Source organism: Alexandromys fortis, unplaced genomic scaffold (genome assembly GCF_014885135.2).
Source record: "Alexandromys fortis isolate MF-2015 unplaced genomic scaffold, M_Fortis_MF-2015_v1.1 scaffold_341, whole genome shotgun sequence".
NCBI lineage: Eukaryota > Metazoa > Chordata > Mammalia > Rodentia > Cricetidae > Alexandromys > Alexandromys fortis.
In genome coordinates this window covers 343,931-460,264 of record NW_026068214.1, presented here as the reverse complement: position 1 = coordinate 460,264, position 116,334 = coordinate 343,931, and the positions used below count along the sequence as shown (strand labels likewise).

The window sequence follows — 116,334 nt, the reverse complement described above, 5'->3', positions numbered from 1 at the left end:
TTAAGTGCTCCTGGAAGCACCTTCCTTAGAAGCCGGGCTTTCAGAGAAGTCTGTTGCCGTAAAGCCAAAGGCCAGTGCTCTCGGTGGCTGGACTCTGAGTACCACAGTTGTCTGCTCATTAGATGTTCCTTTGCTGGAACACCAAAGAAGCTGAGTGATTCTCAAGGGAATTCAAGCCTCCTAGAATATTCTATGACATCAGCCTTCTGGAACTTTCAGTAGACTTATGCTCTTGGTGTTGGTGGCCAGTAGGGGTCAGCTCCTACTTCTGCTTACTAAACTTCCACTTGGGAAGCCATCCTTCCCTCCTGTGGAACTTAAGGAGAATGAGCTTACTTCTCACTCCAGAGGTGAGCACAGGGCCAGCCAAGGCTTCACACCCCTGCCTGCAACCCTACACTCAGAAGAAAGCCAGTTCCATGTTATCCAAACCCAAGATTTCATCCTGGGGCTTTCCCCAGCACTGTTGACAGCCTCGGGTGTGCTGAGCCTTTCAGTGGGGAGCAGGCACTGGGGCACTGAGGGACTGACTTCCCAGTAGTCCTGAATGAAGACTCGTGGAGGAAACAGTGAGAACCAGAAAGATGCCTATTGTCGGCTTTCCCCTGGATCCAGGTACACCTAGTGTTCATATGAACTCAAGTGCTTGACTAGCGCTTGCAGCAAAGACCATCCCTACTCACAAATCTCAATTCAAAAACGTACGTAGGAAAAAGGCACAAAGCTGAGACCCCATTGTTCAGATGGAAACCACGGCCAGAGGCTGACAAATGACTGAGCTTTTTCCCTTCACACGCACTGTAAATTCCATGAGAGTACTGGACTAGGAAACAGTAGTTTTGTTTGTGTTTGGTTTTGAGGCAGGTCACAGGCTATGTAGTCCAGGCTGGCCTCAACTCTATAGCTGAGGCTGACCTTAAATTTCTGGTCCTTCTGTCCCCATCTCCCAATGCTGTGTTTACAGATGTGTGTGTGAGCTTAGAAGTGAGCCCCAATCCAGCCTTGTTTCTTGTTCTTTCTTAATTTTTTTCCCTGGTTTTCTTTGTGCAATGGCTTTGGCAGTCCTGGAACTCTCTCTGTAGACCAGGCTGGCCTCGAACCCACAGAGATCCACCTGCTTCTGCCTCCCAAGTGCTGGGACTAAAGGTTTGCACCACCACCACCTGGTTCCCCCTCATTTCTTCAATCCCACTTCATGGAAGGAGGCGCTAGCCATTCTTCCCTGGGTTTTGTGCATGTCAGGTCATAGTCATATCTGTCTTCTGTCTACCGTGGGGGCGGGAATGGCACTGAGATGAGCCAAGTCTTAGTAGATTTCTCCAGAACTTAAAAATTTGCTGTGCTTGACTGAAGAGAATTTTCTAGCATATGCCATTGGCCCTGTAAGCTCTAAAAAGATGTCCTGTTTGTGTGCCTACTGACATTCACTAATAGGATTACCGAGGATGCCATGTGCCAGGCTCCACCTCCCACACAGGGACATGTGGGGGTGGGGAGAGCAGGCTTTCTTTCTTGGGAGTGGCAGCTCTAGCTCCTGGCAGGCCCTTAACCCTTAGAAGCTGCACCTTTGCTCTATGGACCCAACCTGGATTCTGCTCCCAAACATTTTTTTTTCCACAAAACAATGTATTCCATTCCAATTCCTCAATTCAAGGAACTTGAGTGGTTCCTTTTCATTTCTAGACTCGATACTTTCTTCTGCTTACTTCTTAGTTTGAAGCACTTAACTGTATGTTGGGCCCCAGGCTTTGGTTCCACAGTTTCTTAATCCTCAGGGATACTGTAAAGCAATTAGCAATCTTATCTCCATTGTTGAAGGATCTATTTGCACAGCAGTTAAGTCACTTGGTCTAGGTCCTGTGACCAGTAAGTCACAGAGTCCCACTGCAATCCTGCCGGTCCAGATCCACACCCTGTGTGCCTACCAGAAGAATCCATTATCTCAAAAACTCCTACACTCCTTCTGTCTCTCTTTTCCAGAACTTCCTGGTTTTCAGTCAGCTTAGGTTGGTTTTATGGGTGTCTTCTTTGTCGTCTTTGCTTATATGTTGACTCATTCATCCATTCCTTCTTTCGCTCAGTAAAGCACATCAGGATGATCTTACACATTACCTGGTAACTCCTGGTTACCTTTGCTCATTCCTTCATCCGTTCACTCACAGAGCCCGGGTTCAGATGCTCTGTGAGCCAGAATGCCCACTTTCTCCAGTTTCTGCCTAGGTTTCAGGGCTTTGACCTAGACCCTCCCTTTCTTAGAGTGTACCGTAGCCAGGGTAACTGGCATGCTGTTTATACTACGGACAACAAGGGCGCAAAGGATGCGGCAGTTTACAGTTCAGTTCCACTGTGGCTTAGTAAACTCCCATGCTGCCTGGTCTTTCAGCAGGAGTTGGGTGTCTGGAAGACCCAGACAGGGTGATTAGAAATGAACTCTCTCCCCTCTATATAGATAGAGGTCTATATATTCCCTGATGGTCTTGAACTTGCTGTGTAACTGACGGACAACCTTGGACGCCTGTGTTTCTGCTTCTACCTCCCAAGTCACGACTACAGGTATAAAACCACAACTCCCAATGTGGTACCGAGTAATCTAACCTAGGGCTTCATGCATGCCAGGCAAGCATTCTACCAATGTAACCAGACCCTAGTCCAAGAAACATTATTTTTTTTTTCAAAAATGCTGACCTTGAATTCTCTATAGCTTCAAATGAACTTTGAATTCTTCCATCTTTATATTCTAACTGGTATGATTACAGGCATGTACCACCATGCCTGATTTACACCACGCTAGGTATTAAAAACGGCTTGCCTTACATGCGCGAGGCCCATTCTACTCACCAAACTATATCCATAGTTTCCGTAGTAGACTTTTAAAACTATGAAGGCTCTGGGAGTGTAGTTGGGTGAGAGATCACCTGACTAGCCCTGTGAGGAACCAGATTTGATCCCTGGCATCACAAAAATAGAAAGTTACAAATGTGGGCTCTTCCTTTGCCCTGCAGGGCCCCTAGAGTGTATGATAATCTTGGGAGGTAGCCTCGTCGTTTTACTGATGGAAGACAGACTTGCCCGAAGCATAGATTCCCCTCATTGTACCATGTTGCCGCCACATCATTGGACGATTCTTACCGATGAACACATGTTGAAACTCACTGCAACTTCTTTGATTCATGGACTTCCCAGAAAATACACCTTACCACACGTTGTTTCCTCGAAGAGAAACTCATTGCCATTGTGAAAAGATCTGATGAAAATCCAGCAGCTTCTACCCAGGCCCGATGTAGTCCTGGGACATGTCAGATCCTAGAGTAGAGGCATGTGGTTGTGCCCGCTGGCCACATCAGTTGTTCTTGGAACCTGTCAGCAGCAACCGTGAGCTTTTACTCACAGGACACCACTTGGTCCATCAGCAGTGGAGGCAGGGGAAGGGATGTTTGGGTTTCTCCTTTGATAATGATTCCTTCCCTGTCACCCCTACTAACTCAGGAAAGGGAGTAGCTGGGACTTACTGAAAAGATGCCTTGGCTTCCTTTCTTCCCCAGGGCAGCCCCCATATGTCCTGATCTTCAGCAGATGCCATAGGCTCTTCTCTCTTTCAAAGCAATTACCTTTCTGCCTCATCCCCACCTTGCTCACCCAGAGTCGAGACAAGGAGACTCGTTAGCAAGGGCCTAGAAATAGTCCAGACACAAGGAAAAAGCCTGTATTAGTCAGGGTTCTCAAGACAAACTGACAGAAAAAATGTATCCCACAAAAGTTTCAAAAATCTAGTAGTAGTTCAGTTCATAGGGCTGGACTCCAGTATATGCCAGAATCCCAAAGTAGGTTCTAATGCCAGTGAAGAAATGAACTTGCCAGTGAAAATAATCAGGCAGAGTGACCTTCCTCCTTCGGTCTTCTTTATATACTCAGATTAAAGGTGTACTGTCCCACTCAAATGATTTAATTAAGAAAAAATCCCTCACAGGTGTATCCAGCTGCTTGGGGGCTATAGTTAGTTCCAGATGTAGTCAAGTTGACAACCAAGAATAGCTGTCACACATCTCTTTACTTTAATCTCAGCCCTCGGGAAACAGAGGCAAGCAGATCTCTGAGTCGAGGCCATCCTGTCTATAGAGTGAGTTCCAGGACAGCCATACCCCTAGTCCAAGAAACATTAATCTTTTTTTAAAAAAAATGAGAAACCCGGTCTCAATAAATAAAAATCAAAACCAAAGCCCCCTCTTCTTTTTTCTTTTCTTTTCTTTCTTTCTTTTTTTTTTTTTTTGACAGTCTTGGTGTGTAGTCTTGAACTTGAGGTTTTCCTTCCTTTCCAGAAGGCTGTGATTACAGGCGTGCACCACCAGTGCAGATGAGCCTGTCTTGATGAATACTGTCAGGATGTAGTTATGGATGCACCCATATCTGCTGTTCCCTGTGTGCCACAGCTGTGTAAAGGGCGGCTCAAACATGCTGTGTCCCAGAGATAGCTGTGGGGGTCCACGTGGATGACCTCTAGTCCTCAGAGGCTCATGAACAAGGCTGCTCTTGTCAGCCTGCCTCCAGCCTGAAGCCATAACTGGGCAGGTGCTCTGTGGTGTCATCTCCCTGCCTCATTCCCTCCTTCTAGGCCTCACTCTTTCAGCCTCTTGAACTTCCTTCTTTTGGTGCTGTTACACGCCTCTGCTCTGTCTTCCCTTTCAGAAATCTGTTTCTAGCCGGTGGTGGCGCACACCTTTAATCCCAGCACTCGGGGAGGCAGAGGCAGGCGGATCTCTGGGAGTTCGAGGCCAGCCTGGTCTACAGAGCTAGTTCCAGGACAGGCACCAAAGCTACAGAGAAACCCTGTCTCGAAAAACCAAAAAAAAAAAAAAAAAGAAAAAGAAAAAAAAAAAAGGGAAATCTGAAACCACTGCCCACTCCTCCCTTCTCCCCACCCCCACCTCAGGATCCAGCAAACCTCATCCTGGCCCCACCCTCTCCCCTTATCCCAACTCCGATTTGTTTTCTAGATGGAGGGGAGGTCTTCTCAGTTCTGCCAGACATCTCAGGCCTTCCTGCCTCTCTGCAGCCTACCATCTTTCTCTCCATTGTTCTCTGCCTGGGTTCAAGTTTCTTTTTTTCATTAAAACAAACAAACTAGGGTCTCACTCTGTGGCGCAGGCTGACCTTGAGCCTTCTGTGATCCAATTACTGCACACTCTCACCCTAGGACCTTCCAGGCTCTCATGTTTCCAATCCCTTTAGCTCTTCCTTAGAGTTGCAACGCTTCTCTGCTATCCACGGCTGTCTTCCACTCATGTGCTATACTAGTTAGTGCGGTTCTTGCTTAGCATCAGCATGGGTTTGATCCTCAGCATCAAATAAAACCAGGCACAGTTGTACTTACCCGCAATCCTAGCACTCGGGACAGAGGCAGGAGGATCAGAAATTCTCCAGCCTCAGCTACACAGAGAGTTCAAAGCCAGTCTGGGAAATATGAGATCCTGTTTCAAAATAAATACATAATAAAATACACGTGAAAAAAATGGTACTACAATAAACAAGGTTAGATGTGAGACAGCACATTGCACACACACACACACACGTATGTATGCATGTTTTCTTTTTTTGAGAAAGGGTTTTATTGTGTGACCCAGTCTGGCCTCAAACTCAGATCTTTCAGGTTCAGCCTGAATGTTGGCATTAAAAGCTATGAACTACGGTCAGGTTATTTATCTATGTATTCTTGATCTTGCGATGCTGTATCTCAAGCAGCCTGACCCCAAAAGGTACTCAGGTGGTTAGTTGTAAATTAACTTCTTGGTCAAAGATCCTATTGTGTGAAAGCCTGGGAGGACATACAGAAAGCCGTGGTAGAGGTTCAGGGAATGGGAGACGAAAACTGAAATGGAAGTCAGCAAGAAGTGAAAGGCTCTTAAAACGAGGCCCCCCGGGGTGTGCTTCATTTTCATTTCTTTTGTTTACATTTTCAAAGTCTGTTTGGAAAGACTGGACAGTGACCGAGGTGTAAAGATACCAATGTAGCAATCAAGATGAGGAATTTGCGTCGCTTTCCCCCTTTTCTTTGCCAGTTTTGGGAGTCAATTTAGCCTTGCTCGAGCTTCACAAGCACTCAACCACTGAAATATACTCCAGCCCCGAAAAATCAGTTTCCAAAATGAAAATCGAATTTTTTTTTCTTTTTCTCATCTTTTTTTCAAGTAGGAGTAGGAAACTTGTTATAGGGTGTTCTCCGGGAGCATTGCAGCGGTTTCTTTTCCTGTGGGAATAGGTGACCCTAAGGACCCGGAGGTCCTGGCCGGGATACATAAATATTCCTAGTTTTGCAGTTAGTCTCGTTACAGTCTCAAGCACTGGTCACACACTACTGCAGCAAGGTTTATGGCAAGTTGCCAGAGTGCAATTTAGTCATCAGCTTCAGCCCGACAACTCAAAAGTAGGCTCCTGAACCTAGCTAGCTAGCAGCGAAGAGACCAGGCGGCGGCAGCTCACAACCCGACGTACTCTGCACCGAGCAGACCCCACAGCCCTTGCCGTTTCTCTCAGGCTTCAGCCTTAGCGACGTGAGGCAGGCTGCCCGCAAGGAGTTGGAGAGGAACTCTATAGACAGCCTGGGACCAAGGTGCCAAGCGCCAGGCTGTGAACCCCACCGCGTTGCGGGGAGAGGGGGCGGGGCTCGCGCTATGACGCCGCCCTCGCTTGGCCCCGCCCCCTCGCACGTTGCCAGGGAGATCAGGTGACTCGGGGCTTCCAGCGCTTGAGGCGCGGGTGACGTCAGGCGCGCCGCTGCGGCTCAGTGGCTCGCGGCAGGTGCGGTGCTGTTGGCGTTGTCGGGTCCCGTCTTCTTCGACAAGACTGGGTCAGCACCCGGCCGCGGCGAAGAGCAGAGAGGTGAGGGTGGTGGGTTTGGAGCGGGGCGGCCAGCCCAAGGCGGAGAGGCTCGGGCGGCTGCGCGGGCAGAGCTGGCGGGACCCGCGGCGTGGCGGGTTGGGGCGAGCGACTCCTGAGGAGGAGGGGACTCCACGGTGCCACCGCCCGACGTCTGTGGCGAACTGAGAGTCTCCCGTGGTCTGTGGGGTCCGAGGGAGTCCGCGGGCTGGGAGCGGAGCGGGCTCGCCCCACCCTGTCTCCGGGGACGTCTGCGGGAAGCTGCTGGATTTCTTCGCCTTGGGCTGCGATTTCTGCGGCTCGGCGGGCCACGCGTGCTCGGGTCGAGCTTGCTTGGGAGTGGGGGGACCGGTCGCGGGGGAGTGAGCTGCAAAGGACTAGGGAGACGCGGAGCGGAAGGTGTGGGCGCAGGGAACCCTGGCCGCTTGCTGTGGGCGCCGGATCGGGATCCGGGTGTACACCTGTTGAGGGGATGAAACCGGAGAGGGTCCTGACTGAGGGCAGGGAGAGAGGGGACCTCTGGGGAAGGAGACCCGAGTCTTGAGCTGGGGCTGTCTGGGATGGAGAATTTGGAGCATTAAGTTGGGACCTGTTGGGAAAAAAGCTTGAGCGAGCTGAGGCACCGTTTGCTCTGGGGGGGCCATGAAAACTGGGTTAGGGAAGGGAGATCACTACGATGGGGAGGCAGGCACTGAAGTGGTTGGTGTGATTCCGGAATAGTTGACAACACCTGAACTCTGGTGAGGGTTCAGGCAGCCTAAGTGCCGGGAACACTTCAGCACATTTAAATTTTATTCTAGAAGGGACGTACCCAACCGTGTCTTATTTTCTTGTATCCCATTTGACTGGGTAGAGTGACTCGTGAGAGAGATAGGCTTTCTTCGTTTTGCATAGTCTGGAATGTTCCCAGCACATCGCCCTTCAGAGACCTCGGCACGTCTTGCAAAAAATACCCCTATCCCTAGGGTGAAATCCAAACCGAACTGATTGGCAGGCGTTTCAATGTGGGAAGTCACTAAAGGGAATTAGCACCAAACCAAGCTTATGGAATGTTGAGGAAGGTGTAAATTGTGAAACAGCTCACAATTTTTTCCTACTCAACTTCCCTCGGTTTCTGGTCTTCTCAGAGGGAGATTGCTTAACTTTGTATGTGGATGGTGCCTGTGTGTCTGGTTTTGGTTCTGATTTTGAGGAGATAGTCTCATGTAGTCCAGGTTGGCTTCTGCTTTCTTATCCTGTTTCTACCTCCCAAGTACTGGGTTTACAGGCACACACCATAAACACCCAGCTTTGTTTAAATATTAATTGGACTATTTTTTCTTGATTTCCCAAGAAACCAGAAAAATGTATTTTGAGTTTATGATTTGGTGATGTATATATATTTTTGTGTTTCTGAAATATATCGATGCTGCTAAAACATCAAATCTTTTGTTTTCTGTAAAGAACTGAAACGATCAAACTTTCCCACCGATTTGTATTGTATTTGTTTCACTCCAGAAAACAAAATTGGACCTCCAGGGATCTTGTATCGTAAAAAGCAGTTTAGGGAATTGGTAAGAACTTAGGAGGTGGCCTCAGCTGATTTACATGTAAATGCAAAAACTAGTCCAGCACTCTGGAGAAGCCTAACTAGAGTGGTTGAGATGAGGAAAATGAACTTCCAGCCAGCTGTGAAATCAGGCTCCATAAAAAAATCCCTAAGATAGGTGATGTTAAAACAGATACAACCACAAAACAGCAACGTTCCTAAAGGCATAGAGGGTTTTTGTTTGGGTTTGCTTTTTAATGGTTTTCCAAATCTGTGTAGCCTTGGCTGTCCTGGAACTCTCTCTGTAAATCAAACTGGCCTAGAATTCACAGAGATTCACCTGCTTCTGCCTGCCAAGTTCTGGGATTAAAGACAAGCACCACACTGCCTAGCTAGGCCGCAGGGGGTTCTCAAGAGTCTCTGCAGGAATCTCTTAAGAAAGATTAGAAATTGCTGGGCAGTGGTGATGCACACGTTGGGAGGCAGAGGCAGGCAGAGCTCTGTGAGTTCCCGGGCAGCCTGGTCTACAAAGCGAGTTCAGCATAGCCAGGGCCATACAGAGAAACTCTGTCTCAACAAACAAAAAAGAATGACTAGAAATTAGATGCCTTAGCACATCAGTTTTTTTTTCTGTTAAAAGTTTTCCCAGTTTCTGATCATATTTCAGATGTCCAGCTAATTCCACCTCCTCTGGAAAGAAACAGGCTTTCCCACCCCCTTTGCCAGACAAGGTCGCAGGGAGTTGTCAGGACAGATACATAGACTGAGAATTTCTTTGGAAAGTTTCCATTTTCTTTCACCCTTGCCACTCCCTGGTGTTTTCCCCCTTGGTAGAGAACTTAAGAGTTCATTGTCAGGGAAAAATAATGTTAGTGTGTTTTCCTAAAGACAAGCTGTGATAAACACCAGGGCTGGCCTTCCAGCATTCGAGACACATGGTTTTCCTTACATAGACCGGGGCCAAGGACTCGTGATGTAACTCACTGTTGGAGTCTTGCCAAGCATCACCACAACCCACACGGGGTCCATTTCACCCGCAAAGAGGGAAGAGTTGGCTGCTGTTGTAATTCCAGTATTTAAGAGGCAGAGAAGGGACATTGCGAGCTCCAGGCCGTCAAGGGTTACATACTGAGTTTGAGCCAAATAATCAAAAGAATTGGGCTGAGGTGAGAGGCTTAGCCTGGTATATTTTGAGGCTTTCATCTCTGTCACTTCCGTCACTCCCTACTTGTCATGGTCGGTGCCCTCTTCACGGAGATACAAGAATTAATGAGAAGCTATATGAAATTCAGATTGCTCCAAAGCAAGACTTTTTTTTTTAAATATTCCTGAATGAATGGTGTATTTGAGATGTAGGATTTTTTTTAAAAAGGTAAAAGTTACAAATTTTTGCTAACATCCCATTTACACTTAGAGGCCTTTTTGCTGCCTACCCCACCCTACACCTTCTGCCCCTCCCACGTCCCTACCCCTTACCCCATGCCTGGAATCAGTCAATGATCAAGGCCTGGAAGCCTGAGATTAAGCAGGGGACTGGAGAGATGGCTCAGTGGCTAAGAGCGCTGTTGCTCCTCCTTAGGACCTGGGTTCAATTCCCAGCACCCACATAGCAGCTCACAACTGTCTCATGCCCTCTTCTGGACTCTGGGCCCCAGGCAGGGACATGATGCACAGACATACATGCAGGCAAAGCACCCATACACAAAATAAAAATAAAATGTTTAAAAATGAAGAGGTAAAAGTTGCAAACACTTTTGCTAGCATCCCATTTACACTTAAGAGGCCTTTTAGCTGTCCACCCCACCCCGCCCTATAGTTCTATGGACTTAGTTACTAATGATCAAGACCTGGAGGCCTGAGATTAAACACCTGTTTGTATTTCGTGTGCAAAAAATAAGCACACTTTTCATTATCTTATACTCTTTCTCTATTACCAGGTGTTGATTCTTTCAAGCACTTGCAGTAAGCCAGTAGCAGCAAGCTGTGAGGCTGGGCAACTTCTCACCCAGAATCCTTTGATGGTAAGATTGTTACTGGAAGTTGTCTCAGCCTGTAAGAAGTTGGTCCTTAAAGCTCTTCCAAGGAAGAAATTGGGAATTCTGCTTACTATATTGATAAAGATCAGAATAGTTATCTTTGAAATTTCCCTATCTTGTTCAGCCACAAGTCTGACCAGAGAGAAATTCAGGTGTTTGCTATTGTTCCAGGAACTCTGTGGAGCTATGACATCAGCCCTCAGACCTCTCACTTTGTTGCCTGAGTAAATCTTTTTTACCTGAGGGAATTTAGACAGAAGAGGCTTCCTGTTTCCTCAAGCTAAGCCAAGTGCTGTGTTCCAGACCTCAGAGCTCCCCACATTTGTCCAAGTCAGCTAATTGGCTTGGCTCTAAAATGGGAGTCAGCAATGAAAAGCAGCAGGATAGAAGCCAGGGCACTAAGAGCTGGCTCTCCAGCCTCACCCGCGAAAGGTTCGTGCCACCTTGTGAACTGTAGCCACAGGAAGTTTTAGGGAAGTGTGGGAAAGTGCTACCCTGATCTACTTTTCAGTGGTACAAAGTCTTACCCATATAACCATTCTCTCTTTTTTCCAGTATAGTGTTCAATAAATTAACTACAGATTTTCAATGCCCTCTCTCTTTTCAATGCCACCTTTCCTCTCCTCTTTTCTCTCTCTCCACCTTTTTTAAGGCAGGGTCTCCTCTAGCACGGACTGGCCTCAAATTGCTGTAAGGCCGTGGCGAGGTTTGAACACCTGATCCTGCTGCTTCTGCTTCCCAGGAGCTGGGATTAGAGGCACGTGTCACCATACCCGACACCCAGTACTTCATTATGTACTTGCTTTCTGGATGATTTTGTACAGCTGCTGGCTAGTGTTAAGTGTTGCAAGCACATTGAAGGTAGGCTGAGCTAAGCTATGGTGTTTACTATATTAACCACATTTTTTAAATTTGTGATAGTTTCAGCTTATGATGGTTTGTCTGGATGTAACCCCACCATAAATAGAGGGACAAATGTGTGTAACTGGTAGGGTCCTCACATCTAAAGCAAGGGAGACAAATGGTTTGAGTCTGACCTCAGAGCAGCGGGTAGCTGGCAGATTGACACCTTTCTGTACTCTTAACTAGATGGTTTAAGGGAGCGTTGGCAGTCGAGGTGGGAGGAAGGTTTGCTTTACCTGATGCCCTCATTAGGGAGTAAATGCTTGCTTTATTCAGAGATGCCTGTCGCTAGTTCCCTGATGACTTATGCTTAAGAATTGTTAGCTAGTCCCAAGAGCATTGCCAGAAAATATATCACATTGAAAACTACCTAGACATGCCCAGTGGCAAGAGGGAGGGCAGGATGGTGAACAGTTGAGCTGCAGAAATATCCAGGGAGATGGAGATCTGGGAATGGCCTAGACTTCTTCCCTGTTTATTTCAGCATCAGGACTGTAGGTAGGAGCAGCTGGAGAGGCGTGTGAGTAGCAGACATAGGAACGTGCCTGTCTCGAGTCTCCTTTAAGCCTCGTTCTTGCTGCTTTCCTGATGTCCCCAGTAGCCTGTGGACTTACTCAGCCTTTCCAGCAAAGGCCACTGTTAAGCTAGTGGTAGATCCCAGTTGCTGCAGCCCTCTGCCTCTGCTGATTCTTGAATTAGAATTCTTGGTGCTCTTCAGTGTCTGACGGTGGCTATAAAACTGGTGGGGCGCCAGGTTGTGGTGGCACACACCTTTAATACCAGCACTCGGGAGGCAGAGGCAGGCGGATCTCTGTGAGTTCGAGGCCAACCTGGTCTACAAGAGCTAGTTTCAGGACAGGCTCCAAAGCTACAGAGAAACCCTGTCTCAAAAAACCAAAAGAAAAACAAAACAAAACAAAACAAACAAACAAACAAAAAAACCCCGGTGGGGCTAAAGTTTTCAGGTGAAGAAGAGAAACCTCAAGTCTTTCTCACGCTTCATGTTCCATATGTGTGATTTTTGTCCTATCTCCATGCCTTCCTTGCTGTTTTTTAAAACACTTGTCATTTTTAAATTTCGTGTATGTATGGGTGTTTTGCCTGCATGTATACTTTTGTGCCACATGCATGCATGATGCCGTGAAGTTCAGAGGAAGGCATTGACTCCCCTGGAACAGGAGCTGCCTTGTGGGTGCTGGGAGTCGAGCCTGGGCCCTTTGGAAGAGCAGCCAGTGTGCTCTTAGCCACCAAGCCACCTCTCCAGTCCAACTCTTACACTCTCTTTATGGGGGCAGCGGGTTTTGAGACAGGGTTTCTCTGTGTAACCCTAGCTGTCTTAACTGCTCTTTGTAGACCAGGCTGACCTCCAACTCATAGAGATCCACCTGCTTCTACCTCTTGAGTGTTGGGATTAAAGGCTTGTGCCACCACTGCCCTGCTTCCAACTCTTATACCCTTTAATTGGCTTAATTAGTGCAGCTGTCGGTAACTAGCTCTCATTTCATCTTCTTAAAACTTCAAATTTTTATCCCAGAACTCACCTGGTGGGGAAAAAAAGGAGAAAAACTGATGCCCACAAGTTACCCTCTGACTTCCAGATGTGTACCATATTGTACATGTGTGCTGGAGTGTGCACACACACACACACACACAAATAAATGTAATGATTTTTTTAACTTGAAATCTTATTTACAAGGGAAACTATCATTGCCTTTAAGTTGAAAAGTACTGTACCCGCTGCCACAAATAGAAGGTGAATATTATAAGCTAAAATAGAGTTGTTTGTATATGTTCTCTAAATCATAGTGCATACATGAGTCACCCATGGTGAGTTTTCCAGGTGGCAGTAGGTGGATGGTAGAGCTGGTTTATGTAGGCGGGCTTTCAGAGAAGTCTCCCTAAACCCTGTCCTAAAACTTGTATGACAGTCTGATACTAAGAAAGCCACAAAATGAAGAACCTAGTTGCTGAGAATAGGTAACTGCGTATGATAACACACACCTACAGACCTACCACTCAGGAAGCTGAGCTAAAAAGGATTGCAAGCTCCAGGCAAGACTGTCTCCCGGAAAAGACAAGTATAATATAGAAGTTTTTTTTTTTTTTTTCCACTGCCATTTTGATGCGGTTTGCCATAAGGCCTAAGAGGTGGTGATGGTGTGCTCTGTGTTAACTCAGGCTGAAAGCTCAGGCCTGACTTTGGCTGGTGCCGTAGTGCGGTGTTGTCCTTTCTGTGCAGGTGTGCCCCGGGAAACTCAGGTTTTCTCCGGTGGCGAGGGCAGTCCTATTAGTTTCTAGGCTCTTTGACTCCTTTGACTCAGCTGCTTTGAGTCCTTCATCTTTTTGAATGTGGAGTGCTCTTTGTAAGTGTCAGTAGTGACGGAACGTTGTCGTTTAGCGTTTGTTTCTTCTAGTCTTTGTTACCCATGCCGCTCATACCCTAGACCAGAAGAGGTTGGGCTGTGCTTTTGGGGTGGTGTGATCTCTGGGAGCCTCACGTGGTCAGTATCCATGGCACTGCAGGTGTGAACTGAAATTTACTATTGTCTGTCACGGGTTACCTGCCGTGTTGATAGAGCTGCGGCCCTCTCTGAGGGCTAGAAAAGGAGCTTTCATGGTGGAGCAGAGAGGGCCGTTTGGGTATTCATCAGGAGCTCAGTTAAATTGCCAGCACATTAAGCTGTAGGAGCCTTTTACTAAGCCATCAAGATGTCAACTTTTCCACAAAGCCTACTCTAATGCTCTGTGGAACCTGCCTTTCAGGGGCTGTGCTGGTGGGGGACCTGACCTGGGAAGTGGCTTTCTCAGGCTCCTTGGGAGGGATGGCCCTGTCCCTTTCTAGTGCGTCCTCTCAACTTGGCAGGGGGCAGGGTTCTTCCTCTCTCCTGCTTTCTATGCGCTAACCCCGTTCATTTCCCTAACTCCTCTCTGTGTTAGTAGCTTTCTTCCCCCTCCCTTCCCTTCTGTTCACTGCTGCCCCCTCTTTTGATCCTTTCTCTTGCTGGGCCTCATTTTCTCTCTGTTTCCACTTTGAGGGTTGCCTTGTTTGAAGTCCCAGAGTTCCGGTGCTGTCCTGTGACTGGCTGTTTTTTGCAGGAGCAGCCAGCCATAGGCTTTTGGCTAACTGCCTAACTGCGTTGGTGGGCTGCTGACCAGAGCAGAGCCCCTTGGCTGAGTGAGGCTCCAAGTAGGGCCTAGTATGAAGCGGGTGTGGATTTGCCTGCTGTTCTTAGACTGTCAGGCTGGGGGCTGTGCTGTGCCCCGAGAGACTCCTTCTGGAAGCTCAAAGCAAAAGGGAGTCCCGCATTCAGACAACCTGTGGTTTTTGCCGAGGACCAAACACAATGAAGGCTGAAACAGGCTGGTTGCCTGCTAGGTGCTTGCAGTTGTGGGTGCTGCCTTGGAGCCAGGTGTTCCTGCATGGTCAGTGGAACAAATTCTATTTTTCTTGTACTTGGAAGTGTCTAGAAGCAGCCTTTCCTTCTCAATAAATTAAGACATAAGTTAATTTTTTCCCTAAAATCCATGTGACTTTTAGTCAGGGATAATCAGTAGGCATTGTGAACCTTTATTGCTAAATATGCCATATGGGCTAGGCATATTTAATCCCGAATGCTGGGATTAAAGGTGTGTGCCTGGCAGAACCTAATTTTTTATTTATTTACTTTTGATTCATTGGTTAAGAGAAGATCTTATTGCTTATTGCTGGCTGGTCGGAATCTACTATGTAGACCAGGCTAGCTGGCCTCAAACTCAGATCTGCTCACCTCTGCCTTCCAAATACTGGAATTTTAATGCCTGACTTAAAACTTTATTTTTAAATCTAAATAGCTAAGTAAATGCACTATATTGCAAATTGCTGCTTTGCTTTGTTGCTGTTATTTAACCACGTTGGTCTATGTAATTCTGTCTCGTTGTTTTGAAGGCTCTCAGCGGTATTAGTTCTATAGTTTGGGAGTACTTGGGTTTATTTTACCTTCTCATAATGATGGGCTTTTAGAATACTATGTACCCTGTGTACGTGTTATGTTGCTGTTATGAATATATAAAAATGTGCGTATATGTAAAATTTAAAATTTTTAGCATACTGCTGTAATATGTTATCTGTAAGATGAACCCCCTAAAAGTAGGTCTGCCAGTTCAATAGATAAAATGTTCATTTATTTATTTGGGATATAATTTTAAATATGACCCGGGCACAGTGAGAAACAGTTGTAATCCAGTACTTGGGAGGCTGAGACGGGAGGAACTCAATTACTGCCAGCCTGGTCAACAAAGGGAGATGTCGGGAAGGAAGGAATGTTAGGAGAGCAGGCGTCCTTCGGTAAACACAGCTTCTGAGTGGAGTTGCATCTGAGTTCACTTTCTTCAACTAGCTGCCCATCCACTGTTGCGGCCTGACTTTCCCACTGAGGGCTCTTCTGCTTGTACCCCATCTTCAGGGACATTGTAGAGCCCTAAGGTGTGGCTCTGGGACCTTCTAACTTGAGTTTGTCTAATCTGAGTAGCTGGACCACTTAATGAGACCTTTGCAATTAGAAATCTCGCAGATTTTCCTTCCTGGAAATAATAGACTAATAGAGAAGTTGCTAAAGCCTAAGCTAGTGTTAGAACTCTTCTCTGCTGTCTGGTTCGGGTCCTGATGCTCAATAGAGGTGAATAAAGTTCTAAGTTTTTTTTTTGTTTGTTTGTTTGTTTTTTCGAGACAGGGTTTCTCATCTTCTCAGCCAAAGACGTCCTGGAACTCACTCTCTAGATCAGGTTGGCCTTGAACTCACAGAGATCCACCAGCCTCAACCTCCTGAGTGCTGGGATTAAAGGCGTGCACCACCACGCCTGGCCCTAAGATTCTTTCTGAAAACAGTAAAGGGTAATTATAAAAAGGGAGGCATATAAAAGAGCATCCTGAGTCTGTCCTTAGCACAGCGGTGTCCTTAGCACAGCAGTGCTCACCTTCAGCCTCATTCTGTACAACAGGCTCTCGCCATAGTGATCCCCATCCAGCTCTGAAATGTACTTCGTTTTTTCTTTGGTATTTCCCAGATTGTTGCCTCTGACTAATGTGTGAAGTTGGAGTAGTTCTCAGTAGGCTACTCACTTCTGCGTAGAAACTGATTTGTCTACTCTTGCACGCAGTGCTCTTCGTGTCCCCTCTTAGAGGTTGGTCTGTGATTGCTGCTGCTGCTGTCTCTGTAGTCAGAACAGGAACTGACTCTTGTCCACGCTGTCTCAGTAGTGCAGGAACCTCGAGTGGAGTTACAGCTGATGTTCCGGAAGTTTTCATGGGCTGAATAAATGGCAGATGTGAGTAGCATAAGGTTAGCATACCCAAGTTACAGTGAAGTGGAGTATTTTAGTGAAAGCTGTAAGTCAGGGAGGTAGATGGCTGCGCAAAACCAGTCATTCTAGAGCTTTTTTTTTTTTTTTCAAAGCTCAACAATCCTACACATAAAATTATGGTGTAGATTCAAAAAAAAGTTGAAGGGCCTAGAATATAAAACAATCTGTTTACAAATATCCCGTTAAAAGGGCAGCTGAAAGACATGGAGGCCTTTAGGTTAAGATCATGTCTTCGTGTCTTTTCAACTTTAAAGACAATTATACAAGTTGCCAGAAGGATTCTTAGACTAGAAGTATCCTGACTTCAGGCTTCAATAAGATCAAAGATGAGAAAGTGTGAATGTCACACACAAAAAAATCTTATTTATCCCTGTGTTTTTACCCAGCCAAATCTTCCTAGTTACCACAAAAAGTCACAGCTACAAAAGCCAAAGCAGAGAGACAGTAGTGGACAGACACAGGATAATAGTTAATAAGGGGAAGATTGGAAATAGGAAGGAAAATTGACTCATCAGAAAAGGCCAAGTCTTAAGAGGCAAAATGGTCGTTAAAAAGAGCGAGCAGCATAAATATCTCAGAAAGCATGAAGAAAACTTGATTTCCTCAGCTTACTAACAGTGGCTGCCACATGGAGTATAATTTTTAAAAATCACCTGTGATTTCAGCATCTAAGTCAACGATGGTAGATTTTTTTCCTTATAGCTATGTATTTATCTGTTTGCTTTACAATGTAGAATATGAAAACTTGACTGTTCAACTCGGTGGATTTGTATGTTTTTATGAGAACATGACTCAGCTCAAGATCAGATCATTTCTGCCATTCTGGAGGTCTGTCTGTCTCGAGTGTCCTGAAGTCTTGGTGGCTCTTGCTCCTCAGGTGAATGAACATCAGGTGAATGGTGGTGCTTGAACAACATCCAGCTGACAGTGCTCACCTGTCTCTGAGAGTCACCGGGTTGCCACAGTGATGGTTCTTTGATTTATTATATCTGGGTGGCCGTTGTTTGCCCTGTATAAACGTACCATAGTTTAAACTGCTGTGCCACAGATTGTTTCCAGTGTGGAGCAATTATAATTCACAGCTACTCTGGGGTATGTCTTGTGGTGGCCTTCGAGCTTCTTCCCTTCAGCATATAGGAACATGCTGAACACATGGGCCACCAGCTGCACTGCATACACCAAAAGTGGTCCCTTTAAACTGCTTAGTGGTGATACAGCAGGAGTTGTAGTTTGTTAAAAGATTCTGTAGTTTGCACAGCAAGTAAATCACCAATGACATAGCTCCATGGAATCCTCAGAATGAACACTGTAGTTAAAGCAGGACTCTGTAGCCATTCCGATTCCTCAGAAGCATCCCTGTAGTTAAGGGAGGCATAACTGGTTATCAGGGAAGAGAATTGCTGGGTCAGAAGAGAAACTGAACATATGACATGCTTTTTCCTAAAAGTGTGATGCTCTAGCTTTTATTTATAGTTCTGTGACATGTTGAGTTATTTTTGTATATAAAGCTAGGAATCACCCCTCCCCCCACAGCCATTAATCTAGATTATTTTATTGGGAACACAGTCTTTTCCTTTCTGAATTGCAGAGGTGCCTTTCTGTAAAATTAAGTCACTGTACTGTGAATTTGTGTTAGGACTTGACATTCTATTAATTTTTTTTAAAGTTTAATTTAGGGGATAGCAAGATGGCACAGCAGTTACAGGCACCTACCACCAAGCGTGATGACCCGAGTTCAATCCCTGGGACCCACATGGTAAAAGGAGAGAACTCCCACAGTCATCCTCTCGTCTTCACACACATGTCATGGTACACTCACGCTCACAACACACACACACACACATAAACAAACATAATAAAATTAGATAATTACAATAAAAATTGAATTGAATTTGGTGTATGAGAGAGAGAGAGAGACAGACAGACAGACATGTGGCGTTCCTCAGGTTTGCATGGCACCTTGTTTACAATTGTGCTCTATCCAGCCCAGGATTATTCTGTTGTATTGCATTCATCTTTTTGTTAGTTTTTATTTTAGCAAAATGTGGAATTGTGCAGACTACATAGCTTTCAAGTTTTTTTTTTTTCGTGTGTGTGTGTGCATGTACATAGGTAGGCCAGAGGTTGATGTCTTTTTCTAGTCTTCTTTGTTTATTTCATGTTATTTTTTTGAGACAGGGTTTCTCTGTGTAAGCCCTTGCTGTCTTAGAACTCACTTTGTAGACCAAACTGGCCTCGAATTTACAGAGATCCGCCTGCCTCTGCCTCCTGAGTGCTGGGATTAAAGGCGTGCGCCACCACTGCCTGGCTGGTATCTAATTTTTTAGCACTGTTCAGTTTTTCTGAAGGAAATATATTCACCATACTGCTCATAGGGGCAGTGCCAGCAGCTACCAGGTAGACTGTAACAATGGCATTTTTCAAAACTATCATATTTTTATTTCTTGGCCTTGATGAGTCCTTACAGTGTCTCTGTGAACCACTTTCCCAAACAGCTATTGCCTGTCTCACCATACTGCAGAACGACAGTGATCTTGAGGCTGGAGACGGGGAGAACAGTGGGCGGTCTAGTCCATTCCCGGATCCTGCTGTGGCACCCTTTCAGCTCTTCCCTTTGAAGCTCCTGTTTGTCTTTAATGCTTCATACTGTGCACATCCATCTTTAGTAATGCTCTACTTTTAGCAAGGCTCATGTTTTACCAAATTTATGAGGGAAGCCAGTCAAGTAACAAAGTCCAGTGTCTCAGATTCAAAATTAGTACTTTGCTAATGAATGCAGCATGGTTTGTAATTCATGTGTCTGTGTTAGGGGATCTTGGTCAGGTCAGCTTGTTTCTTTAGTGGCTGGACAATAATAGGTTTGCCCCAAGTGAAGTCCTGCTTTTCAAATCCTAGCTCTAGACCCTTGATTCAGTTTAGATTCTCTCTCTCTGGCTTTTGCTGTTCTTTCACTGTGAGTAGGTTTTTATTGTTTGTTCATGTTTGCTTAGAAGAAACTGAACATAGAACTATCTCTGTTCCTGTAAGATGGCTGCCTGGGGAACGCAGGCTCATGTGGGAGGGAGACATGGTTGTCGGAGCCGTATGGCTTTCTGTGCGTGTCTCCAAGAACAGATGATTTTGTTTCCTCTTTAGACTTGTTGTTGCTTGAACAAAGGGAGAAAGGCACACACTAAAGGGAGCCGCGATTGAGGGGCAAGGGCACATTCATTTGGAATAGTGTTTTGATGGTCTCAGGAAGAGAAGCACACAGGACAGCGAGGAGTGAAAACAGACAAATGGGTTGAGAGTAGTCAGGAAGTGTGGCGTGTGGCAGTTCTGCACTTCGTTGTTTCTTCTACACTGCCCATTGTTCTCAGAATAATGTCCTTGGGGAAGGATAGCCTTTGGCTTTGCCTGGGATGAAAATGGTAATTACAGCGTAGGCTTGCTGGATGGATCAGCCTAAAACACAGTTTTAATGGAGTTCGGTCATATATAATGAATTTCAGGCAGAGTAGTTGCATTGACTATGTTCTACTTTGATGACTTAAATAATGGGAACCAGGCAGTGGTGGCACACATCAATCCCAGCACTCTGGAGGCAGAGGTAAGCAGATCTCTATGAGTTTAAGGCCAGCCTGGTCTACAGAGTGAGTTCCACGACAGTCAAGGTTACATGGAGAAACCCTATCTTGAAAAACCAAAATAACTAACTAGCTAGCTAACTAACTAACTAAATAATAAAGGCATGGGCATATGAGAGTTAATGAGATTGATTTCTAGGTTAATTGGCCTTCCTAATAGGAGAGAAGAAACAAACTGCACAAGCGCTCAGTGTTCCCTATGTCTACATTCGGGCAGTGCTTGTCGGATTAGTCACTGTGGGCAAAGGCTTCCTAGGGTAGGATGGGGTGTCGTGTTGGCATTTAACAGAGGTCAGAGAACGGGAAAAATCAACGACGGTTTTCACTGTTTGTTCTTGAGGTGTGTGTGTGTGTGTGTGCACACACAAACACACTTGCCATGATGCATGTGTGGAGGACATTCTCTGGCGTTGGTCCTCACCCTCCACAGTGTTGAAAACAGGTCCCTCTTCTGTTGTTTGTGGCTGTGTACAACAGGATTACAGACATTTACGTTCTGCTGAGCCTGACTTTATGTGGGTTCTGGAGATTGCAGCTCAGGTCTCACGCTTGAGTAAAGCAGCAAGTCCTTCACTTGCTGAGCCATCTCTGCAGCCCCACTAGTTGTGTTTTGAGTCCCTATCAGACCCTGGAAAAGTAAGACTTTAGAGTGGGAGGCATAATGCAGATGATTCCCTTATAACACTGATTCCATACAAACACTGATTTATAATTTCCTTCACGGGCCTCTCCCTCTCCCCGTCCTTCCTCCGCTAGGTTTATGCCTTTACTCAAGCAGTCATTTTGTCTTCCAACCCTTTGCCCAAGAGAAGAATTTGAGCCACACTGATACCTACTCCCCACTATAGCCCACCTCCTAATGTGTGCTTAGTTACACGTCGTCGCTTGTTACTTAATGAGCTAATCACTGGTTCCCAGGACTAGAAACCCTATACAGACAGCTTAGGGAGGCTGGACTTTGGTCTGGAATTCCACCTTCTTTCTGATCTGCCAGTGTGAAATGCCCACTGTGTCTTAAGGCTGACACAATTGCTGATTGGCTGGCAGTAAATTTGCCGGTCATAGTTTTCATAGACTTTGTGTGTCTGTATTAGTGGCCAGGGGAGCTTGGGCAAGCATGCTAGAGCTTTCTACTGACTGAACCACTGCAGACCGGTCACTCCAGTCCCAGTGACCAGGAAATGGCTTTTATCATCCGCTCAGTTCCGGGTTCCTTGAATCATTTGTGATGAAAACGGGGGATGCCGACCATGATTGGCTTGGCCGTGGAGGTTCCCCCCTGGAGCTGGGACAAGATGAGCTTTTCTTGAAGCGCATGAGCTATAGGAAGAACTGATGGCATCTAACTGGGAATCTGGTAACTATTTGGAAGGAAGAATATGGAAGTTAAATAGATGACCAGAAAAATATGTTACTTTAATCCAGAACCCCTAGGGAACCTATGACTGCTCTGGCCTTCAGGAAATCACTTAATATTGATTCCATATTCTGGAGAAGAATTCATAATGAGATGACTAAGTTGTAATTATTTGACTCTTTCCTACTATTTAATTGGGGTTAGAAGATACTCAAATAGGTGAAAAGTTAAATATTAGTCTAGGAGATGCTGAACAGTCAGGCAGTCCGGTATCGCAGATCTCAGGCCATTTTGTGACTCATGTGGAGTATGGCCTGTTCCCCAGTTACGATTTGTTTGCTTTTAATCTGGAAGTCTCTGTGCCAGGCACTGTGGAGATTGTAGCGATGATGGAAGCAATATGTTGGCCCTCAGAGCTTCAAGTCCAGTCAAGAGAATATTTAATAGGCTCGGGGGCTAGGAAGCGCAGCCTCCCTCATAGAAACAAACCACTGCGGGCAGGAACTTGTGAACACAAGTGAGGATTCCTGGTGAGTCTTTCAGAGAATCCAGGGAGTGTGGAAGCCTGGGGGAAATTTTTTCTTGGTGTACTCCTTGGGCAGCTCACTGCTTAGAGCAGTGGGTCTGGAAAGAGCCATATTATCCCAGAACCCAAAGCAGGGACGTGTCTGGTCACTGCTGGCAGTGCCAGCTCTTAGTACTTAGTACTCTTAGTACACTACTGTAGCCTAACCTTGTTTATTGGAGGGTTTTCTAGTGGAGCAGCATCTACTATTCTGGTTGATGGTGCTGTTAGATTTTCTACTCTCTTAAAGCTGTCCACCACATTCGTGGACATTTCAGGGAATTTAAAAACAAAATATCTGGTTGTCATCCAACACATTTATTTAAGAGACCACAGGTACTAGGCAGGTACATGGTGGTGGCCCCAAATTGACTTGATTGATCCATTGTCACAGCTGACTGTAGAATAGAAAGGAAGACAAAGGGGAAACACACAGCTATGTAAGAGAATAGCCTTGTGGTTCTGGTGAGAATGAACCCAGATGGACACGGCCAGAGGTGTTCCAGGCTTTGAGACACATTTAAGGCATTTGGTAAATGATCTCATCAGCTGGAAAATGTTTCCTAATGATTTTCATATGCAAATAATTTTTATTTCCTTTGTCTCTTAGGTGCATTGCTAGGTTCCTGATGAATCCAGAGAACCCTCCACCATATCCGGGCCCTGGCCCAACGGCCCCATACCCACCTTATCCACAACAGCCGATGGGGCCTATGGGAGCCCCACCTCCTCAGGGGTACCCCTACCCACCTCCTCAGGGGTACCCCTATCAAGGATATCCGCAGTACGGCTGGCAGGGTGGACCTCAGGAGCCTCCTAAGACCACAGGTGGGTGTCTGTGACTGTGGGAATGTGCGTGTCTTCAGTGCCACACCACCAGAGAGTGCTGGCAAAGAAGAAGTTCTGACCTTTGTGGTTTCTGATTGATATTTGGTGCTGACGCTCAGAGTGAGAAACTCGAGGCCCCAGTCAGTTCTACCTTTCTCCTTCGTGCCCCTTGGACCCTCTGTGTGGATGACTTCTGGGCTACTTGCTCTCTAGGGGCTACCTCCCATTCAGTGATTCTCAGCCTTCCTAATGTTGAGACCCTTTAATACAGTTCCTTCTGCCATAAAATCATCTCATTTCTACTTCATCACTGTGATTTTGCTACTGATGAGCCATAACGTAAATATCTGATATGCAGGGTGTGAGACCCCAAAGGGGTCGAGACCCACAGGTTGAGAACCACTGTACTACAGCGCTGATGGGGAAAATACCAACTGGTATCTCTCTCTTGCAGTTGTTTTTTGTTTTGTTTTGTTTTGTTTTAGCTTATTGGGGTTATTTTATCTGTTAGCTTGTTGGCCCTCAAGTCATCCTCCCGTCTTGCAGCTGGAGTTGGTTTTCCTAAGTCTGTTTAGTCTACGACTTGAGAGTGCAGTTATTCTGAGTCCTTCGTGTATGCGAGAACAGTGCGACTCAAGGCAGTTCACTTATTGACAGTGAACTGTTAGTGGCCTGTGAGGACAGAAAGTGAGAGCAAATGCTAAAAAAAAAAAAAAAAAAAAAAAAAAAAAAAAAAAAAAAAGAATAATTTGATATTCCCGACAGTCAAGCATGTAATCACACTTCACAAAAGCTGTCGGTCAGTGCAGGGTTAGAAATAAAACACGGTGAGAAGCATTGTGCTGCATACATGTCTCGTGGCTATTTATAAGCCTCTGGTCTGTGGAATAGCTGCTTTCATGGCTGTTTCAGCTTTTAAAAATAATTAATTTTACCAACTGCTTGGTTTATGCCAAATGGTTCCCAAAAGCTTTATGTCCATCAGCATTTAATCCTTGCAGTAATTCCAGGAGCAAAACTAGGGCCTTGTGTATGTTAGACAAGTGCTCTGCCCTGAGAGAGACCTCCTGCCCGGCACGCTTTAGGGTTAATCCAGATATGCACTCTCCAAGGTGTCCGGTCAGGGGTTTGCGCTTTACTGGGCTATGGAAAGGAATTAGCCTAGGGTCCGGCTTGTCTGGTAGCCTCTGCCCAGTGCTTGTCCAGCATCTCATCCTTCACCCAGGGCACTCGTGGTCATCTGTGCCATTTCCAGGCCTACCCTCTAGTGTGCATTTGATGATTTTAGAATTTAGAATATTCAGTTTGTCTAGAGCAAGCATGTCCTAGGTTTGGTGAACTTCATGCAGAAAATGCCGATTTGGTTCTCTTTTGTTCATTTAATTAGTATTGATGTCAGCCATTTTGAGAAAAGAAAGCTTCTTTATTCCTAAGATTAAAGGACTCTTAGTTTAGTGTTAGCAACCATAATTCATAAATGCAGCTGGAAGCTATTTAACATCCTTCCCCGCGACTGTGAATCATTAACTACCTGCATTCGTTGTGTGCCCAAACAAAGTAGGTACTGCCAGCTGGTCAGCTTTTCTCAGGTGGGGCCCCGGTCTGTGACTCGCACTCAGGGGGGGGGGGGCGTTCATTACAGAGGGAACCTTTGGGGAACTGGTTCACTCCTCATTCTTGGCCTTGTGTCTGAGATCTCCAGTCAGATCATATGCTGTCCTATTAAAGTATCTGAGCTTCACGTGGAAATGTAAGCCTTTCGTCTCCACTCAGAAGATTTTTGATTAGTCTCCTGCAGCTCTTCCTACTGAAGTTCACGTGTGTACTCAGTTCCTTCCGTCAATAGCTGCACGGGTGGAAATGGTTCCTCCTTGAAAGGAAGGAGGCCATTCTTAACCGACTTCTGGTAATTATTAAGGGCTTAATATGCATGTGATACGTGGGTGGCCAAGTAGCTAACCTAAGAACTTTCTTTGGCCATCTGTTTATGATACATAGTTCATTTTTCAGGCCTTGTAGTAAAAGGGTCTGCAGGATGGCTCCATGGGCAAAGGAGCTTGCTGCCAACCTGACAGCTTGTTTGATACCCAGAACCCATTCCTGCACGCTGTCCGTTTATCTTCATATACTTGAGCTGTGGCGTGTGCACACGCACAAATAAATAACAAAGAGATTTTTAGTAAGAAATTGTGGCCCAAACTAAACAAACAAACAAACAAACAAAACGAAACCTTTTATCTGTCTCAGAAACCCAACCTTTGGAATTCACATAAATGGAAGTACCTGTGGGAATAAGGCTTCCCAAAGGGCATGCCTGCAACTTGTGTTTAGGATCTCTCACGACTTTTTCTAACTATAACAAGTATTTCTTGTGCATTGTGCTCACTGTCAGCCTTGTGCAGCATTGACAACAAGCCTGTAACATCAGCCCCACGCTGCAGAGGTAGAGTCTGAGGCTTATCGAGGTAGTATTTTAACTATTTATTAAGGACGGTACACCCCCAAAGTTCACTGACTTAAAACAGTGGTTGTATTATTATTCTGTGTGTTGGCAGGCAGGGAGATTCTTTTATTTCACATGATCTCTTGTGGGGTCACTTGTGTGATTTAACCCAGCTGTCAGCGTGGCTGGGTCCAGGATGTCCAAGATGGTCTCACTTTGACCAATAGAGTGTTGGTTTGCCTGCACAAACTACTCTGTAGCATCTCTCGTCATTGGGTAGACTAGCTCCCAGTCCTGGAAGGAGATATATTTTGCTGTTTGTATTCTCTCCCATGAATTGAATAGATTCATATCCAAGACTACCAGGCATCTCAGCCAATAACAACACTAGTTTAAACAGTCCACCATTGAGGGTTTGGAACTCTCAGCAGTTAAGAGCACTGGCTACTCTTCTAGAGGACCCAGGTGCCATTCCCAACAGCCACATGTCAGCTCATAACCACCTGTATGTAACTCCAGTTCCAGGAAATCCAACACCCCTGCTGTCCTTTGCAGACACCAGGCATGCACATGGTACATAGACATACATACAGCAAAACTAAAAATAAAAAAAAAATCCATCATTGAAGTAGTTTCTGTGTGGACCAGGCCTGTTACTTGTGTTTCACACTCACCCCTCATTCCCACTTTGCCCCATCCTGCCCTACACATCTGCAGATCAGAATAAAACATCTGCATGAAACCTGTCATCATCTCTGCCACATCTCCAGGAGAACTTCCTCCTCCCATATGTGTCACTGCACACAAATGGACTTACTTAGTGTTCATTTTATGTCCAACTTAGCTCCTCAGCGCCCAGATTCAAGTAGCCTCACTGTCTTCCTCCGGACTGTAAGGGAACCTGTGACAGAACCTCAGCCCTTATCACTAATGAGCAGCTTCCAAGATAAAAAGGGAGTGTGGGAGCAGAGGCTTCAGGGAGCAGAAACCCTCCTACAACATAGAGGGAAGGAACCCTGAAATATGTTCAGGATTCCTGAGGAGATGAATAAGAGCAGGGGTGCGGGATGAAGGGAAGCTCGAGACAGCGGCACTTAGCCTCAAATGGGAACAACCCCTCACAGGATCACATATGAGACTGCTTTGGCAGCCAGATCCTGCTGGCCAGAATTTAAGGCTTTCTGCTACCAGTGAAAGTTTTGGTCAGCTGAGCAATTAAATTAAAGATTGTAATTGTAATTTCAATAGAACTTTGTAGGAAAGGTTAGTTCAGTTCTTTTCTGCGCGACACAGACCATAATAACAGTGTGCTTGCTCTCTGGCAACCCCTGCCTGTGTTTTGAGACAGGGCCTCATGTAGTCCAGGCTAGCCTCAAACTCACTGTGTCGCTGAGGATGACCTTGAATTTATTAATTCCCTGGTTTCCCAAATACTGAATTAGAGACCATGCCAGGCACCACTGCACCCTTTCTGTCCTGTAGTAAGTTTCATAAACATTCCCGCTAACTTTGCATCAAAATAAAGTCGTGCTTTGGTTTGATTTACCCTGCACTGCGGAGAAGAGGTGCATCTGCTCCTCTTCGGTGCCCCTTCAAGAGGCTGAGAGGGGGAGAAGCAAGGGGGGGGGGACTGGCTATGAGGCTGCTAAGAAGATTCTGTTGTTAAGTCTGGACCCAGAGGCCCTTATTCTTGTGTTTCCCGCCAGCCTTGGGCTCTCCACTCTCACTGCTGTGCATGACTTCTTCGGTTTCCTTAAAGATTTCATTCAGTTCAGCCATATTCTGTCTGTCAAGCTTTTTAGTTTGGGTGGAATTTGTACTTCTGATTCATTTTAACAAGAACTCCATAAGTAGTCACCGACCAAACATCTTAGCTGAGTGGTTGAAACACTTGGGTACAGGGTGTCTCTCCCTCTGCTTTCCCCTCCCCTTCCTTCCCTTCGTGGGAAGCTTCAGGGTGGTTAGGTCCCAAATCTTCCTTTAAAAATAAACAAAATACTCATTTAACTTGATCCTAAAATAATTTCAGATGTATGTAAACATTGCAAAAGTGGTACAGATCGCCCAGATTTCCCCAAACCACATTTAATCCCAGTGCAGTAGTCTGTAATGTTCATTTTGTCCCTCGAATGATTTTTCTCTCTTCCATACTCTTCGAGGCAGGCTTTTGCTATGTATATGTAGCTCAGGTGGTCTTCAACCTGCAATCTTTCTGCCTCTCCTTTTTGAGTGTTAGGATTACAGGCGTGCACCCTATACCTGCCTTCATCCACTCTTTTAGTCAAAGCAGTCACAGCTCTCTAGTGTATATTCCATTCCAAGGAAGAGTAAGTAGACCCTCCTTGATTGGGGAGGGATGGTGGCGTCACTCTGCAGGATGAGAGAGGTCTTTGGAAACACAGTTCTGGTTGTGGCAGGTGAATCCCGCACAGATGTAAATTATTATGAACATGCAATAGTAGAAACAGTTGGGTGAAAAACTGAACATAACAGTTTCTCTAATCTTGTATCAGAAAACAGGTACCAGGCCTGGTGGTGGATGTCTGCCATTCTGACTGCCTGAGCAGCTGAGACAGGAGGCTCACATTTGAGGCCTGCCAAGGCTACTGAAAAATAGGCACTCTGTTTTTAAGGAGAGTTCTGTAACTGTTAGATCATGAAAAAGGATTTTAATCTTCACCAGATTAAATGACTCCTCAGGTACGTCAATGCTGAGAGAGGAACGAGTCCTGCTCATGTGACCCCAGGGTAATCACAGCAGCAGGGCTGCTCAGGTTCTGAGTCACAGCAAACATCTCTAATCCATTATTGATCTTTCTGTTGTGCGTGGATTCGACTTCTGAGTCCTCACCCAAGCGTGCAAGGCAGCCATTATTAAGTTTGAGTTTCACATGGACCCATTTATCATTTCTTACTAAGCCAACTCCCTCTTTTTAGAGAAACTGATGCCTCAGAACCACTAGGGATTTGCCAAGGTTAGTGAGTCCTTTTGTTTGGGAAGGATTGGTTGTGTTAAGACAAGGTCCTGCTTTGTAGCCAAGGCTGGCTTCCTCAGACTTGAGGCAGTGGTTCTCCACTTGCTTGGTGGGATTGCAAGGTGTGAGCCATAACTCCTGGCTAAGAGTTTTGACTAAGACAGAGGGCTTTGATTTCAAGCCAAGCACATTTCTCCTTGTGCTCTGGATATCCAACACAGATCTGCCAGAAATTCTGAAGCACCCACCAAAGGAAATTATTTTTTTTACCCTTTTCTCTCTCTAATCTGTCTCTCAAAACATAAAACAAAAATACCTTGTAATTAATAGACCAGTAGTTTCCTCCTTTTCTTCTTCCTCCTCCCTCTCCTTACTTTCTTCCTCCTCCCTCTCTTGATTGATTGATTGACAGGGTCTCACCATGTAACTAACCTTGGCTATTCTGGAACTCGTTGTTGTGTAGACCAGGCTGGCCCTGAACTCAGAGATCCTTCCTGCCTCTGCATCACAAATCCTGAAATTAAAGGCATGCACCACCATGGTAGCTATTAGTTTCCTGACAGCAGAAATAAATCAGCATCTGATAAACTAGACTCGTATTCCCTTACTCATACTAAAATCCAGGCAAGTTTCTTAAACTCCCTGGTCTTTGACTGTGCTCTGCCTCCACTTGGAAGTCTTAAAAAGGCAGTTTTTTCTCTTTTGTCTCTTCTAGAAAAGGGCTAAGTACATGTTGTACACAGATGTGTATGTGCATATAGAACTGACATACACATACATGCACTCACTAAATATGTGTTGGGTGGATGGAAATGTTTCCGAAGGTGGTTGGTTGTGAATTTGTGGGTGTCTGGCCCCTCCCCATTCTCTCTGCCATCCTTCCCTTGCTGTAACACAAGACCTGGTTTTATATGTAGTCTTCTAGGACAGGACTATGGTATCTGACAGAGTGCTTATTTAAAAAGGATTCTATTTACAGCACTATCCTTTGGGATGCCATGTGGAACTACAAAGCCCAATTGGCCCTGGAATTAGGTTTCTAAGTTGGGAACCTTATATTGACCCCATTTCGGTCCTTTGTAATCTGAGGGAAGGAAAGGGAGTGTATTTTCTGGGGTTGCCTTTCCAGGCTAATAAAAAGTGAGTCAGAGGTGGGGAGTGATGGAGAAGCGTGTTTCTCTTCGTGTGCTCCATTCTTGAGGTCTCGCCTGCTTTTGTCAGTTAGTGTGAGGAGAGAAGGGACATCGCTGGCTGATCATCCTGGGCTGGCTGCAGCCTGCATTGCGAGAGCTTTCATGCCTTCTGTCAACGGAAACTGCTGGTTCCCTGAGAAGCCTCTCCAGCCTGGACAGTCTGGGGCCTTTTTTTTTTTTTTTCTTTTGCCAGGTGTCAGATGACAGAATGTCTCAGCAAGGACACTGAGTCGTGACACCAAAAGCCACATTGATTTAGTACTCCAAGTAGCATTTATCTAGTTTGTGGACGCCAGCTTCCTATCCTGTAAAAATGGGATTATAGGCCCATGGTAAAAATAAATAAAGGAATGTGCCTTCCACAGCATATGACACATCTGTGGGCAGTGTAACTTTTGTTTGTAGGTGAACAGAAGTGGGGAAGAGCAGGGAGTGCTCAAAACAGGAGGGGAGACTAGTTGCTGGTTCCCCATCACCCTACAGGATCCACTGGCCTGGGGCAAAGGGAGTGGTCCCAAGTCACCTCACCTGTAATCATAGCCTCTAGCTGGCCTTCCTCCCTTGTACCCCTGCTGTGTATTCCCTACCAAGACCCCTAAGCTTCCATTTTATTTAGGTGAAAGCCAGGGTCCTTGCAGGGTACCCTGCTTTGTGAGCTGGCTGCTGCCACTTCTCAGCCTGCTGCTTGCTCTCCTCTTCTGGGGCCACCCTGGGCACTTGCCAGGCCTCACTACAGACCCTTTGCACAGGTTGTTCCCATCCCCCAGGCTTCTTCTGCCAGATAGCCTTGCTCTCTCTCGGTTCTTGCTGACCTTTTATAGCTAGAAAGGCCTTCCAGTTGCTCCTTTCTCCCTTAGTCCTTTGTGTACAGTACTCAGACTAGCCCTAGTGTCCCTGTCTGTCCACCTGTTTCCCTCCCTGACACTATTTACTGGTTCATGGTTGCCCCTTCCCCCATGTAATATAAGCTCCTTGAAGGCTAGGCCTTGTGTGTGTTTTCATTGTTGTTGTTTGAGAAAGGGTCTCACTATGTAAACTAGGCTGGCCTAAAAGCTTGTCACACCCAGCAGGGGCTTCTTCATGCCAGGGTCACTGCTGGACCTTCAGGTGTCTTGTGCACTCCTCTCTCAGGCCTCCCTTTTCCTCTGGTCTTATTTGGACTCAGCCTACTGGGCTACATCATGCATCAGGCTTGGTGCTGAACGCTGCATACACATCCTTATCATTTCATCGGCATGCCAGTTAAACCTGTAGAAGGTGGAGCCTCGAGAAGAAGTTGGTTTGTGAAGATGCGAGCTAGCAGGGACAAAGCAGGCATCTGATAGCAGTGTCTGGCTTGTAGCCTGCTCTCTGCAGACACTGCCTTGGCTGCTCCACCCCCTCCAGGATAGGCCGGCAGTTCCTTTGGACTCTGCTTACTCCATTGTTGCCTTCCTACTCCCGATCTGGCTGTGGCCTGCACTTGGTGTGCCTTGTGCCTCCAGCACTGCTTCCTCCTTGGCCTCTTAGCTCATCCTGGTCCCTTTCTCAATAGCAAGAGTTGGCTGCTGGGCAAATTACCCTCTGTAGTGGATCCTTAGTTTATCATGTTCAGGATCCTTAAAATTCTTCCCTCGATCACATCTCTGCTACTCTGTAGAAGTCTGGGAAGACACACTCTCTTTTTCTCTTTAAAAGAGTTATTTTTGTTATTTAGTTATTTGTATGGGGAGTGGTCTGTGCACATGAGTGTGAGTACCTACAGAGGCCAGAGGTTGTCAGATCCCTCTGATGGCTCAAATTCAGGTTCTCAGGAAGAGCATTATGAGCTCTTAACCACTGAGCCGTCTCTCTGGCCCTTGCCTTCCTATCTCTTAACTCCTATCCAGGGACATCAGTTCGAGTATGCCAATGCTCAAATGGTATAGTAGTAGAATCCTTTGAGAAAGTTCTCCTGGGTCTTATATAGGCTTAGACAGCATCTCTTAAGATCGTATCTGGGCATGTCACAGAGTCTGGACACATCCTTTTGCTAGAAAGGAGACATGAAGCTCCTGGTGACCACTAGGACAGCCTGCTCTGGCCTCTCAACTGGTAGAAGTCAATTTTCCTAAATATTCACACTTGGACCAGAGAAAGGCTTTTGCCGTTCTGAGCCTGGGAATGGGGAAGGCTTTGCATTTTCCCATGGGGTCTGTGGCATTGGTCTTTACATGACTGTAGTACCTCCCAGTTGGAGTTAGGTTTCTGTCCCTCACTCTGCTGTCTTCATTCAGAGTTTTATAACCTTGCCTTTAGTTATAGAATTCTTTCCACTGATCTAAAAGCACCATGGTAGATCATGTCCAGTTTAACCGACCGTCAGAGTCCCTGGTAACTATTTGAAAGTGATTTTTAAAATGAGCAATTAGCTGGGCATGGTGGTGCATGCCTTTAATCTCAGCATAGGGAGGCAGAGGCAGAAGCAGCCTGCTCTGCATGACAAGTTCTGGGGCAAACAGGGCTACATAGAAAAATCCCGTCTCAAAAAATCTAAAACTATGCAGAGAAGACGAGTAATGTAATGTAGGACAGCGCAGAGGGAAACTGGAGGAGCCTTTTCAAGTTGTTAAACCCAGCTTGATTTTGCAGAAAACACTGAACACTTCCTTCCTTCCCTTACTCATTTTTGATCTGAGAGCATTGTTAAGACACCAGCAGTCATGAATGTCTGAGGAATCTGAGCTCAGAGGTGTAGCTGGGGGCATTCATATCCCATGAGTTCCGGCTCCCACTATCTTCAGTCTCATAACATACTAATAATAGCCCCAGAACTTTAAAAAATTCCACTTATGCTCCAGATACCCCATCATCGCCATTCATTTTCATGTTATTTCCTGGGCAGTTCTCGCTTCCATGCACATGTCCTTTGTATGTGGCTGACAGCGGGCTGTTATCTCGTGGGCACCATTGTGTATTGGTTACAGCAGCTTTCCTGTAGGGCAGGTTTCTCAGCATTACTGACCCCTCTACCAGAAATGTTTTATGGGTGTTTTCCTGCGGCATTGCCGTGTGTTCAGTGGCTTCCCTGTGCTCCAGCTGCCAGCTGCCGCAGAGGCTCTTGGTTATGTCTCCAGAGCTTACCAAACCTTCTTCAAGGCTCCACATCACCTTCCCCTGAGAACACTGCTGTAGAATCGGAATCACTCAAAATTTTGGTGGATCTTTGCCTTTGAGCCCAGAGAAGGGAAAGGTCTTCCTAACCCATTTTGTCAGCTCCTGAAAGGTACAGGACGTGGCCTGCTGACCTGATGGTGGAATTTGGAACTATGTAGAACTTCTGGGCTGGACAGGCTTCATTTCTCAGTTTCTATGAAACCTGGGGTTAGAGACCTAGATGCTATCAATTCCTGTATTAAAGTTATTAGAACAAAAAGTTTCAGGCCAGTGTTTTTGTTTCATTTTTTTATATTAAATATTAAGTAGTTCTTTTATTAAATAATAAATACTAGCTAAATAATAGAACAAATATTTGCTGACTAGTTACATATGTTGGCCGCTTTTATATGCAAACTCATTTAGTCCTAAGAGCGACTCTGTGAGGTAAGCCTTCTTGTTATCATTGCCGTATGGATAAGTAGACGCGTAAGGGCCAGCATGTCCCTGGGCAGCAAAGGTCTGGCGGAGCTGAGATCCAGTCCCAGTGGTCTGAGTCGGGAGCCTGGGCTCCTCTGCAGTGGCCGCTTCACTGAGCAACTGTTGCAGTTCCTGGTTCTGAGAGTCTCACAGATTAATTTCTGATTTCTTCACAGTCCTTCGGGGCACATGGCAATATCCATAGGAGACAGAAACTTAACAGAAGCTATAAGGTCGTGCTGTGGTCTCTTGGGACTCTGGTCAAAAGCCTCACTTGCTTCCATGTATCATGTGGCCTCCTATGCACAAACAAAAACTATGGAGGAGATGGCTCAGTGAGTGAATGTGCTACCACCAAGCCTGACGACCTGAGTCTGAGCTCCAGGACCATACGGTAGAGAAAACCAACTTCCTCAAGGTCCCCCACTACTCACACAAATAAATAAAATTTAAAGGATTAAAAAATGCATAACCTTGGCACCACCACTCTTTCAGCAGGTACCGGTTACATGCATCTTGTCACTCAGGGTCGGTGACAAGTGCTAGTGTCTAATCAGACCTTATTTGAGTGCTTTGTGGACATCATCTTCCTTAAGTTACAGCAGTCCCAGAGGAGAGAGAAAGTGAAATGACTTTCCTGGTCTGTTGACATAGTAGCTAACTGAGCCTGATTTGGAACCCGCATCTGTCCAGTTTCAAGCTGTGTTAACGTTTAGGCCCTTTTGCCGGGCGGTGGTGGCGCGCACCTTTAAACCCAGCACTCGGGAGGCAGAGGCAGGCAGATCTCTGTGAGTTCGAGACGAGCCTGGTCTAGAAGAGCTAGTTCCAGGACAGGAACCAAAAAAGCTACGGAGAAACCCTGTCTCGGAAAAAAAAAAAACCAGAAACAAAAACATAAAACATTTAGGCCCTTTTGCATTAAAGGAATAGTCTTTAAACACAGCATTAGCACACACTGTTAGTTGTAAAGGACTTGTTGGTGAGTTCTCTCTGGTGGCACTCAGTGGACAACTTCACAAAGACAGTGAGAATGGCCGTCAGGAGTCTCCTAAGGACTTAGCACCAGCTAGGTCCAGCACTCTAAAGGTGGTCTCCTTGGTAAGCGTGCTGAGTCTCTTAGACCTGTGGGTTATGTGAAGGCAGTCAAGTCTGGTGCACAGGACTTTAATCCCAGCACTTGGGAGACAGACGGAGGTGAACCTCTGAGTTCAAGATCAGTCTGGTCTACAGAGAGTTCTAGGACAGCCAGGGATACACAGAGAAACCCTGTCTCCAAACAGAAAAAAGAGATAGTCTAGCTATGAGGACCCCAGGAGACCACAGACTCCTAAAGATGGGCTCTCTTTCCCCTTTGGGGGAGCAGAGACACTCTGTACTTCAGTCCTGTACTTTATACACAATGCCCCGTGTTTCTTGTTTTGCCCAGCACTTGGAGGTAATGGAGTATGAAAACACAACTGCCCTTGCGGACTCCTTTTCCTTGGCTAGTGGATGGGTATATCCATGCCTGCCGGCTGAAAGCAGGCTTGGGCTGCCGAGACCAGTTTGCTCACTGCATTCCCAGCCTCCCTTTACCCACATACAGCCTGGGTTTTCTGCTCAAATATTACTCTGCCTTGTCTTGAGAACACAGGGCTCACATATCCTTCACTTTTCACATAGATTTTTATTTTTATTTTTTTAGTTAGGCCAGTAGAAACAGCGCAGACGCTGGCTTGGTGGGCAAGAAAAGCAAGTCACAAACAAGGAAGTTAAAGCTGTGGGCTACCTGGCATGGATAAGTCTCAGGAGACTGGCTGAGCACACACTGTTGGAATTTCTCTTTGCAAGCTTCACTCTATTGAGCAAGACCAGTGCTTCAGGTCATTAGTTCTGGGGACCCAGGGGTGACATGAAGCTCCCCTAGATACTTCCTTCTGAATAGCAATAAGCAATAAGGCATTAGCTGAACTGCAAGGACCTCTGCTCGCGGGCTTGCACTGAGCAAGTGTGGCTCTTGTCGCACCAGCTGCCCGTGTGGCACAATGCCCAAAGCCACCTAGCACCATCTGCCCAGCGGTCAGTGTGGTTAGCCATATTGGAAACCTGAGGAAGACCTCTTTACAACTGAAGTCTCCCTTGGGTTTTCATGGAAGTCACTTTGAGGAGAAGTGGCTCCCCAGGAAATGATGCCTTGTTCAAAGTCTGCCCTCCACCAGTCTCATGGCTCCCCAGAGTTGAGATGCTCTACAGTTTGGGCTCTGCCACGGGGTGATTCTCATTGGGCTGCTGACAGAGGAAACAGCAAGGATTGCTGCCGGAGCTGCTGAGTGAGGACTTAGCCTAGCAGACAGTAGCCGTGTAAAAACCGAATCCAGAACTCCCTGTGGCCAGAAGAGCTGGTTTCTTTCCAAGCCCAGCTTAGTTGCTCTCCTAACACCCAGGGCTTCTGCCTCTGGTTAGGCCTGGGTTCTGGGTCCCCCATCCCCCCCGAGAAAGGGTTTCTCAGTGTAGTCTTGGCTGCCCTTGAGCTTGCTCTGTAGACCAGAATGGCCTCGAAATCACAGAAATCCATTGCCTCTGCTTTCCGAGTGCTGGGATTAAAAATGTGTGCCACTATAGCCTGGCAGGCCTCGGTTCTTGTATTAAGAAACCTGGCCATTGAAAAAATAATAATTTTGCGGAGGCTGGAGAGATGAATCAGTGGTTAAGAGCAAGTATTGCTCATTCAGAGGGCTGAGTTCTGCTCTCAGCACCCATATAAGGTGGCTCAACTCCAGCTCTAGGGCCATCAGATGCTTCTAGTCTCCATGGGCCTGTGCACTCACACCCACGTATACAGATACACACATATGCACATAATTGAAAATGGTAAAAATCAATCTTTTAAAATGACATTATATAGCTGGGCGGTAGTGGTGCACGCCTTTAATCCCAGCACTCAGGAGGCACAGGCAGGCGGATCTCTGTGAGTTCGAGACCAGCCTGGTCTACAAGAGCTAGTTCCAGGACAGGCTCCAAAACCACAGAGAAACCCTGTCTTGAAAAAACAAAAATAAAAATAAAAATAAAAATAAAATGACTTTATAAGTTACTGAGTTGGGGAAGAGCCTCGGATGGGTCAGTGGTAGAGCCTTTGACTAGTACTCTCTTTCTGCCATGTGAGTTGCAGGAATTGAACTCTGTCAGGCTTGGCAACAGGCATTATTAACCAAGCCCTCTCTCTAGTTCATGATGCAGCCCTTTTTGAAATTCGTCTAATATACATGGTCTTCATCCAGGGGATATATCTGAAACTAATCCTGTACTCCACAAAAGCGTTCTGGGTGTTTGATGTTCTTGTTCCTGTCTCCATTTTACATTGTCAAGGTTGACATTGACTGCATCTTGGCCTCTGAGAATGTGAGCCTTCAGGAGTGGGTATCAGTTTATACCGAGGTCTCAGCTGTTAGTCTTACTCTGCTGACTCCGTGCTATGCTTTTGTCTACCCCAGTCTAATAGGTGCCTCACCTATGATGTTGGTATTGGGATGTCAACCCCAGTTGTTTCTGTACCTTATTATCTGAGACAGGATCTCTTATTGAGCCTGGAGTTCACTGTTTCTGCTAGACTGACTGGCCAGCAAGCCCCCAGGATCTGTCTGCATATCACCATCCCCAAGTGCTGGGGTTGTAGGCATATACCATCTGACTAGTTTTATAAGTGAGTTCTTGGGGCTCTGAATTCATATCCTCCTGTTTGCACAGCAAGTACCCTACTGACTCAGTCATTCCCCAAGACCAGTTGTTCTTTTTTTTTTAATCACAAAGCAGTGTAACACACTATGAAAAGATTGCTTTTCCTTTTAACTCTTGACTAATTTAGAAAGAATAATACAGTAACAGTCATGATTTTTCTTCCATTGTGTGCTGGGCACTGTACTAACTGCTTGTGAAGGAATAACTCATATAATCACCCTAAGAGGTTGCTGCTCTAAGTGCAGCCATTTCTCAGGAGAGGAAACTGAGCCACAGAGGAGATAAGGGACTTGCATTTGACTTCAATGGACTATGCCAAGTATATTAAGCATAACCTAAATCCAGTGAGCTTGTGTCCATAAGAGCTGGACCTTGGGCATACAGAACTGATGAGGCCTGCCTTCCACCTGAGCTAAGTGGAAAAGCTGGCAGGAACCTGGGGTTCACAGAAACAGACCCAGTGAATGGACTCTGACAATATTCGAGTCACGCCTTTATCCTCTTGTTTTGCCTTGGCTCTCTGGAAGCGTAGGTGTACTCTCCTGGGAATATTTTCCTATCAACTCTTAGGGTAAGGCTTGCCTGCTTGCACCAGGTTTTGAGAGGTCAATAGTACTCTCTTCTTTTTCCTTCCCTGCTGTGGGGGGTTGGCTTATGCATTTAGATTGGGATACTGATTGGAAAAGATCCCCCTCCTAGGGTGGGTCTGACTCACTCTTGGCATTTTAGACATTAGGAGCTTTTGAAGCATGGGGGAAGGGCAGACTGCACTTGTTCTCATAATTTCCTATTCTTGGGATACAGCTCAGGTTCCTGCTTGGGATCCTTGGCATCAGACCTTTCCCCTTTAGACTAAGATATCCCTTCCCAGAGACCATAGGAGCAGCCTAGAGAAGTTTTTTTTTTTAAATATTTATATTTATTTTATGCGAGTGAGTGTTTTGCCTGCATGTATGTATGTGCAACATGTACATGCCTGGTATCCATGGAAGTCAGAAGAAGGCAAAAGATCCCCTGGAACCAAAGTTGCAGGTCACTGTGAGCTGTCATGTGGGTGCTGGGAATTGAACTCAGGTCCTCTATACAGTGATGTTAAGCACTGAGCCATCTCTCCAGCTCCCTAGAAAAGATTTTTATGCCTTTCATTTGTACTTTTCTTGAAGGTAGAATCTCCTTATGTCTTTATTTTATTTTTAGTAGTCTCTAGATGCTCTCTAAACTTTGGATGTAGAACCCAGGACCTCCTATATGCTTACCACACAACCACATCACCGACTCTCAAGCACGTGCCCAGCTTAGAGGATTTTACAGAGGGAGCGTAAGGTTGAATTGGGAAAGCCAGGCTTGACGGCACACACCAACAATCCCACCACTTGGGTATTTGTGAAGCAGAGGCAGGTGGATCTTTGTGAGTTAAGAGGCCAGCCTGGTCTACATAGTGAGTTCCAGGACAGCCAGAGTTATACATAGTGAGACTCTGTTTCAAAAAATAAATAACAACTCCATAAGATTGTATTTGTGAGTTTTTAAATGAGCAGAGTGATTTTTTTTATTGTATCATGTACCACGTGTATCATAGGTCACTTGTGAAGGACTACAGTTCATTTCCCTTACTCTAGAGTCCCCCAAAATTCCTCTCCAAGCCCCTCTGTGAGCCTTCGAGTAACCATGAATTTCCTAGAGCTGTGGGCAAGATATTCTGGGCTATAGAACTAAAAGAAAGGTTCCAAAAAGATCCCCGTGGGAAGGTGCGTTCTGTGGCTCAAGGCCTGCTCTCCCTGGCCAACAACTCAGCACCACCACTGCTCTGAGCTCCATTTGCTTGTGTGATCCTCTCCCAAGATCTCTCTGCAGTCTAAAGTAATGGTCCTGGTGCCAGGGATGGCTGTCAGCCCCTTTACAGAAATGTTAGGTATTCAGGTATCCAGGTCTTGTCTGAGCATGCTAGCGCTTGCCTGTAGTTCAGCACTCTAGAGGCTAAGGCAGGGGGATTGCGAGGTTGAGCCTTGCCTAGATTGTATAATGAGACCCTGTCTCAAAAAAAAGTTTTATGGTTAACTGTCTTCCTTGAGTACTTGTGGCTGATCGGTTTTTGGTGTTTTCTTACTAATATTTATGGTTCTTCAGAGAGCAACCAACTAAATTTATACCTGCAGCTTGCTTCCAAGTGAGGCTGGAATAGCAGCTATTCCAGAGACGGTAACAGACACACAGCAGATTGCTTATTCATTCACTTGGTGTCTTCTGTGTGTTCCCTACGGCGGGGTATGGGCAAAGAATGGTAATGGCATTAAAGACCTGAGCAGTTTTATCCAGGTAGAACTAGGAGCTGGAGGCTCACCTCTTGAAGGTCAAAAGGGATCCCTAAGTATGGTCATTGCCCCCTTTAGTCGTGAGAGAAGAGTGATGAGGGTAGGGTACTGGAAGGGTTCGTAATGTCAGCTAGCTTCAGCCTTCTGGTACTGTGGCGCAAGTACCAAGGATGACTGTGTGTAGTTGTGAATTTTATTTATTGGGAGGCAGCACTCCTGGCCTTTCTGGGTTGTTATCCAGCTACCTGGCATTCATTCCTTTTCTACCTGTCTCCTTGTCCCTTGTTGGTTCTTCAAAACCAAGTTAGTTCGTTGTACTGAAGTGTTTAAGGGCTCTACCAGCTTTATATAATGCCCACGCTGCTCCCAAGTCTCAGCCCCAGGGCCTCTGCCTTTCTTTCTTTGGGTGTCTGTCTGTCTGGGGAATAGCAATAGCAGCTGATCACTGAACACTGATATGTGCCAGACACTGGCCTATGTGATTGACTCAGTGAGGGAACTCTGCCTCTTACAGCTGGGAAACCAAAGCTAGGAGAAAAACTGTTGCTTCCTTAGAGTGGCCTTGAGACTGGCTGTGGGGTGCCCTGTTCCAGGCTTCTTTCCTTTCTCTGTAGTGAGCCGGGCGACGGTGGCACACGCCTTTAATCCCAGCACTCGGGAGGCAGAGGCAGGCGGATCTCTGTGAGTTCAAGACCAGCCTGGTCTACAGAGCTAGTTCCAGGACAGGCTCCAAAGCCACAGAGAAACCCTGTCTCGAAAAACAAAAAAAAAAAACAAAAAAACAAAAAAAAAAAAAAAAGAAGAAGAAGAAAAAAAAAAAGAAAACCCTTTCTCTGTAGTGTTCTTGGCGGGGCCAATTGCCAGTGAGATACTGGTCTGCTGTGCACAGGCAGACACAGCTGCACAGTGCCCAAGAGTATGCTCCAGAGTGAGTGTGTGGCACGGTGGGCTTCCCGAGCTCCCCCAGAGTGCTTTTGTTGTCTCCAGTTTCCCTGTACCAAATGGGCAGGACTATATAAATAACCCCACTGCTTTGGGCAGCTGAGCCGTCCTCATGAGTGTGTGAGAGAGCCAAGCCTTCCTGGCAGAGTGGAGACTCTATGTATCCTACCTACTTCACCTCCAAGGCCAAAGGGTTTTATGGCAGAGACTGGTAGCCTGTTTCAGTGGAACTGTGATGGTGGTGGCTGTTTTGACTGCCTCGGTGACTAGCTGGCCAGATGATTGTGTTGATCTTGGGAGAAGGTGTTTCTCTTAAATACTGGCTCTGTCCTCCTGGGCTAGAAGAGTTCCAGTCAAAAAGCCCAACACTGCCTCTCTCCCTTTCTCCACTGGGGAAACCTCTGGCCTCTCCTTTGACAAACAGTGTGTCTGTGTGAGCAAGGTAGTGGTTTTCAGGACCCTTTGTCATTGACTTTCAGGTGGATGTTGGCTTGTCACGGCTTAGGAAAACAACAGCATTTGTGACTAACAGAGCTCCCCACACTGATCTTCCCAGATGTGCAAGGGTAATCTTCGTTTCTCTAACTCCCGGCCTTGTGCTCATTGCACAGAGGTGAGGCACGAGCCAGTGAGGTCTGTCCATTCCGTCATAGCCATTGACAATGTCATCCTGTCCCGTTCTTGACCTCATGCTCTCACTGCACCCAGGAGAAAGCAGCTTTTTACTGTCATATAATTATGTCTGCTGGCCAAGAAGAAAACAGCCTGGAGTGTTTTTGCATAAATACATCTGTGGGAGCTGTTAATTAGTAACCTGGAAATCTGTTCCTGGTAGAAGCCAGTTGTGGTCTATATACCTAAGATAAAACCTGCTTTGTGTTCACTAGAAATGATACGGTTGTGTTTGCTCTCCTGGAGAATGTGGCAGATACTGTTTGAATGAGACTCCTGGGGCTGGCACAGCGCATGAGTCAGGCTGACATTGCTGATAATAGCCGTCTGTGCCTTTCTGTGCCTGGGCACCAGCAGTGAGAGCCAGCAGCTTCCTCCTTGGCGATCTCTGCCCAAAGTGCCTGCTCCCCTCATAGGAACCTCTCCACTTCCCCTTTTCCTGTAACCCAGGACCTGAAAACCAAGAAAGCGACCGTTTCTCTGATTTCTGTTTAGCTCTTGAAAAAAAATCATTGTAGCGCCTTATTTTCAAGGCCACCTGGAGGCTGGGCAAACTCTACTACTGAGCCATATCTCAGTCCTCTTAACACAGGCTCCAGAGCTACACAGAGAAACCCTGTCTTGAAAAATCTAATAATAATTTTTTTAAATTTTGAGACAGGGTCTCACGAAGCTGCCCAGGCTAATCTAAAATCCAGGTTCAAGCCTTGAGTTGGGTAGTCCTCCTCCCCAGCCACCAGGCCTGACTTGCTCGCTTTAGGTTTCTGTTCTACTTCTCTTGAACACCCCCCTCCTCCTCTTTGGTTCTCTGGTTCCAAACATCTTTGCTGCTGCTATATACAGTATAATAACAGGTCATGTGTTAGCCGCCCTCACCACCGTGTCATCCTGCGAGGGTGGGACCACCAGACCATGTGGGCCGTTCTGATCAGAAGAAGACGGGGCCAACCAAAGTGATCCAGGATTGACAGCCATCCCCCTCAGCTCATTGTGAAAGGACCCTTTCCTGACTCGGGACTTCAGTTGTGTTTCCTGTTGATTCTGCCTGTTCCTCCTAGCATGCGCCTGTATGCAGCGTCTGTTTCTTCTCCCAAAGGGTTCTGTGAACTCCCCGAGTTAGCCAGTGTGTTCTTTTCCTAGACTCCCCTCCAGGGTTGGCTGTGTCAGTAAGAGGGAAGTGGGCATATGAGGGGGAGACTGAGCCAAGTGTCAACAGTCACAGCTGGGCTCCCCTGGAGCATTGGTAGGTGCTGGGAGGGGAGCAGTCTGGAAGAATCGACAAGCAGAACAGGCAAGTGTCAAAGAAGGTAGAGCAAACTTGGTTTTCTGGTAACTACCTGTCTCTGACTGACTGGGGCCCAGGCTAGCTACAGGGAGTACAGGCCAGAGGAGAATCAAGGCTCCTGCTGGAAAACAATGACCCTGGACCACCAGTTTTGCCACTGTGAACTAAGCTGTGGTGTCCTCACCTCCTGATGTTGAAGAGCCCTGGAAGCCTCATGAGTCAGTAGAACACTAAAGAATGTATGCTTTGATCCATTCAGGCTCCTTGAAAGGATGTGTGTAGTTACATATTTGTAACATGAAATCTGTTCTTACCCTTGTCTATGGACATGGTCAACATTAACTGCATTACATGGTTGGTCAGACATTGTCTCCAAAACTTTTCTTCCCAAACTGAAACTTGGTATCTCTTGAATAACAGATCCACATGATCTCCTTTGTTCTGCCCTTGACAGCCTGCCTTTGCCTATGGATTTCTCTGCTGTATGTAGCTCAGATAAATGGAATCATATAATCATATAGTATTGCCCTTCTGTGACTGATTTCATGTAGTGAGTCTTTAGAGTTTATCCATATTACAAGATGTGTCCAAATCTTCTTTCTTTTCGAGGATGGATAATATTCCATTGAAGATATATTTCACATTGAGTTTATTCATTCATGGTGGATATTGAGTTGTGCTCACCTTTCAGCCATTTTAGGTAATTTCAAATAGTGCAAATAATGATCATGGGTATACATATTTGTTCAGGTCCTTGCACTCAGTTATTTGGATGAGGGTATTAAAGCAAGATGTTTTTAAAGATTAGTTGCTGAGGGCTTGACTTTCAGACCAAAAGTCAGCCTTACTCACCTTCTAAATTTAGACTACACATACCCATGAGTGGTCACCTCAGCATCACGCTACATTTTGATATTTGATCAGCTTTCACAACAGGCTATGGCTGTAGTTTTACCTATCACCTTCCATGGAGAGCTCTCGAGTTAGTGATGTCCTTGCAACCGTGGGAGTACCCTTGACATCCAGTGGGTGGTCTTGGGCTACACAGAACCCTGCTTATCTTTTGATTTTTTTATTCCTAGAAATGGCTCCATCTGGGGACTTGAAGCCATGAGGTGCTGAAGCCTGAGGATTCTTGTCTTCTGCTCATGGCAGCTTTGTGTAGGCATGCCAGTGTCCCTCAGGTGGATAACCTGCTTTTGTTTCAGCTGGTTCTTAGAGAACATAGCGAATCATGGAATTATATGGAGATGTTCCCTAGGGAAATCTGGTCCACTCGTGAAGTTCCTTGGCATTGGGAATTGTCACTGGACTGGTTGTACCAGCTAATGATACACCTGCATGGGAGTGGGCTGCAGCTCTTCTGGGCCTGCGTCCCTCTATGCTGGCCTGGTGTTACTACTAGAAATAGAGATGGCTGGTTGTATGAAGTTGTGTTCTTAATGCTCATTGGTGTTCTAGACCCCATAGATGAGCCAACCAGATTTCTTTTGCATAGCCACAGACACGAGGTAAGGACCTAGGTTGTGGGCCAAGCAGCCCATGTGAATACGCAGGGATCCTGCCAGCCCCTGTCACTGCTACCCTTCCCTGGATCTCAGGCCCAATGTGGGCAGCATGTGAACAGGGACCTCAGAATCCAGTTGGGATGTATGAAGACAGCTCAGATAGTCCTGTTCTGCTGTTCTGATGACCCGAGTAGGAAGGAAGATCACCAGCTCTAGTCTGTATTCCTCCAGCTCACGTGTTCCTGCCCATGCACTGTGCGGCTGGGACTGGCCTGGAGTAGTCCCTCTCTGCCTCGGTGCTCAGTTGATAAGGCTGGTTCTGCACGATTGCAAGTGAATGTGCTTGCTGGAGTCTCAGGCCCCTAAGAGCCTTGGGAGGCTGGAGATGGCAAGGAAGGCTCCTCCCATGAGCTGTAGGTCCTGGGTGGTGGAGAGCAGAGGCCTTTTTTTCTGACTCTTGGCACAGGGCTACTGGGACAGATGGAGAATAACCCTCCGGTATTCTGTTGACAAGACAGTCTCATCTCAGGCACTCATTACAAAACACCAGTCTCAGTTCTGAGAGGTAACGAGGAGGATCCAAGTTAGGAACAGAGCTGAACCAGGGCCTGACCTGGGGAAGGAAGGGGTGTCAGGCAGGGACGGACCTGCCAGGGCCTGGGTTATGCCCTGCTGTTGTCTTGAATGCTAGAGGTCTCATGGGGGGCAGAGGGTAAGGAGGGTATTTTCACAAGGTGACCCAACCTTGAACTGAGTCTTTGGAATCCACTTGGGCAGAGCCAGCTAATGAATCAGGCAGCTGGTCTGGGAGCTGACTCAGAGCAGGGTACTATCTGCCCTGAGCCCTGCAGGCCATTCCTTTGCCACGGAAAGAAGAAAGAAGAGTTATTCAAAGGGTATGTGGCCCCATCAGTTCCTGGAGGTGGACGGGCATGTTTGCTCACAGGTGCTACTGCCCAGTCTGAGTCTTTGAAAGGCTGAGGCTTAGCAGGTGGTCTGGGCAGGTGCAGGTGAAACCCATGGGAGGAGCAGGGTTCCTGCTGGGGTGTCCAGGATCTCTAGGCCTTCAGTGGGTGAGGTACATTTTTTACTGAGGATAGACCTGTCAGTCCGGTTGTATCTATGTCTGTGTTCTTGAGCTATAGCCCCTGGACTGCCCTTCCAATGGTTTCCTCTGTTTCAGGCTCCCGTATGTAAGATCCCCTCCACTGACTGCCCTTGGAAGTACTCTACCTGGGCCTTACCTGGGCTTCTAAGAGTTGGACTTCCCAAAGGTGGGACCTGGACTTTGGACTCCACTATATTGAGGCCAAAGGAAAAATGATGGGAACTGCGTGGAGCTGTGTGTGAGCTGATGCCAGGAAAGACAATAGGCAAGACCTTGATTTCAACTATGGCTAACTAGTGTGTGTGCCACCACTGCCTGGCCTGTATGGCTGACCAGCATGACTATTCTGCATTCTGATCCTTCAGGCGAGCTTTATTTATTAAAATACAAATGAAGTATCACTACAGCCAACAGTCCAGGCAATTTCTCAACTGAGGCCTCTTCCCAGGTGACTCCAGCTTGTGTCAGGTTGACAAAAACAATCAACACATCATCCCTTTAGGATACCCAAGGAAGCCAAAGCCCCCCTTTCCATATGTCCCCTTATCACCTGTCAGTACACTTCTGTGACCTCTAACACATAGCGGTCTCTCCCACCAAACAAGCAAGCATCTAGTAATGTAGCATCAGATGCCAGCCTGGGTGTTCCCTTAACTGCTTCTCAAGTTGTCTACCCATAATAGCATCAGATCCCAGAGGTTGAAGGCTCAGTTTCCTTCTAGATGCCGGTTTTGGTCTCTTTGCTTGGCCTGTGGTTCCAATCAACTTACCATTAACAGGAGTCCCCACAATCCTCTCCTAGTTCATTTGTTTGCTGGAGTGGCTCAGGGAACACTTTGGTTTGCTGGTTTATTATAAAAGCCAGTACAGGAGACAGGGGTGAAGAGGTGTAGAACACGGAAGACTTCTGTGCCCTCTCCAGTCTGACACATCTAAGAACGGCCATGAGGTTAAGGTTGCCCAGAAGCCCCAAACTCTGCCCTTAGGAATATTTTATGGAGATATTGCCAGGCAGGCACGCACGCAGCTGGGATTGGACTGGAGGGACAGGTGACACAGAGCAGGGAACCTGGCAGGACTCATCAGTGCCGCATTCTTCCCTCCAGGGTATTGGGCAGGACCCTCAGGGAGTGAGGAGGGTCTTCTGACCTACTTCGAGGTAGGCCAGAGAGTTCATTTTTGTTTTATTTTGCTTTTTGAAACAGGGTCTCACTATGTAGCTCTGACTGTCCTGGAACTCACTGTGTAGATCAGGCTGGCCTTGAACTCACAAGTATTGGGATTAAAGGTGTACCCACCTGCTACCACGTCCAGCCCTAAGGGAGTTCATTCTTTATAGCCAGTCCCAAGACAGAAAGGCAGAGGAGGCTCTGTTTCTGTGGATCTCCTTTTCGGAAGGGAAGCCCAGTTTCTGTCTCTGGAGGGAGTTAGGAGCCAGAGGCTGTGAGACAAGAACTAAATAACAGAATCTCACCTCCTTCTGTACATAAGAAGGCCTCCTTCTGTTTTTTTTTTTTTTAATCTGACTTCCATCACCAGAGTCGGCAGAGCCTACCATCCCTTCCATCCTGCACACTACTTCCCGCTGTGTCTCAGGTTCCTCCGGTAAGGAGCAGGGCTGGAGAGATAGGGACAGGAGTCTTGAAAATGTAGTTAGGGGGCTGCCTGTTTGCGTAGTGCCTCCTGGGGCATAGGGTAGATTGTTTTAGGCACTTGGTGTTCTCTGCTCCTAGAGCTGGTCTGGGCCATGGGGGAACATGCTAGGCACCTGTGAGCCATGCCAGCCTGTCTGGCAGACTCTGCCTTAATTTCTCTGATATAAACCCCAAGCACACTGGCTGCCTCCCTTCACCCAGCTTCCAAAGACCAGAGTTCCGCAGAGTTCCACAGCTACCAAATACAGGCCTTGGTGCTGCAGACAGAATTTTATCACATGAAATTCGTACTTCTCTTTTGGGTCATTCACAGCCTGGTACTTGATTTTACGCTACACACGTGCCTGGAATTAGGTTCCTTGACTCTTACTGGGCCCGCTTTCCGTGATCACTGCGAGGCGTCCCTAAGGGGCTGTGCTCTTGTTATGCTGGTAAGCAGCCTGCTTTGGGGACAGATAGGTCAAATCCAGGTCTCTCGAGTGCAAGGAAGGGCACTTGGCTCTGAGGTATCGGAGGCCCTATGCACAGTTTGGGCAGTAAAGGACCAAGTGCTGTGGCAGGAGCCTAGGTTCCTGAGCAAACGAGTGATGTGGTTGGTGGGTAAAGTGTGGGACAGTAAGAAGGTGCTGCAGATTACCTGGGAGACTGGCATGGAAATGCTGGCAGCTGGCTTTGGACAAAATCATGTAACTACTTGGAGTGGTTTCCTTCTCCATGAAGTGAATCACAGTATGCTGGCCACCTGCAGATGTGCAGGGCTTCGTGGGCTTGGGCCCAGTGATGGTTATGATGAATTATGAAGGCCATGTCTGGGAGATGCAGGCAGGGGTGCTGACTGGGAAGCTTCAGTCCTGTATCCTGCTCAGCTGTTGGAGGGCCACCTAGAAGGAGTGTTAAAGGAGATATTTGCAGCAGCTGAGCACATCCTCGGTGTGGTGGATGGGAAGTGAGTAGGCCCTGGAGTTTCTCCTGATTGGGTGCCCTAAGGAACCAGGCCGCAGCAGTGGAGAGCACTAGAGCTGAGACGCGGGGACTCAGGATGGGGGAAGAGCATAAGCAACACACTGAGGTGAGCAGCGAGGGGATCCAGGGTCTGGAATCCTCCTGGGCGTTCAGCAGACACCATTTCCTGTGTTCTCCTCCTCCTCCATGACCCAGCTCAGCCGAGCTCTCAGTTCCTAGAAAAACGCAGTTCTGAGAGGTAATGGTAAAGCCAGCACCGCTGTGGTGAGACGGAGGAGGGGTCATATGTTTGGGGCCTGGCCTTTCAGGGTTGTATTTGTACTCACAGGGGCCCAGCTCTAAGAATATCACAAGTGCCTGAGCCCTGTGTTCATCCGGGGCCCATAGGCAGCAAGGGCGAGAGGAATCTGACTAGAGTGGCCGCTTTTGGATGCATGGGGCCTGGCATCAGAGGCTGCAGTGTGGCTGGGCGGGGGCATAGGTCAGGTAGGATCAGGCCAGATGGGACTTGTAGCTGACAGGGACTTGGGAAGCAGTCCAGGTCAGTCAGCACCAGGACTAGCACTTACAGAGAGGACAGAGGGGTCCGAGGCAGCCAGAATCAGTTACCTTCCTGCTGGAGCTGGGCCCTCTCCACTTCCCTCCCTTTTTCACTTTGATGTGTGTGGCTTTAGGTTTAAGAAAAGTGAAAAACGGGAAGTAAGAGCCGCTACTCTTCCCCACACCCTGGCATTTAAGTTTCTTACATTGTGTCAGAAGTATGGATAACCCTTTCCATATAAATAATATGAGAACGTTACTATATCCCTCCTTGCACTAGAGACCTACTGAGCTCTCTCTAGAGGCTGCTGTTCTACTCTGTGCTTTGTCTTCCTGATACTAATGGTTCTTTCTCAGCCAAAGTAGTTGTAGCCCATCCCTACGAATTCCCCTTCCCCAAGTGTGCGATCCCTGCCCCCAGGTAGAGGGTAGCCGGTAGTAACACTGTGAGGATTAAATGCCTGGGTAAAGCTTTCCCAAAGCCACGGACCTGGGCTGAGGGCAGAGGCTGTAACTGGGTTGTTGCAGACCACGTCAGTGGTCCGTCAGCTCCTGATGAGCTCAGACACGGAGTGGCCCCTGTGCTGTCTCGTGGAGCTGACGGTTCTGTGTGAACCTTGCAGTGTGGTAAGTGCTGCCGCTGCTCCAAAGCCCTCTTAACTGGTCTCTCTCTCCCCGCCCGCCCCTCCCAGTGTACATTTTGGAACGAGAAAGGAAGACGGACACAGTTGACGGCTGTCAGGCAGCCCTGGCTGCATGCTGGGCTGCGCTCTGCTGCTGCTGCCTCCTGGACAGCTTGGACTGAGCAGCCAGAATCCAGTTCTCCCGCAGCCGCCGCTCCTGCTACTGGAATAAACAACCAGTGTTACACAGGCTCAATTTTTTTTTTATTTCTTTGGAAAAAAATGCCTATCTGCAGACTAAAATTCTAGCACCTGTAAATGGGTGTGAACTGGTATTTCTCTTTTGCCCTCCAGATTACCACTGACCTTGAACAAACACCAAATATATTTAAATTTTGTGTGTGCACCTGTACCCATGTGTTCATGTGCGATGATACACACATGGAGATGAGACGGCTTAGGAGTTGGTTCTCCCACTCTCCATGTGGACTCCAGGAGCTGAACTTGGCAGTGTGTGTCTTTACCCACTAAGCCATCTCTTTGGCCTCCAGTATATATTCTTAGACTATTTTTGCCTATTAATTTGTCTTTTCCTACTGATTTTTTAGAGAAGCCTGGTTTGCTTTGTTTGCAGGGGGAAACATTTGAGATGTGGTCTTACTATGTAGCTCTGGCTGTCCTGGAATTTACTCTGTAGACCAGGCTGGCCTCAAATTCATAGATGATACCTACCTGCCTCTGCCTCCTCCAAGTGCTGGGATTAAATGTGTGTGCTACTATGCCCAACTGAGAAGTCTCTTTTTGATACATGTTTGGTTTATAAGCTTACAGGCTTACAATTGTCTTCTACTGGGTTATCTTATGTTGTTTCTCTCTCCCTTCCCCCTCTGTGTGTTTGTGTGTATGTGTGTGTGCATGTGTATCTCTGTGGAGGCTGGAGGAGCCATTCCGTTTCTTTGAGGTAGATACTCTCTCTGAACCTGAGCTGGTGTTTGGGTTTGGTTTTGTTTCTGAGTTGGAAGCCTAGGGATCCTGTGCCTGTGCCCTGAGCAGTGCTGGGATCTGAATTCTGGTCCTCGCGCAGTGAGCACGCTTGTCCATCTGGTTCTCACTGTGCAGTCAAGCTTCACTGTTTTCCTGCCTGGGCCTCTCAAGTGCGAGTGACAGGCACGTACCGCCATCCCCAGCCTAAGTTTGTGGTCCTGGGGGATACAGTTCTCACTTTTTCTGTTGATAGTTCCAGCCCAGATTTTGATTATGTTGTCGAGTAGAAAAAAATAGACCCTAGCCGGGCGGTGGTGGCGCACGCCTTTAATCCCAGCACTCGGGAGGCAGAGGCAGGCGGATCTCTGTGAGTTTGAGACCAGCCTGGTCTACAAGAGCTAGTGCCAGGACAGGCTCCAAAGCTACAGAGAAACCCTGTCTCGAAAAACAAAAAAAAAGACCCTGCCTCAGTTTCTTGTATATGCCGCCACAACAGAGGTCACTTTGGACACTGGATGTGGGAAGTCTGTTCAGCAGAGGCAGATACCAGCCCAGTGTCCTCAGCTCAGCTCATTCTGATGATGCCTGCCAGGAGATGGCATTAGACCCTTGAATGTGTGGTTGGGGGTTATTAGGACTGTCTCTGTAGCAGGTGTCAGGCACAGGCCTCGGGCAGCTTTACTGGTGCTTCGGATACCCGCTATGTAAATCATCCCCATAGCCTTGCCTTAAGAGGGTCACAGAGCTCAGGACTCTGCTGACTGGCTATTATAAAGACATTACGTGCTGATGAAGAGATGTAGAGGGAAGGGGCGGTGAGCCTCCCTGCCCTTTTCTGGGTACATTACCCTTCAGGGCCTCTACATACTGTTGGAGAAAGTTTCATGTAGCCCCAGATACCCTTGGACTGGTGATGGAACCAAGGGTAACCATAAACTCTGCTATCCCTGCCTTTACCCCCAAAGGCTGGGATTATAGGTCATGTCTATCATTTATCCTAACAGTGTATTATATAATAACAGCTTTTAATTTTGATAAAATCCAGTTTACCAATTTTTATTTTATAGATAATGCTAAGCTAACTTCAGGTAATGAGGATTTTTTTATTATTGTTTTCTCCTAAAATTTTCCTATTATATATTTAGATTCATGATCCATTTAAGGTTAATTTTTTTGTTTCGTTTTCTTTTTGAGACAGGGTTTCTGTGTGTAGCCCTAGCTGACCTGGGACTGATTCTGTAGACTTCACTGGCCTCCAACTCACAGAGATCCACCTGCCTCTGTCTTAAGAGTGCTGGGATTAAAAGTGTGCACCACCACCATCTAGCTAAGGTTAATTTTTAAAATAAAATGTAATGTTTTAGTTCTGGGGGTGGGGTCAGGTGTAAAGCAAGAGGCAGGTGAATCTCTGGGTTCTAACTAGCCTAGACTATAGAGCAAGTTCCCTCTAGCCAACACCACTCTCAGAAAACCCTGTATCAATCAGTCAGTCACTAAGATAGTTTAGGATTGTTTGGTTTCTGCATTCCAGTTTTCAGCATTCTTTATGAAAAAGCCCCCCTTCCTCAAGCCTGCTCTGCATATCTGTGAGCCAGTAGGCAAGGTGGTGCCTTTCTGTTCTTTATTGTTCCTTTGATCTGTGGAGCCACAGTAGAGAACAGTTAAGTCTTGACTACTGTAACTTTGGAGGGAGACAGTACAGTTAACAGTCTTGACTACTGTAACTTTGGAGGGAACTGTACTTTAATCATCAGTTTTCTTGCTTGTCTTACATTTATCTGTGAAGTGTCTTGTGATTTTTGTTGGAATAGCATTAAATCTAGATCATCGTGGAGCCTGATCTTATTTTTACTTTTTACTTATTTACTTGAGACAGGGTCTTTTTTTTTTTCCATATTTATTGAGCTCTACATTTTTCTCTGCTCCCCTCCCTGCCTCTCCCCTCCCCTCTTCAATCCTCCCCCAAGGTCCCCATGCTCCCAAATTATTCTGGAGATCTTGTCTTTTTCTATTTTCTACTTCCCATGTAGATTAGATCTATGTAAGTCTCTCTTGGTGTCCATATTGTTGCCTAAATTCTCTGGGATTGTGGTTTGTAGGCTGGATTTCTTTGCTTTATGGTTAAAAACCACCTATGAGTGAGTACATGTGATAATTGTCTTTCTGGGTCTGGGTTACCTCACTCAAAATAATGTTTTCTAGTTCCATCCATTTTCCTGCATAATTCAAGCTGTTGAGACAGGGTCTCACTGTGTGGCGGTGGCTGAGACCCCAGCTGGATCTTTCATTTGTTATATGACACGGGCAGCTCGTTCATTCACTTGCTGTGCATGGTGGCTGAATCAGAGCCCCCCCCCCCCCCCCATGACGCAGGCTTCTGTTGAAACCTGGAAGCACCTGAGGTGCAGGGTCCATGCAGACTTTGAAGTCTTTACTCTGGTCAGGCAGAATTGTGGTGCAGTAGGCATGAGCAGGCTGGATTCTAGTGTTCTCTGCCTACGGCTAGCTAACAGACACATTCACAATTATCTCTAAAAACTGCTTCAGAGCCAGGTGTGGTAGCACAAGCCTTTAATCCCAGTACTTGGGGAACAGAGGCAGTCAGACATCTGTGAGTTCAAGGTCAGTTTGGTTTACACAGTGTCAGTTCAGTAGGGCTACATAGACCCTGTTTCAAAAAAAAAAAAACAAAAAAAAAAAAACCAAACCAACACAATTCCTGCATTAGAACCTCTGTATGAGACACTGACCTTCTGCCCTGTGCAGTGGTCCCTGTGGTGGGTTTCCAGCACTAGACAAACTGTCTTCTTCCCAGTACACTCTGGAGCCTTCCTTACTTGTTGCCCTCTCCATTTGCTCCTCACACTGACATCGTCCCGGTTCCCACTCCCATTTCCTCCAATCTGAGCTGAGTGTCAGTTGTGGTCCAAGAAGGCACTGAGGAGTTGCTGTTCTACCCCCAGTCCCTCCCGTGAAGTCTTCTGGCTGACCTCAGGATCAAAGGAAGCCGGGTCTCTGTCTCACTAAATGTCTCTTCCCTTTGGGGCACATCAGAGTGCTCGGCCAAGGCTGGAGCAGGAAGTGGTCATTTGGGATTCTCTTTGTGGCGTGCTTCCTTCTTTCATCAGCATGGGAAATTTTCTCAGGCTTACAAAAGCAAAATGGATTCTTTGTTTTACTTAAGTCAGAGTATAAGCTTTCATTCTATACACACTTCTGGTTAGGGTCCTGGGCAGCTGGTGCACAGGGCGTGGCACCGTGAGGGCTTTGCTGTGGTGTTTGCTGCAGAATTTGCAAGGCCAAGATTTGCATGTACCGTGCTGCTCTGAGGGCCTCCACTCTCCAGTATGTCAGGCCGAACGGTGTAATGTCTACCAGATCAAGACAGCCACTCTGGACTGGCAAGGCTGCTCACACACACAGAGGGGGAGGGGCATACATCCTACTCCCTGAATTTAAAAATGTAATAAAAAATAATTGAAACAAAGAAAGACACTCTGTGAAAGGTGCTTGAGAAGACTGAGACACTCAGGGAGACTGTGTATCTGTATTTTTGAATCTGTATTTTTGACCGTCTTAGTAATACTGCCTTCTCTTCAGCGGCATCTTTATCCTGGGCAGTGGTTACCACAACTTTGTCCTCTCATTCACAGTAGAGCAGGCAGAGGCTTTTCAGAGAAGAGTAAGACTGGGACCTCAACTCAGTCCTGTCAAGCCCCCTCCCCCATCCCAACAAAGGCCCTAACCTCTGTTTAAATGGAACAGCACCCGCTTATCGCGGGGGAATGTCATCTTTACTGGAGGACAGGAAGAACTTCAGATACTCCAGCCTCTTGCACCCTTAAGGCTTGCTGAGATGTTACATTCCCATTAAGACTACTCAAGTTTGATTAACCTTTGAAAAACAGCTAAGCCAGGTAGTGGTGGCGCACGCCTTTAATCCTAGCACTTGGAAGGCAGAGGTAGGTGGATCTCTGTGAATTGGAGGCCAACCTGGACTACAAAAGCTAGTTCCAGGACAGGCACCAAAAGCTACACAGAGAAACCTTGTCCCAAAAAACCAAAATCATAGCTAGCTCAGTCGGTAAAGTGCTTGCCCTGCAGGCTTGCAGGCCCTGGTTCCATTCCCAGCACCCACAAAGCTGGGTGTGGTGGCATACAGCTGTAATCCAAACCCAGCACTGGGGAGGAGGTGGAAGCAGGAGACTCTCTAGAGTGCACTGCCCTGCCCATCTGGTCTACCTGGTGAGCTTCAGGTACAGCAGGACCCTGATTAAGAACTAAGGTGAAACAAACAAGCTGAGGGATATGCGCTCTAGATTGTCCTGTCTCCTCCTCCAGTGCTCGGATAACAGGCACATACCACCATCACACTTGGCTTCTTTACAGGGATGCAGGCGATGGAACTCAGGTCCCCACAATTGTGCAACAAGCACTTTGCCAACTGAGCCAGCTGCCTGCCCCTTAAGTGTTGACGTCGACTGCCCGGGTTCCTGTGTTCTTCAGAACTCCAGTATTGGCGTGTTAGTGATATCTGTATTCACCACAGCCAGGAAAATGTTGTCCTGTGTCTATGAAGTTCTCCTCCCTCCCAGTCCCTGCAGGATCCACTAGCTAAAGCTGTATGTACCTGCCTGCTACCCTGGCCTGGCACACAAAGGATGACTGCAGGTCATGTGTGTTCCCTTCCCAACACACACAACTTACTTCATCTTGTGCCTAGACTGCTGTTACTCCTTAATAACATGGAACCACACTCACAAACACACCTTCATATAGGCTGATAGGAGCCCCTCCCCTCACAGACCCAGGATAAGAAAACCTGTATTTTCATGATTTGTCCCATAGGGTGTCACCTCATTGTAGTTCCTTGTGATGTCCTCCCTTCTTGGCCCCATGCCAGGTCCCAGCAAACACTCCACCTCCTCATTTTGTGATAATCGGCTTCCTTTGTTACTTTCTGATCTGTGAGGTCAGCGCTGTGACTTGTTCTGTATCATTAGTGACTCAGGGGCAGAGTCAGGACTGGGATTGGAACCTATGCACATAACCACTATTCCAGAGCATCAAGCCACGAGGAGTCGGGCAGCTGAGGAAAAGCTAAGCAAGTTCTCTTGAAGGGCCAGCAGGGCACCCACTCACCAGGCACATAGGAAATGTACTGTCATGGGTGACTGCTAGAGCAGGTCTTGGGGAATGGGCCCCCACTCAAGCATTCTGGTTTTGGGTGTATTTTTTTGTTTTGTTTTTTCGAGACAGGGTTTCTCTGTGGCTGTCTCAAGCATTCTGGAGCAGGGCACTAGCTACATCTTGACCACCATGCTGGCCTCAAAGGGAGAACAGGTGCACAGGAAGGAGACAGCTTTTTCCTGTCACAAGAGCAGTAGTCCATGGTCCGTGTAGCGAGATGGCTTGTCTTATGAGGAGAGCCATCCTGATGTGCAGATCCCAAGTTTAGGAGGGAGTCAGGTGGAATGGACAGGCGAGGATCCACCTTTAACTCACTGTGGAGTCCCTGTCGGACTTCTTGTGTGACACTCCAAATCCATATGACTGGCCAAAGTGATCTCAGTTCCACACCTGCATCTCTGGCTCGGAGGATCCCGCTGCCTGAGACTCTGCAGCCAGCCCTGTCCTCATACTTGGCTAGAGGGTGGTGGTGCAGTCCTACATATTAAGCCAGTACTGTTTGCACAGTGCTCAGTTGTGGCTTAGGGGTTTGGCTAGGGCTCCGTCATGTAGCCTCTTGAGTGCTGAGCGTATAGGCACGTGCTGCCACCCAGCCTTCAGTGGTTTTGTCCATCCAGAAGTGAGGCCATTGTGTTCTGCTGAGTGTTGGGGTGGACTGCTAACTACCAGGCTGAGCTTGTTACTGAGCCTTGGGCAAAGGTGGGATTGTTTGGGGGCTCGTCTGAATGACCCAGGGGTTCACTAGGTTTGTTTCCTCAGTCTCTCAGAAACCATAGTGGCAGCTGCACGCACTGAAGCTAGCCAGAGGACCCATGCCCAGATCAACACTCTTACCTTCCCAGACCAGGCCACGAACACTGGCTCACATGGTCAGAGGACTCCCTGCTCTACCTCAGGTATTTTACACTGAGGGTAGAAATTTATGTTTCATAGACGAGAGCATGAGACCAGAACTGAAGCTTCTAAGGGCATCTCAGGAGGAGCGATGTATTGGGGGGGGGGGGGGGGGGGGGGGGGGGGGGGGGGGGGGGGGGGGAGGTAAGATGGAAGGAGATGAGGAAAGACTGTGGTTGGTATATAAATGAAAAAGGAAATATAGGGGCCGGAAAGGCACAAGGGGCTGGGAACAGTCCTGCTTAGCGGCAAAGGTAGCTGTGGTCACAGAACCTGGCTGAGGCTGTGCCAAGTCCCGACAGCACCATATCCTACAGGAGAGGCAGAGAGGAGTATGGGAGGGTCTCCTAACCTCTCCTGTCCAGAGCAAACATTACAGACGTAAGCTGCCCAGCTGAGTCTGCGGTGGGGTGGGGCAAAGCTGAGTCTGTCCCTCCATAGTCCTGGTTACCCCGCCCCCACCCGCTCACCTACTTGCAGCCAAGCAGGTGCCTGTGAACATTGTTCACAACATTGCTGTCAGCAATAGGACACCTTTGTGCTGGCAGCAAAAGATGTCACTGGAATGGATAGCCTCCAAAAGGTGAGGCAGAGCAGAACCCCTTGAAGCTGTGTGCCCTCCCGTTCCCTGCATGAGGGGTGAAGGCCATCCTGTGACGGCTTGAGGTTCTATTTATAATGAAAATGCATAGGCTGTCTCCTTTACTTGCCTCGTGGTCTGCGCAGTAGAAAGGCGTTCGGGCATCTCCTGTAAACCCTAGAAGGCTGGGCTGCTTAGGGGCCTCCTGTTGATCTAGATGCCTGATGTGGGATGGTGGCAGCTGAGACTCCAATGGTGGGGCTTCTCAGCAGATACCGTGGCTATGTGGTCCTTAAAATTGAGGACACCCCCCAGCCTGTCCTTGGCCTGGGACATGACATGTCAAGGTACAGTCTCACTTCTTGTTGCAGGTCCATGTTCTTGTATTAAAGGCCTGCAGCATCAACCCTGCGTGAGGGCAGATGGTCTGAGTCTGCTCAGATGCATGGGGACTTGTAGACTCTAGCAGCAACCAGAGCCTCTGATTAATCATTTAGAAGGGCAGAGCAGAGCAAGTGAGGTTTCGGATGTCAGGCTGCCATCGCCTGAGAAGGCCTCTGTTCTCGTTCTTGTGACTCATTCCTGCCCTCGTAAGGGACACCTGTGAGGTTGTAGACTATCCAGGGACCAAGGGACTTCTGGTATGAGGTGTTGGGTGGCCCTGGAGAAAGACCCAGGGATTGGTGAGTAGACACTGACCTTCCTTGTAGCACAAAGACAAGACATGGGTGACCGCCCTTCCCATAACAATCGAGCCCTCCCACACTTGCTCTGCACCAGGCCTCTGGGGCCGTTCTGACCATTCTGGCCTTCACGGGGCCCTTAGGTCTACCTCAGCACCAACTCTTGCATTTGCACCCAGATTGCAAAGTTCTAGGTATCTGTCCCTCTGCAGCCCCCACACCAGGCTGGGGCTGAGAATACGGACAGCTGGTTCAAGGGAGAGGGGTGGCTTCAACAAAAGAGGCAAAGCAGTAAAGGAGCCTAGACCCGATGTCACCCCAGCCTGATCATCAGACCCTTCCTGCTCTACTAATGGCCGAACAGGATGATCTCTGTCCCTAGTGAATGAACAAGGCTAGTACTCTGGTTGATGTGAATGTACACAGAACCTAGAACCAGCCTTTGTCTCAAGTCTGGCCACCAGGGGGCAGCACTTGACCTCTAAGGATGCTCTCAAGCCGAGCAAGCTCTGCAGCGCCAGCGCCTTTCCGGGCCAGGTGCAGCCTGCCCACTGCTTTGTACCCCCAGCCCCCCTTTTCCTTCTTTAGAAAAGAAAGGCTGAGAGGGGTGTGGAAGAAAGAACCTCACAGGGCTAACACCACTTACAAAGGCTCTCAGCAGCAGCACACACACACTGCTTTGGCTATAGAAGGCAGCTACCAGGACAGTCCATCTGGGCTGGAGCCATCTCTGTATGACTGACTGGTACTCCCAGCTCAGCTTCAGTAAGTGCCCACCGAGCAGAAAATACATGACTGATTCGATACTGGGAAGATGTGAGGATTCTCACTCAGGCAGATTCCCTCACAGAAGTGACAGGGACAGTGGCAACATGGAAGACAGAGCCGCGCGCGCGCGGCCCCTGGGTGGATAGAAATCCTGAGGCAGAGACCAGGCCTTGCTATTCAGTACAGGAGCCACCCTCTGGAAATGCAATGGAACCCCATGAGCAGGTGGGCATCTAGAAGGTAACTGTTGGAAGATTTACTGTTTCTAGACCCACAGTCGTGCTACAAGGATCTGGAAGGACTTCCTTTAGACTTACTCCTGGGCTACTGCTGCTTTCGGTAACTTGAAAGCAAGAAAGAGGTGGGTAGGAGACCTGTAGACCCCACCCTGTCCCCACCCCGGTCCTCTAGCCTCAGTGTGAGGGAAGGGCAGTCAGAAGGGCTTTGGAAGGTTCTGTCCTCTGGAAAAGGGTGCCTTGGGCATCTTTTGACATCCGTCAGCAGTCTGAGAGGAATGGTCTGGAAATCTTTAGGTTACCAGGTTTCTAGGAATCAGTGAGAAATGAGAGCTGGCAGGAATGACCTTGGCTGATCTGGAGAAGGAGGCAGTGAAGGAAGCAGGATTTGGTGTTGTGTTGACTTAGCTGAGCAAGCTCAAGGTCCACTGGTCCTCACAGGAGGGAAGGCCCTGTGCCTGGTGCCCCATGTCTGCCCCTCAGAGAGGTAGAGGTTGGATGGCATTGTGCAGTAGGCTTTTGACTTAAGTTTTGGCATTGTGAGCAACTACCCAATGGATGTAGCTGGAGACTATGGGGCCAAGTGGTCTAGCATTAAACCTGTGTGCCAGATCCTAGCAAGCCGGGGCACTCTCCTATATCAGCTCCAGTGGCCAAGATATAAAAATAGAAAACACAAGACTAAAGCTGAAGGCCAGCTGCAGGAGAGCTGGCCCGATTCATAAAATCTGTATTCCTCTGCAAGTCTGAAGTCCTTACTGCTTATGGATTTGATGAGTTCTAAGGTTAAAGTAGCTTGCAGCTGCTCCCCAGTGTTTAGAATGGGAGAGAGACTGAGCTGTGCCTACTGTAGGCTTAGATCCAACTCCATTCTGAACACCTCCAGCCATCTCCCCCACTTGACCTGGCTACCCTCCCTGCTTGCTTTCCGATGTAGTTTGCTGCTGAGCAGCTCTCAAGTTTTTGTTTGTTTCAAACTCCCAATTACTTCTTTAAGGCACAGATTTGAATTCTATTGGGCTTAGCTGAATCTGAAGGAGTGCCCCTCCCCACAACCTTTGTAGAGCAGGGGACAGCACTTCCTGTCTTCTTAGCTGACTGAGGTCCACCAGCTTCACTGCCTTGGCTTAGGGTCATTCTGTAGTGTCCTAGCGTTCATCCTAGGAGGAAGAATGCTGTCCCCTTGAGTGACAGGGGAGAGGAAGTAGCGGGCCGGAGAAGCAGGCTGCAGAGCCCTTCCCAGATCATTCTCACTCCTCTCCGTTCTCTCTCCAGTGTATGTGGTGGAAGACCAAAGAAGAGATGACCTGGGCCCATCCACCTGCCTCACAGCCTGCTGGACAGCTCTCTGTTGCTGCTGCCTCTGGGACATGCTCACCTGATGAGCCCAGCTCTCCTGCTGGGCCGTCTGTGGCACCTCTGACAGGTGTGCCTGCTCCCATCTCTTCTGATTGCTGTAATACGTGGCTAGCTCTGCGCGGACACCGCTACCTTGAATCCTATGGAGTTTTAGATTAGTAAGGGTTACTGCTCTTTAATTCAGTGACTTGATCTTTTTAATGTTCAAAAGTCATTTCTTACTGATCCTTAACAAATGTGCTAAATAATGTTACTTTTTGGCCAAAGGCTTAGTTATGAAATATATATTTATAATGTTTAAATTATACACTCCAAGGTAATGGCAATGTGTGACACACCACTAGATCTCTGCTCACACCCTGTATGTTTCAATAAATCCGTCCAAAACCTGGTCTCTGTTGTATTCCATCCACCAGAGCTTGTAAGATGTGAGCATGTCAGCTGTGACCACTGCCCGAACCATAAAGAAGAATTTTTCTTCTATTCTAGCTACCTTCTCACGGATGGCTTAGGCAGGCGTATTCACCAACACAGTTCAGACTCGCTTTTGCCTGGGGCCCTGGGAAAGGGACTTTTGGGTGACTGACTGCCCAGGGCTGCTCTCCAGTCCACAATCACAGGGCCTTCCTGTTTGTTCCCTCCCCTCCTAAACTAGTTGCCAACCTGTTCACCTCACATTTGGCCACAGGGTGTCGCTAAGCTGTCAAAAAACAAGTCAAGAGTTTCCTTGGCTGCTGGCAGCCCAGAGCAACAGTGGAGGGCGGGGTGGGAGATGTGCTTCCAGTGAAAGTTACCTTTGGCTAAACAGTGAGTATGAGCTAGCCTGGGCTAGATGAGATCATATCTCCGAGAAACAACCCACAATTTTATATCATTATACTCAACATCAATACCCCCAATTTATTGAGGCACAAAGCCCACCACCAAACAGTTTAAACACCCTGCCTGGACTCAGCAACTGATCTTGAATCCCTGCAGTGGCCAAGTATAGAGCAATAGGAAGGGATGAATTCTAATGTTTACTGTTTTGTTCTAAATACTTAAGTCTACACCTAGTTTTCAGTAATAGTTGTGTTTAACTGACGTACAATATAATTCCTGAAAGCTGAACAAAATGAATGAGCTGTCCCGAGAATGTGTGAGCCATCGCCCCCAAATCACTGCCCCCTCTGGGGGTGCTAGAAAGCAGGACCATTGGCCCACCATGGCCAGACAAGAGAGAGCCCTGGAGATGCTACTTGCTATTGAACTTGGTTCGGGAATTTGGGGAGAAAACAAGGAAGAAATCTTGAGGCCAGCTGTGGCTCTGTTCACCTGTCAACTCCCTTCTTCCTCCTGTGCCCCACATAGAGGCTCGTGAGCTACCCGTGAGGACCAGAAGAGGAAAGGGATAAGAGCTGAGGAAGACACTTACTCTCTCCCTCAGCTGGAGAAAAGCAGATGTCACAGAGCAAGATGCAGCTTTTTATTGGTCTAACCCACATGCCTACTGACAGGCTCGGGCAGCCGTCTCCATCTGCCCTCCAGACTTCCCTCTGTTGAGAGCTCCTGGCTTGCCCCCTGGAGAACAGTGTCCTGGGCAGGGGTGCCAACATTCAGGTGGGGCCTGAAGGGGGCTCAAGATGTTGGAGAGACCGTGGGGCCGAACCCCACAGAGCCCCTGCCTTGGCAGGCTAGCAGGGGTGGGGAGGGGAGGGCACTGCCAGCAGCTCCTACTGTGCCCTCCTTGCCATCAGCATCTCTCGGATGTTGTCCTCGGCTTCCTTAACACTCCGCTCCAGGTAGGACTTTTTCTGCTGTAATATGAGAAAGAAGGGTTAGGACCAAAGTGAGCAGGCGTATGTATTACAGCCACAGGTTATGATGTCCTCCCTGGACAGTGATGCCAGCAGCATGCTGCCACAGCACTCCCCCGAGGCAGCAGACCTAGCCTGGTACAGGAAGCACAGATGCCCTGCAGAGGGCAGGCCATAGCACCCTTTCCCCAGAATGAAGTACATGAGGTTACACTAGATGAAGGCCAGAAAATTCCAGGACAAAGCTCCTGCCCCACAATGGGCTGTCTCCTCTGAGGGTTTCCATGGCCTCTGGTGTATAGGGCAGACAGCATGCACGCACTGTACGGCGAGCCCAAAGCAGCAGTCGACTGCACAGCTCAGGCAGGCAGATGAGTCAGGGAGCAATCTGCTTTTCTAATGAATCTGATGCCGCCACGATCCAGAACAATGACACACCATTTAGTAAAGCAGGCTTATGGAAGCTCACCTCTTGTCCCATCTGGGTCCTAAATTAAAAATCTCAACTTCAACAAAGAAACATAACTACTTTCAGAAGACAGACCAGGACCACAAAGATTAGTCAAAGGAAATGACGTGTGTACACTATTTGCCCTGTGCTCATTCCAAAAGTATGGTGGCTTTGCCACAGCCTCCTGTCCGGGGAACAGAGTTGTGGCTGTGTTTCCACTTAGTAGACATGACAGTGCCCATTAGAGGATACTCAGAAGCACCCCTCCCAGGTACATACGACTGAGGGAGCCCCACTGGGGTTTGGTGCCACCACTGCCTTCACCCAAAGTGCCTACATGACCCAGGAAAAATCTAAGGCAGACAGCAGGCGGGCCACACATCACCGTGCTTCCAGGGACATCACGACCTGCTCAACAGGCCCTCGCTTGCTTGGAAACTGAAGGTACAGACAAGGAAGGAGTATATCTACAAGGTGGTCATTTGTACCAAATCTCTGGTGTACAGTCTGCAGGTCTCTGCCTTAAACTTCTCCCACATGGCCAGTTAGTTATGGAACAATGCATTCCAAGGCTCTGCAGAAGTGACACAAATCTGTACCAGTTCCTGTGTGAGCCTGCCTCCAGCCTGACCTTCCAGTCAAACCCCAGTCCCCTGACTCATCTCTCATCTGCCAACTTGCACCCACTTCCTTACAACACCAGGAGCACCATAAAAGCCATCAGGACTATGACAATTCAGCGGCCCCAAATGTGTACTGTTGCTAAGGAATTTTGCTTAAGTACACTGCTTAACCCTGATACAACCTATCACTGATAGAGTGGGGATTGAACTTCCCTTGATAAACAACCCTTAGAGTTCACTTTTGAGTGTAAGAGGCACACACTGATAACTGCTGGCTCATGACTGAAGAATGTGTCCACGTAGAGCTGGTCACAGTGCCACACATCACCTGGACACCTGGGGCCGAGCCTCACAGAAGTACAGACCAGGCCGTGGAGAAAGCAGAGCTCTCCCTGCCACAGCTAGCACTTAGGGACCTGGGTCTGTTGCCTTTGCTCCGACAAACTTTAGTCACAGATGGCAAAACCATAAACTTAGAACATCCTTGCCCTTTCCAGGCATCTGAACAAATGCGGGTCATAATCCTCAGCATTGAAATGTTTTAATCCCATAGCAAATAAGCTTTTCTCTCTTTAAATCTTGGCTGGCTGGTTTTTGTTTTTGTTGTTTCTTCTTTTTAACTTCCTTTTTGAGACAGGGTTTCTCTGTGTAGTGCTGGCTGTCCTGGAACTCCTCTGTGGAACAGGCTGGCCTTGAACTCACAGAGATCCACCTGCCTCTGCCTCCCAAGTGCTGGGATCAAAGGCGTATATCACAACCACCCTAGTTTTTATTTTTAGAAGCAGGATCTCCCTGTGTAACCTGGGCTATCAGTGTATTGTAGTAGTCTTCCTGCCTCTGTCTTGCAAGTGCTGATATAGGTGCACACAATCAAACCCAGCCCTTCAATCTTCAGTTTAAATCAATTTAATGGGCAATTCTAAAAACAGCCAACCACTAACTCAATAGTTTCTGTCTCAGCCTCAAGTACAACTAAGCCCAATGACACCCAACCTAGACCATGGTACCTGCTGAGAGGTGAGCTCTCACAATAGGTACCCTGCAGCTCTGTCTCCCATGAACATACTCTTGAACACACACCCTGAAGTCTCCAGATTCAATCCCGTTATGGATTCTAAATCCAGCTAATGTCCTTGAAAGAAGGTGATGTGCAGACAGGTCTCACACAGAGGCAGAACGCCACGTGTGCTCTAAGTAGAGACTTGAATGATTTGCCTACAAGCTGGAAAAGCAAAGCAAGCACTTTCTGAGGCCTTCCAGAGGAAGGGCAGACCTTAATTCTGGACTCAGCCACCAAGAAATGGAAAAACAAATTGTTGCTTTGTTGTCCTAAATCTATGAATTTGTGGTGACTTCTTATGTAGCTAAGAAATCTACACAGCACCTGAGAAGATGTGTTCCCAGAAACAGTCCATACCGAAGTCTCCTCTGAACCGAGAGGACCTCCTGATGTGTCACACCTCCGGCCACATCAACTGGGAAATAAATGCCTCTAAACATTTAAATGCTGGGATCATACTTCTCTCAAAAACAACTGTGAGAAACTCAACCAAAAATACAAATGAAACCATAGGAGAGGATAAAGAAAACGAAGGAAGCAAGACTTAGCTAACCACTTCCCGACTAGTTTATTCCTGAGAGGTCAGGAAGTCAGCTCCAGGCCTGAACTGGCTCTGACACTGCAAACGCAGGCACTGTCCACCACACCTGTGAGCCCTGCCTCAGAAGTATCTGGAACCTTCCTGAAGTGTCTCTGAAGTATCTTTCTTCTGCTCCTGACCTCTACCCAGTGGCTGGGGTCTTCCTTCCACAAAGCCTTCTCTTCCATAGCTTCCCACCTTAGAGGAAAAGGCAAAGCTACTTTGTCTGTGGGCTGATAAATCCAAACAGCATGGCCCGGGCGGCTTTTAAATACCAGTGTTCTGCAGGCTGGGGCGAAGAGCAAGGCTGATGAAGGATCTGGTTGGCACTGTCTGGTCACAGACAATAGTTCCTCCTAGCAGTGCACAAGTGAGCTCCCTGGTCTCTCAGGAGGACACTAATCCCATTCAAAGGGCTCCACCCCCATGACCTAATGACCTCCCAAACCCAGCTCCAGGCCTTTATCAAGTGTCAGCTTATCTAAGGAAGACACGTCCAGTGGGCAAACTTGGTCCTGTCTGTGCCTGGGTCCTAGAGTCTAGAATGGCTGGTACACAGCAGCTCCTGCTGCCAACGTCTCGGGGCTCCTTCTCCCCTCCAAGTTTAACAAACAGGGAACACATACCAGAAGGGGCAAAGGCAGAAAGTGACCATCCTTCACAATGCCTTTCCTGTTTGGGTTTCGGTCCCTAACCTTTTGCCCCTGGATATATATAGATTTAAAACTAAATCTTCACTGATGCCAACAGGGACGTCAGAGCCTTGACCTCTCAAGTCAAGTCAACTGCTATAGCTTAGGAAACAAATCTTTCCAAGTCCCCAGGTTCTAGACTCTGGAGTCTGGAAGATACTACACTATCTGGTGCCTGCCTTGGGGCTTCTGTGAACTTGGACAATGGGAGCCCCCGGAACCCACCCCTTCCAGCAGCAGTCCTGGGAAAGGCATGTGCTGTCCCTCACAGCAGCTGCCTCCTGCCTCTCCAGTTCCCCTCCGAGCCCTTTCCCTAGGGAATCCTCTAGTTCCACCAAACCACAGAGCTGTGGGTGCAGCGACATTCTTATGGGACCTTCTTTTGATAAGAATTTCTGAGACTTCCTGTGGGTTCAGCATGGCCAGGGACGTGATATTGCTGGAGTTCTCGCTCACAGATCCAAGGTTCTTTTTCTGGGAGATAGTCTGAGGCTGGCTTTTCAGTCTCATCAGAGGGACAAGGTTCAAGTACTCAGAACTTTCCCAACGTGACACAATCTCTCAGACTCCTGAGGTAATTCACCCCGTGACTCTCCAGGTTTCTCTCTCAGGACTCTCTTCTAAATCTGTACTTTCCCTTCCTGTTTGTCATGCCTTAGGGTTTAAAAAAGAAGATTTTTGTTTTGTCTTTTTTTTTTTTTTTTTAACCCAGGCTGCCTTTGAGCTCATGATGGGAATACAGTTGTGTACCGCCACACCAGCTACTATAAGCTCCCCTCTTCGCTCCTCGGCTCTTTCCATGTGTCCCTTGAATATGCCTCTCAAATTGCCCCCTCTCCTCAGCGCCACAGCAGGCCTCCGCCTAGCCCTGTGCTTCCTATCCAGGCTGCAGAGACAACAGGCAGGGCTGTCTTGTCTGCCTGAGCTATTTTGTGAGATCCATGTCTTCAGAGGCCTTCTGTTGAGTCTGACCTATTCTGGCCATCTACTTTCCCCTCACAGTGAACCCCAGCTTCTAGCTTCTCTAGACCCTCGCCCAGCTTCAGAAAACTAAAGGCAAAGGCAATCTCCTCCTCCTCTGTCCCTTGACATCCCAGATTAAAAGTCCAAAGAACAGTATGACAGCTCATACCTACCATACATAACCCAGCACCCAATTGTGACTTTAAAAAAGAAAAGAAGAGAAAAAGAAATAACAAAAACAGAGTTGGAGGGGGGGCTCTGTTGGTGGTGTGTAGATTCTCAGCACACACTTACAAAGCGAGTGTGGTGGCCCATGCCTGCGATCCTTGTGGGAGAGAAAGACACAGGACTGCCTCTGGTCCCCACTGGCCAGATTTGCTGAGCCCCTGCTGCAAGGAGAAGGTGGAGAGCAGCTAGTGAAGATGCCATGTAGACCTCTGGCCTCCAGTCTCTCACACTGGAGGACACGCACAAACAGGCACACAAAGCACAGCCCACACTTCTGACCACTCTCGGTCGTCAGACTGGTCCAAGGGGCAGTGCCCACCATAATGAAGCTAGAAAAAGGCCGAGATATACTAAAGGTAAGGGGGGGTCTATCTTGGCAGACAGGAAGCCAATGTGGGAAGCAAGGGGGAGAGGAAGAAGAAGGAAGGAAGACGAAAGGCAGGACAGGAAGTCAGGAGGCAGTGGGAGCATCCCTGGGACAGCAAGGGTGTCTGATGACCTGGTGAATAGAGTGTAACAAAGACAGGAAAAGTCAGGATGTGATAGAAGAGTCAGGTACCGACCACCCGTGAACTCCCACTGAAGATGCTGGTCCCACGGTGACTGCAGAACCACAGCTCTGAGGGACAAGCTCAAAGAGAACAAGCACCTTAGCAGGGTACGGTGCCCGCATTCTTATAGAAACTACAGTAGGAACAGCTCAAGGACAGGAAGGAGCCCATAACTTGTTCAGTAGACACAGACTGTAGTTTTCCTGCAGAGAAGCTAATGCTGCTCCCATCTGGGGTCATACCCCAAGCCACCTGGATCCTCTGCTCCCTGTCCAACTCAACCCATCATGACAAAGCACTTGCTACACTGCTCCAGTGGTGTGGGAGAATTGTCTGTATTCTGTCAATCATGTTTTAAATAAATGCTGATTGGCCAGGCAGGAAGTATAGTCAGGAAAACCAGACAGGAAGTAGAAATGATGCAATGAGAACAGGAGAATTCTGGGAAGAAGGAATTGATTCCTCCCAGTTCTGTGCAGACCACTGAGGAAGCAGGATGTGACCTATCAGCTGAAAAAGCTACCGAGCCATATGGAAAAAATAGATCAAAATAATGAATTAATATAAGCTACAAGAGCTAATAAGTAGCCTGAGCTAATGGGCCAATCAGCTTTATAACTTATAGAGATTCCTGTGTGATTTTCTCTTTAAAAAAAAAATATTTATTTATTATGTGTATACCATTCCTTCCATGCGTGCCCGCAAGCCAGAAGGGGGCGACAGGTCTCATTATAGATGGCTGTGAGCCACCGTGTGGTTGCTGGAAAATTGAACTCAGGACCTCTGGAAGAGCAGTCAGTGCTCTTAACCTCTGAGCCATCTCTCCAGCCCCCCCCCCCCCCGTGTGATTTTCTTTGGGGCTTGCCAGCTGTGGGGTACCGGGCGGGACAGAAACCCCAACAAGCAGCCCCCCTTCGTGTTATACTCCAGCATATCAGAGCATAAACTCGGAATGGGGGGGGGGGCTTTCTTCCAAACCAGTGGCTAGACCCTAGATCCCCCTGAGGTCATGTGACCTCTACTGCTATGAATACCATTGGTGAATAAAGAAACTGTCTTGGCCTGTTGATACAGCAGAACTTAGGTAGGCAGGGAAAACTTAAACTGAATGCTGGGAGAAAGGAGGCAGAGTCAGAGAGAAGCCATGGAGCCACAGCCGGAGACAGGCGCTGAAACTTTGCTGGTAGGCCATGACCTCGTGCTGATGCACAGATTAATGGAGATGGGTTAAACTAAGATGTAAGAGTTAGCCAATAAGAAGCTAGAGCTAATGGGCCAATCAGTGACTTAAATAACACAGTTTCTGTGCGATTATTCTGGGGCTGAGAGGTCGGGAACAACAAGCGGCCTCATCACAACACTGCTGCCTTGCCTAAGAGTTCTATTTAAGCTCCAAGAAAGCTGGGGGACAAGGGTGAAGGAAAGCTTACAGGGAGTGCAGGGCCAGGAAGCCAGCTTGTCCAAAGCAATGGCCATGAGCAGGCTTCACCCAGTCATCAGCAGCAGGCAACACTGGTTTAAAAGTGAGGATGAAAGCCCAGAATCCTGTCCACTGGCCGGCACTGATACAGGCTGGGACACTGGTTCAGCAAAGGTTAGGGGGAGAAGGGACCCGGAGAGCAGTGGTTTCTCGTGTGGTTCCACCCCAGAAGCAGAGCATCAGCAGGGAACTTGTCAGAAATGCACATTCTTGGGCCCCAACCAAGACTCACTAAATCAGAAGCCCTGGGTTGTCTGATAATCTGTGTTTTTACAGCCATCCGGTGATTCCAAAACCTGCTGAATCCTGAGAGCCAGTGTTCCAAATCAGGAGCCAGGAAAATTTTCCAATGAAAGGCCAGATAATAAATAGTTTATGTTGTATGGGGCTGTCTGTTACTGTAACACGAAAGCGGCCACCAACAGTGTGCGAGTCAGTGGGGTGGTCTCACCAGCCGGCACAGCAGCCTTGGAAAACAGACTGAGGCCAGATCTGCTCGGCAGCTGTAATTTGGCAGCCTCTCTCCTCAAAAAGACGGAGCTTTCCAGGGTGGAATGAGCAGAGCAGGTGGAGTCACGGCTACTTTAATCAATGAACACTAACAAACACGACCATTTCCATGAACTCATTCATTCAGCTCGCTTCATGGAACAGCTTTCCCGACTTTTTCCTTCAACTGGAAATGTCCTGGTGTCAGACATTCACGGCACCCCTCTCCCAGCTGCCTGGATGAAGCCCCATTCACTGGGGGGGGCTCTCTGCCTTCTGCTTACGGAGGTTGCATCATCAAGTGACTTCAACTGGAAAGCAGATGGCAACCCACTGACACCCCCCCATATTCCACAGAGCTCGGGGTACCCACTAGATTCCACACCTTCTGTGATTGTGCCCCTCCAGGCCGGACTCTCACCACCACCGAGACCTCCTGGACACCAGTGCCTGCGTCTGCTCCAGCACGTCTTCAGTCACTCTCACGGTCCAGTGTGCCACCCTGTCCCTTCCCTGCCTACGTAGCTTAGGTGCCACAGACCAGAAAGGAATTTTAAATTTTCAAAAACACAAAAACAAGCTGGGTGTGATGGTGCACGCTTTTAATCCCTGCACCCAGGAGACAGGGGCAGGCAGATCTCTGTGAGTTTGAGGCCAGCCTGGTCTACAAGAGAGTTCCAGGAGAGCCAGGACTATTACACAGAGAAACCTTGTCTCAAATACAAACAAACAAAAAAATGGGACTGGAGAGATGGCTCAGCAGTTAAGAGCACCGGGGGCTCTCCAGAATCCCGAGCTCAATTCCCAGCAACCACATGGTGGCTCACAACCATCTACAGGAGAACTGATGCCCTCTTCTGGCCTAAAGGTGCACAAGTATATGGAGCATTCATACATAAAATAAACAAACAAATCTTTAACAACTTTATTGCCCCCCCTTTCTCCTTTGCCCTCTCCCTCTGTTGCAGCTGCCTAGAAGATGCTAGCCTATGTTAAAGCAATCACCTATGCATGCCTGCAATGGCTAGGTACTGCTGGAAGAAACGTTTCAATGTGCAGAACAGTTCCACAGATCATGACCCTCAACGGATACTCATTGGCCAGAAACCCTATTAAAGTCCTCAGCGTGTCCACTTGTCTACGCTCCAAAACTAGTTCATACTCGTTGTCTCTGTCTTCTTGAATCTCTTCTCCAGTCTCCCTCAGCTCACCAGAAGAAAGAAAATCTAACGATCAATGCTTTCTGCTGCTGAATCTAATGAACCCATGCGTGAGATGCACCCTCCCCACTGTTAAGATGGACATCGTCCCTTCCTTTCTGTAGGAATCAAAATCAGTCTCCTACTTAAGCAACAGTGAACTCCAGGTATTGAAAATGACTCTCCAAAACACAATAAATAAAGAGGGGTGGGGTGGAGACATGCTTGACCTGGTGTGGATTTTGAAATTGCAATGCCCACCTCCAGTGACACACTTCCTGCAACAAGGCCACGCCTCCTAATCCTTCTCACATAGTACCACTCCCTGACTACTAAGCATTCAAATATATGAGCCTATGTGGGCCATTTCTTATTTAAAACCACACAGAATGTAATAGGGTTCTGAGGGAAAGCAGTCCACAGGAGGAAGCATCAGAGGTAAGCAAGGCTATTGCAGAGGTGCTTCTGAACATAGACCAGGGCAGATGTGTTCAGAGAACTGGGTATCAACAAAACTGGAGCACAGAGATGGGCAAGTGAGAATCAGTCTTAGACAGAGTCTTGTGTGGGGTATTTTGTTTACACTCTGACACTCCAGAGACTACCAATAAAGTTTACCTTGAATTCGAGGGCAGTGTTAGCTACTAGTTGACTGGAATTAGCCTTAGAGGTTTTGGAGAACCCAGGACATAAAGAAAGACACAGAAAGTAGTAGGAGGGGCTTAGAATGATTCACAGGCCTTTTTTGGACCAAGGGGGGGGGGGAGGCCACTGGTCGCTTCTCTGGTCAATCAGATTTTTACCCTGATATCCAACTCCCATGAGTTTTACTTAATAACAGAACAATACAAGTAATTGCTTCAGAGTCTTCTTATTTGTTTGGTTTTTTTTGAGACAAGGTCTATCTACATAGCTCTGGCTATACCAGAACTCACTATGTAGCCCGTTACCTTGGAACTCAGATCTACTTGTCTCTGTCTCCAGGGTGCTGGGATCAAAGGCATAGATCACCATGCCCAACCAATTATACAGGGACTTAAGCCACCAAAGTTCCAGTATTTATCTTAAATGCAAAATAAAGCCACAAGGTTTTAAACTCTAAGAAAAGTCAAATCTTTTCACAGAATCTCCTTCTGACTGAAGCTCAGAATGAAAACACAGCTTCCCTCAGAAGGGCCTATGAGTCATAACAGGTAACAGGTGTGCTCAAGACAGTGTTTCTTTGTCCGCAGCGAAACTGCTGTCACGGCTAAGCATCCTGGACCAGTTGCCTGCGATGTGCAGATAGAATGTCTGAGTTCTATGGTTGAGAGATGCTGTGAAGTACAGGATTACAGACCACACATTTTAATGCGGGAATTTACCAGGGAGCTGCAGCAGTCTTTAAAAGACAGTGTCTTACCCGTACCCTCCGCCAAGTCAGGCAGGGGTGGTGCTCACCTTAATCCCAGCAACTCAGGAGGCAGAGACAGGAGGATCTCTGTCTGAGTTCAAGTCCAGCCTGATCTATAAAGGAATTCTAGACTAGTTGGGGCTACACAGAGAAACCCTGTTTCAAAAACAAACAAAAAGGGACAGTATCCTAGTGGTGACAGTGAACAGTATATAAAGAAGAGAGAGATTTTGGGATGGGAGAGGCGGGGAGCAGAGAAAAATGTAGAGCACAATAAAAATCAATAAAATAAAAAAGAAAACAGAAAAATAGATTTTAAGGAACATCGTGAGGAAGAGTAACAATAGAATTTCACCCAAACCTTCGCTGTAACCTGCATGAGGTATCAGATGCTGGGGGAGAGGGTGGGATGGGAATGTTCCCCAGACCCCCCCCCCCCCACCTTGCTTGGGCTTGCATGCTGGCTGGCATCACCTTTTACTGAGCTTAGGAATCCAGGACCAGGATTGCAAGGGAAGATTACAAATTTTATTTTCAACATACTGTGTATAAGGCACCTATAACACGCCAAGGTAGATGTGAGGTGAAAAGCAGACTGGACCTGAAGTGGGCAGAGACCTCAGTTTGGGGCTGGGGAGAAGGTGTGGTTAATGGACTGCTTGCTGTGCGAGCCTGAGAACCCAAATCCAATCCAAGCACCAGTGGGCCGGACCATGGACAGCGGCACACTCCCCAAAGCTGGAGGCAGAGCTGGTGAGCCCCTGGGGCTTACTTATAAGCCAGCCAACCTATCTACCTGGAGAGCTCCAGGCCTATGAGACCCTGTCCAAAATACGAGGAATGCCACCCAAAGTTGACTTCTGTCCTCCACATGCACATAAGCGCCTGCACACACATGAACAAAACATAAACCTTTAGCGCCAGCACTCAGGAGGCAGAGGTGAGAGAGCTTTGTGAGTCTGAAACCAGCCTGAGCTACACAGTGACTTCCAGCTAGCAAGACACAAGAGACCCTGTCTCAAAAAACAGAAAGCTGGGAATATAACTTGGGAGATTGAGGATGTAATGTAGTTCAGAACATAGTACCTACCTAATACACGTGGAGCCCGGGATTCAGTTCCCAGGACCACCAAAAGAGAAAAACTAAAATCTCTCTCACACACATATCTATAGATGTATGGGCAGTAGGATGGCTCAGTAGGTAAGGGTGCCTGCCACCATGACCACCTGGGTTTGATTCCCAAGACTCGCATGACGGAAGAGAACCCATTCCTGCAAACTAAGATATGAGTGACATTGGAAGTCACGAGAAAGGATGACACTATAGAGTATAAAAGATTAACCTTAAAGAATCCAACAGCTTCTAACTGGAGGTAGACGAGGAACTAGCAGGCTAAAGAGGAGAAAAAACAAGAGGAAAGTGGCCTAGGAAGACATGAGATCTGACAGGAGCAGCGACAATGTCACCGGCGGTGCCTGGTAGGGACGAACGGACACACACACACACACACACACACACACACACACACACACACACACACTCTGGGAGGCTGGGACAGGTTAGAAAGTAGGGTCACACATAGGAGGGAGAAGAGGGAAGGAGATGGGTGGAGGGAAGATGGGCTGTGTGGGAAAGGAGGGTGCTATACAGAGTCCAGGATATCTTCTACTTTGAAGCCTGACCCCTACGTTTCATGAAAGAAATGAGGCAATATTGTAGTTAGAAATGAGGCAATATTGTAGTTGTCAAATGTTTCCCTGAGAGACCCTGGGCCTTGTCAGACCCAGGACAACGCGGGAGCATGCTCATAACCAGACGGAGAAGTGCCGAGAAGGCCAGAAGTGCTTGCTCAGGAAATACAGCAGCCAAGAAGATGTCCTCAGAGACCATCCAAGGCCAAGGCTGAGAATCCCATTAAGTACTTGGAGATCAGCAAAAGGCAGCACAGAGAACTACCAGTATCCTCACAGAAACCCCACGGGATTGCCTGTCTCAGCTGACAAACTTTATAAATCTACACACCACAGGTCTCTTTCCAGGAGAAAAATACAAGGGTTTGGTATATAATCAAGAATATAGAGACATACTTTTTAAAAAGAAAAAAATCAAGGATTTTCTTAATATATATTATATTTGCTTTTCCAAGATTAAGAAACGGTTCATAGGGTTGGACAGATGGCTCAGCAATTAAGAGCACTTTCTGTCTTTCCAGGACTCAATTCAGTTCCTAGCACCCACACTGTCTGGTGACTACTGTGACTCCAGCCCCCGAGGCTCAGACGCTCTTTTCTTGCCTCCCTGGGCACCGACACATACATGGCACACACACACAGACACACATGCACGGCAAGGGCTTTAAGGTTTCTAAAAGAAGGAAACAAGGATCTCGGGAAAAGGAACTGAGGACTCTCACTCCAGCAGCACTAACACAAAAGCAGTGGCCGCCGTGTGCACCCTGCCTTAGCAGGAGCCAGAAATCAAGTGTTCACGGGAGAGTTCGGCCTCAAGGCCCAGTAAAGCAGAGTGCACAGGGTGTGCCCAGCTGGGAGAGGAAGCAGGGCCAACACCTCACATTCTTAGAGGCGGGGGTGTGACTGACTCAGCTCAGTTGGGGACAGGACTCCCACAGGTGTGTGAACTTGTGGCCAGGCTCTCTGCTCCAACTAAATCAAGAACTGCCGTTTTCCTACAACTCAATAGCAAAAAGAGCAATTAAAAAAAAAAAAAAAAAAAAACCAAGCAAAGGGAGCGGGGAGCCGCTCTGTGAGTAGTGCACTAACTTGTTACCAAACCAGATGAACTAAATTCAATCACAGCTCACACAGTGGATATTGTCCCCTGGCCTCCACACAACACATACACACCTTCATACATAATAAACAAAATTTAAAAGTTAAATTGAAGAATGTGAAAACAGAATTTTCTTTTTAAAATGACATATTAATGGTCAATCACACATGAAAAAATAATTCGACATCATTATTTATTACAAAATTGCAAATACCACAAACATCTAGTATCACAATGAGAGGCCATTTCACTATCTTCAAAATAACAAGTGTTGGTAAGGATACAGAAAAACTGGAACCTTCTGTGCTGATGGCAAGAACGTAAGGGGTGCAGATACCATGGGCAACAATTGGGGAGAAGTTAAGACAGTAAGTCACATGACCTGCCAGCTTTCACAGGAAGGTGATGACAAGAGAAAGGTGCTTGCTGGGACTGTCCTTAGCCAAGGCAGGCACAGTGCGCATGCCCACGAGTGTTTAAGACATTATGGAATATTCATTCTATGGATTACTATGCAGACAAAATAAGGGGGGAAGTATTGGTAAATGCTATATCACAGATAATCCCTGAAAATAATTACGCTAACCCCCAAAAGTTATGTTATACAAACAACAAAAATAATCAATCTAGGACCATGGTGATGACTTGGCAGGTAAAGGTGACTGGTGCCAAGCCCCACCACTGCCTGTATTTGATTCCTGGAACCCACACCACAGGAGAGAACAGACCCCCAAAGCTGTCCTCTGACTCCATACAGATGCTACGGCACAAGTGTTCCTACACATAAGTCACACGTGTGTGCACATTAATGAATAAATAAAAGTGTAATGAAATTTCTAAAGAAAGTCAGGCAATCTAGAAACAGAAAACAGATGAATGGCTGCCAATGGAGACTCAATGGTGGGAAACTGTTACCAGTATGCAAGTCGGATTCCTTTGGGAAGACTTCTGGAATCACGGTAGTGACAGTTATGCGACAGTTTTAGTTCAGCTGCAATTTATCTCAATTAAAAAAAGGTCTTCTCAACAGATGCACCACCCAGGTGAGGCACTGTGCTGCAGCCTCTGTCTGGAACAGGTGCAACAGAGAAGGAGCACTTAGCAGATGCCACCCCAGTTATACCCCAAGCAATCTGAAGCCACCCAGAAATTTAAGGGAACCACGCACACAGTGGCCAGGGAAGACAAACCGACACGCTGATTTCTGAAAATTAACTTTACTACTGCAAGCAGAAACTCTAAGCATTTAGACTAATGAATTAATAGGGAACTCAGAGAGGCAATGAGCAAACAAAGGCAAGGAAACTTCCATGTGATCACATTACTACTCCCCAATTGAGTTAACATATTTATACAACTGAAAAAATAGAGATATGGCCACCGGAAGCCCATAAAAGGACCTGGAAACGGTGAAAACAAGCTCAAAGCCACAGCAGGCACAGATGCATGAGTCACAGGCACCGCCTGGCTGATCTGTGTGGGTCAACAGAGGGCAGAACTGAGACTGCAAATCGACTCCGATATCAAAGGGCTATTTATAAAGCTTTCCAAAAACCTTGGCTTTTGCTTCATCAAATAGAAAGGGAAGGAGGCTCACTTATACCTGTCCGTATCACCCCAGGAGACACTGCTCTCTCTAAACTAAACTTCTAGGCTAGACAAGCAACCAGGACCTTGTTCCCAGCCAAGTGCTCTGACAGAAAGACCAGGTCCACATCACCCACTTCTCCGTCCAGGGTGATTGATACAGAGTTCAGACCATGATGAAATCATTCATGGACCAAACGTCACAGTTGTCATTTGTCCCCAACTCCACACCCACCCATGCTACCATGGAACTGGTGTAAACAGACTGCAGTTTCATATGCTATTAGCTCTGATCTAAGTAGCTGACATAATACCAATTAAATTTATAATGACTTGAGAGTAATAAAAGTGTCCTTGGCACAGTTCTCTATGCAAGCATGATTCAAGGGGTGGTTTCATTTTGCCCTTTCTTCAACCCCTAGGTGCTCTGGAGAAACCACTCATAATCTCTACTCAGAGCTGAAGTTTTAAGAGAATTATAATTTTATAAAAAGATCAAAAATCCTAGAACATTCAAGCATTCCATAAGAATCCCACTTCTTGGGCTAGTAAGAGGACTCAGAGTAAAGAAAGGTGCTTGCTACAAATCTCTGGAACCCAGAGCAAGAGAGAGAGAGAGAGAAATGTTTGGAATAGTTTTCATTTCTTTAGAGCCAAAGTGAATGACGGCATGCGTTGGGGTCTGGTGGCAGGATTCTGGCTTCCCATCTGATGTCCTCTCTTTCTCTGAATTGGTCCTAGCCCTGCCAAGCACATGTGATCTTTATTTCCCAACTCTGGGCAAAGGACACCAATTCACGAGATGGTTTTCTCCATTCTCCATGGCTGTAAAGAAATCAGAGCACCAGATACCACACTTATATCCTCCAGTCCAGCAGCGAGCCCTAGAGTTTATGCTTCTTGGAGGAGTCTCAGGGCCCCATGGCACACTTAAGTGAGGTAAACTATAGTTTCAACAGTAGATTCTTCAAACAAAATACAGAAAGTTACTTTTTCTTGTGGAATTTACTACAACAGTTTAATGTCAACAAGCTACATCTACTTATGTAGACAGGGCTTTAAAACTGCTATGAGGGAAAAAAAGTCGTTAAGAGATCTGAACGGCATTTCATCCATCATGTATCTACAGCATGCACACAGCCAACAAAAGTGTTCCCTGGCCACTCAAACAAACAAACGAACTAGGACTGTGGGGTCTCCTTCCTGCTTCTGGCTAACAACAACTAGGCTATACCACCACTGGGGAAAGAGCTTTTCAGACTCCAGTCTCATCAGTGTTGTGTGGTGGTGACGGCAACGGTGGTGGCAATGTTGGCGGGCTGGTGTGTGTGGAGGGGCTGTTGGGGTTTCTTTTTAGGTCATTTTGTTCTCTCCCTATGTAATCCTGACTGGCCTGGAATTCACTATGTAGACCAGGCTGGTCTCGAACTAACAGATAGATCTGCCTCCCCCTCCAGAGCACTGAAAGGTGTGTGCTTCTGCATCTAGCTTTGGTTTCTGTAAAAACCAAAATTACAGCTAGATGCTGGGGAATGGCTTGCCTAGCATGTTGTGCAAGGTCCAGGGTTCAATCTCCGGTACTGCCGCAAGGGAACAATCAAGCTTTCATTTGTTAGCTCTGGGTGACGAGTACACGTCTGCTGGTTGAGACAGGGTCTCACATGACCCATGCTTCTCTCAACATCACAATTTCTGACCTTCCTCCTGAGTGCTGGGATTGCAAGCCTGTGTCCCACACCTGGTCTACATGGCACTGCTGACCAAACTCAGAACTAAGTTACATCTCAGTCCCAAACACTGTTTAAATTTTGCATATCTCTATGCCCTCATTTTCCAATTAAAAACAAAACTTTTATAAACATTTGATGGCAATACGCATGATCAGTACACAGGTACAGTGGCACACGCCTTTGATCCCACACTTGGGAGGTAGAGGCAGGTAGATCTCTGTGAGTTTGAGACTGGTCTACATAGTGAGTTCCAGCACACTTAGGGCTATCTAGTTGAGACCCTGACTCAAAAAAATCAAAAAGGAAAAAAACACAAAAAACAGGTGTTGGGCTCATATCATAAGTAAATAATAAATTACTCATGTGCAAGGCTTAGTACTTTTAAAATTAGTTTTGAAACTTCAAGACTGACTAGGAAACACTGGTGTACAGAGGTTAGCAACATCTGTTCCTATGAACACGTGGACTATCCACAGTGGATCACCTCTGGGAGCCCAGGGCACATGGAACAGTGTATGCCAACCACAGCGAATGAGTCACAGGCACCAGGAACAGCTACTCAGAAGTAGAACTCAGACCAAGCGAGTGAAAGTAATGCCAGCCATTTCCTTTCAGCTCCCTTCTCCTAGACCTTTCCACTCTGACATGGCCCTGCCCACATCATCTGTGATTCAGATCCCTCGTCTCAGCCCCCCAGCTGTGGGGAGGTGACAGCCAGCCCTAACCTAATGGCACTGTCCCAGTCCATTAGTGACACTTTCCCCAGAGTGCTTAGATCTGTGTGTGCAGAGTTCCAATTGTCTACATGTCTATAATCCCAGCAGGTAGAGACTGAAGGATCAGGAGTTCAAGTCTTCCTCAGCTACACAGTGAGTCTGTAGGCCAGGTTAGGCTACCCAAGACCCTGCTTCAAAACACAAAACCAAAAACTTCCACCACATCTTAAAGGTTGGAGAATGTCTCCATCTTGTGAACCTGTCCCAGACCCTCTCCAACAGGAGAAGGATGTAAAGTGCAGGAGGGAAAGATGACTCCAGGACACAGGACAAAATCCCAGCCTCGCCTGACTCCTCTCTTCTGCACTCAGACACAATCATCTTCTCTGCCTTCATATTTATCCACTGCCACCGCCACAGTCCAAGATAGCAGAACCTACCACCTGGATGGCACAGAAGCCTTCATCAAACTATCCGCTGAGGCCAGCAGGAGACGTAAGAGATGAGTAAAAGCTGGGCGTGCTGGTGCACACCTTTAGTCCTAGTAATCGGGAGACAGAGGCAAGTGGATCTCAGAGGCCAGCCTGGTCTACCATAGTGAGTTCCAGGACAGTCAGGGCTACATAGTGAGACCCTGTCTCAAAAATAAATAAATGAATGAATGAGTAAGTAAAAGGGGGGGGTGGTAAAGCTAACACTCCCAAAGCCTGCAGTATCCAAGCTTCATGTGAACACCAACCAGGCTTCCCTCAGACACACTCAAGCCTTCCGTCCAAAAAATCTGCAACAAAAACAATCCATTTTTTGGCTCTGGTATTAAAATGGTCAGATTCAGACACTAGCCCACTCCAAATCAAAACAGGAATTATGCAAAGAAAGGATTTCAGATGAGACTTTAGCAACCTAGACTATGAAAACCCAAGCAAGTCCTCAGTCAGTTGAGTCAAGAAAAACTCAGAACACCAGAAGCCTAACAAAGTCTTCCTGGTTTTCACCCAATTCTCCTCTCTCTGTGACACACGGGGGACAGGAAGACATGCGGGGACCCTTCAACAGCTTCACAGACGCAGACTGCTGGTCTCCTGTGCAGCGTTATTTTGATTAGGAGAAATGGAGAGCAGAGATCCAGACAAACCCAGGCAGTTTTCCATGTGGCTGTCTCTGACTCTCTGGCTGGCTTTCGGGACCCTATTCTTCATACTGGGTCGCCTTGCCCAGCCTTAGTACATGGGGAGGTGCTTAGTCTACTGCCGTGTTTTGTCCACATCCACGGGAGGCCTGCCCTTTTCTGAAGAGAAAAGGAGGAGGAGTGGATGGGGGCCTCTCGCCGCCTCCCCCCACACTGGGATGAGAAGAGGGAGGGGAAACTGTGGCCAGGGTTTAAGAATAATTAGTTAATTTTTAAAACCTGCTGAAATGCCCGGCGATGGTGGCGCACGCCTTTAATCCCAGCACTCGGGAGGCAGAGGCAGGCGGATCTCTGTGAGTTCAAGACCAGCCTGGTCTACAGAGCTAGTGCCAGAACAGGCTCCAAAGCCACAGAGAAACCCTGTCTCGAAAAACAAACAAACAAACAAAAAAACCAAAAACAACAACAAAAAATAAAACCCTGCTGAAAAAGAAAAAAAAAATCAAACACAGGAAGGGCCAGCAAGATGGCTCAGTGAGTCGAGGTGCCTGCGGCAAAGCCTGGCTTTTGGTCCCCAGGACCTACATGGTAGGAGGACAGAACTGACTCCTCGGTCAAGCTGTGTTCAGACTGCAAGCAGGAGCCTGTGCATGATCACACACAAATACATACAAAATAAATAATGTTTCAAGTTTTAAATTAAATGCAGGAAGGTGTATTGGAGGCACATGTGTGGTTAACTTCTTTAGTCAAGCTGACTCAAACACCTGGTCAGGACTAAGTGCATTTCCCTCTCAGACACTCACTCTCCCATTCGAACCACCAACCTTCATTTGCCTGCCTTCTCTCAACACACACGCTCTCGCGGTATATCCCCACTATCAAAAGCCAGAGGCACAAGACCACAAATGCATGTTAATCTCCAGCACAGACGGAGTCCCAGCAAGCTTTGTGAGCCCCTGGATGTGAGTACACAGCCCTATGGGGTTTGAGAAAAAGGAGCACTCAACGGTCTTGTCAGCATTTTAAACAAACATCCTATGGGAATGGCACCAGGTTGCTTTCGCCTTCCTCCCCAGGAACTCAACTGAGCACCATCCTATGCAGCTAAACTCCCTCCCCTTATTTGTTATTTTAGCAATTTAGTGGAGACGCCTGACAACTAAACAGGCCTAGAATAGCTAAAGGGAAGGGGATTATCAAAAACTACCAGCAAAAACCAACAAAGAAGTCACCACTTCCTCCACCATAAGAGAGAACCATTTCCACATCTCTGCGGCATCACACAATCTGAACCTTTGGAGTCACAGATAAAAATAGTACTGCAGTATAGAAACCAGTGGAAACTGATACGGTTTCCTGAACTGGAATTCTGTTCCATGCTCACATCTATTTTCTTAAAAACAAAAGCAGAAGTTGGGTGTGGTGGCATATCTCTGTAATCCCAGCACTTGGGAAGCTGAGACAGAAGGACAAGCCTTCAAGGACAGTCTTGGTTACTTAGCAAGTTCATAAGGGCCAGGGCTACAGAGAGCCCCATCTCAAAAACCAAACAAAGCTGAAGTAAATAAAACTAAATTGTTTTACAAAAAAACTTAGGACTAGCCAGCAGTGGTTAAAGGCACTTGCTGCTTACGCCTGACTTCAACCCCAAATCCCACATGGTGGAAAAGACCTGACTTCCCCTCATCTACTGACCTCTGCCCGTGTACTTCAGTGTGCATGGGTTCATGTGAGAGTGCGCGTGCACACACACACACCAGGCTGTGAGCCACCTGACGAAGGGGCTAGGAACCCAACTACAGCCACTGCAAGAACGATGAGCACCCCCTTTGCTGAGTCGTCTCTCCAGCCCCATTACAAACCACTTTTAAACCATCACAGGAACACCTCTGACTTAAATTACCACCAGACTATGGAGGGAGATACCATCCTGCCACAGATGCGCTCACTAAAGCAGGCAGAGCCTTCTCCTCACTGAGGAATGAACACTCTGGCTTTTCCTGGACAGCACCTTTCTGTCTGTCTGTCTCAGGTTCTCAGGGAGCCCTGGATGGCCTGGAACTACATAACAAAGGAAGACCGTCAACTTCTGATTCCCCCTGCCTCTACCTCCCAGAGTGCACCTGCTTGGTCAGTACCTGTAGCTTGAAGCTGGCGATCCCCTGTACTGTAAGAACAGCAACTGACCAAGTGAGAATGAGGCTAAGTGGAAGTCCACATGGTTACACCACCAAGGAGCTGCTCACTAACATGAAGGAAATTTTAAAAAGGAACTCATCAACAGAAACAAGCCTCTAGGTAGCCCAAAAAAGACCTGAGGCCCAGGAAGCCGGGTGTCTGTATCTATGACTGGACATACAAAGTGTGTAACAGTCAAGGCTGAGGTCAGTAATCCTCTGAAGCATGCAACAGAATGCCTGCTGTGGCACAAACAGTACGAGAGGGGCAACAAGGCCAGCCAGATTCAGATCTGTGAGAAGAGAACAGCTGAGCCAAGATGCAGGAAACCACCTCTGGGTTCACTGCAATGCACACGCAGTTACTGAAGGGAAAACTTAGCCGCAAAATGAAGGCTCACCACCAGGGAGTAGAGCCAATCAAAGGGATGAGCATATATGAAGTATCTGTAATGTGTGGTTTACAGACAGACAAATAATAGAGTTGAGTAGTTAGAAAGAACAGTCCATTAACTGTTTACATCTAGATTCTCCTCAGACCAAAAATATTTCTACTGAAGATATAAAATATCCCAAAGTTTCTATTTGGGCAAATTTTAGCAACTAGAACACAACACATGCCCACTAAGGCACTGGGAATAGTGATGCAGGGAACACGTGATCAGAACAAGAACACATGTGGGCACTGAGGGACCGATGCCTACACTACTTCTGAAGGCCAGGTGAGCATGAAGTACATTCCGCCTATGACACCAGGACACGGGATCACACAGAGTTCACCATCAACTAGGCTCTTTTACACTTACGTCTTAAACAACCAAAAACTATTTTAAAATGAACATTTTTGTAAATGCTGAGAATGCAAATGAACTCCATAAAGAAATAACCAGCCATGTATGAAATCTCAATGTACGAAGCACTAAAAACCATCACATGGCCGGGCGATGGTGGCACACGCCTTTAATCCCAGCACTCAGGAGGCAGAGGCAGGCGGATCTCTGTGAGCTCAAGCCCAGCCTAGTCTACAAGAGCTAGTTCCAGGATAGGTACCAAAGCTACACAGAGAAATCCTGTCTCAAAAATAAATAAATAAATAAATAAAAAATAAAAATAAAGTCATAAGTGCCTTGCTGTCTAGCTAGTACTGAAAGTTAGAAGTTTGTGGAGTCAATTTCTGACATATATTCTTTTCTAGGACTCAAGTTCTGCTGGGGTGAAGATAAAGGTAATCTCCAAAAAGAAGTCCCCTTCTCAGCAAGAGTATACTATAAACTGCCAGGCACTTTGAGGTCTGTAAGGATAAGAATGGACTGTGTCCTAGAACTTCTATACAACGTAATACTAGACAGCAAGGAGGATAACAAGTTACCTCGGATAACAAACACTTCACATACAACAAAGTCCAAAAAGAGGTGAAGTCACATTATTTTTAGGCTTTGCCTTGATGTATATCTGTGTACCACGTGCCCGATGCCCACAGAGGCCAGAAGGGGGCACAAGATCCCTTAGAAACAAGATACATATAGGTGTGAGCTGCCATTGTGGGTGCTGGGAATTGAACCTGGGTCCTCTGGAAGAGTAGCCAGTGCTCTGAATGGCTGAACTATCTCTCTGGGTCCATAAAGAGTAAAATAGAGCTGAAAAGATGGCTCAGCTGCTAAAAGCACTGACAACTCTTGCAGAGGAAACAAATTTGATTCCGAGCCCCCCCAGCTGCCTGTAATTCCAGCTCCAGGGGATCTGACACTGGCTTCCTTGGGCACCTGCCCTCTCATGTATGCACCCACACTGACATACACACAAACCCACACTCATACCCACACAGACACACACACATATAAAACAAAACTTAAAAACAATTTTTTTTTTTAGATTTTTAAAAATAACTATCTTTGTGTAGGAACATTTTGCATGTGTACCACATGCATGCCTGGTGCCTTTGGAATTTGAAAAAGGATGTTAGATCCCCTAAAACTGGACTTATGAATAGCTGTGAGCTGCCATGTGGGTCTGGGAACTGAACCTGGATCCTCTTCAAGAGCAGCAAGTGCTGGATCATCTCTTCAGCCTCAAAACAAATCTTTTTTGAAAAATTAAATGGTTACCTCAAAAGTTAGAGTAGTGAAAATAATTAACTAATTAATTTTTTAAAAAGTCAGACATGGTGACACACGCCTTTAATCCAAGCACTGAGAGGCAGAGGCAGGCAGATCTCTGAGTTCGAGACCATCTGGACTACAGAGCAGTTGGACAGCCAGGGCTATGTAGAGAAACCTTGTCTTGAGAATAAAAGGGGGAAATAGGGTGAGATGGTTGTCAGGCATGGTGGCATTTTCCTTTAAACCCTGAACTCGGGAGGCAGGGACAGGAGGATCTCTGAGTTTGAAACCAGTCTGATGTACATAATGAGTTGCAGGCCAGCCAGGGCTATAGTAAGACCCTGTCTCAAAAAGAGCAGCTGCCTGTGGGGAGGGGCAAGGGGAGTGCAGTGTGACCAGGGAGTGAAAAACAAACATTCTGGGCACCTCTGGTGTCTTGCCCACATCTGATTTCTCAGCCTTATAATTATTATCAGTATTTGCTTTATAATTCTTAAACTATATTTAATACATATTTCTTTGAATTCCATATGTCATTACAAAATAATTAATTAGACTAAAATTATAATGGGTTCTAAACTGAGTTATTCAAGCAGCTGAGTTGTGTATATTCCATGCCTAAGATTTCTGAGTTATTTTTAAAGAATTATTTTGTTATAATGGGGGTGTGCATGCTAGTGTGGCTTGTGGCAGAGGCCAGAGGTGTCAACCCCACAAGCTGCAGTTACAGGCAGTGTGGGCAGCCTGACGAGAGCAGTGGGAACTGAACGCAGGGCCTGCTGAAGAACAGTGTGTGCTCTTAAGCACTGGGCCATCTCTCCAGCCCTCGTGCTAAAATGTTTTTTAAAGCATTCTGGGGACCTCCAAAGACAGGTCCCATCACAGAACCACTGCCAGCTCAAAAATGAAATATTTGCAGCAAAACTGGACATCCACCACAAGTGCCACCTGTGCTCTGGAAAAACTTACCCTCAGTGGGGAGAGTAAAATTTCCTTAATTGTAGGAATTCCCCCAAAATATGTTCTCATCAGGGATCAGAGCTAAGCCAGTTGTAGAATCACAGATGCCTCCTATCTGATTCCCGTATCAGTTCTCTTCCGCTTTCAGAAATTAATAAAATGTTTTGGATTTTATGTATAGCCTGGGCTGGGGAAATATTTCAACAACCCTAATATTGCAACACTTTGCCTCAGAAATGGCACAAAGCCAAGGACCAGAGGCCTGCATTTCCTCACTCTTACTCTGTTACTGCTGAGCTAACCAGGGTGGTGGCAAGGATGGTGACCCTGTTGGACACAGAAGGAAAAGGCAGTGGCAGAAAATCAGAGATGTGCCTAAAAGCAGAGAGAGACCACGATAGGGTCAGCCTCAACAGTGCACCAACAAGAGACCCTGAAAGAGCTCCACTGAAACACAGAACAACAGCACAGGAGACGAATTAACAACAATTGGATTGACGACTCTAACAGCGGATGCTAGAAATAAGTGGGAAGCTACTTTTGGAAGAGCTGAGACAGCCCTAAATCAAAAGCGTATGCCCTGAAGTGCATGCAGTAACCATGGGCACTTACACCCGCACAGCCTCTCATATCACTGCCCACTAGACCGGCGGATGAAAGGCACATTCCTAAACACCCTTAGAGAAGGAGATCCCAGCAATCTTTCATCACTAACTGAATATGCAGGAGAAAAATAAGAAGAGAGAATTATTAAAATCAATGTGAGTCTGTTCTAGTGCACAAGCAGGTTTCAGGTGCAGGAACAGACGATTAATGTGTGCAATTAAAAAAAAAACAACAACAAAAACACACCTAAGAGGCAGGCTGTGGTGGCACACGCCTTTAAGCCCAGCCCTGTGAAACCAGAGGCAGGAGATCTCTGAGGCCAGTCTGTCTACAGAGTGAGTTCCAGCACAGCCAGGGCTACACAGAGAGACCCTGTTTCAAAAACCCAAAACCCAAATCCAAAATCAAAACAAAAGCTCATAAGGATTTTTTTCAGGAAAATTTGCTTCAGGAAAGAAAAAGATCTCGCACGTGTAGGCTGATGGTAAAAACAGAGGTCATTGGCCAGGTGGTGGTAGTGCACACCCTTAGTCCTAGCACTCAAGAGGCAGAGCTCTGGGAATTCAAGGCCAGCATGGTCTACAAAGTGAGTTCCGGGGCAGCAGGAATGTTGCACAGAGAAACCTTGTCTTGAAAACCCAAAACCAGAGGTCACAGGCAGAGATGGAAAGTGAAGGCATCTCACACCACTGTTTTGTAGCTACTGCATTTCTTTTCTTTACTGGCATTTTTTTTTTTTTTACAATTAGAGAGAGAGAGAGAGAGAGAGAGAGAGAGAGAGAGAGAGAGAGAGAGAGACTGTGTGTATGTGTGTGTGTGCACGTGCGTGTGCTCTCACACACACACATGCACTGACTTCAGGAATTGGTCTCTTCTGTCTCTCTGTGTGTTCCAGGGATTGCCACATCAGTTTGAGACTGTCTCAAAAACTAGAGTGACAGAGAAAAATACCAAGGTTGACCTCAGGCCCCCAATGCACACAAACACATAACACAAATACACATGCACACGAACATATAACACACACATACACACACACACACACAAAGGAAAAAACTTGCATTCTGCTATTTATTCAACAGAACAATTTTCAAATGTATTCACTTAGCTGCAAAAAAAAAAAAAACAATTTTTTGTTTAAACTATATGAAATAGTTTCATTTGGGTTATTCAGATATTTTTGTTTTTTCTTGAGTGAAGCTAACAGGAAGAATATTTCTCTGAAGCAGCTCCGAGGCACAAAGACAACAAAACAGGCTATAACAACAAACTGGTTACTGTAGGCTGACGGATTTTTTTCTTTATGGTTTTTGTTTTATTTTTACATTGCATCTTTCCAAGCCACTAATACATCAAGTTAGTTTAAATTATCAAACTAAAGTAAATCTAAGAAGCTCTTCCACACTCCCAGGCTATGCCAAATCAGTGCCCTGAGAAACCCCCACTGACTAGAGGGGGTGTCTCCCCAGTTCAGCAGAGTGTTGAGTCATATTCTAAACCACTGCCTCAACAGTACTGACAGAAATTAGGTCACCTGACCTATGAAATCATAGTATATCCACCCCGGTCACAGGAAATCTTGGTACCTAAGAAACAGCCAATCTAACTGTTGTGATGTACAGGACTGGTCCTTCACCAAAGCCGCAGGAAAAAATCCCATCAAAGGTCTCAACCATAAGAAAACTGTAACAAGCTTGAGCTTCCCACCACTTTCTAATCTATTATCTTTTACCCAAGCTTTAAAGATGCTTGTTTTCCTTGCAGGAGCACACACCATCACTCAGACTGTTTATTAATTATGGCTCCCCACTTTGTTATTGTCTAAATCTAAGATAAAGAGTTGCATGTAAAAGAGACAGAATAGAAAGACCCTCTGGCAGCTGCGACTATTGTCCATTATTCTCCCCACCTGCCACAGCCTATTTAAACAACGCACTACTCTTCTGTCTATGGTTTGTTTTGTTTTGTTTTGTTTTAAAGAAACTGTGTAGTAAAAGGCAATGGAGAATACACATTCAGACCAATACCTTATCTTTAAAAACTGCCTACAGGGGGCTGGAGAGGTGGCTCAGCTCACTGACTGTTCTTCCAAAGGTCCTGGGTTCAATTCCCAGTACCCACATGGTGGCTCACAACTGTCTGTAAATCCAGATCCAGGGCATCTGACCTTCATACAAATGAACATAAAACAATAATAATAAAATAAATTTACAAAAAAACTGCCTACAGTTTAAAAAAAAGTTTTGTTTCTTATCTTCAAATACTGCCATGAATATGGCTGTCCCACAGTTTTAACAACTACAGTAAATTAGAGAAATGAAACCGTGACCTAAACTCTGTCGGTCATGTTTTCGTTTAACACAACACAAAGGCGTTACCACGTCTTTTCCCTGCGAGCTGACTGCTGTTGTCATGTGGACATACCTCCAGTTCTTTAATTTTTTCTTCTGCTACTTTCTGTTTTTCTAACAGCTGGTTGTGAATTACTTCCTTGGATTGTAGAATAAACCTAGAAAACAAAAGAGTTGAAAATGATGGCACATGGCTACTGTATTCCAGATCAACAGTTACACACCCACAAATACTCAGCACTAGACTCAGGACCAAAAAAAAGAAAAAAGAAAAAACAAAAACACCCTGTTACATTAAATACTCTGGAAACCATAATGGTTATAAGCTGTCTCAGCCAAGGAAAAAGAAAGGGTTAAAAGTACATTCTGTGTTCCCACTTAAAAGACAATCTGACATTGAAAATATTTACGGATAGGAAAAAATGGCAAAAGCATTAAAAAAAAATCTATCAAAAAGTCAACATATAAGCTACCAAAATTCCTGGTAACTTTGAGCTGTAGACTTTTGTGTAGACTTTAAAGCAGTATTTGTAAACTGCAGTGTCCTTCCATCTTTTCGAGTTTTTTGCAGCAGCCGTAACTCATGACCTTTCAAAGTCACAATCAAGTACTGTGCTAGGATCAATGCCTTAGTGTGTCTATGAGCTCCGCACACAAAGGCACTGTATAAGCCCTAGTATCTTTTATTATTATTCCCAGAGTATGTAATACCTCTGAAAAACTCAAAATGCACAAATAGAAAGCTTTAACTTTTTCCATTTCACAGTCAGGCACATTATTACCAGTGCTGAGGGTAAATACGGGGAAGCTTTATATATTAAGAGTCTGTTCTGTGGCATTACGCTCATAATTCTTGCTTCAGGAAAAAGAAGAACAAACCATTTCACTGCTTCAAGAAGAGGGCTGAATGAAGTATTTCTCTTCTACTGGAACCACGGAAAAACTCCAATTACTCAAACCACTCTCAGGATTGTCTAAACTAGGCTAAAACAGATTTCAAGGAACAGCTGCAACTACTTAAGAGACAGGTCCCCCTTTGCACTTAAGGATTCAGCAGCAAAGAACTAAACATTATCTTTTTAACAAAAAAAAAAAAGTCAAACAAATCAAGGTAATAACCATTTGTAATCTTCTCTGCCAACTATGAAGCAACATCACTGTGCCTGGGCAGGACCTCACCGAGAAGCTGTTATCATGGAGAGTGGACAAGTGGAAGGAGTCCACCAGGGCAACTAGAGCCCTGACCCCAGGGAAAATGTCTTCTCCATCATGAATAGACCTGACCGCACATAGTAATACAATCCCATGAATGCTTTATCATATCACTAATTGTTAAACTTTATCCATGATGTCAATTGCCCATTTTTTTTATAGATTTATTTTACTTTTATGTGTATGAACATTTTGCCTGTATCTGTGTACACTACATGTGTGCCTGGCATCCATGGAGGTCAGAAGAGGACATCGGATGCCTTAGAACTGTAGTTAAAAACGGTAGTGAGCTAGCTACCACCTGGTGCTGGGAAATGAACCAGGGTCCTCTGTAGGAGCAACAAGTGCTCTTAATGGCTGAGCCACCTCTCCAGCCCCTAGTTCAGCTATCTTAACTATGATTGTTTATTATCTCCTGGAAATATTGCTCACACTCATTAAAAAAATCATTAATTGTAGGTCTTTCCCTATAGAACCCATCATTTCTAAATGTTCTCACTGGATCCAAGAGACAAGTCCTATTTCAGATTAAGACTGTGTCGCACTGGAAGGGTTGGTTTTCAGAACCAGGTGATGCTCTTCAGGAAGAGCTGCTCTGAGCTGCACTGGTCTTAGTGACAGGACGTGAAAAGCATCACACAAGGTCCAGCCCAGGAGCTGTCAATTACGCCATTCATGTACCATTTGGCTAATCAAAGTCCTTTAGGCAGGGAAGTAATTTTCAAAGTAAAATATACATTTTCTAACAGCACTGGTTGCCTACCATTGAGTAGTATTCTCAAATGATAGGTCTGGGAATTTTTCAAGGCTAAGATTAGAGGTCATTACTTTATGTGGCCTTTAAAAAGAAAGTTATCTGAACAGATACTAAATCCCTTGAGCAGAAAATAAAGTCACTAGAAAGCAAGAAGAGTAAACAACAGAAACACGTTGTCCATGCCACACACACTTAAGGTCACTATCTTAGCCAGGCCAACTTCACAGGCCAGTCTACGACCGCAAGCTCAAAACATCTCAGCCATCCAGATATTAAACAAGATGAGAATTTTATAAGCCCAAATGTTTACCAAAAAGGGTTGTTACATACAAAATTCAAATACAAAATATATGGAAAGTTGTTTGAGTCTCAATTCAAAAAGTGGCACAGATACTCTATACAGCTACTAGAAAGACCTCCAAAAAGCTAATATTTCTGAAAAGTCCTTAGGAGATAATTTATCTATGATCTAAGGGGCAGTGAATAATTTAGAGATGATGTATCTTATTTTCACAAGTATTAAACATACAGCTTCTAAAAGAATTTCACAAAGATCCTGCCTAATTGTGTCCATAAACAAATAGATAATAAAGACTCTGGAGTAGAGGCTGGATGGTGGTGAACACCTTAAACCCAGCACTCAGGAGGCAGAGTCAGGTGAATTTCTGTGAGATTAGGCCAGCCTGGTCTACAGAGTGAGTTCCAGGATAGCCAGGGCTACACAGAGAAATCCTGTCTCAAAAAAACAAGATTCTGGAGTCGAAAATGTACCGAAAAGAAAAAAGGAAAGAAATCTGTGACAAATGAGGGGAGCCGGTGTACAGGTGACAGCTGGGGTCACATGACCTGTAATAGAGCCACTGCTCTGCAAAAGCTCTGAAGTCAATGTCATGTGTGACCTGTTGCATTAACGCCTCACGTCACCTGGATAACATACTTCCCTGACTCCTCCCCTCTGAGGACGCCACAGGCTGACCCAGACTGACCAGTGAGGTTCCTTTTTGTTTGTTTGAGGCAGGGTTTCTCTGTGTACCTCTAGCTATTCTGTAACTTGTTCTGTAGACCAGGCTGGCCTTGAACTCAAAAACATCCACTGCCTCTCCTCAATATATATAAAACAAGTCAGGTGCCAGGCGCATGCCTTTAATCTCAGAACTTGGGAGGCAGAGGTAGGCAGATCTCTGTAAGCTTGAGGCTAGTCTGGTCTACACAGTAAATTCCAGGAGAGCCAGAACTATATAGTGAGACCCTCTCTCAAAACAAGCAAACAAATAAAAATGAATATAGACCCAGGAGCTGGAGCAATGGCTCAGTGGCTAAGAGCACTGGCTGCTCTTCCAGAGGACCCGGGATTGACTCATAGCATCCACATGATGAGTCACAACCATCTACAACTCCAGTTGCAGGGATCTGATGCCCTCTTCCAAACTGAGAGCACCAGACATGCATGTGTGCACATACATTCATGCAGGCAAAACACTCATACATATAAAATAAGATCTCTCTCTCACACACACACACACACACGGCCTGGAGAGATGGCTCAGTCTTGAAGACAGCAAACCATTCTTGCGAAAGACCTGAGTTTGACTCTCAGCATCCATGTGAGACAGTTCACTACCACCTGTTAAGTCCAGCTCCAAGAGCAGCACTTCTGGCCTCTGACACATGTGCACACCTCCCTGCCTCAAAGCACACAAACACAAAATTTAAAGTAATAAAAATTAATCTAAGCTGGGCCGTGGTGGTGCATGCCTTTAATCCCAGCATTTGGGAGGCAGAGCCAGGCAGCTCTCTAGAGTTCAAGCCAGCCTGGTCTACAGAGGGAGTTCCCAGAACAGTAAGGGCTACACAGAGAAACCCTGTCTCAAAAAACACACAAACAACAATAAAAATTCAATCTTTAAAAAAAAAAAGCCTGTGTGAGCAAGTGTGCCTCTGTGTGAGCGAGTGTGCCTCTGTGTGAGCAAGCATTCATGGCGTGAGCACAGCCATGCCAAGGATGCCAATGCCTGAGATTCATCAGAGGGCAAGGTTTCCACTGGTCCAAGTGCAAATGCTGAGAAATGGCCGGCCAATCTTTAGGTAAAAACAGCATGTGCAAAAACTGCCAACTTCCACTTCCTCCTCCTGGATGGCAGCGTGGTCAACCCCCACCACTCCCCCACAGAGACCAAGATCAGAGCCCCCCTCCTCTTCCTTCACAGTGTACAGAATAAACACTGAATATCCAGCTCTGGATGCAGGCCCGCCCAGGCCAGCCTGATGTTACTTGTGCCTGTCTTTCTTAATCTCCCTTTGCTCCCACTCAGGTTTCCAGCACCCAGTCATGGGCCATGGCATTAACCACAGCTAGCTTTCTCAAAGCAGTCGACAACTACAGATCCCCAAACATGCTGAGTCAAAACTCAACATAGTTGACAGGCGGCACAGTCCAGGCTAATGCTAAGAAAGGCGAATGAAATACACTCTAGAGGCTGGCAAGAAAGTTCAGGGGGTAAAGCAACTGCTGTGGGAGCCTGAGGGCCTGAACTGGGAGAGAAACCCATCTACAAAGTTGTCTCTTCACTTGCATACTCATGCCATGGCAGGCACACATACCGTACATCACACACACACACACACACACACACACACTCTCTCTCTCTCTCTCTCTCTCTCTCCCAAAAAAATAAAGAATAAAAAGACTACCATAGGGGCTGAAAAGATGGCTCAGCAGTTAAGTATGCCTGCTGTTCTTCTACTGAACAGAGTTACATTCCCAGCACCCACAATGGCTAATAACCACTTACATAAGGTCCAGGAGATACAACTCCCTCTTCTGGCCTAAGCAGGCCCCAAACACACGTGGCATACACATACATAAATTTAAATAAAAACAAAAACAATCAACCTTTTATTGATGTCAAGTAAGAAAAAATGAATAATAAAACACACAAAAATAAGTCCTCAAGTTGTCTCATGTAGTTAGACCTAGGAGGAAAAAAGGAGAGAAGGAAAGAAACCTTTAAAGAGATCATGAACTTGCACTTTCTAAAACAAACAGACCACCACTCTAAACCACCACGCTAGGACACTCAGAGTCCCAGCCAGTTTCAAAAATGAAAACTCACAAAAAAAAAAAAAACAGAACAAAGTATAAACTACTGCAAACCAAAGATAATGATAGTCTTAAGGGCAGCCAGAAAAATGACACATTATATTCAGAGATAAGAATTATAACATAAACTATGCAAGGAGAAGACAATGGTATGACATTTTCAGAATACAAAAACAGTACTAACCAGCATTATATACAAGGTGAAAATATATTTCAGAAATAAAAGAGAAATTCAAACAAAAGCTGAGAATATTTATCCTGGCAAATATGTGTCATAAGGAATGCTACAAACAGTTCTTCCACCAAAAGAAGTGCCAAGGCTGGGGACAGAGCTCTAGGGCAGAGGGCCTGCCCTGCCTGGCATGTGCAAGACCCTGAGCTCAATCTCCATCACTTGGAAGGGGGAAGGCAAGAGGATTATGCTTGAGGACAGCCTAGCTACACAGAGAGTTCCAGGCAAACCTCGGCTACACTTACCCTGTCTCAAAAACAAACAAACTACACTTGTCCATAACCAACTAATTCTCGACGGCACCAAAAATATCCATCGAAGAAAAGACAGCCTACCCAATAAATGGTGCTGGGAAAATTGGAAACACAAACGCAATAGATCAAACTTGATTCCTATCTCTTATTCTATACAAAACTGCATCAAAGATCTAGAGGCATCACAGACGCAAAAATCTTAAACTACTGGAGGTAAACAGAGGAAATTATTCAAGGCATTATTACAATTTGGGTGTCCTGGTGGTAGTGACTCTTCTCTGTAATCCCAGCATTTGAACATTCTGATACAGGAATGACTGCTATAAATTTGAAGCCAGGATTTACTAGGATATCTAGTAAATCCCAACCTGAGTGGTGATAAGTGGGACATCTGTCTCACATAAATAAAAGATAAAGAGACAGAATGACTTTCTAGACAGGACCCACCAAAGACATGGGAAACAAGAGGTTGTTTCATGACTCTAATAAGCATCTGCACAATAAAGAAAATAACAGAGATGAACCAATCTGCAGAGGGAGAAAAATATTTTCAACTCTCAAGTCAAAGAATCAATGCCCAGACTACACAGAGAACTGAGAAACATGCCAGGGAGCACTGGAGCTAGGGGTACAGCTCCTTACACGTAAGAGACACTGGGTCCAATCACCATCATCACATAAACCAGGTTTGGGGCCTATAATCCCAACACTCAGGTAGTGGAGGGAAGGGGATCTGAAGTTCAAGGTCATCCTCTACTATGAAGAGAGTTAGGGCCCGCAAGATGGTGAGCAGGAGGAAAATACCGTTGCCAAGACCGACAACCTGAGTTCAATCCTGGTATGCACTTAGTGGAATGAGAAAAGCAACTCTCGTAAGTTATCCTTTGCTCTCCATATACTTGCATGTCCCTAACCCTGATGGCGCGCGCACACACACACACACACACACACACACACACACACACACACACAGACACACCCCACAGGGACAAATAAACTATAGCACTCTAGATGCGTTTCTCACAGCCTCACAGCCCTTTCCCCTACACTCAGGCTCTTCCGTTCTTTCCACTGTCTCTTCCACAAAGGCAGAACTAAGTTCTACAGAGGATGGTATAAATGTCTTATTATGGGATAAATAAGGAGAAATAACAAGAACTTTATGTTGGCCAAGCTAACTCTGAGATACATATTAGAGCACCAAGAGGTGGTGGTGCACCAGACAGGTGGATAAGCAAGCTCAGCATTCAGGGAGGCCGACTAAGTTAAGATAAAACTGTGGGCCTTTTCGGTATATAAGAAGACATTTGGAAGCTGGTGATGTAGCTGAGTCATGAGGGGCCTGCCTGGTATGCAAAAAGTCCTGGGTTCAAACTCCCAAACCACAAACCAGTTATGGCAGTGCACGCCTATGAACCCAGCACTTAGGACGGAGAGGCAAGAGGAGACATGCACGGTTGGTAAAGCATGTGCTCTGCAAGCACAAGGACCTGAGTTCAGATCCGCAGCACTCATGTAAAAGGCCAGGCTGTGGTGCACACCTTGTAACCCTTAGGCTGGGCAGACCCGGAGCTAACTGACCAACTACTCTTGCTGAACTGATCAATTTTAGGTTCAGTAAATCTTGTCTTGGAGAAAAAAAAGGGGGGGCTAGAGAGATGGTTCTCACGTAGCTAAGATCATTTGCTGCTCTTTCAGAGAACCCACATCTTCACATAGAGGCACACATGAACATGTACACTCAGCTATACAGTAAATTCAAGGTCAGCCTGGGCTACATATGATACTCTGTCTCCAAAGAGAGAAGGAGAGGTAATTCCGGTAAGACAATTAAATATAAAAGAGAAAAAAAAAATCTACACAGTAAGCCCAAAGTCAAGCTAATGTTTACAGATGTGAAAGAAAAGCAGGTGGTAGGACCGAGAAGGAATGCACAGCTGGACTCTGTCCCATCCTGCGGGGGCAGGAGAGACTCAGGGCTCACTGCAGGGCGTGAGCACTCACCTTGCGCTCCTGAGGACCCGGCCCACCTACAAACATTCTGTGTTCTAGAGAAGCAGCAAACACTGCAAGGTTCAGTTTGTACTAATTTAAAAACATTGTCTATTTTTAAGTCAAAACCATTGCCCCTGAAATGGAAGCTGTAGTACGTTAATCTATTTTAAAACAGGTGTTTATTTTAGGTTACTATCTGGCATTCTAAGTATTCTGGTAAACAATCACCTCTGATGTTGACCACTTTTATTCTGGTCTTGTCAAGCCTCAGATGCTGAAGTAAGTAGTGAAAAAGCTGACTTCTTTTGTTTAAGACGTGATCTTTATTTCACTGGGAGGTTAAAACACTGGAAAAGGTATAATCAAGGATAATAAAAAAGTTAATCTTCTATGAGTACTGAAAGACATATACAGAAAGAAAATTGATAAAAGAGCAGAAAGTCATAAAAAGCTTTTTTAATAATTTATTTAACTTTATTTCATGTGTATTGGTGTGAAGGTATAAGACTCTGTGGAACTGAAGGTGTGAGCTGCCATGTGGGTGCTGGGAATTGAACCTGGGTCCTCTGAAAGAGCAGCCAGTGCTCTTAACGGGTAAGTCATCACTTCAGTCCCTATAAAAAGTTATTGTTGACACATGTCAAAAGTCAGTCAGAAACACACATACAGGATGCCTATTGGAAGCCGGTTTGGCAATCCTAGTTCTTGGGAATCTGTATCAGGAAAGTCAACGTTAGTTTGAGACTAGCCTGATCTACATGGCGAATTCCTCCTAGCCAGACTAGGCTAAAGTGTGAGAACATGTCTCAAAATGAAGCAAAACAAAACAAAAAATAGGATGCACACTGCCGTCCAAATCTTTTACTCTCAGCCAACATAAAAAGATGGGCAGACAGCAGTCATGAGATCTTACCTATTTAGAAATAGATTTTTAATACTAGGCTCTAGATGCCTGAAAGTTTTGATATCAGAATAATTTAAGTCCTCTTTGAAGCCAAAAGGATAATGTCTTCCAAACACCTGATCCATTTCAAGGTAATGGATATGCCTCAAAACAAGGATGGCTCAGCAGTAAGGGAGTCTGCCACCAAGTCTGGCCACCTGACTTCAAGGCCCAGAACCTAGGTGATGGAAGGATAGAAGTAACTCCTTCATGTTGTTCTGACTGCCACATGTGTTCCCATATACAAGAGATTAATTAAAATCATTAATTTTAAAAAGAGACAGGGTCTGCAAAGATGGATCAGTGGTTAAGAGTGCTTGCTATACCTTCGATGGACCCAAGTTCAGTTCCCAGTACCCACATGAGGCAGCTCACAACCACCTGCAACTGCAAGAACACATGTTCTGACATACGTGTGTGCACACACACATGCACACATACACGCAATTTTTTTTAACAAGAGAGGTAATAAGAATTCCTAACCAAGATGGAGGTAACTCAGACTCCCAAAAGACAACAAATATCTTATGTACTCACTCATGAGTGGCTTTTAGACATAAAGAAAAAAAAGCAGCCTACAATTCACAACCCCAGAGAACCTAGACAACAAAGAGGACCCTAAGAGAGAGAGAGACATACATGGATCTAATCTACAGGGGAAGTAGAAAAAGGAAAGAACTCCTGAGTAATTTGGGAGCATGGGGACCATGGGAGAGGGTAGGAGGGGAGGGAAGTGGAAAAAAATATATAGCACAATAAAAATAACTAAAACAACAACAAAAGAATTCCTGACCAAGACAATGAGATATTCTCTCTCAGGCATCAGACTCAACCCTTCTGTCTCGCTTCCATGCGCCCAGCGATGGGTTAAAGGGGTGTGCCATCACTCTTAGATCTCAGCAATTCTTTGATACAAGTATTAAGAAAAAAAGAATACTAACAAATTGTTAGTCTCACACCCTGGGTCAGTTCTTTCCTTCCGGGAGTTTGATTGAACTGGCTGTAGTCCTTGACACAGCACTGCAGCCCTCTCATTCAGATCAGACTGCAAGCTGCTCCTAAATCTGTCACGGTGACATAAGCGGCAGTTAAAATCAGAAAATTCTTTAGTACACTTAAAATGGACTGTTTTCTTCTCAAGTCAGTCGGCTAGAGCACAGTTCCCCAGTGACAAAGCAACACGGGTCGCTGCGAGTGTTTGTGAGTGAGTGGTGGTACAGAGGCCTGTTTGCCATCAGCTTAGACACACCGTGGCACTGTGCCGTTGAGTGACTGCAAAGGCAGACTGTTTAATCCTTTCTGTGGAAAAACAACAACAAAACAAACAAACCACGTATCAGGTCTTTTTTCAAAAAGCTATTTCTAATTATTTTATGTGTAGGCATGTTTTGCCTACATGTATGGCTGTGTACCATATGTGGCCTGGAGCTCATGGAGGACAGAAGAGGATCCAGATCCCCTGAAGTTACAGATGGTTGCGAGCCACCACATAAGTGCTGGGAATTGAACCCTGGTCCTCTGGAAGAACAGCAGCCAGTGCTCCCAAGCACTGAGTTATTATCTCTCCAGCCCCTAGGTCAGGTCTGTATGTGTCAGGAATTGTAGTTGCTAAACAACACAATGAATGCAATAGATTCTTAAAAAATAAAAAACAAAAAAAAAACTTAAAGCCTAAAAATAGGTAATGCCATAACAAGGATACATTAAATAAATATTCATTTTAGCATGTTTCAGATTAAGAGACTATCTCAGATAAGAGACTTCTTGTTCTGACAATTGACTCTAATGACACAACATTTTCTAAGTTAATGTCCTGTTTCCAGTGAGAATGTTCACATTCTGGAGAACTCGGGAGGAAGACAGGAAGGAATTATTAAAGAATCTTCTACAGAAGAAACATGACTATGTGAGTCTTACGCAAATGTCTGCTAAGCGCTGCAGCCTAAAAACAATTATGTCACTGCACACAGCAGGAGAACAAGTCATAATAGCATCAAGTTTTAAATCATTGGCAACTTAAGAAAATTAAGATTACTCAAAGGTCGCCTCTCTCCAGAGATGTGCCCATCTGGGGTTCTATACATATTCGACATCAACAAAACTGAAGTCATTTTTCCCAAACACACAGCAGGAAAGTTGTTTTTCTTCCCTCAGAACTCTGAGCGAAGAAAGCAATGACTTTAAATGGCTCTGTATAAAAGCCTGAGAAGGGCGAGTCCGTGTTCTGTTAGGAAAAGCGGCTGAGCAGTAAGAACCTCTCTTAAAAATAAAAATGTTTTACACAAAAAGATAAAAAGCAAAAATATTACCTCTGAAAATCATCTTTGCATTGCTTCTAAATCCTAAAATACAGGTTAATCCCTCGGGAGAGAATATTAAAGGAAGTTACACAACTGTATTTACAATAGGGCTCTCCTGCCAAAAGTAATCTACACATTTCCCCATCTGTACTCAGCATCAAGTACCTAAACTTGAGCCTGGAAAGCCGACTCTTCCGGAGGCCCTGAGTTCAATTTCCAGCATTCACACAGAGGCTCACAACTGGCTATAACTGTGGATCCATGGGATCTGATGCACTCTTCTCTTGTGGAGGTGTACGTGCAGACAAAATACATAAATAAACAAATCTTAAAACGTAATAATAAATATCTGAACCTGCTCTGGTGAGAGCAATAGCATAGCCTGTGTTATTTATTGTATCACAACAGCAGAATGAACAATGCCAACAATGTTTGCTGTGCGATACTTTTTAATTTTTATTTCCTTATCTCCTGGAAGTAAAATATTACTTTCTTAAATTTTAAAATTACCTCATTTAAACTGGAAGATAAACTCAGTATAGATACATGAAATTATAGAAGGGCTACAAACCTGAGACGGCACAACTATGACCTATTAATATTTAACATAAGTAAACTATCCTACCTTTACCAGATGTCACAAGTGAAATTACAAGTCAACTGTCACACGAAAGAGTAAGACAACAACAGCACGAACAACATCACAATTTTGGAAAAAGGGCAAATCGACCAAGCTGCGATGAAGATTTAGATTTCTTTACCCTAATTAGCTGAAAATCTGCTTGAATGAAGAGTTTAGATTTCTTTACCCTAATTAGCTGAAAATCTGCTTGTACGCATTTTACAAAGTATCTCTTGGCTATTAAGAGTGCACCTACTATTTCACTTCCTACCTAAGCAGCATTTAACTTGCGTTTATACTTCTAGATCTTTCAACCAACAAAGATCAACCATAAAATTACTTCAACAAGTAGAAATAGCCACACTCCCCACCAGCAACCTCTGCATTGCTAGACGCTTATCCAGCTGGTGGATTTATACCATTGTTCATTCTTAGTTCCTAATGTAAAAAATACCCACAGAACGGTAGCATACCTCTAAATTGGTCTAAATATGGCACCAAATTATTTTTAGTCAGCTTCAAGCTTTAAAAAGGGACTTATCATTCTTTTCAAAGGCTAATCTACTCAAGTTGCTCCCATGTTAAAAAAAAAAAAAGATAAATAAAAGGCCAATTTATCTGTTTTGAAAGTTAGAAATGTTATTTATGCACTGGTCAGCAGTGTGTCAGGCTAGTCCTCACATCAAACCACGGTCAGAACTGCGCCTATTGTTTATAAATATACAGTCTTTTCAAACACTAGCATGGCTAAGTGTTATTTGTGCATACTTAAATATAATTCTTATCAAAACATTAAGATTATTTTTAAAAACTCACCTGAGCCTATACTAAGTAAAAAAGAAACTCACATTAGAAATTGTTTCTTATTTGTGAAAAAGATACAAGAAATATTCAGATCCCTTTTATTTGAAATCTGGATTCCTCCTTGCACACTAGGAAGATGCAGAGACAAACCCTTGCAAATCTCCAGACAGACCGTCCCACAGTTGTGACTTTCATCACACTTCTCAAAGCAGCGCGGTGAGGTCAGCTCACAAACAGCTTAAGCAGCAGAACCAGGAATCGGTGGTAGTAGTATCAGGCTACATAACAGCCTCTCCAAAGAATATGAAGTAAGAGAACGAAAATGTGCTGGCACCATCCCAAAAGACGGACAGCTACAGCTTCGAGCCATGAGGTTCAGAGCTTACAGTGGAGAGAATTCCTCTTCCCTGACCCTGCAGCTTGACTTTCCTGACTTTAACCCCAAAATAGCCACAGAGAAGTTATTGAACACTGTCAACCATCTCTCTAAATATAAGCCGATGGGCATGTGGGATTGCAAAGATCTGTTTAAATACACACATACCCTGAAAAGGAAACTGTCTTCCATCGATGTGAAGATGAAAAGTCAGACGCAACTGACTGTATAGAACAGCCTTTGTTACCCAGGAATTGTGCCTACAGCATAATTCTGAAGGTTTGGGGATTTCTTTGCTGTCAGTTTTGACACACTGAAACTGCCTGGCAATGAAAATTAGTCAACTTTCTCAAAAGAAGTAATCCTAGCAGTAATCAAGGCAGACCAAGCAATGCTAAGAAACAATTCCTTTGCCTTTAGTCATAGTTACTTTGTCAGTTCTGAGTCAGTCTCACTGTGTAACCAGGCAAGCCTAGAACTCCCTCTGTCTCCCAGACTGGACGAGAAACTCAATCCTCCTGCTCAGCCTCCCAAGTACTGGGATTTAAGGCATTTACCACCACACATGGCTTTACGTGTTACTTTTATAATCTCATCTTGACCCAATCATACATTAAAATAGGATTATAAACCCTAATTCTTGAACCTCTCACACTTTCTAAGCATAACTTTTCTCTAAAGAATCAAGAAGCTAGGCATAGCAGCACAGGCCTGTAATCCTAGCACTTAGAAGGTAGAGGCAAGAGGATCAGGAGTTCAAGATCACTCTCACTACACAGAGTTTAAGGCCAACCTGGGCTATCTGAGATTCCACATCAAAATAAACAAAAATGACTCAAAAAATCCTAGGCTGAAAAACAGTCAAATTTAATTCAAATCAATATATTTATTTAACATGTATTTTGCACCAAACATTATTCAGAGAATGGAGAAGCCAAAGGTAATCTATATACAGGGTTTTAAGAGAGTTGATCTCATTGGGGAAATCATATGACACACTCAATGTGTTCTACTAAGAGTCAAAACAAAAACCTTGGTGTTGCTGAGGAAAGAGTGGGTAAATCCAGACATCACAGGATCTGAGCTGTATTCAAGCTCCGTTCACAAAGGGAAGATGAATATAAAAACCAAAAACAGAATGAGCAAAGCTTTTCCAAAAAAAAAAAAAAATTTGAAAAAAAAGGACAAAAACGGAAGAAAAAACCAAAATACCCATATAACAAGGGTAAAAACGCCTGGTACACATGCCAGTGCTCTCCTACCCTCACCCATGACAGACATCAGCAATCAATCATCAATCAGAGCATACTTAAAACCACAAAGTCTTAAAATCCTTCTAAACAGATAACACAAAAAAGCAGGGCCATGAGACGAAATGCCTAGGACTTGAGGCTAGATGGGCCAATTAAAACCAGGATATATAGTCAGGCGGTGGTGGTGCACGCCTTTAATCCCAGCACTTGGGAGGCAGAGGCAGGTGGATCTCTGTGAGTTCGAGACCAGCCTGGTCTACAGAGCTAGTTCCAGGACAGGCTCCAAAACCACAGAGAAACCCTGTCTCGAAAAACCAAAAAAAAAAAAAAAAAAACCCCAGGATATATGGCCATGAATGTGAGGCTAACAAGTTTAGACTTTCTTCCGCAGTAACAGAGGATAAATAAAGGTTCTGCGAGGAAAGATCGGTTCTGGCACTGTGAGGAACAGATGTGAGCAGACAGGATGAGCGGTACAGTACGATTAGTTCTCCCATAATCGCACTCTTGGGAGCAAAGGGTAGGGGATAGGAGCTCAACATGATCAAGGCTACAATAATAAATTCAGGCTAGCCTGGGCTACAAGAGACCCTATCTCAACAACAACAAAAAACTTGAGAATGTACATCAGTGATATAGCACCTGTCTAGCAGGTATGAGGCCCAGAGTTCAATACACTGCACTATAAAAAAGATCAAACAAACAGAAAATAGTAGTTGTGGGTCAAAAGAAAAGTAGAAAAACCTATGGCTGGCTCTAAAAAAAAGCAGAGTTTTAGATTCTAAAATCATTTAAAAATAAAAATGGGGGTAAACCCATGTAATTAGAATTCTCAAGCAGCATTCAAAAGGAAGGTAAAGGCTAGGATTAAAGAAATAAAAAACAATGTTAGGCTCAAGATTACTCAAGACCATAAATTCAGAAGTAGGTATTCCAGGGTTGGCATCAGGAAAGAGAACATCCTCATGACCAGACTGGCACTCAGCAAGTCTCTCCTGCTCTGAGGCACCAATACGCTGGCCAACAGCAGATGCGGTTACCTCACATGCCCTACGTGCCTCGCGGCACAGGGCAGACTCACGCTGCATGATGTGCAGAACGCCAAGACGCTCATCTTAAAACCAAGGCTCATCCAAAACTCTAAAACCGCACATTTCTCTTAAGAAACAGAGCTCGTATGAAATAATACCATTCTATCATTAACTACTTAGACATAAGCCTTACACTCTTTGCATGAAATACAACCTATCGGTAGAATTTTGGACAGAATGAAAAAAAAAGTAATTCCTACCTTATATGCAGAATGTTTACTAAATGACATTATTCTAATTAGATACAAAACTTCAGGGCTGAGGATGCAGCTTAGTGGCTAAGGACTTGTCTGACATGAATAAAGCCCTAGTTTTGATTCTTTTTTTTTCCATTTTATTGATTTTTATTGTGCTCTACTTTTTCTCTGCTCCCCTCCCTGCCTCTCCCCTCCCCTTCAACCCTCTCTCAAGGTCCCAATTTACTCAGAAGATCTTGTCTTTTTCTACTTCCCACCTAGTTTTGATTCTTAAAGTCAAATATAAAACAATTAAAATTTAAAACTTTTTTTAATTGCAAACATTAATTTCATCCCAATCATCCTAGCCCTTGGAAGATACAAGATCAGAAACTAGCAGGAAGCTAGCCTCAGCTACATGAAGCCCTGTCTCAAGAAAGAACAAAATGCTGGGCATGGGGGTACGTGTATAATCCCAGCACTCAGGAGGCAGGGGCAGATGGTTCCCTGTGAGCTCAAGGCCAGTTTGGTGTACATAGTGTGTTCCAGGCAAGTCAGAACTCCACAGCTCCATAGAGAGACTATTTAAAAAATAATAATAAAATCTTTGGCTGTTATAAACGAAGGCTAAAGTAATAATGTGAAATCCAAGGATACTAACAGGCTAGCATTACTGTTAAGACCTAAGGATATTCAAATTGAGGGATAAAATTACCTCCGGTGAATGCCAGCAATGTATTTCACACTACACAGACATACAATCAAGGGTTCTATTTTGTTCTCATTCTTTTCTGTACCATTAACAACCTCACAGACTAGAGCCAACACTGAGCACCTGCAATCTCAGCACGTGGTGGATGGATGCCGGAGGACCAGAAGTTCAGTCACCCTCCACTACAAAATTAGAGTGAGACTTTCTCAAAAATAAAGACAAACAAACAATCAAAAACCACAAAAGGGACTCACACTCTCTTACAATAAGACAAAATGAAAAACGTGAACATAAAAGAAAATGCATGTGGTTCATTTGAAAAAGCAAATCCAAAATTTATCATCACTTCTCTCTTAGCAGAAAGAATGAATTTGTCACGGAAAGGGTCACCTTGTCAAGATGTCATTCTAAAGTCATTACAGAATTTTACACATGTTATGCTTGCTTCCAGTCAATCACAAAGAAGTCATCCTGAGACCGAGGTCAGATTCCATTCTAAAGATCTCCAAACTTAAAGGCATGGTCTGTAAGAACATAACATCAATGTAGACACAGAAACCCCTCCTCCCCAGTTTAAAAAAATCAGCTCTTCCCCGTTAGCTAACTGTAATGGAATGTGGCCCATACACAAGGGCCTTCCCAGTCTTCATTTTCTCAGAAATATAAAGCAGACTTAATCTTTCTTATAAGGAGACTATGTTTGTGATAGAAAAAAATTGTTATCCAGGACAGGAACCAAAAAGCTACGGAGAAACCCTGTCTTGAAAATCCAAAAAAAAAAAAAAAAAAGAAAAAGAAAAAAAATTGTTACATAGTGGTTAATTATATTAATAAGCCTTTTCCCCCCTCATTAGCCCACCCAAATTCTCGGGAGTGCTTTTCCTTTCTCAGCAAACTCTATTTCCTCTCATTAAATTTTCTTTAAATAAATAGTTGATAATTAGTACAAAGGGGGCACCTGCACTCACTTGCACATACCAACACACAGACACACCATACATACATAATTAATAGAACTTTTTTAAAAGGAGAGGGGGTGCAGTGATGGTTCAGCAGTTAAGAGTCCTAGCTGCTCTTGCAGATGGCCCAAGTTCAGTTCCCAGCATCCACATCAGGAGACTCACAAACACCTACAACTCCAGTTCCTAGGGAACTCAAAGCCTCCACGGGCATGGGAGACAGACAAGAGAGCTCCGTGAGTCCAAGGTCAGCCTGGTCTACACACAGCGTGAGATCCAGGATGGCCAGGAATATACAGAGAAACTGTGTCCTTAAAAAGAAAATAAAAAAAGAAAGCTTTCGAAAGTTTTAACCCAAGTTTTAAAATAAACAATTCCACCACTGAATTCACACGGAAGCAGCACAACAGCCGTGCTTTACTCACATCCTTCCGACGCCCTCGTACATGTTGGTCTCATCTACCAGCGTCATAATCTCTGTGTCTGTGAGGTGCGCATGCTTTTTCGTCCTGTTTAGCTGTTCAATCTGTAGGTCTGCAAGCTTCACCTTCTGCTGAGTATCAATAACTTTGGCTTGAAGCTCTGTGAAGGCCTAAGGAAAACAAGACCCTGATTTAGAAAGGAAACATTTAAGCCAGATTTATTAAAACAGAACACACTAACCAAAGTTGTCAAACTTACCAAATAAGCACAAATGAGAGTCAACAGAATTCTAATACTATGCTAAATTCTAAAGGTACCCTATTCAGACAACGTGATCAAATGAAAAATTCTAAAGGTACCCTATTCAGACAATGTGATCAAATGAGCAAGCAAAAGTCCATTAAATAAAAACCATGTTTCAAATAACTAAAGAGTAATAAAAGGAATAAATAAAATACTCAGGGGATAAAGCTCAGAGATCCAAAGCAAGAACTGTAAAAGGAACAATTCACTACATCTGTATTATATACCTAGAATTCAAAGCACTTCACATCATTTCAAAATCCTGGCTGGAGACTCAGAGCTGGTGTCTCACGCCCGTAACACTAATAGCTGGGAGGTGGAAGCAGAGGATCCGGAGTAGTGAGGACTCAGACACAAGATATCCAAGGCCATCTGGGCTATAAGACACCTTGTCCCCAAAAAGAATTTTTTTAGGGCCAGTGAGATTGGCTCAGCAGATAAAGGCACTTGGCACCAAGCCTGAGGACCTAAATTTGATCCCTGGGTGCTACATGGTAAGAGAGAACTGACTCCCTCAAGCTGTCCCCTGACCTCCACGTGTGCACTCTGGCACACCGTGTCAGCACTCACCCTTGAGAGCGCACACATGCATGTGCGCACACACCCACCACCCACCCACACGCACGCACACACACACACACACACACAAATGCAATTAAAAAAAGAGAGATACATAGATGGGTGGATAGATACATGGAGGGATAGGTAGACACACAGACAGTCAGGTAGGTAGACAGAGGTCCATGAGGTGGCTCGGCAGGTGAAGGTTCTTACTACCAAGCCCAATAACCTGAGTTCCATCTCTGGAATCTGAATCCACATGATAAAAGAAAACCAGCTCCCCAAAATTATATTCTGATCTCCTCACACTCTGACCACACACTAGCATCATGACGTGTGTGCCCACACTCACACACATCTGAGGTTTACATGCCATGAATAGAGGTGCACACTTTTAATCCAAGCACTAAGGGTAGGAAGAGGCAGGAGGATTTCTTGTGATTTCAAGACCAGGCTGGTCTACACAGTGAGTTCTAGCTGGTCAGGGCTACATGGTGAGTTCCTGTCTCAAAAAGGAAAAAGAAAAAAATAGCACCCTTTAATCCCAGCACTCGGGAGGCAGAGGCAGGCGGATCGATGTGAGTTCAAGACCAGCCTGGTCTGCAGAGCTAGTTCCCCGACAGGCTCCAAAGCCACAGAGAAACCCTGACTCAAAAAAAAAAAAAAAAAAAAAAAAAAAGAAACCCTGTCTAGAAAAACAAAATAAATAAATAAATAGCTGCAATTTACAGCATGAGAGAAAGCTGTGTACGATTAAGTTTACAAGTTTCAAGTCGAGAATGGCAAAGAGCAAGACCCACATACTTAGCATCCCCAGAACAATAACAAATGCCTTCTTTTATTAGCAACAACAGCTATTTCAGCTGTCCCATTGCTTAAACAGAGGTTAACCAGAGGCAGCTACTTAATATGTTACTGGGAGCTTGGGAAACATTCAGTCAGTTGACTTAAGGTTCACTCCTCACGACCCACAAAGAAAGTTGAGCTTGGGAGTGGAGGGATGGCTCAAGGGCTAAGAGCATTCAATGTTCCTGTAGAGGACCTGGGTTTGGTTCCTAGTACCCACATAGCAGCTCACAACCACCTGTAACTACAGTTTTAGGGGGATCCAAGGCTCAAGGGGGCTGTACACATATGGTAAACAGACATTCATGCAAGCAAGATGCCCACATACATAAAAATACAGTTTGTTGAATGCTAGGCATAGAGGCAGAGAAAAAATAAGAGGATCCTTGAAGCTCATTAGCTAGACAATCTAGTCAAAGAGGCAATCCCTAGGTCCCAGTGAGTGACCTTATCTCAGAATAAAAGATGAACAGTCCCTGCCTTGAATGCAGGAAGCCCTGGGTGCAATTCCTGGCACTGGGGAGACTGGGTATAGTGCTGCATGCCAGCTACATAGCCAAGTTCCAGGTCAGCCCAGACTACATGAGACCCTGTCTTTAAGGGAAAACAAAACAAAACAAAAGCAGAATCTGGGTCAGTGAGAAGGCTCATCTTGCCTAAAAGACCTGATAACCAGAGTTCAATCCCCAGGAACCACCTGAACCACCTCCCAAAAGTTATTCTCTGACCTCCCCTAAGCAACTTGAGGATGTCTCTCTCTCTGCCTCTCTCTCTCTCTCTCTCTCTCTCTCTCTCTCTCTCTCTCACACACACACACATAAATAAAAATATATACTGTTTTAATATATGCTGCTCACCTACAAAACATACTGTTATGATAATGCCAAATTCTAAACTCTATTTTTGAAATGAATTTATTATTGTGTGTTTGAGTACGGGCCAGCGTGCTGCGGTCTGCCTCTGAGACATTGTGTGTCTAAGTACGGGCCAGTGTGCTGCGGTCTGCCTCTGAGACATTGTGTGTCTAAGTACAGGCCAGTGTGCTGCGGTCTGCCTCTGAGACATTGTGTGTCTGAGTACGGGCCAGTGTGCTGCCTGAGACATTGTGTGTCTAAGTACGGGCCAGTGTGCTGCAGTCTGCCTCTGAGACATTGTGTGTCTAAGTACAGGCCAGTGTCCTGCGGTCTGCCTCTGAGACATTGTGTGTCCGAGTACAGGCCAGCATGCTGCGGTCTGCCTCTGAGACATTGTGTGTTTGAGTGAGTACGGGCCAGCGTGCTGCCTCTGAGACATAGCAAAACAACCCTGAGCTCCTCTCTCCACCATGGGTTCCAGGGACAGAACTTAAACAACAGGCAAAAGCCTTCACCCTCTGACTCATCTTGCTGCCTGGGGTTCAATCTTTTAGGCCTTTTCCTGCCAGTGACCTTAGCACACATCTGTTACCCTAATATTCAGGAGGTAGCAGCACAAAAGAAATTAGGGGTACAGGGTCTGACCAAACCAAACAAACAAATCACATACCAAAAAAAAAAAAGCACTAGAATGTTACCTTTCTAGAAAAGTAGATTTAAACTGAATGAATTCTAGGGAGCTTTCTAATTATTGCCAAGTCTCCACAAAGGAAGTACATTCGGAGTAGTGTTAGGGTCCTAAGACTTTTAAGTGGCAAAAATGTTTCCAATTAACCAGCATTTGACGAGAGACTGTAACTCCAGAACTCAAGAGGCTGAGGCAGGAAGACAGCCTGGAGTTCAAGGCCAACCTGGACACACAGTAAGTACCAAGCCAATCTAGGACAGACTGAGATACCATCTCTAAAAAAAGAAACAAAATAACAACAAAAATCACTTGTAAGCAAAGGATAGAACAACAACAACAAAAAAAAAAAAAAATCCAATTCCTCTGACCGCTCATTTGGAAAACTTTACTGTACTCAGGGAGGGGGAGTTCTTTAAAAAGGAGACCGGCCCTGGAGGATTAAGGCCTTGACGAGAACATTGATATAAGAGTGTCTGGTTTTCTGAGGTGTAGAAACAAGGGCCTTCCAAGGGACGGTAAAGAATAAATGTCCTAAAAGCAAAGGCTGAACTAGCAGATTTTCAAATCAAGTAAGGAAACCGAATTACAGAAGGTGCCCAGGCTCCAGCAAGCACTTTGAAGGGCATGTGTGGGAGACGCTGTCTTTAGTTCTTACTTTTAAATTGGGTCCCTGACGGCTCCAAATGGCTGAGAGATGACTCTGGCGTTCAGGACATGAGGACACACAGCAGCCCACTCACCCAGCCGCCCTAAGCAGCTCCAGCCAGCCAGAGCCCCCGGGGACCCCGGCCCGCCGAGGCGGAGCGACCCCGTCTCAGGACTCCCGGAAGCCAGCCCCCGCCCCTACAGTCTCTGTGCTTCGGCGAGACTCCGAGCCCCTCTCTCTTCTTGTCCCCACTCGCCTCATCATTCAAACAGACGGCTCTGTCTGCTCAAAAGCCCCCGTTACCTTCTTCAGCTCCAGATCCACGGGGGCCGCCATATTGGAGCACTCTGTGCGCCTGCGTTAGCTGCAAGCCGGAAAGGGATGGGGGAAGGGCGCTTTCAGGTTTAATTGCGAGGCTTCCTTCTGCGCCTGCGTATAAATCAAACCCTACCCCAGATTTCTCACAATGTATATCTACTCCACTCCGTCACTCGGTCATGAGACAAGTGGCTCTAAACATTGGGAACGCCGATAAAATTTGATAAACTTGTAATCACGCAGGTGTGACTCTTAGTTACACACAATTAGGCAAATATCTTCGTTTGGGCTGCGGAATTGAAACAGGTGTGTTCATACCCATCAAGCACAGTCCTTCAGGTGTGCTGTCAGGGATGTATAAAGCCTCCAGCTTCCGATCACTTAAAGGTGCGATTAGAATATTCAGCAAAAAAGAACTTAATTCTGCTAAAGCCTCCTCAAAGATCTTCTAACCACAGCATTTTTCAAAACAAGCTACATTTGATAGTTTAAATTAGATTCCTGGCTGGAGATGCAGTTCAATTGGCAGAGTACTTGCCCAGCACACGTGAAACAATGGGATTGAGCTACAGCCCCGCATAAAATAGGTGTGATGGTGAATGCCTGTGATCCAAACGCTAGATGGGTGGAGGCAGGAGGATCAGAAGTTCAAGATCAGATCAGCAAGATGCACAGGGAATAAAAGTGCTTGCCCCCAAGCCTGCCTACATGAGTTCAATCCCAAGAACCCAAGTGGTGCAGAGACCTGACTCCCACAAGTTATCCTCTGACTTCCATGTTTGTGCCCCTGCACGGGCTTATGCACACACATATACAATGAATAAATGCAATTTTAAAAATTTTTATTGTTGATTTTATTGAGCTATACATTTTTCTCTGATCCCCTCCCTTCCTCTCTCCTCCCCTTCTACCTTCTCACATGGTCCCCATGCTCCCAATTTACTCAGGAGAGCTTGTCTTTTTCTACTTCCCACTGTAGGTTAGATCCATGTATGTCTCTCTTAAGGCCCTCTCTGCTATCTAGGTTCTCTGGGATTGTGAACTGTAGGCTGGTTTTCTTTGCTTTATGTCTAAAAACCACTTATGAGTGAGTACATATGATATTTGTCTTTGTGGGTCTGAGTTACCTCACTCAATATGATGTTTTTTAGATCAATCCATTTGCCTGCAAAATTCAAGATGTCGTTATTTTTTTCTGCTGTGTAGTACTCCATTGTGTAGATGTACCACATTTTCCTTATCCATTCTTCGGTCGAGGGGCATTTAGGTTGTTTCCAACAAATGCAAATTTTAAATTACAATTAGGAATTGGAGAGATGGGTCAGAGCATGTACTCCTCTTCCAGAGGACCAGAGCTTGACTCTCAGCACTGCACCAGAGGACTGACAATGAGCTTATCTCCAGTTCCAGGGGAACCCAACACTAGACTCTGCAGGCACCTATGCTCATATGCGCTCTCTCTCTCTCTCTCTCTCTCTCTCTCTCTCTCTCTCTCTCTCTCTCACACACACACACACACACACACAAACACACAAATAACAAATACATAATTTAAAATAATAGGGCTGGAGAGATGGCTCAGTGGTTAAGAGCATTGCCTGCTCTTCCAAAGGTCCTGAGTTCAATTCCCAGCAACCACATGGTGGCTCACAACCATCTGTAATGAGGTCTGGTGCTCTCTTCTGGCCTGCAGGCATATACACAGACAGAATATTGTATTCATAATAAATAAATAAATAAATATTTTAAAAAACTTTAAAATAATAATAAGAAATCTTTTTAAAATTAAAAGAGTTCAAGTTATCCTCAGAAGCATAGAGAGTTGGGGATCAGCTTGGACTGCATGAGACTTGTCTCAAAAAAAAAAAAATGAAACAAATAGCAGATGAGGGTCAAGCATGCTAGCCTGTGCCTGTGATCCCGGAAAGCTGAGGCCGAAGGATCACCATGAATTTAAGGGCAGTCTGCTCATGATTCCAGGCCAGTGTAAACTGGAACATCATGCCAGGAAAGAGAAAGGGGCAGGATACCAACTGGGATCTTATACAGAAATACATTTTGGCTTTGTCTGTCATTCTCTCGTCTCTACTTGGCACACCATATACTTCTTTAATGTAAGGACTTATATAATTCTAGCGAATACACAGCCAGTGTCTAACGAGAAGTATGTTGAAGCACCCACATCTCCTAACCTCTGCTTTACACTTGGGTACTTTCCGATCTCTCTGAGCTGGAACACGGTTTCCTATAACTCACCTCACCAGTTTAAGGATTGTCTCTTCAACTATGTCTCATTTATCATTTCACTCATCCATTGCATTTTTACTTCAATAACTACAAACTTCAATGTTTAATTTAGTTTTTATTTTGTTCTTTTGAGACAGAATTTTACTCTGTAGGCCATGCTAGCTTAAGCTAACCCTCCTGCTTCAGCCTCCCAAATACCAGCATCATAGCTATGCACCTCCAAGTCCTGCTAAACTGCAGGTTTAAAATTCTACTTAGGCCAGCCTGGGCTACAAAGATAAATTCTGCCTCAAAAAGCCAGGGGGGGAAATTCCACTTGGTCATTTTCAAATCCATTTGCTCTTTTCCATAATTTCGAAATTACTTGGTACTGAGTGCAATTAGAGAATAGTCACTAAGTGCTGTAGACTTTCTTCACAACGCCCCGAGCCCGAGATTTTCTGGATGCGACTTCTTTTATTGAGAACACCTGCTGGATCTCTCTTGCGATGTTTTGATCCTAGCACTGGGGAGATAGATCCGCTTAGATCTTTGTTCAGACCATCCAGGGCGATATGGTTTAAATACAAGAATAAAAGAAACATCTTTGTGAATGGCTTCCTCTTTTAGGGGTTGGGGGATTTGTTTTGTTTTTTTGAGGCAGGGTTTCTCTGTGTAGCCCTGGCTGTCCTGGGATTTACTCTGTAGACCAGGCTGGCCTCAAACTCAGAGATCTGCCTGTCTCTACCTCCCGAGTGCTAGGATTAAAGGCATGTGCTACCACAGCCCAGCTGAAATTTATGAGCTCCAGACTATATTTGTCAGGTGTGTCTGTGAGTGTGTGTGTGTGTGTGTGTGTGTAAGGATGACACTAGAGCGATGGCTCAGCTGTCAAGAGCACATAGCAGCACACAATTGTCTGTAACTCCACATCAGCAGACACATATAGGTAAACACACATATATGAAGGTGAATACAAAGACACATGAAAAATTAAAAATATTAAAAAGGCAGTGGTGCATGCCTTTAATTCCAGCACTCAGAAGGTAGAGGCAGGTGGATCTCTGTGAGTTCAAGGCCAGCCTGGTTTACACAGTGAGTTCCAGGACAGCCAAGACTACACAGAAAAACCCTATCTCAAAATAATAATAATAATAATAATAATAATAATAATAATAATAAATAAATAAATAAATAAATGGAGCCAGCAAAGAATTGCCGAAAGAGTGTTCTAGACAGAGGAAAAGAGAAGAGCAGAGAATTTGGGACCGAGGTGATAGCTCATTTGGTAAAGTGAATTTGCCTTGCATAAGAACCTGAGTTTGGTGCCCAGAATCAATGAAAATAATAAATCAGAGCATTTAGCACTGGGAAGGTAGAGACAGACTAAGCACTTGTGGGCCAGCCAGGCTATCTGGAGAGTTCCAGGAAGAAACCTTCTCTTGAAGGAATAAAAAGTTGGGGGATTGGAGAGACAGCTCATCAATTAAGGAGACCTGAGTTCAAATTCTAGCACCCAGATCAAGAGACTTATAATAATTGCTTGTGACTCCATCTCCGGAGATCTAACGATTGTGGTGTTCACAGACACTCGCATACATGTGGCATATAGGCATACAGACAGACACAAACATACATGGTTAAAAGTGTGTGTGTGTGTGTGTGTGTGTGGAGTGTGTGTGTGTGGTGTGTGTGTGTGTGGAGTGTGTGTGTGTGTGTGTGTGTGGAGTGGTACCTACAGAACCATACCCTGAATTGTCCTCTGTCTTCTGCATGCACTCCATCACTCACATACACGCATAATCTCACAAACATGGTTTAAAGAGGGACAAGGTTGGCATGTTAAGAAAATAAGAAGAAATAATCAATGTAGCAGGATGGTAGAAGATATCAGTGAAGAGACGGATGAGGTTGGATCATGAAAGACCTTGTATGGTTAGATTAGAATGTCATTTTGAGTGTGATTGGAAGCCACTAAATGTTTTCATATTGCTTATTTCTAAATTCTTATGTGTGCAGAAGGCAGTGTGTGCAGGTGTGCATGTGGGTGTATGTGCACCTGTGTGCAGAGGGCAGTGTGTGCATGTGTACATGGGGGTGTATGTGCACCTGTGTGTGTAGGGCAGCATGTGCAGGTGTGCATGTGGGTGTATGTGCACCTGTGTGCAGAGGGCAGCGTGTGCCCATCAGAGTGCTGGACTTAAAGAGGTGCGCCACCACTGTCTGGCTATTTCTAGATTTGTTAAAAATTAGAATATGAGACGCTAATAGATAAAACTAAAAAACTATATTTTGATGTGTGCTTTATATCAAATGACATATATTAATGGGCTCCTTTTTTGGCAGTGGGATGGGGGGGTGTGGTAGTTTGAATGTAATTGGCCCCCATAATTCCATAATCCCACAATCTCATAGGGAGTGGTACTTTAAGAGGTATGACCTTGTTGGAGGAGGTGTGTCTCTGTAAGGGCAGGTTTTGAGGTTTCATATACTCGGGATACTGACCAGTGTGTAAGTTGACTTCCTGCTGCCTTTTGGTCAAGATGTAGCCAGCACTGTGTCTGCCTGCACACTGCCATGGTCCCTGCCATGATGAACTGAACCTCTGGGCTGTAAGCAGACTATCACAATTAAATGTTTCCTTTATAAGAGCTACCATGAGAAGCTTCTATTAGCTTCTCAGCAGATTTCTGTGAGTTCGAGACCAGCCTGGTCTACAGAGTGAGTTCCAGGACAGCCAGGGCTGTTACACAGAGAAAACCTGTCTCAAAAAACAAACAAAAATTATTTTACATTCTATGTTAGATATTACTTCTATTTTAAAACCAATTTCAACTTCAATGACTTTTTAGATTACTCTGATTTTACAGATATTAAGCACAAAATGGAATTTAAATGCATTAAATTTTAAAAGAAGCAGGAAGTAGTGACTCTTGCCTGCAATTCCAGCATTTGGAAGAGCAGGCAAGAAGACCAGAGGTTCAAGGTCAGTCTAGGCTGTATCTAGGCAAGTTCCAGATCAGTACAGGTTACAAGAGACCCTGTCTCAACCTGCCCCTCCTCCCAAACTGTATTTTGTTTTTGTTTTTAAATTACAGGGCCTGGAAAGATAGTTAAGTGGTTAAGAGCACTGATTGCCCTGGGTCCCTTCCAGAGGACCTAGGTTTAATTCCCAGCATCCAAATGGCAGCTCATAACCTTCTGTAACTGCAGTTCTGGGGGTCAGACGCTCTCTTCTGGTCTCCGTGGGTACCTGTGCATATGGTGCACAGACATAGCTCTGCCTGCCTCTCCTCTGGAAAGCTAAGATAAAAGACATTTACCACACTGGCTCTTTCTTTTTTAATTGATGTGTGTGTGTGCCAGTGTGAGTTTATGTGTACCGTGTATTCTGGGGCCCACAGAGAAGTGGGGGAGGGACCCAGTGCCTTATTTTAGTTTTCTTGTCTGTACAGTTAAAAAAAAAAAAAAGTAAGCTGATGATGCAGCTAAGCAGGTAAAGGTGACAACCTAAGTTTGATCCCTAGATCTACTCAGTAGAAGAAAACAAACCTCTGCAAGATGTTCTTTGATCTTCACGTTAATCTCTTTGCCTGCACACACACCACACACATACACACCACACACATACCACACACACACACACCACACACACACATACATACACACACATACACACCACACACACATACATACACACATACACACCACACACACACCACATACACAGTTTCTTTAAATGTAATTTTTAATGTTTTTTAATATAAAATTTTAAAATTCATTAAATAAATAAGGAAGAACCACAATAAAATGAGCAGACGGAGAGCTGGAGAGATGGCTCGGTGGTTAAGAGCACCGGCTGCTGTTCTAAAGAACCTAGTTTCACTTCTCAGCATCCACATGGCAACTCTCCTGTTCCAGGGGATCCGACATCCTCACACAGACATACATGCAGGAAAAACACCAATGCAGATAAAATAAGAATAAAAAGTCATTGTTTAAAAATGAGCAGATGAGGGTGGACAGATGGATCAGAAGTTAAGAGCACATACGTTCTTCCTGAGTGTGGTAGCTTGAAGAAGAATGGCCTCCATAGGCTCATATATGTAAGTGCTTAGTCACCGCGGAATGGAACTCTCTTGATTGGATTAGAAGAATTAGAAGGTGTGACCTTGTTGAAGGAAGTGTGTCACTAGGGACTAAGCTTCTGAAATTGTAAACAAGACCCCAATTAAATGCTTCCTTTTATAAGAGTTGCGTGGTCATAGTGTTTCTTCACAGCATTAGAACAATTACAAGCTGGGCAATGGAGGCACACACCTTCAACCCCAGCACGTAGGAAGCAGAAGTAGGTGGATCTCTGAGAGTTCGAGGTCAGCCTGGTCTACAAAGAGCAAGTTCCAGGACAACCAAGGCTACACCGAGAAACCCTGTCTCAAAAAGAAGAAAAAGAAATGAATAGATATGGTCTAGGTATGGTGGTGTAACCTCCAACCCTAGCATTCCAGAGGCTGAGCAAGGGGGTGCCCTCTGAGTTCAAAGCCAGCCTTGTCTACATATCAAGTTCTGGGTCAGCCAGGACTGTCATAATGAGACCATGCCTCAAAATAAATAAATAAGCAAACAACTAGCTATATCCACAAAGTGAATCTTGATTGGAAACTTGATGGGTTTCGAACCACTATAGAAACATGTTTCTAGGCCCGCTTAGCAGGGACTATCTAGAGTAGGTTAGATGAGGTGCGAAGAGCCATTTTAAACATGGGCGGCACAATTTCATGGGTGTCGATTCTGAACTGAATGAAAAGGGGAAAGGGTGCCAAACACAGCGCTCTTCTCTCTCCGCTTCCTGACTGAGGAGGCCACGTGACCAGCTGCCCCTTGTAGTGCCTTTGATTCTTCTAAGACTATTCTTTCTCCTTTATCTGTCACAAATATCTTATTTTCCTGCAATATTCCCGGGTAAGTCTAGGCATCTATGTAGTTTGGTGGCTGAGTGTCTGCCTACCATGAGCCAGACATTTAATCCCTGCAAGAACAGGAAGATAGCTGGGAACCCTTTCTCTATACACCCTTGTTTTCTATTTCCTGGAATCACCACTTCTTGATATAGAAGAATCTTCATATCATTTTTGCCATTCCCAATATCCCCCCCCCCCCCCGCCTCATGTCTGTGGGCCAAATGTGAGCTCTCAGATACTTTTCCAGCACCATGGTCCCCACCATGAGAGTCGTGGGCTTGCCCTCTGAAACTGTAAGTCTCTAATTAAATGATTCTTTTGTAAGTTAGAAATTAAGATACATACACTCTGACCACTCAGCTAAACTACTCTCACACTGAACGAGCCATGGGCAGATAGTTGGACAATGTGGAAATCAAGTTACATGGTAAACTAGGAAATGACTTCATAAACAGAAAACTTAGAGCAGAACTGATCACTTCCACTACATATCTGTCCTCAATTTCTCTGTCACAGTAACAGAATTTGTGATGTTTAGCTAAGCATATAGTTGCCTGTGGTAATAATAATGATGTTTTCCAGCCATGTTTGGGTGGATGAGACGGGACAGAGGCCAGCCTTCTGCATGTCTTCAAAAGGAAGAGGTGTCACAAAGGTGCTAGGCCTGGCAGCATGAAATATATAATATCGTAGTGACCCGAAGACTGAGGTGACAACATGAAGGCTGTGGCTCTGTGATGGTAGGGAAACTGAGGCACAAAACATTTCAGTGACTTTCCAAGGCTCTTGGG

General features: G+C 45.8%; 1 protein-coding gene and 1 long non-coding RNA gene across 2 annotated transcripts; one reads left to right on the top strand and one right to left on the bottom strand.

Annotated features, from left to right (window-relative positions):
- Positions 1–6,705: 6,705 nt before the first annotated feature.
- On the top strand, positions 6,706–59,669 carry LOC126493372 (uncharacterized). Its single transcript, XR_007589797.1, has 3 exons — positions 6,706–6,873; positions 22,836–23,053; positions 59,194–59,669. It is a non-coding gene; the product is annotated as an uncharacterized lncRNA (long non-coding RNA).
- Positions 59,670–60,720: 1,051 nt separating this feature from the next.
- On the bottom strand, positions 60,721–108,454 carry Pfdn1 (prefoldin subunit 1). The gene is made up of 4 exons (XM_050130360.1): positions 108,342–108,454; positions 104,143–104,309; positions 87,005–87,089; positions 60,721–61,073 (listed from the first exon to the last, which is right to left on the bottom strand). Exons 1-4 carry the CDS (start codon positions 108,372–108,374, stop codon positions 60,990–60,992), a joined length of 369 nt encoding a protein of 122 aa, XP_049986317.1. The 5' UTR covers positions 108,375–108,454; the 3' UTR covers positions 60,721–60,989.
- Between the last annotated feature and the right edge of the window lie 7,880 nt (positions 108,455–116,334).

Bases quoted from the DNA above. Each gene is read 5' to 3' on its own strand.
- Pfdn1 (XM_050130360.1), bottom strand. From the start codon at position 108,374: ATGGCGGCCCCCGTGGATCTGGAGCTGAAGAAG. The intron at 104,310-108,341 runs GTAACGGGGGCT...TGTTTTCCTTAG, and splicing joins TGGATCTGGAGCTGAAGAAG to GCCTTCACAGAGCTTCAAGC. The intron at 61,074-87,004 runs GTATGTCCACAT...CTCATATTACAG, and splicing joins AAAAAATTAAAGAACTGGAG to CAGAAAAAGTCCTACCTGGA.